This window comes from Astatotilapia calliptera, chromosome 12, assembly GCF_900246225.1.
Source record: "Astatotilapia calliptera chromosome 12, fAstCal1.2, whole genome shotgun sequence".
Classification (NCBI taxonomy): Eukaryota; Metazoa; Chordata; class Actinopteri; order Cichliformes; family Cichlidae; genus Astatotilapia; species Astatotilapia calliptera.
In genome coordinates this window covers 32,611,744-32,715,107 of record NC_039313.1, presented here as the reverse complement: position 1 = coordinate 32,715,107, position 103,364 = coordinate 32,611,744, and the positions used below count along the sequence as shown (strand labels likewise).

General features: G+C 39.6%; 4 protein-coding genes across 9 annotated transcripts; all 4 read left to right on the top strand.

Annotated features, from left to right (window-relative positions):
• Window positions 1-8,270: 8,270 nt before the first annotated feature.
• LOC113032921 (uncharacterized) lies at window positions 8,271-15,277 on the top strand. The gene is made up of 14 exons (XM_026186058.1): window positions 8,271-8,944; window positions 9,099-9,170; window positions 9,326-9,563; window positions 9,738-9,844; window positions 9,977-10,145; window positions 10,489-11,434; window positions 12,365-12,483; window positions 12,572-12,694; window positions 13,356-13,421; window positions 13,543-13,631; window positions 14,308-14,413; window positions 14,611-14,716; window positions 14,865-14,926; window positions 15,020-15,277. Exons 4-14 carry the CDS (start codon window positions 9,825-9,827, stop codon window positions 15,110-15,112), a joined length of 1,899 nt encoding a protein of 632 aa, XP_026041843.1. The 5' UTR covers window positions 8,271-8,944; window positions 9,099-9,170; window positions 9,326-9,563; window positions 9,738-9,824; the 3' UTR covers window positions 15,113-15,277.
• Window positions 15,278-16,618: 1,341 nt separating this feature from the next.
• LOC113034092 (glutathione S-transferase theta-3-like) lies at window positions 16,619-20,239 on the top strand. Its single transcript, XM_026188410.1, has 5 exons — window positions 16,619-16,957; window positions 17,509-17,596; window positions 18,104-18,260; window positions 18,986-19,162; window positions 19,862-20,239. Exons 1-5 carry the CDS (start codon window positions 16,849-16,851, stop codon window positions 20,060-20,062), a joined length of 732 nt encoding a protein of 243 aa, XP_026044195.1. The 5' UTR covers window positions 16,619-16,848; the 3' UTR covers window positions 20,063-20,239.
• Window positions 20,240-23,136: 2,897 nt separating this feature from the next.
• Window positions 23,137-32,908, top strand: p2rx7 (purinergic receptor P2X, ligand-gated ion channel, 7). Its single transcript, XM_026188598.1, has 13 exons — window positions 23,137-23,394; window positions 23,976-24,123; window positions 24,218-24,289; window positions 24,439-24,511; window positions 25,431-25,527; window positions 26,058-26,138; window positions 26,714-26,849; window positions 27,369-27,505; window positions 27,689-27,779; window positions 30,263-30,328; window positions 31,116-31,220; window positions 31,320-31,427; window positions 32,198-32,908. The coding sequence occupies exons 1-13, from the start codon at window positions 23,273-23,275 to the stop codon at window positions 32,702-32,704; spliced, it is 1,743 nt and encodes a 580-aa protein (XP_026044383.1). The 5' UTR covers window positions 23,137-23,272; the 3' UTR covers window positions 32,705-32,908.
• An 11,178-nt stretch (window positions 32,909-44,086) lies between these two features.
• On the top strand, window positions 44,087-102,844 carry LOC113033383 (probable G-protein coupled receptor 21). 6 transcript variants are annotated; one of them, XR_003274022.1, is made up of 4 exons: window positions 44,087-44,282; window positions 84,626-84,692; window positions 94,001-94,073; window positions 102,331-102,844. XR_003274022.1 is itself a non-coding variant. In XM_026187124.1 (2 exons), the coding sequence occupies exon 1, from the start codon at window positions 70,566-70,568 to the stop codon at window positions 71,634-71,636; it is 1,071 nt and encodes a 356-aa protein (XP_026042909.1). In that variant the 5' UTR covers window positions 69,657-70,565; the 3' UTR covers window positions 71,637-72,364; window positions 72,474-75,046. The 6 variants fall into 6 exon arrangements, 2 of the variants coding, with proteins under 2 accessions (XP_026042909.1, XP_026042910.1); XR_003274024.1 differs by lacking the exon at window positions 84,626-84,692; XR_003274023.1 differs by lacking the exon at window positions 94,001-94,073.
• Window positions 102,845-103,364: the final 520 nt, after the last annotated feature.

Sequence of the window (103,364 nt, the reverse complement as noted above, 5' to 3'; positions counted from 1 at the left end):
ATCAGCGCTTGCTATTGGTGACGTTTACGAAACGTTAAACGTGATTGGTCAATGATACTTTTTAACGTATGAAAGAAACCTCCCACTTAAAAGTGTCGCCCCTCTATCTGTAGTTTAGGTCCTGGCGCTGTATGAAATTTAAAGAGCGACACAAAAACTAAAGACCTGTTAAGACGTTTACTTAAAACACGAACCCGCTATCAAGTATATTTTTCTGTTATTGAAGCTAGTAAATAAATAATAAATATTGTGGTTTTGTTTTTATTTAAGAAGTCAATAATTTGTAATATTAATTTCAGGACTAGTTAAATATAAACTTTTGCTGAGCTGATAAGCCAAAAAATCTCTCATAGTCTGGATAATAATTTGGTGCTCTTCTTGCTCTTTGACTATGTGTTACACGTTGGGTTTCTCCAGTCACCTTACACACCTGTACACAGGTCTGGAACCACAAGCTTAAAGGAGCGACCTCAAAAACACATCTTTAGTATTGAACAAATTAAATATTATTGTTTTTTATAGCACTATGCATTAGATTTAAGAGTCATTTTCTTGTGTATGGCCTTGGCATTTTGGTCAATATGATCTTACAATCCGGTGGTGTCAACTCTACAGTTTCCTAGATTATCACCCCTGGGACGGTCACCAACCTGATCAAATGATTAGTTCCATTACCAGCCTTTGGGAGAATACTGCAAGACATATTGAGGAGGTAATTAAGCCATTTAATCAGCTGTTTGGACAAGGACAACATCTAAAAACCTGCAGGGACACTGGTCCTTGAGGCCCGCGGAGTTGACACCCTGATTTACATGATCAGGATTTACTTAAATAAAGTGATTAAACTCTTGCATCACGGGTTAATGTGATTCCAGATTATACTTTTATTCTGTCTCCTCTTACCTGACATGCCACAGAAAAAAAAAAAACTAAAATTAAAGCAGTAGGAAATCAAAAAAAGTAATTTAACTTAAATAATTCATGCCAAGGATCTCCCAACAGTGTTTGGTATAAAGAGACGGTGCAAGCAGTACACGAAGCTTTTCAAGTAAGATCTTGGCAGTCACATTTTATAGTTCCAAACAACCAGGATTTTGACACTTTTCAGTTCTCTCATAAGCAAAACACATAACATTAAATATTCTTACTAAAAAAGAGGACTGCTGCAATTTTAATGACAAAAAAACAAAAGCTATGTTTCCACTGGAGCAGGAAGTTACCTAAAGCTTGAATTTACACATCGCAAAGCCTGCTGATATTCATGGAGCCTACGCTAATCAGTTTTCATACAGAAATATATGCTGGAAATATCATCCGTTTTTTAGTATATTATCAGGCTTGTGAGTATTGTAACAGAAGACGTCTACACCCAATTTCCGATCATTTTCAGTCATTTCATTCATATCTCTGTGGTAATGGACAATTCGAGCCAATGACACCTGTGGAAAGGAAAACAACAGATTATGGATGTGACACTGTTACTGAGTTCATGAATATGTGGTTTTAATCTCTAATGATACTTTTAATGATACTATAGTTACAGTCATTTTAGACAGACCACATGACTGGGCCACAAACACCTTGAAAAGCAAAGGAGTCTGTGGACTTCACTTAAATATTTAACTTTCTGAATCTTTCACTAGAGACTCCGAGCAGAGAAATGCATGAAATAAAGAGAACACATGACAGTTGTAGTTTTCTTACCTCCAGGGTGCCTGAAACCTGCATAGCAAGTGTGAAAAAGACAAAACACAGAACATAGTTTACACTTCTCTTGGGTATAAAGGAGTCATTAAAATCATGTGACAGTTAAAGTTAGGGCAGAGATAAAGGTCAGCACATTCTGTTAAATGGACAATGTGCAACACTGGACTGCAGTCACCTCTTAAACATGCATCTTGTTGCTACATTAAGCAGTGAACTGTGAATAAAGGATGCACAACTTCATGTGCTGACATCTAAATGGAAAGAAAGAAAAATTCTCAATGCCCACCTTTATTTTGTAGATAACGATGCTGACCATAATTAGTACACCAAACATAATGAGCGCCAGGAGTGGGACCAGAAGATGAAGGTGAAGAATTCCTGGAACTAAGAAAATATGTTAAATTTGTAACCCGACAGTCAACAAAAAAAAATTCCGCTCCAAAACACGTATGTCCTGTATGTGGAGGTGAACTCTTGTAACTGCATGAAACAAAGTTGTTTTGTTTAAGTACATGCCCATTTTTCTGTTTTAGCGTCATATATAACTGTGCAAAAGTCTTGAGCTGCCCCTTATTTGTTTATATCTTGTATTTCAAGCCAGACTCTTGTCTTTTTTACAAGTGGTCATTAACAACAGTTCAAGTCCAGACTTTCAAAGTTTTTCTTTGGACATTGGCTGCTTGACCATTTTCAGACAAATCTGTTGTATTTTTTTATTGTTTGATAAGGCCATGTAACACTTGACTTATGAATCATTTAAGCATAAACTTTACCTCAAACAATAAACCGGTATTATGTTTGCTTATAGAGCACTTATAACGGAACTTAGCAAAGAACCAATTTTAAAATTGTGCTTTAGGCTCTTTGTTACAAGCAGCTGTTCCCATTTTTTTTAGCTGATTCTGAACAATGCAAAAGACAACACAGTATGACAGACATAAAATAGTACCCGTCTCAGTGAGTGTGTATTTGTAAAACATGCTTGAGGCTCTGTCATGGTTATCGGGTTGTATTCCACAAGTGGTGTTGGAGATCTTGTCAACAATGATGAAATTATAATGTAGAAATTTTGAGGCCACCAACCCTTAAAAAGCAGCTTAATGAGACCAGTTTCCATTTCCAGCCTAAAAATGATTCCAAAGGAGTAAAAACACACCAAAATAGAAAAACCCACAGTGGTGCACTAGAAGAAGCCCAGAGAACTATTCCTGAATACTACTTAAAGAAATGACCGGAAAGCTTGCTAAGAGAGTTCAGCGCATGTTGAAGAATAAAGGTTGTCATACCAAATATTGACTTTCAAGCTTCTTACATTTGGACAAACTGGTTTTGCCTTTTTTTTTCCGTGCACGCTTACACATGTTTGAATAAATCGTTGCACCTACTTCAAATAAATGAGGGGTGGCTCAAAACGTTTGCACAGTACTGTACTACATTCCTTTACTACTACTTTCAAAGAGGCTTTTAAAACTAAACAACTGAAATGATTATGAGATACATTATTACGCATTTTCTGCATTTTAAAAAGATTAGCATTAAATAAATAAATGTCCTGTTTCTGGATAAGGAATTTCAGCATATCCTCAAATCAAATATGACACAGTAAGGATAAATTTAAACTAACTTTATTGTTTTCTACAGTAGCAGGCTAATCAAAGTTGACAAAGTAACATCGTCTTCTTATTCTTAACAAAGTCTGCCCAACTGTGATGGAAATGTAAGTCCTTAAATGTTCATTTTTTAGGTCTGTAATCACTGCAAAGGAGTTAAGCTATCAGCTTAGTGTTTTGTTCCAGATAATGACTCACTGTGAACAAAGGAGTCAATTTTGAAGAATAGAGGTGGTCATACCAAATATTGACTTTCAAGCTTGTTAGAAGTGCACAGATTTGTAGAAATGTACATTTCATAAGTCACTGCACTTATTTCCCATTTTCCTAGAACAATATAACAATAAATGAGGGGCGGCTCGAGACTTTTGAAGAGCAGTGTATCATTCAAGTATATGTCATTGAAAATATTTTGTTTATTTTGTATTCAGACATGAATTACTGCATATTATACTTATGGGTTGCTTAAGAAAATGTTATTACAGTTATTGGCTGGAGAATCTGACAAGTTTAAAAAGGGCAGTCGGAGCAGGAGTAAAAAGTTTCTCTAAGTTCAACACTTTATTGAACTGATTTTGTTCCGCAGCGCTTAAAGCAGGCAGGAAACAGCCTGAAGTAAAATATACCTGACTGTTTCTCAGAAAGGTTCAAATGCTTCATCAGCTTGACGCATCCCTCCTGCAGATGGAGTCCTCGCTGCTCTTGTTTGCTGCACTTCCTGGTCCCAAACCGCTTTGATGGCCACCGCCTCCTGTACGTGGGCTGTCCACATGTCATTCTGGTTGAGAGTCAGGTACAACTGGCTGTCAGCAAATACACGATCTGCCCAGCGCAGCTTAGACCCTTCCCACGTGCATTCTCGAGAACGAAGAATGGTGTGGTTACCTGTTGAGAGTTAATGGGTTGTGGCCCTGGTGACAACAATCTCACTTACACAAATGTTCAGTTGTAAAACAAGACAATTTGATTTTCTTACGTATTGAAGAGGTCTGGTTGAAACTGATAAGAGATGTTAGGAGTGTGTCATCTAATACGGCTTTGATAACTGCATTGAATTCTGGGCTTTTGCCCATTAAAGGAATTCCATTGAGAAGGACTTGCTCTTCAACCTGCTGACTTCCTGCCCTCCTCCACTGCTGGATCTGCAGTACGACGGTATCTAATGTAATATGGGCAAAAACAAAAACCAGATATAAATTTTAAAAACATAAAGAAAAAAGGAAATGCAATTGTAGCTTTATGTCAAGAGATTTATTCTAAATGACACTTCTTCAGCTGAGAGTGTCAGAGAGTGGAGACACACACGCTGCAGTTTTTACTTGCAAGGGCGGTCACAGAGCGCTCACATCAGAGTGGGGGCCCTGTGAAGTGCGCTCTGTTACCGCTCTGGTCTTTATTTATATACAAAAGTAATACAATAGTGAATACATCTGTTCATAGACAGAGGAATGTTAGTGCGTATGTATGTGCGTATGCAGGTTTATGTGTGTGTTGTGGGATTCAGAAGGGAGTGAAGATAAGAGTGGTTCAGCTCTTATTATCGCTGTGGGAAGAAACAAAGAAAGAGAACAGAACAAGTTTTTGTAGTGAACAACAGTCTAACACATCAAAAGGTCATCATGCAGTATTCTATCATATGCTAACTTATATCATTAAAAGCTTATACTGACTACTAAGTACAATTTTCTATTGACACTTTATTTTATTTCTTGTTGTCTTTTATGGAGATGGCGTGAGAGATAGAACCACACACAATAATTTATCATATTATCATGTGAGCATTATTAACAGCAAGCTTTAGTTTCCTATGGACACGTTTCACATGGTGTCACAGGAGATGAAAATGTGTGAGCTGTGAGGAAAAAAGTTTTTTCATTGGTAATATGAAAATCTACTGTAGTATATTAATCTTTTTGTGTCATTGTAGAGTCATATAACCTTGTGTTGGGGGTGTGTGGAGGGGCGGGCTTTAGCACTCAAACAAAGATAGTGCTTTGTTTGGACTAATATATTGCTTTAAGGTTTGGAGATGATCCAATGGGCAAACTGTAAATGGGTGCTAAAAAGGAAGATGAAAGTCAAATGCTTAGTCAGCCTAGGTACTCGTGTCCCACAAGTATATTGTTGCAAAGTGTGAAGACAATCCATAAGAAATTGTGGGTAATGTGAAGTTTTTGCTGAACCTTGATCTTGACCCAATTTTCACCTAAATGATCTCGAGCTGTTTTTGGTATCTACCATCACACAAAGTCTGAAAATGATATCCCAAAAAACTTTGGAGCACTAGATTGCAAACACAACCAATTACATAATCCCTCCCTTAGAGGGGGAATAACCAAATCACACTGAACTGATGTATCTAACTTTCACTTCACAAAAGCAAAACTGAAAGCAAAAGCTAATAGCCTTTCTAGTAAATATTTTGCATTTACCATACTTCTGCTTTCTGGAGCAGGATAGACATTTTATGTTAATCGCATGGTGTGAAATAACAAGATGCGGTGATTTCTACCAGAGGTGTGGACTCGAGTCACATGACTTGGACTCGAGTCAGACTCGAGTCATTAATTTTATGACTTTAGACTTGACTTGAAAAAATGTTCTAAGACTTGTGACTTGACTTGGACTTTTACACCAATGACTTGGGACTTGAATTGGACTTGAACCGGTTTACTTGAAAAGACTTGATATTTTACCCCAAATATAAAATTTAACATGCATATTATATAGAGATTGAAAATGTGACGTCATTCACGGGTAGAACCGCAAAGGATTCTGGGAACTCGTGGCAAGCGGTCAAGCGGTACTAGCGCACGCAGGCTTTCAATTAAAATCAGTTATACAGCGATAAAAAGAAACACAAAAATGTCAAGAAGCCGTTGTATTATTAACTGCAATAGCCGGTGTTGTGCCAAAGTAGTTACCCCCGTCAAAAATTGTTTCCCCATTCACGGGAGCGCGCAAAGTAGGAGGAGCCACTTGCCCAGCTCCGTTCTGTACGCTACTTGTCACTGATCTGCAGTCGACGCGATAAAGAGTAAAAGCTGGAAAACAGCAGACTCGATGAATTTAATATTAGTTTCGTGATATTGTAATGTGCCGTGTGGAAGACAGTTTACCTTATAATGTACACTGAAATAACCTGCTGGGAATACTTTGTCTAGAAAACGACTTTGATACTATAATACTGTAAAAACCAGATGCGATCATGGAAACACGTCGCTCTCCAGTGAATTTACACTCGGTTTACACTTTGTAGCGAAGCTATCACGAATGAGTTTATTTGCAAAATCAATCTCAGTATAACCAATAAGTACAGTAACTTTGGAGAAGATGTCTCATTCACAGCAAAAGTTATGGAGGGATACAGATTTTATCAGGCTGTGTGGCATCGGCTGCCAAAATGTGTGCCCCCCCCCATCTGTAATCCATATTGCCTTTGCCATCACAGAGGGTATATTTGCCAAACAGGTCACAGTATAACCAATAAGTACAGTAACTTTGGAGAAGATGTCTCATTCACAGCAAAAGTTATGGAGGGATACAGATTTTATCAGGCTGTATGGCATCGGCTGCCAAAATGTGTGCCCCCCCCATTTGTAATCCATATTGCCTTTGCCATCACAAAGGGTTATTTGCCAAATAAGTCACAGTATAACCAATAAGTACAGTAACTTTGGAGGACCATGTCTCATTCACAGCAAAGTTATGGAGGGATACAGATTTTATCAGGCTGTGTGGCATCGGCTTGCCAAAATGTGTGCCCCCCCCCATCTGTAATCCATATTGCCTTTGCCATCACAAAGGGTATATTTGCCAAATAAGTCACAGTATAACCAATAAGTACAGTAACTTTGGAGAAGATGTCTCATTCACAGCAAAAGTTATGGAGGGATACAGATTTTATCAGGCTGTATGGCATCGGCTGCCAAAATGTGTGCCCCCCCCATCTGTAATCCATATTGCCTTTGCCATCACAGAGGGTATATTTGCCAATAGGTCACAGTATAACCAATAAGTACAGTAACTTTGGAGACCATGTCTCATTCACAGCAAAAGTTATGGAGGGATACAGATTTTATCAGGCTGTGTGGCATCGGCTGCCAAAATGTGTGCCCCCCCCCTCTGTAATCCATATTGCCTTTGCCATCACAAAGGGTATATTTGCAAATAAGTCACAGTATAACCAATAAGTACAGTAACTTTGGAGACCATGTCTCATTCACAGCAAAAGTTATGGAGGGATACAGATTTTATCAGGCTGTTTGGCATCGGCTGCCAAAATGTGTGCCCCCCCCCCCTTTCTATGATGATGCACATTGGCAGAGTTTTTCTTTGTAAATAAATAAAATTTAAAACAACATTTAAATATATATATTTATCGTCTTTGTAAGTAACAGGGCTTTTCAAAAGTTGGCAAGTTAGTTTTGGCCAACCTTTCGTAGGCCTACTCGACTCCGACATTGTCAAATTTTTCCCAAAATCTCCGGTCACGTGGGTTTTCCTAATCAATTATGCAAATTAGCTCACATTGTGCGCACGAACCGAAAACCAGAGTGCCTCTGAGCTAACTAAAAGATTACATTACAATTTGTTTTCGAAAATAACAAACACCACAAGAGGATGGAAACCAGACAGAGTACAGATTTTGGTTGCATATAAACTGAAAGGCGAGTATCCAGCGCTTTTCACGAAGAAAGAGAAATTTTCTTCTCCGAAGAAAAGCTGCTATTTACGACATTGAAGGTAATAACTGCAACTTTGTAGCGTTTATAAATGTCATCAAACATATATATTAATACATATACAATGGCGTAATGTGTAGTCTTAATTTGCACTAACCGATTTAATTAGCTTGACCTTTCTTTGACCTAGTTAACCCCGGTTAATTGGCACATGTGCGTTTATTAAAGTAAAAGTTTTAAGGTTTGCTATTAATTAGACAGCGTTAACTAAGAACTGTTTTTGTCTTTTTATAGCTTAACTACAATATATTACGTCGTAATTACTTTTGGATTGGTATGTGCCACACCCTTTTACGCAGGTGTACCCACTGTTATTTAAATTACATATGTGGAAAATTACTGACAGCAGGAAATTTGGAATTAAACTACTTCGAATTGATATTTGCATTAAAAATAAATCCATTATATCTGAAGGCCATTAGTCATAATGACTTTACACACCCATCACTTTTTTTAGTATCAGTAATACAGTCTTGTGTGTGGCATAATCTTTTTGGTTTCTGAAGTAGTCATACTGTCATAAATATAGATAACCAGTCCAATAGTCACCCCAAAATTATATCACATACATAATTGATTCATTACATTCAAGATGTATTGTCATGACTTTTACCACATATAGACCTGTCGTGGTTTAAACAGCTATAATAAACTTTTCTATTTTCTTGTTTATGTTTAGGGGAGCAGCTGTTTTACTGGCGCTACAAAGGCACAGACAAAACCATAAAGACAACGGTAGTCTGTGGGGCTGATGAGGCAAACACAATTTTTTCAGATTTTCATGCCAGTCCTACTGGGGCCCATTGCGGGCAAACAAAAACAAGAGAAGCCATTTCAAAGCGGTTCTACTGGCCAGGGATGTCAGTGGACATCAACAATTGGGTGGGTACTCCAAAACAAACTCTATGTAATTCGACTACCGCTAAATTATTTTAAGAGGAACACAGCAATGTTTCTGTATCTCTCAAAATAAGTTATGTAAACCTTGATCATCAACTATTGTGTTTGTTATTGAATTGCTTTTATTTTTGATTAGGTTTCACAGTGCGCACTTTGCCAGGCAAGTGCTGCAACAATTAAAAAACCAGCAGAATACATTCCGATAAAGGTTAGTCATCGACCATAGCAAATAATCACATTTAATCACACAATGTTTTCATTGCTTAGAAACCTACTGATTATATACTTGAAAAAATTATAACAGTAGACTAGCATTCTGTGTAATTTCAGTATTATTAACTTAACTATGATTTTCTTTTTAAGGTCTCTCAGCCATTTGAACTGGTTGGGATGGACCTCATTGGAAAACCTACTGAAACCAACAATGGACATCAATACATATGTGTTTTTATTTATTATTTTACAAAATGGCCACAAGCATACCCTTTAAAGTCAAAATCAGCCGGGGAAGTGACAAACTGTCTCATAAAATTCGTCCACCAGTTCGAAGCCCCAAAAAGGATTCTTACTGACTGACCAAGGCAAAGAATTTGTCAATTCTGTAAGTACTTTAGTCTTTGGCAAAAATATGTGAACTCATATTTGAATAATTTTTTGAAAATGGTTAATTTTCTGGTCTTTATAAATCTGTTGTTGAGATATTAGTATGACAGCTGTTTATTTAAATTCTTATTGTAATGTGCTTATAGCCAGTGTATATAACTTTCTTTTGCAGCTCAACAAAAGGGTTTGCGGACTGTTAAAAATTAAAAGAAGCCTCTGCTCCCCTTATCACCCTCAAACGAATGGGCTGGTGGAGAAAATGAATGGCACCATCCAGAGGTAAATTCTTGGAGTACATGTTATACATTTATGGGGGTTCCCTTCAAACAAAACATTAATGCATGACATTAAACTATTAAAAAATGTAAATGATCTTTCATATGAATGTCTTCTATGTGCTTTCATTGTCAGAGCCCTGTGTAAAGTCGTTGGCGACCAACCAGAAATGTGGGATGAGTACCTGGATGCTGTAATGTTTGGACTCAGAACTAAAAAACAAGTGACCACCAAATACTCGCCTTATTACCTAATGTTTGGCAGAGAGGCTCGCTATCCTTCCGAAATCCCAGAAGAGTTCATGGTATGTCTTTTTGTCTGTGACAAACTACACGGAAATCCCACACAACGAAACTTTTTTAGTTTTTGAGGCGCAGGCAGATCAGTTTCAATGGATGCTATGTCACCGCCATAAAAGGACAACAACACTGAATATTTCTATGGATTGTTCCACCCCTTAATAACAGTTTTCTTCATGTCCAATCAATTCCAGGATACACTGAAGCTTTGCCAGAAATACATTGTGTCTTAAAACCTTACCAAAGACACTTAATGTAAATTTTCACTGTATTTCTCAGTTCTTTTATGTATTATCTGTGTATCGTACACAAATTATAGTAATGATAGACATGTCTTTTGATTCAAAGGTTGATGAGACTGTGGAAGACATTGTGGGGCAGGAGGAGGTGTCGGAAGACATTCAAAAGCATCAAAAACTGTTGGAACTGGTGAAGGACAACGTGGTCAAAGCTCAGGAAAAAACAAAGGGCAAAATAAAAATGATGAAGAGAGATGTCGTCTTCAAAGTTGGTGACAAAGTTTTAAGAGCTAACATAAGAAGCCAGCAGAGGAAAGGGGGGAAACTTGAAGCAAACTTTTTAGGCCCTTACATTATTACAGCAATCCAAGGTAAAAGTGCAGATCTTCAGGATTCCAATGGGACAATCATTCCAAAAGTAAATATTGACCAACTAAAGTTAAGCAAAGACAGCATGCCAAGAGTGCCACACCAGGGTTTAAAGAAAACAGCAGCCACATTACTAACAGCACAACCAGATCCAGCAGCACCAGCATCTGCTCTAGCTTCACAGGCTACAGCAGCACCAGTGGCGGTAGCACCAGCACCTCCTCCTAAAGCTACACAGGCTACAGCACCAATGGCATCACTTACATCACTACCAGTTCAAACACAACATCCATCTCCAGTTCCACAAGGTATACCAATAACGGTATCAGAACCAGAGTCAGGAGCAACAGCACAGAAAGTGAACGAACCACCAGAACCAGCCACAAGTGCTACAGCACCAGAACACGCTACAGCTCTACAAACCGAATCCAAAACAGCAGCCGACCCAGCCTCAAAGACCATAACAGCAGACCAGGCCTCACAGACCACAACAGCAGCAGACCAGGCCTCACAGACCACAACGGCAGACCCGACCACAACAGCAGACCCAGCCTCACAAACCACAACAGCAGACCCAGCCTCACAGACCACAGCTCCAAATGCTACAACCACACAAGCCTCAGGTCCACAGATTACAGCCCAGCAATCTACAGCACAAACCATAGAACCAACAGTTGCAGAGAAATGTAAATAAATATACTATTTTTTTATTTTTAAAAAAAGGACTTTTGTTCCTATGACAGTGTTTGTTTCAGTACTCTGTAGATCATGGCATAGGAAATTTTACACCTTTAAAAAGATTTTGTTAGGTATATTTCCTAACAGAATATTTAAATTTAACAATATGTTAATGCTTTAAAAAAACATTCATGGGGCAAAACATTATAGAAAACTTGTAAAAGGATGTAAGCCACATGTGTAAAATTATACAAATGAAAAAGTGAGTCCTTCAAAACTGTGAATCTTTCTTTTGTTGTTGTGTAACCCAGAATGTTCATGATTGATATTGTACATCTGATGTACACTAAGAGTGAAAAGTTTGGACACACCTTCATTTTAATGTTGCTTCTTAATTTCCTTGTCTATTTTGTAGATTCATTGTTGATTAGAACTCGAGGCATCAAAACTATGAATGGACACATATGGAGCACTAACCCTAACACAAATGATGTAGTAAACCAAAAAGTATGAAAGAACCAAAAATATTTTTTATATCTTAGATTCTTCAAATTAGCCATGTAGCTTCAACTAAACATAATTTTAAAAAATTGTTGTAATAGGTGTTTCTGCTGGAAAAAAGATATGATAGGGGGCAAGAGCATTTCTATTGCTATGTATTTAAATTTCTTTTCTTTTCTTAATATGAATTTATTTAAATTTCTTTGTAGAACATTGCAAGTGTAACTTTACCCCCAAATAAAAGCAAATTTAAGTTCTCCTTTTTTTTTTTTTACAAAATACAATGTTAAACCATGTGCCCATTTTATCAGCGTCTTAAAAGTATTTACCCTGAAACACGTCTTTTGTCAGACAACTACATAAGAAATTATGCATTTGAAATTTTGATTTACATTTAGTCCTGCTGACTTATCTCTTTTTCTCATTACTTTTTGTAGATATAATGGATGCCTGGGCTGGAAAGAGTCCTCACATTCTACTCTCCAGAATTGGTGCTTACAAATTATTCTACTGGGATATCCAACAAATTGGTCCAGACATGGAGTTGGAAAGTGAGGTACAGTGATCTTTACTGACAACAATGCAACTATCAGTGTTTTATTCATTGACAACAGTTAACAAATGTTTACATTTTGTATTCGCAGTCTATTAATGCATATCTTGCGATCATGGTGAGACAATGCAATCGTCATAATTCAGCAAAAGCAGCATTCATTGATTCATTTTCAATGACTGCCATTTGGAAGAGAAAAGCTCCAAGACTCAAGGTAGGTATCTCTAGAAAGAATCTTGTGTGTATTGTTTAAGTATCTCAGATCATATCCACATCCAGATTTAGATTGGATAACAGCTTATGCAGAAAGAATGAATTGAGACTGGGGTTAGTAGATGTGGATAGTTTATTAGACTTGACAGTTCTCTTTTGTTCTCTGCTTGTCTGGTTTCCTCCTCTTTTTGTACACACTCCAATCAATGCTTGATTTGAGATTTTCAAACATTTGGGCTAATATCTCTTTTGAAATCATCAACACTGCTTCATCTCTTTAATAGGTACCTTTTTATTATCAAGTGATTCATACGTCACTGTTAAAGAGGCTTAAGAAAGCATTAAACATTATTCTGCAGATGGTAAAAGGATCGCATTGAAAATGATTGAAAATGAACTCCATGTCCAAAAAAAATCCTTAGAAAGACCTTTATTAGTCTTGGAGGAAGTAATGTGCAAAACCACTTATAAAAAATATAAGATAGTCCAGCTTCTTGCACAGGTTAAAGAAATGAGGGGTGAATCATGGCTGTCGCAGAGTACTTTATAAGTGGATGATATATAATATATCATAAATTGCTTTAATAAAAAAGGACTCTAAACAACATGTTATTGCATTTCTTTCTGAAGTGAATATTTTTATTGTTTTGTTTCAATTTAAGATCAAACCCATGGAGCATGAAGTCATTCTGGGAATTGTAAATGAACATCATCACTGGACATTAGTGGTAAAAAAATAATTGCATTTACAATATTCATCAAATCAGTTTTATAAGACAAATGCATGGCATGCAGATAATCTTAAGTCTTGAATTATTACATGTAATTCTCCACATAATTTTACTGTAGGTCATTTACCCACAAGAAAAGAAGTCACTGTATCTTGATCCACTCGGAGAAACTAAACAAGGTATCCAAAATTGTTTGGAATCAACAAGGTAAGGATAAATGTTGAAATTTATTTTGACCCTTTATTAAACGCTTTGTTGCTGTTGTTATTTTTGTGTTTATTATGACAATTATAAGTATGATGTCAATCAAAAAAAATTAAAAAAAAATTGGCACTCAAAATTAAAAAAATAGCAGCAACAGGTTTGAATTTTTGTGTTGGCCTTCTGATATTGTGGTGTTATGGGTTAATTTTGCCTTTACAGAGAAGTCTCCCCATGTTTCAATGTTTATTTGAGGACCTGATGTCTGTATGAGATGATGTTTTTACATTAGAAAATATAGCACGGGGAGAATAATGTTTAGTAGTCGCATAAAGTGTTGCGGAGGTTTAGCACTAAAACATCAGACAAATGTCTAAAATAATTTCACATAGGTTATACATGTGTGAATTTCATCTTTGCTCCTCCTCCACATCTCTTCAAAGTGTACTGTGTAAGTGATCGATTTCTATATCATGGGCGGAAACGGGAAAAAAAAAAAAGCACAAGTAATTGTCCACGGAAATGCGTTGTAGACTTTTAAAAAGTAATGATTTTAACAAAACAGTGTGGTCAATTCTTAACTTGATGTTCAACAGACATTTAAGCTCTCCATACTGTTCACCTTCTTGTGTCACCAAAATTTTAAAACATGTTATTTGTTTTTATTGTACTTGTCTTTCAGGGCATTCATGCGAAAAAAAGGATGCAACGTCTCAAGATGGACTTGTGACACAGTCAAACTCCCAAAACAAGTGGACGCTGCCTCATGTGGAGTCTTTGCATTGAAAGTATGAGTCTTAACCGTAATACATACATATATACGAGAATATTGGAAATGTTGTGTTGTAATAAATGTTAATGACAGGAAAAGGAATATAAGATAATTATACAATAAAAGAAAGAAATTGATTCACAGAAAACAAATTACTATAAAATAACATTTACGATATTAGCCTATTTAGTCATCTTAGAATCTCTTTTTCAGTTTGCTGAAAAGATCTTGCGAAAAGAGTCAATAAACTTTCCGTCTACAAAAAAGGCCATAAACACACACAGGCTGCAAATTGCCACCACTCTTCTCCTAGAGACAGGTAACTCATTTTCCACCATTCAATGTTCTCACATCATGAATATTTTCATCATGATGGCTGTAGAAACAAACCATATAGTTGTTTGAATGAAGTAATAAGTGCAGTAGGTAGTATACTCTATGTGCTATTTTTTCACTTTTTAAAACAGATGACTTGACAAACATCTGTCATTTCTGCGGGGAAGAAGAGCATGAAACTGAAAACAAATGGGTAATGACATCAAGAAAGACTGCTAAATGTTATGATCAATTCCCATAAATGAAATTTTAACATTGGGATTTGTAATTATTTATTTTTTTACAGATTCAGTTTGAGATGTGTTTGCAGTGGTTCCACCAGCTCTGCGTGAAAAGCCCACCACCAGAAGATGTGTTTATTTGTCTCGCTTGTACATAGTTGACACTAAAGGTCCACAGCTAGTGTTCTTATGGCACACATTGTCGAGAACACATATCTACATATATAGATGTTAAATTAAGAAGTCTAAAAAAACCAAATGGTCTCCAAAGTTACTGTAGTTATTAGTTATACTGTTATTTATTTTGCAAATAAACTCTTTCGTGATAGCAAAACCAAGGTGCATTATTGATGGGGGGGGGGCACACATTTTGGCAGCCGATGCCACACAGCCTGATAAAATCTGTATCCCTCCATAACTTTTGCTGTGAATAAGACTGAAGGAAACTGTTTCCAGGGCCTACTCCGTGGATCGGCTTCCTCCGAGGCGTGGACGTCTATCAGCAGAGAATGTACCTTCACCTATCAGCAGAGAATGTCCCTTAGTCTGTAACACAGTCAACTATATTCTCAAGTAATATTCAAGCATGCCATTCAGCGTGTTAGTACGAGCAGCTCGGGAGCAGCTTGGGAGAACAAGAAAACAGAGACTGCTTTAGATTGTCTTCCCAAAGTGACTCAACTTTATTCACAAGTACAACAGTTTATATAGAGGGTAAAATTCATGAGACAGCAGATTTATCAGTTTAAACCAGTACAGACCAAGATAAGGCAGCGTCTTCCTGCCCTTGGGTGAAGAAGCATCCTTTGTGTAGTTTATTAGTTCAGCTACAATTGTGATTATCTCAGCGACATATTTTCAAGGCACAAAACGAAGAGTTCTTTCATTAGTGAAATCTGAAACAAACCATTTGGCCTTCAACAGGCGTCTAAAAGATTAAGAAACTAATGTAGCTGAGGGAGTGATCTCTGTGGTATTTCAACCTTGTTGAATGACAGAGTTTTCCTGTATAATGTCACTATAAAACAATATCCAGTAAATGCTCCCATGGTACTAAAATACCTAACAAAGACATCTTCTCCAAAGTTACTGTACTTATTAGTTATACTGTGACTTATTTGGCAAATATACCCTTTGGGATGGCAAAGGCAACATGGATTACAGATGGGGGGGGGGTTGATTTTGATTTTGCAAATAAACTCATTCGTGATAGCTTCGCTACAAAATGTAAACCGAGTGTAAATTCACTGGAGAGCGACGTGTTTCCATGATCGCATCTGGTTTTACAGTATTATAGTATCAAAGTCTTTTTCTAGACAAAGTATTCCCAGCAGGTTATTTCAGTGTACAGTATAAGGTAAACTGTCTTCCACACGGCACATTACAATGTCACGAAACTAATATTAAATTCATCGAGTCTGCTGTTTTCCAGCTTTTACTCTTTATCGCGTCGACTGCAGATCAGTGACAAGTAGCGTACAGAACGGAGCTGGGCAAGTGGCTCCTCCTACTTTGCGCGCTCCCGTGAATGGGGAAACAATTTTTGACGGGGGTAACTACTTTGGCACTGTACTAGTTTTATTTTGTTGTATTTATCCGCGACCGGTCCGTGAAAATATTGTCGGGCCGTGGCGCAAAAAAGGTTGGGGACCGCTGAGCTAAGAGACCCATAAAGTAGATGAAAAAGTGACTAGAGTTCATGAAATGTTTGGTTAAGTTGAGACCAAAGCTCAGATTGCTCAACCATTGCTTACTTTGAACGATCACTATCACTTAAACGTTAGTAGGTCATGTAGCAAGTAGAGGCGGAGTTCTGGTCAGATAGACTATATCAGGCTAGGCAGGAGAGTAGCCACAACACAGAGGGAAGCATCTGCAGCCGTCACATTCCGACATGATGGAGCTCTATCTCGATTTGATATCCCCACCTTGCCGCTCTGTCTTTCTGTTTGCCAGAGCGCTCAGGATTCCCTTTGAGTTCAAGGTTGTCGACCTTGCCACAGGTAATCTTGCTGGGGACAGAGATGATAGTTTATATTTGACTCATGCATGCTTTTGTAAAAGTTTCAGCTCACATTCTAAAATAGTAGCATTTGTATATTTTGGAAAAAAATATAGAGCTAAATGATCTGTAGACTTTGAACTCCGCTTGTTCTCTTTGTCTGCGAATAATTTGGACTGGAAAAGGATTTCGCAAGAGTTCAGAGGAGATGAATGCCCCCACGGCTTTTAACTTGTGCTGTAATTGCTAACATTCACAAAATCTCCCTCTGGGATATCAGTTTACATTTTTCACATTTCACCCAGAAAGAGTTTTGTTAACTCTGAGATACCCGACTCTTTAAGACAGGGACGTTTTTCAAGCAAGTAAAACAGGGAGAGAGAAAAACCCAAGACAAAGGAACAGAGAAACATTGCAATGCTTTCTACTTCCAGACAGTTTAGTCTGTTTGATCTCTTTTCCCACATTCTGAAACAATTTATGGAGTTGTGCAGTCTAGACCTGTTTTTTTAACGTGTTGTAACGTGTGCATGGATTCTGTGTTTGTCTCAGGGCAGCAGTACAGCAAGGAGTTTGGGGACCTCAGCATCGTGAGAAAGGTTCCTGTCATGAAGGATGGAGGCTTCATTCTGACTGAGAGGTACATCGGGCGTCTGAGTTTTGGTCTGGCTTCTTTACACATTATTTAAATGATATAATTATATACATAATTTAATTGAAATACTTTACTTGTCCTGTATCTCTGACATACTTTACTTAGATTGCAGCATAGCTAATATCACATGTTCCACATTTGTGCCTTTTGGACCATTGTGCATGCAGTTCTGTGCCACGTTAAACAGCTTCCTGTGCATTTTCTGTAATTGTACTAAGAGTACATCTAAGAAGTCTATGCCTCAGTGTTGCTCAGTGAGTTTTGAGTTTTTCACTTGTTTGATACTTGGCAGTAATTGGCAGATATTTGTGAGAGTAATCTAAATATGGTCATTTACAGCTCAAAAAACAGGACTGTGACATCCTAAATGCTAAAACTGAACCTACAAAACAGAGTTTCTCAAACTAAAAGATAATTAAGAATCGTTAAATTCAGCACTTTAGCAAGTAGGGGTTAAAACATCATTTGTTTTTGTTCTCTCTTGTGTTGCAGTACTGCGATCTTGGAGTACCTTATGCAGAAATACTCGGGGTCAGTGGCAGATCACTGGTTTCCTGCTGATCTGCAGCAGCGAGCACGTGTGAACGAATACTTCTCCTGGCAGCACATGAACCTCAGAGCTCACTGTTCAAAGGTCTTCCTGCTCAGGGTTCGTGTCCCAGTTCAATCAACTGTCCTCACCTGACGCTTTTCAACACACACATTTCATCAGCCTCGTTTGTCTGATTGGTTCCTTTTGTAGATATGATATGATTTACGGTCCCCACTGACACGTCTGTTTGGACGTTTCAGTGGACCAGTTTCACTTTGGATTTAGACTTTTGCACCAATTTAGAGTTGACTCTTCTTTCAGAGAAAGGCACAATGTGGCACAAAGTCAGCAGCTTTGCATGAAGTTTAAATGACACAGGGTGGCTGAGCTGAAAACTGGCACTTCTAAAAAAACCACAGAATAAGCACCATTAGTACAATGTTTTGTTTGTAATATTTACAGTAATACTTTCCAGTAAACAGTGTGCCAGGATATTGAGATACTTCACAGGATCACCTGCTGGTGCCACAAAAGGAAAAGTCAAAAAGTGTATCCTCTGCGTGCTATGAATGTCCATCCAGTAAATGTTGAGTTTATGACCACCTGGCAGTCAGACACTAACAATTAAAGATTTTAAGCATAACGATATCCAAAAGAACATTTGGAAATCTATGCACATTCCACACGGAAAAACATTTAAAAGAGTCAACTAAGAAAAACAGAAACAAAACTAAACAGAAAAGTTTGAAGCTCTTTCTTTGGATCAGCAATAACTACCTCTCTTAGGCTCTTGACTGCATTGCCGGTGCCAACAGTTAATCTCTGTGTGTCTGTGATGGCAGGCTCTGTATCAGATTGTCATGGACTCTGAAATCCCGAAGGAGACGATGGACTTTGCTGTTGAGAATGTGAAGCAGTCGCTCAACTTGCTGGAGGAGAAATTCCTCCAGAGTAAACCGTTCATCCTCGGGGACAAAATCTCTGTGGCTGATGTGGTGGCCATAGTGGAGATCATGCAGGTACTAATATTTCCATCACTACTGCTGCTTCTGTCGCAGGATTTCTACTTTGCCTGTCGTAACTAATTTTAAAACTAAAATTATAAGTAAATACTGCGTATACATTAAACTCCCACAGCGTGTGTGAAGAGGGAGCTTTAAATCTCTTCTCCAAGAGTCTTGTCACATTTAAGCCAATTGAAATCATTCGTGTGTACAGGTTTTAATCTTTAGTCTTTAGTTTAGTCATATCCATGGTACTGTGCTCAGTTGGTTTGTGTTACCAGTCCATTGTGGTCGAGTTAAGTTGTCTTAAACTGCAGTTTACTCCGGGTCTAAATCCCTTGGACTTGGTCAAAAGTCGTATCTAACTGTTTTCATGGACAACATTTGGCCTTGACTGGCAGCATTGACTTGTGATGAGTTTGTGATGAGTACCTCAACTCATCTGCATGTCTAGCATATAAAACCATATTTAAATTAGGGCCACTCCTACATTAAGCCTGCTTCACATGGAGCACATTAGGGCCAGATGATAAGCGTGTAGCTGGCAGACAGTCATAACTGCAGTATAGTCCATCAGGTGAATTGTCTGAATGAAAATGATATGCTCGGATTGTTCTAACTTTATTTTGTCTTCTGAGTTTTTATTTGTTGTTAAATTCTAACAATTGCCAGCTGATTTCCACAAATATAACTGCACTATTGTCTGTTTTGCAGCCTTTTGGAACTGGTTTTGATGGGTTTGAAGGTCGCCCGAAGCTGATCGCCTGGAGGGACAGAGTGAAGAAAGAGCTCGGTGAGAAGTTATTTGAAGAAGCTCACGAGGCGCTCATGAAGTCCAGCAACATGCCACAGAAGCTGAAGAACAGCGGCAATTTTGCCCAGCTTAAACCTATACTGCAGAAGCTTTTCCACTGAGGAGGTTTCTGTATGCAAACCGACAAAATCAAACTTTATTGGTCGGACTGATCAGTCCAGTTTGTTTTTATTGGGATGTTTTCATACTTAAAGAAATCATGAGCATTTAACCATCTGCACTTTGTACAAAGAAAAAATAAATAAATTTACATCTGATTAAAACTAAGTTGTCAGCCAGTCACAGAATTTCTGGAAATCACTTCTTATGTAAGAACAGATTTAGACATTTTTCCATTTAGACAAATGTAACGGGTGAAATACTTTGAATAACAAAGCCTGTGGCTATCACAAAGTCAAGATAAGGTCACAAGAAGGCTATCCTCCCCAGAAAATATTTTAAAACCTGATCTTCAGCTTTTCCCCCACAGATCTGTGATACTGACAGACACCATCCTCCAGCAGTGAACGTCTGAAATCAAACATTTGTAGTGAGTTTTTAAGAAAACTGATGCTCACCATAGGAGATCCGCAGCCTTTTAAAAAATACAATAATAACCTAATTTCAGTATCACTTTTTTTTAACTTACAGTTAAAAAATGCTTCACAATTTAGATAAATTCTACACAGTAATAAAAATATCCCAAACTAAATACACTGACACGAGCTTAGGTTCTTGCATATGTTTGTACACCACGCACGTGCATTTTCAAACAAGATGAATGACCAAGAAAAAGCCAAATTATAAAAATTTCTCAACAAACTCAAACGTTGCCCCTGGATTTAAAATAAGAGTCCCTTATAGCATGATTGGAGAGGTTGACAGCTGAGTCTCCATCTCCGTTCATGCACCAAGGGTCTTGATGGAACTCTGTTTGGGACGTCTAAAGCAAAAAGGTTAGATCTAATTTTAAAAGGATGAAAAAATATTGTGTAAGATGTGTAGATTCTAAAAAAATTTCAAATTGAGGGAAAACAGGATTTGAGCTGTAATTCTGATATGAGAGGGGGCATCATGTTTTATTTTTATTTTTTGGAAAATTAGATGTAGGAACTTTGGGCAAAATGTACAAATAAAATGAATTATTGAATCCTGCAGTGAGGGGATGCCATGGCTCTGTGATACTTTTAATACCACTAAGAGAAGAGATGTCAGGATTGGAGCTCTTTGTGTGTCCTCTTCTCTGTATGATTACGAAAGTGCTGCCTTCAGGCTCGCTGTAACCCACACTGTATGATGGGCTTGCACAGGGCTGGGGACATGTAGGGTAGAGCTCAGATGTAGAGAATTTGACTGCAAATCAAGAGATTTTTGGTTCAATTCTGGATGCCACCTTGATCTTATTTATGCTAAAGGCACATTTAATAAATATGATACTGGCTCTATAGTTCCTGCTTTAAACTACTGCATGGAAAGGAAAAGGTCTGACATTTAATGCACTGATAGAAACCCTGACCTGAGTGAAATGTTCTCACTGACATTCCAGCTCTGCACACATGACTGTTTCATTGTTTCCTCATGGGAAAGTCTGTCCCGTCACAACAATCCATTTGTCCTGCTGGGGACAAGAAGCTCTTTATCTGGAAGATAAGCAAACATGGAACAACCAAATTCTTCATTTTGTTGCTGTTTAGTTTTCTCTCTTTGCTGCATGGAAAGAAGTTTCAGTTTGGTATTTTTTAATTTAATACATTTTTAAAAATAATTTTAATAAGCCTGCATGGAGACAGAGAGAGGTAATCCTTCCACAGTGATCTGATTAGAGTCCCCTAAACTCATTCGAGACAACACTGCCATCTAGAGTACAGGAAGGCGTTTATTTAAAAGACGAAGAAAAAAACAGAAGAAAGATTCAAGTCTTGGTACCTTTATTTTTCATGTTTGTGTTACACATTGAACATAAGAGCTTCACACCTTCTTCTTTATTCTTCGTCCTCTCAAAAATCATTTTGATGTCCTCATCTGGAACTTTTCTGACAGTCCTAAAGTGGTTTCTCCCGATCCCCTCTGCATCCTGAACCTCCTTTCATGATTTTGAACTATGAGTTCACAGAACAATCGAATGAGTCTAGAGGTAAATGTATTTTCCTCTACAACAACACAAACACAGTGTCAGCAGTGGCACAGCATTTCCTCTCGTCTGGCTCTGTGTACACAGGCAGGTGGACAAAGGCAAAACGCCAGAAGGAAAAATTCGATTTTTTTTTCTTCTTCTAAAAATCAAGTAAGTTTGTTCACAAGAGAGACGAGAAATAAACACACACACAAAAAGACCTGGTTAATTTTGTGTTTTGAAATTATATATTACTAAAAATATGAACGTATATTTTCCAAAACTGTTGAGAAAATATTCAACAACATGAGCTGCGCGGTGCAGCAGCAATTCACAACTGCAGTGGAATAACAAACATGGAAAAGCTAAAATACTTTTTAATGATTTTTTATTCTTGTGTCACTTTTCATTTTCCATATTTTAAAAACATCCTGTATATGTCCTGTGTGCTACTTCCAGTTATTGAAAACGGCTCAGACTCAACCATCTGTGCACATTGATCTCTAAGCTGCTCGGTGACGGTTGTGAGTTAATAAGTGCGTTGCAGTCTTAGTAAAAGGATAAATGATAAATTCTAACCTCCACACACTCTCGCTTATTATTATTTTATTAAATCAGCGTTCCGGTCCAACCGACCTTTATCATGTACAAAACAAAAACCAAAACAGCAGTTTCAGTAAGATGAATCAAAAATAAATCAACAAAAATCATAAATATGTCTGAACATGCAAACATTTTATAGAATAAACACACCTGAGCTCATAAATTCGCGCTAAAAAGAGTCAAAAGCAGCCTGATATCAGACTTAATGATCCCTCATTACAGGAAACATTTCAACTAAACATCACAAATAAAATCAGCAGAACAGATTAAACAAATTATCTAGGAGGGGAATGAGACTGGGAACCGTAGGAAGCTTTTCCCAGTAAATGAAATTAAGGGCTATCATTAATATTGGAACACTAAATAACGACAGAGAAAACTAATTTGGATGTCTAGGTTACCTTTTACATTTGTTAGACATACAAATCCTGATATCGTGACATGCGCTGCAGTTTAATTCCCTCCGTGAGAGCGCATGGTGCATCTGCAGAAGTGTGGCCATGTGACCATCCACACAGGAAGAGGAGTTGAGAAATGAGTCAGAGATTCCTCCTCCGCACAGAAATCAGACAAAAAGTCCTAAAAATCCAGCCCGGAGCGCCTTTCCATCATCACCATGCCGTGCTGCAGGCTGCGCGCTCTGTGTCAGTATGAAACCAACAAGCTGGTCCGGATCCAGAGCGTCCGGCTCGGCTCACTCAAGTGGAGTCTGAACGGAGCCATTCTGCTCTTCATCTGGTGAGTGGATGTGAAATATCTGAGCCCACGCACGCACGCACAGTGCGGCTCAGCTGACACTTCTCACTTCTGCACTTTCACAAGTCCCGTTAAAGCTCGAAGCGTCTGCAGGGAGAAACAGACACGAGTGATCGTTTATGAATATCTGACTGAGTCTGAACTCCAGTTTGAGATCCTTAAAATTATCTTCAATTAGTGGAGGAACAAATTTAATATCCAGCAAGTTTTTAACTCATTTTGATTGATTTCCATTTGGAAAAGGAGCATTTCTGTTGCTTCCCACCAAACATCCTAGTAGCATAGCTAGTAGCAGAGACAGCTGCAGGAAAACATGACCTTTCTGTTATTAGACAAGAAGATATCAAAATGGCCTTTGATTAATCACCATAAAAGCTAATTGCAGCTTTTTTTGTGCCCAAAACTGGTTAAGCTACAAAAAGCTGACCATCAGTGTCCGGTAAATATCTACAACTTGAACGTATTCCTTCAGTTTTGAGTCTTTATCCTCTAAACCAGACAATGTGACTCATAATCCCCAAGCTCTAATCATTTAAAAATTTCATTTATTTCCTATCTTGCAGTATCATGATGTTATGGAACAGGAAGTACCAGGAGTTTGACCTGGTGGTCAGCTCGGTTACCACAAAGGTAAAGGGTGTGGCTCAGGCGCCCCTGCCCGAGGTCGGGAACATGGTCTGGGATGAGGTGGACTACAGCGGGCCTTGGAAGGTGGGAACTTGATCCTCTGGGTGCTGAGCTGTGAAGGTTTTTTTTGTGGTTGTTAAAAATAAAAATTCCTTTATTTATTTAAAAATCTTTGTAGGGGAAGAACACCTTCTTTGTGGTGACCAACGCAATTGTGACAAAGAATCAGAAGCAGGGGAAATGTGCGCAGGTGCTTTTTCATCATTTATATTTTTTATTATTATCTGTGTTCATCTTGTTTTAATGACATCACATATTGTATTGCTAACAAAGACTACAGTAAATAGAAGATGTTGTTAATAAGAGTAACTCCAATTTTCTGCACTGTCTATTTCTCAGGTTCCTCTCAAAGGCAGATTCTGTCACACTGATAAGGACTGTGAGAAAGGAGCCTGGGACCAGCAGAAACACGGTACAGTGACTTCTTTCAATACACCTTGTTTCATGTCCAGGGCCAACAGACAGCAGGTTTTTTTAGCTGCTAGAAGGGCAGCAAACAAGAAGGGGTCCAGTTCACCTTAAACATGTTTGTTTCTACTTTAAAATTGGGCATTTTAACATGAGAGTCTATGGAGATTCACTCAGTCTTGGAGTCAGCCTCCACCAGTGATATGGGAACTGCAGTTTTTGATCCAACTTTAGTTTTTAATTAGTATTTAATTAGAAATTCAGTAGCAATAAATAAGCTTGAAGCTAAGAATAAAGACATCATTAAGTATTAAAAGATAAACTGACACGTTGTTGGTGTCAGTTTATCCCGCTTTTGTCAGTTTAAATAGATTTTCTGTAAAGATTAGAAATGTAAAACTAACTTCAGGTGGTTCATACACAACAGTAGAGCAGCTAAACCATTTTACTGAAACTGTGAGACAATCGAGAGTAACAAAACATAAAAACACAGCATTAAAAATATTGTATGTTTCATTTTATACTGACCACTCAAAGTGCTTTAGACTACAAAGCACCTTTAACCATGTGTTTATATTATATAATGGTTACTTCCCACATTACAACTCACATCCACGGCCAATTTACAATCACCGGTTAATCTAACATGCATATCTTTGTGTGGGAGGAAGCTGGGAGAAACCCACACAGGCCCAATGTGAAGGGAGAACTCCACACAGAAAGGCCCCACTGTGACGTGACTCTGCTAACCACTGGATCCCTGTGCTGTTCCCAAAATGAGAGTGACGTCCTGTGTCCACAGAAATCAGAGGAATTAATAATTTCTGGTTTGCAGCTCAGATGGTTGTAGTTCTGTGCAGCTCTGAGTCTGCTGTAGGAATCAAACATCCTTTAGGGTTTATACGACTGCTTCCCTCTTGCAGGGATTCAAACGGGATCGTGTGTGAAGTTTGATTTATCGAAGAAAACCTGTGAAGTTTCTGCGTGGTGTCCGATCGAAACCAGATCGACTCCTCCAAGGTAAGAGAAATGTTTTTTTTCTACACAATGTGACATTTCAGAAGTCTTTGAAGTTCACTGACAGCCACATCATGTGAGCTCGAGCTAAAAAACATGGGTACAACATCTAGTTAGATGCATGTAGACTGTGCAGTGGTTATACCAACTCAATCGGGAGCAAGAGACACAGCTGTTATTCTTCCATGATTTGTTCCCTTCTTTCCACACCCTCTTTGGCTCTGTTATGATAACAGCTGGAAGACACATCATACAAGTAGTCCTCTGCAAAAGCTTGGACTGTAAAGCAGGAGAAAAACATACTAATACATGCCATCACACCCCCTCCAATAAGTAGAAACCAAGTTTAAACCACCACACAATCTTCGAATACTAGAGTCATACATTTACCACTCATATAAATATTAACATCTATGGATTATACAGAGCAAGAAGCATTTTGAGAAGCTGACAGGACTTCCCAGCAGTTTTTAATTGGCCTAGTTTGCTCTCAAAAGCGTTTTGGCTAATAATCATCGCTTCATGTGACGCAGACCTGCTCTGCTGGCAGCAGCTGAGAACTTCACTGTCCTCATCAAAAACAACATCCGATTCCCAGCTTTCAACTACATCAGGTGAGACTGCTCTGTGCCTGCAGATACAGCAGATTCAGTTTCTCCCCTTCAGCTGCTTCAGTTAAGAAATGCAGAGATTTTGTATTTTTTCAATGAGTTTGTTTTTCTTTCAGGGTTTTTTTTTTTTGCATCAGCAGTTTTGGAGTTAGTTTTTAATTCTTGGAACTTGATCATTGTGACAATTTCTTTTTAATGCTAAGGAGATTTTTTTTATTTTATTTTATTTTTATAGTTCATCTTGCAGATCTTTATCTTCAATGAAAACAATGATGTTATATCACTTAAACTGGATCACAGTTGTTTCACTTCAGGTTTACTGTGCTGTTGTGCAGGAGCAAAACTGTTCAGCAGTCCATGCATTTACAAATCTGTTTGCACAAATACATACAGAAACCCCTATGCTGCTGTGTTACCTTTGCTCCTTGTTGCTGGGTTGCTGCAACTGCACATTGTGTTTAATGATGCTAATATTTTGCATTTGGCATAAAAAAACATTCAGAAAGACCCTCTTCATTACCAGGGAACTGAAACTTCAGATTTTTAAATTAAATATTGAAGTCCTCTTTCTTTTACAGAAGGAACATCCTCCCAGAGATGAACGACGCCTACCTGAGGAACTGCCACCGAGGAAACGACTCCCTGTGCCCCATCTTCAGACTGGGAGACATCGTCCGAGAGGCCGGGGAAAGGTTCTCTGAGATGTCAGTGGAGGTGAGTTAATGTGTTCACGGGTCTCTCAGGTGAAAGCAGAATTCATCCCCAAGTGGTTTGGTACCACAATATTTCTCCATCCTGAGATTTTAACTTTAAATTCAGTAAAATGGACATCCTTCCTCTTTGTGAGCCATTTCTGTCATCAAATAGAAATGAAAAACCGCTGATGGGCGAAAAAGAAAGAAAGAAAGAAAAGGAAGCGTTGCCACAACAAACTGTGTGTGGACATAAAAATAAAGAAATAGTTTAATTTTGTTTTATGTTCTGTTTTCAGGGTGCACTTTGTTTTAATTGCTGCTATTGTCCTGCTTTTTTTTTTCTTTCTTTCTCAGACATAAGTAGAAATACTCTTATTTGAAGGTTTGAAGTTTAATATGTTGGGAAAAATATACCTTATTACACAAGCACAGTAATCAATAAAACCTCTAAATTCTGAAACATGAACTGATGTAAAAAATCAGTTCTGGGTTTTCCTCTGTAAATGTTGAGCTTTTGTAGTCCCGCTTTTGACCACAGGGAGGCGTCATCGGCATCCTGATCAAATGGGACTGCAACCTCGACAGGCTCATGCAGCGCTGCCTTCCCAGATACTCTTTCAAGCGACTAGATGAAAAAGAGAGCAACAAGACGCTCTATCCAGGCCTCAACTTCAGGTGAGCGCAGGTCAAAGGTCACCTCCATCGTGCTCTGTGTGCAGTGGACAGTCAAGAGTCACTAAAGGAACAATGAAAACAATTAAAGCTATACACAAGCGGTGACAAACCTTCTCTTGCTTTAATATTTACGTCAGCCCTTCAAAGTTATTGTATCTGTCACATCCTGTGTTTTTTCACCAGGTTTGCAAAGTACAACACTGTGAATGGAGTGGAGGAGCGAACACTCTACAAAGCATTTGGGATCAGATTTGATGTCATGGTATTCGGACAGGTGAGGTTTTTATTTCCTTATTGTTTCGTCCCTCTGTTAAAGGGTTAAAGTAAAGCTGACTGCTAATGCAGAACAATTAATTCATCAATGAGTAAGACTGCTGTTCGTTAGAAAATCACAGTATTGAGCCATTGAATCGATCTAACAATGTACTACTGTGGCCCAGAGGAGTAAAAAAATACAATATTAATATAAGACACCACAACAAAACTGAAAATTTCTCTTTTGTTGTCATGTTTTCAGAATAGTTTAATTATTCCCCCCTTGAGATGATTGTTTTGGGAGAAATCAATCTGCTCCTGCTGCTGTTGTTTTTTTGTTTTTTTTTGTTTTGTTGTTGTTGTTTTTTTTTTTTTTACTGCATATTAGCATGACTCTCATTAAATGAGCAAGAAACCATAAAAAAAAAACCCCAAACCATGATATCGATCATGGTAATGTCAAAGAACTTCAGATTACAAATCATATTAGAACAAAACACTCACAGTATTCACCTAAAACACTACTACCTGACACCTACAGCCAATTTAGCACCACCAGTTAATCGAGCATGCATGCCTGTGGACTGTGGGAGGAAACCCACGCAGGCACAGGGAGCACACTGTACACACCTCCACACAGAAAGGCCCAAGCCAACCAGGATATTTGAACCAGCAACCTGCTTCCTGCAAGGCAGCGGTTTTAATCACTGCACTGCTATAGTCCTTGCATACTGTAGCCACACTGGCATGCTAATTTGGGAAATGTTTGGTTTAGATCAGCTGATGGGTTCCCAGTGGGAAAAATGTGAGTTTATGATATATTTTCAGTGGCCCTGAGAGGCCAAACGGACTGCAACTTAACAAAACACCAGCAAAAAGAAAAACGCTGTAAAAGTGCACAAAACACAATGGACATAGGGGGGAAAAAAGGAAAAACGACAATGGATATACAAAAAAAGAAAACAGAAATAGGAAAAAACACAACGGAAGTGTTTCTGGGGAGACTATTACCCGACGGACCAGTTGCAGGAACCCAAAACATGGTAGATGTATTTTATCATGATTCATATAATACTGATGACGGGTTTTTAGGCTAATAGTTAGGCTAACACACTTACCTCTGATCTTTTCTTTCCTCACAAAACCGATAGATCCTCCACTTCTTTTAAGTGTCTCCCAGGGCAATTCTTAGCATATTTTGGTTCCTGCAACTGGTCCGTCGGGTTATTGTCTCCACAGAATCACTTCCCCTGTGCTTTTGGAAATCTGTTTTTCCTTTTCCTATTTCCGTTGTGTTTTGTGTGCTTTTGCAGCGTTTTTCTTTTTGCTGGTGTTTCTTAAGTTGAAGTCCGTTTGGCCTCTCAGGGCCACCGTATATTTTCCTCCTATTTAATAATTTATCAAAAAGCCCTCATTAAGACAAAAGTTCCAGGACTGTGGCTGAAAAGTGAACTTTTCTCAGGAAGGCTCTGAAATGAGTGAAGTGACCCTGAAGTATCTGAGAGCTGATTGTTGGTCAGTGCTTCCTTTATTACCTCTTTTAGCAGTGAATCCACTTAGAAGGCGATAACGGCAATGCACAGCAATGAGGTGCTCCGTTAAACAGTCAACATCACTGACAAATGTAAATGTTAATAGTTAACCTTTCTATTTCATACCAGTCATTTCTGATATGTTCTGAATTCTGAACTTCACACAGCTGTAATAGAACCTGCTTCCTGCCATTTTGTTGTCTTGTGTGAAGAAATTGTGGTCATTTTAGATGTACTTCCAGGAGATCAGATTTTCTGCAAACCATTAGTTCACTGTATAATGTATTACAGTTGGGTCATTTGACCTTGCATGTCAAACAATTTTTGGATTCAAAGAAATCGGTTGCATAAGCCTCCAGTTTTTTAACATGACTTATTTTTTGAAAAACTCTTTCAAACTATTCTCGAAAAACTCATTCATAACCTCTTTTTTTTTTCTTTTACTTTCTTTGCCATCCCCCCCCCCCCCCCCTTGTTTTAATGTAATTATGTATTTACTTCTTCCCTACTCCTGTTATGCAACTTTGACTCCATTTAAAACTGTGCAAATGTCAAGTCAGCTGGAATCTGAATTAAAAAATGCTTAAAATTGGACTGATTGTGTGATGCTGTAGGAAATAATCTAAGTTTAACACTGGAAAATTCAAACTGATGTTGGACAGAGAATCAAAATGTAATCAAATCAGACAAATCAGATTTATATGATTGGTAATATTTTTAGACTCTGTATCTGTGAATTTTGGCTTTTATGTTTAGCGGGCTATGTGCATTTTTTTTTTTTTTCAGTTGAAAGAGAAAAAGTTTTGTATCTTGTTAGTGAAATAAAATTACTGACAAGTCATACAAGATGTACTTTATCAGTAACTCAATTTGTGCTTGCCTGTTTGCTCTTGGGGAATTTCTGGCGTCAGTATATCCAAATTTTTGGCGAGAGGAGAATGTAAAGGGGAAAATGTGATTTGTTTTTCAGGCGGGAAAGTTTAGCTTCATTCAACTCATCATCTACATCGGCTCAACGCTGTCCTACTATGCCCTGGTGAGAGACCACACACATGTCCATTCATGCTTTTATCCTCCTTCAGGAGTGAGCACAGTGGGACTCAGTGTTAAAGTCCAGAGTGGGAGTGCAGCGCATGGAAAATATATTCAACTCCTCTGCAGATGCAGGGGAGCAACCATAAATATCAAAGCAAGCTTATTAATGTCATTAAAAAATCGAGAAGTTATCCATGATTTCATAAAATTTACATGATTTTAATCTTCTTATATTGTATTAATTGCTCACAGTAAAAAGTCCAAATAAGTTTCATGTGTAGAGTGTCTTTTAACGTAAGACTTAACATTAGAAACATTTTTGTATGTATACTTTTACCTTAATTATAGTTTTATAACATTTTTACATGATGTTGTCCTTTGAATGTCATAGTTACCTTATTATTTAATACATTTTAAGAACTTATTTAAAAACTTTTGAAATTGTCTTTTGACAGATTTTTAATAAAATTTTACAAAATTTATAAAATTTTCAAAAAGTTAAAAGCTTACCTTTCAAATATCCACAGTAAAAAAAGAAAAAAGAAATTAAGTAATTTTAGTTTTGTTTACATATGGCAAGTGAACCTTTTAATTTGGCAAGAAAAGTTTGGTCATAAATGTGGGTTTTATGTCCAAATTGTAACTTTTTGACTTAATTTTGATTTAAACAACTTGATTGTATTTTGTACATGTCTAATGTAATTTATCGTATTTAGTGTAAAGTTCACGTTTACTGAAGGAAAGTGTCCCTCATCTCTATTTATGTGAAAGTCTGTCTTTCCGTCCAGACAACCATCCTGATCGACTGGTTGATTGTAACCAGCTGTTACTCTGCAGAGGTCGGTCAAAACTACTCTGAAAGGAAAGTGGAATCAATCCAAGATCAAGTGAAGGTGAAGGTGTTTTGATTTGATTTTGTGTTTACTGCAGCTCTGAACCAGTGACAAAGAATGTAATAGATTAATGTTATTTCATGTGACCGTGTGTTGCAGTGCATCCTTTGTGTTTCCTACATTGATGAGAACAACCTTCGACTGGTAAAACGCTCACAAAAGAAAAGTTTACAGGTCATCAAACCGATGTCTGTTCAGCCACGTAAGGTAAACCTACAGAGCACAGAGTGCAGAAATCAAAGTGTAAATGAGGAAAATGTACAAAAAAAGATGCTTGATAGTAGCCTGCACATACAACCCTACAGAAAGAAACGGGAGATGCTAATGGCTAATTCAACTGCTTTTAAATACACCATATGAGCAAACCCAGATTATAAATGGCAGCGAGATGAGAATAATATTTGTGCTCACCTGTAGCACATTCTTCACTCACAGCAGGTCTTTTCTACTCCCAAAACACAAAGAGGTCGTAATTCATACCCTACCGCTGAAAATTCTATTGTGAATTGAATTATATCTGATAGACACATGATGTAAATATAAGGAAAGTTTTGAGCATCTTCATCAAAAAGAAGTTCCATCCATCCGCAGAGATACCCTGACCTCCTCCTTCACCAGTTCTTCTGTTGGGAGACATGTTTGCATGCCAGCTGAGAGACACAATCCCTCTCACGTGTCCTGGGTCGGCCTCGAGTTCTCTCACTTGGACATTCCAAGAATTCCTCTTGTTTGAGGCATCCAGAGTTCTCCATGAATCACTACCTTATTGTGTTTTAGGGGTTTTAGGTGATCCCAGGAACTTGGTACTATCTCCTAAGGCAAATCGGTCCTTTTTGAGGGACCGGAATAAGCACAATTTAAAAAAAAAAAAAAAAATGATGACAAAACCTAATTGTGTGTTTTTTGTGTGTGATGTCATGCAACATTATTTCTTGCTTTAGAGACAGATTTTTAAAATGATGCTCTCATCTCTGCAGGAGGATCCAGGACACTTGAGAGCCATTCTCTGCCTCCTACAGCCAAGTGATGACACCAATGATGATGTTCAGCCTTCCCTTGGCAAGAAAACCGATCCAAATGCCAAACCCCATCGTCCAGCCTGGTGTATGTGTGACTCCTGTGCTCCTTCCTCCCTCCCAGAGGAGGAGTTGTGCTGCAGGCGGACCGAGGGCACCTGCATCACCTCGTCTCCTCTGTTTGGGCAGCTGGTGCTGCGGCGCTCCCTGCTGGAAGCAGTGCTCCTGTACCAGGATCCCCTGTCTCCTTCAGTGAAAAAGCTTCAGACTGCCGCCCTGCGTCACTGTGCCTACAGAGAGTACATCAGCTGGCGGTTTGGGGTCCCACCCAATGACACCCATCCTGCCATTCCTAGCTGCTGCGTGTGGAGAATCAGGAGGGAGTACCCGAGCCCAGATGGACAGTACAGTGGTTTCAGACCTGTAAAGATGACTTCCATGCAAGCCTGTGAAAACGGAGAACTATGAAAGGAGTGTTTTCAATTTACAGAGCAGGGAAGCCCTCACTAACTGACCTACTAACAGTGTTCATGTACTGTCTGCCTTACAAAGCAAAACAAAAATGCAACAACTTTACTCATTTGTCCGGAAAATGAAACTTAATCAGTTTGTCAGCTTGTGTTCGGTGAAGGAAAACTTCACTAAGTCAATAAATTACTGCATTTTCTCAAATCTGTCAAGTCGTTTGGCTGCTTGGCTGCCATTTTTCTTACATTCTCTCTCTTTATGCTGCTTTTTGCCTTTATAGGGCAGGAATAACTCTAATCGGGCTCAGACAAAGATTTTCTCCTGCCAGGAATGTGTTCACATTCATCAAATTATATGGAAAGATGGAGAGTTTTGTTCCAGGATGGGAGAGAAACAGCCCTGAGTAGATTTGACATATTTTTCCTATCTCCGCTAAGGTTCACTAACTGCAGTAAGGTGGGGAGCCTGAGTGTGTATTTTCATTTGTACACAGATGAGACTAAAAACAACAGCTGGTTTTTTGGGTTGAAGGAAAGTCATCGTGTTATTGGGGTTTATGTTTTTCAGTATTGCCATTTCACTCTGTACTCCTGATTTCATTCTGCATGTAAAGAAACTGTCTACTGCACAGAGGGTACATTTTTATATAACTGACCAGTTTAACTTTTATCAAGCTTACTGACAGGTGCGCCCATATAGGCAGTCTGCTGGGCTTCACTAAGCAAATTCATGTCACAAAAATGGAACACTTGACTATTTTTGTGTTGTTGGTGCCTTTTTATATGATTTGGACTGGACTGGTTCTTTTGGACTGGACTTTTCTTCCCTACTGGAGCATTTAAAGTGTTTTAAACAACATTCCTCATTCACACCCATTCACACAAGCATGCTTTTCTACATCTACAGGGAGTGCAGAATTATTAGGCAAGTTGTATTTTTGAGGAATAATTTTATTATTGAACAACAACCATGTTCTCAATGAACCCAAAAAACTCATTAATATCAAAGCTGAATGTTTGTGGAAGTAGTTTTTAGTTTGTTTTTAGTTTTAGCTATTTTAGGGGGATATCTGTGTGTGCAGGTGACTATTACTGTGCATAATTATTAGGCAACTTAACAAAAAACAAATATATACCCATTTCAATTATTTATTTTTACCAGTGAAACCAATATAACATCTCCACATTCACAAATATACATTTCTGACATTCAAAAACAAAACAAATCAGCGACCAATATAGCCACCTTTCTTTGCAAGGACACTCAAAAGCCTGCCATCCATGGATTCTGTCAGTGTTTTGATCTGTTCACCATCAACATTGCGCGCAGCAGCAACCACAGCCTCCCAGACACTGTTCAGAGAGGTGTACGGTTTTCCCTCCTTGTAAATCTCACATTTGATGATGGACCACAGGTTCTCAATGGGGTTCAGATCAGGTGAACAAGGAGGCCATGTCATTAGTTTTTCTTCTTTTATACCCTTTCTTGCCAGCCACGCTGTGGAGTACTTGGACGCGTGTGATGGAGCATTGTCCTGCATGAAAATCATGTTTTTCTTGAAGGATGCAGACTTCTTCCTGTACCACTGCTTGAAGAAGGTGTCTTCCAGAAACTGGCAGTAGGACTGGGAGTTGAGCTTGACTCCATCCTCAACCCGAAAAGGCCCCACAAGCTCATCTTTGATGATACCAGCCCAAACCAGTACTCCACCTCCACCTTGCTGGCGTCTGAGTGGGACTGGAGCTCTCTGCCCTTTACCAATCCAGCCACGGGCCCATCCATCTGGCCCATCAAGACTCACTCTCATTTCATCAGGCCATAAAACCTTAGAAAAACCAGTCTTGAGATATTTCTTGGCCCAGTCTTGACGTTTCAGCTTGTGTGTCTTGTTCAGTGGTGGTCGTCTTTCAGCCTTTCTTACCTTGGCCATGTCTCTGAGTATTGCACACCTTGTGCTTTTGGGCACTCCAGTGATGTTGCAGCTCTGAAATATGGCCAAACTGGTGGCAAGTGGCATCTTGGCAGCTGCACGCTTGACTTTTCTCAGTTCATGGGCAGTTATTTTGCGCCTTGGTTTTTCCACACGCTTCTTGTGACCCTGTTGACTATTTTGAATGAAACGCTTGATTGTTCGATGATCACGCTTCAGAAGCTTTGCAATTTTGAGACTGCTGCATCCCTCTGCAAGATATCTCACTATTTTTGACTTTTCTGAGCCTGTCAAGTCCTTCTTTTGACCCATTTTGCCAAAGGAAAGGACGTTGCCTAATAATTATGCACACCTGATATAGGGTGTTGATGTCATTAGACCACACCCCTTCTCATTACAGAGATGCACATCACCTAATATGCTTAATTGGTAGTAGGCTTTCGAGCCTATACAGCTTGGAGTAAGACAACATGCATGAAGAGGATGATGTGGACAAAATACTCATTTGCCTAATAATTCTGCACTCCCTGTAGGTACTTGATGCCATACTAGTCAGATAGTGATGGATTTGAACTGGTGATTCTTGTTGAATGTGTTGAATGGGTAATTATCGTGGCTTGTGGTTAACTGTACTAACAGCATGTCTAAGGGGTCTGTGCTCCAGTTTTGCTGACTGAAAGTGCTTTTTATTATCTTAAACGTGGCATTATTCTGCTACCAAATCTGCTAGTTTCAGGACTTTGGGGACTCCAGCTTTTTCACATCTTCTTCACCCTTTTTTAATGTGTATGTGTCTATGTGGGGTTTTTTTTGGGTTTTTTTTTAATACACCATCTTGATAATTAAGTTTTGACAGCAACACATCTTATCCTTATCTATCTAAGGTCAGTGAATGCTGTACACGAAAGTTTACACATCTGGCACTTCTTAACCAAAGCTGGACCCTTTAAAATGTTACAATGTAGTCCATTTGGATGCCACTGGTCTCTTAAAAGATTAAAAAGCATGGTAGCAGCTATTGAGCCTTCAGGGTGATGTCACAACGCTCACATCCATCTTTAATATGCGGTATGACCGTTACAAAGAGATTTTGTACTGCTGCTTTTATGTTGATTAAAATATCTGGCATTTTCTTTTTGATAGTGCAGTCACTGTTGCATGTTATGCTTGCTATGTCCTTCTAAGCCCTCACATTCATGGGCCCTGTACATAAAGAGTGAATTGTTGTTTATACTAATAGATTGTGACATATTGAACTTTGAGGTTCAATCTGCTGATTCTTTTCACATCTGAAGGGAGTCAAACTGTCTCTTTCCTGTATTCACGCCTTTAATGAGGTGCTAAGTGAATCAGCTGCTGGCTGTGTATTTGCTGTAAAGTGGTTTCAGTCCTGTCGCCTAATCTCAGCCAACAAATGAGCTTTTTATCCCCCAAACTGTTAAATTTCAGTACCAAGACATTAGTTTAGACTCACTCATCTGATTTTAGATTCTAGAAAAAAGAATAAAGCTATTTCTTTAAACCTTTGCTGTTTTATCTTTGATCGCTATCTTTTGCGTCTTCCCTTGTTCAACCTGTTTATTTGTTTTGAATAGATGATAAATGGGAAGAGCTGTTTGGTGTGAAAACTGTGTTGAAATCAGCAGTTTTGCAGAACACACACAAGAGTTGGAGCAGCTGCTCTGGCTTGGGAAAGAGAAAACACCTCTAACAGTCCAAAATAAGTACATACATCTTCACATAAAGATAAGACGCTTCATTTGTTATACAGTGACACGGTTTCGGGGTGATAGCAGAAGGTGGTCATACATCAGCCGTAATCCCGCTTTATGAGTAATGACACGCCATAATTTTACAGAGCCACATCTGAATGTGTTGATAGTGGTGAGGGCACTTTAATGTTTATATTATACATTTCTAATAAAACAGAAGATCTCACTGAACTGTTTTTTTTTTCATGTAAGTTTTTAGTCTATTCTTCTATTTAATTTTCATCCATCCATCCATCCATCCATCCATCCATCTTCATCCGCTTTATCTGGGGCCGGGTCGCGGGGGCAGCAGCCTAAGCAAAGAGGCCCAGACCTCCCTCTCCCCAGCCACCTCCTCCAGCTTATCCGGGGGAACACCAAGGCGTTCCCAGGCCAGCCGAGAGATATAATCTCTCCAGCGTGTCCTGGGTCTGCCCCGGGGCCTCCTCCCGGTGGGACATGCCTGGAACACCTCACCCAGGAGGCGCCCAGGGGGCATCCTTGTCAGATGCCCGAACCACCTCAGCTGGCTCCTTTCGATGTGGAGCAGCAGCTGCTCTACTCTGAGCCCCTCCCGGATGGCCGAACTTCTCACCCTATCTCTAAGGGAGAGGCCAGCCACCCTTCGGAGAAGGCTCATTTCTGCTGCTTGTATTCGTGATCTCGTTCTTTCAGTCACTACCCACAGCTCGTGGCCATAGGTGAGGGTAGGGACGTAGATCACTCAGCTCCCTCTTCACCACGACGGACCGGTGCAGCGTCTGCATTACTGCAGCTGCAGCCCCAATCCGTCTGTCGATCTCCGGCTCCCTTCTCCCATCACTCGCGAACAAGACCCCGAGATACTTGAACTCCTCCACTTGGGGCAGGAACTCATCCCCGACCCGGAGTGGGCACTCCACCCTTTTCCGGCTGAGAACCATGGCCTCAGATTTGGAGGTGCTGATCCTCATTCCCGCTGCTTCACACTCTGCTGCGAACCGTTCTAGTGCGAGCTGGAGGCCCTCACCCGATGGAGCCAACAGAACCACATCATCCGCAAAAATCAGAGATGAGATTCTGAGGCCACCAAAGCGAAAGCCCTCCGCCACTTGGCTGCGCCTAGAAATCCTGTCCATATAAATTATGAACAGAACCGGAGACAAAGGGCAGCCCTGGCGGAGCCCATCACCCACCGGGAACGAGTCCGACTTATTGCTGGCAATGCGAACCAAGCTCTTGCAACGGTTGTATAGGGATCAAATGGCCCGTAGCAATGGGCCAGACACCCCATACTCCCGCAACACCTCCCACAGGACACCCCGAGGGACACGGTCGAATGCCTTCTCCAAGTCCACAAAACACATGTAGACTGGTTGGGCAAACTCCCATGCACCCTCAAGTATCCTCGAGAGGATAAAGAGCTGGTCCAGTGTTCCGCGACCAGGACGAAAACCGCATTGTCCTCCTGTATCCGAGGTTCGACTAGCGGACGAACTCTCCTTTCCAGCACCCTGGCATAGACTTTCCCAGGGAGGCTGAGGAGTGTGATCCCCCTGTAGTTGGAACACACCCTCCGGTCCCCTTTCTTAAAGATGGGGACCACCACCCCGGTCTGCCAGTCCACAGGTACTGCCCCTGATCTCCACGCAACATTGCAGAGGCGTGTCAACCAGGACAGCCCTACAACGTCCAGAGCCTTCAGGAACTCGGGGCGGACCTCATCAACACCAGGGGCTCTGCCACCAAGGAGCTGTTTAACTGCCTCAGTGACCTCGCCCCCGGAAATTGGCGGGTCATTCCCCTCATCCCCAGACTCTGCTTCCTCCTCGGAAGACATGTCAGTGGGATTAAGGAGGTCCTCGAAGTATTCCTTCCACCGCCTGACAATTTTCCCAGTCGACGTCAGCAGCGCTCCGCCAGCACTATACACAGTGCAGGTAGAGCACCGCTTTCCCCTCCTGAGATGCCTGACGGTTTGCCAGAATCTCTTCAAGGCAGTCTGAAAGTCTTTTTCCATGGCCTCTCCGAACTCTTCCCACACCCGAGTTTTTGCTTCAGCCACTGCCCGAGCCGCATTCCGCTTGGCCTGTCGATACCTGTCGGCTGCCTATTTAATTTTCATAATCAGCCAATTAGAAATGGCACAGGCACGGCAACAAGTTTCAGTTCTTTCAGATGCATGGTATATTTTGGTTCTTCATTTAGGTGCTGCCTTTGACAACCAGTGCCTGCAGAACAATGTAAGGAAAGACTGTAAAGAGATGTCACTTATCTGCAGTTCAGGATCTATTAGAAAATCGTGGCACAAAAAGAGACCAGTTGTCTTTAGTTTCAGCCCTTTCTGTTGGAGTCCCCAAATCTGTGGCTCAAAGGAACTCAGCATATGACATGCTACAAAACTTTGCTGCACTTTAAAAATGTTTTAGGAGGGAAGGTTTATGAAAGGAGAAAAAGAAAGAAACTTGTTTAACTTCCTCCCATATTCACCATGGGTCACTGCAGCAGTGTGATTCACAAGATTTGATAGATTTGTCTTTTTTTGTTGTTTGTTTTTTACACCCAACAATGCCCTTCTGGACATAACCCTACCAGGGATAGATCTCTCCATCTGGGCTCAAACTGGGAAGCTTATTGGGTAAACCAATACACTATGAAGCCATGTTAGTGTGAGATTGTAGCTTCAGCAGAAAAAGCAAGGAGAGAGAGGGGGAGAAAATGGTTTAAACCAACCATAAAATGTGCTGTCTTATACAGGTTTTAGCAGGTATGTTAATAAACCAAACTAATAAAACTGAGTGTAAAACAGGACTGCAGTCAAAACTGCAAAAAGCAGTGTAAGCAAAAGGCTGCTGGCAATGCAGAAGAAACCCAGCTGCTCTGCCTGCACCTATTTATATGAATACAGTTGAGCCTCTTCAGCCCTGGGACTCCAAGGAGAGTGCAATTGTGATTTTAGAAACAGAAAAGAACAATTGGATGGTATTTGTTCCTGTGCATTGAAGACAAGCCTTCCTAACGTGGACAAATACAGCTGGTATGAACAAATGCTGCCTTGACAGTTTTTTTAGAAAGATGCAAACCAGCAGAAAAGTGAAAATTTCAAATGCAAGCCATTCTCTGGGGCTTGTCCTCTGAAACAAGTCCAACATATCCAGGAAATATGTTCCCTATCTGGCTTCACCCACCCCTAACATCATCAGTCATGATTACTGGTTGCAAGAAGCTGACGATGAATCAACTCTTTGTTTTTTCATTGACTATGAGCTGACATAGGTGCCCTACTTAAGGACTACATCTCCATGTATCTCATAGAAACGCTAAATATATCTATAAATAAAATGTATTGGAGGGAAAAACTGGAAGGAATAATTTTTCCCCCAAGAATCTAAACCAAAGGATTTAGATGGTCTCTTGAAATTAAATCTTCTCTTATTGTCTGTGCATTGACATCAGAGGGATCTTCTAGGAATGACGACACTTGAACCACTTTTATCCAGATAATTTATTGGTCAGTGGGTGGTGGTTTTGCACATGTCTCATATCTCTAAGATAACCTGCCTGCTGCTCAGGCTCACTGGCTGTTGTCTCTATAAACATTGTGCCCAGCATGGACACGGTAAAGTCTGAAACAACAACTACATATGAATCCTCCCTGACAAAATGGCCTTATATCACACCCTGAGATGTGCAACAGTGATGGAAAAATCATTGATTATCCAGCTTGTTTTTATCCAGAAAATGAGCAGTGAGGGTCCTTGACAATCTGATAATAAGTTAAGTTGGTATGTGCTAACATTTGGGATCTCAATGCCACGTCTTCATTTCTAATTTCATCAAATTTGTACTAATAGTATTTTTTCTTAACCGCCGTAGCATAAAACACCCAGTCTGACTGCAAGTAGCTCAAAAAGCAATGGTAAAAGTTATGAATAGGATCAGATCTGCAGCTGGCTGTTGGATGATGGCTTTTGTTGAAGCTCCAGCTTTGATTTTTCCTCCCATATTTTTTTGCAAAAATCCACTTTAGTTTTAAAATATAGCTCTGCCGTCATCTTTTACACAACCCTAACTTCCTCTGTCCGATCCAGGACAATAATAGCTGGAGTAATATTAGCTGTTTGTACCGCTGCCATTCTTCAGGTGGCTTATTTGACATATACAAGCACTTTCAGTCCTTCACTCTCCAGAGTCTGGCTCCAGACCTTGACCATTGTTTTTATAAATGGCCTTTTTGAACTGAATAAGGACTCTTTGTTAAACAGGCCCTGGCCTGAAATAGCCTCCATGACTGGTCTCAGTAGCAGATATCCCTTTTTCCTCCCATTACTCATCCATTGACCCCCTACTTTTGTTTGCTCTAGCCTCAGGAGGATGCAGGAGCCAAAGGTGGCTAATCTGTTAGCATGTGTCTTTTTAACTTTATTTTGAAACAGGCCTGGAAAGAGGAATCACTCTTTGGTTTCAAGATAATTAGATTAACCTATATTCCTCCTGAAGAAATATATTTTAAGAATGTGCGTTTCCATTACGTCCACATCAGGCAGTGTGTTTACTAACAGCCTGTAGAGCTAAATATAAATAATTATTTACTCTTTTCTAATTATGCTAATAGTGTTAATATGCAGATTGTGGGTGGAGGCATGTGGAGTGTATGTGGGTGGATTTAAGGCCATTTTGGAAGGATTCTCGGATTCACAGTGTGGGCAGCTGGACGGATGAATGGATGTATTTACAAATGGATGGACGATGGACAAAGCACAGTTAACCGTGTAAATGGATGAACATTAAAAGCGTGCATTGTCTCTGCTGGACTGGACACATTTATGGGGGCTTAAAAGACTTCAAATAGACCTATCCTGTTCATTTACAGCTTCTCATTTACATTCTTGGACTCTGCTAGACTAGCTTTGTATGATTAACTGCATAAACTAATTTCTTTCTTTTTCTTATTGAATCAAACTGTTTTAGCTCCGCCCACATCACTTTTAAGCCAGTTTTCTTCTGACTGGCTGTCAATCACAAAGACAGTGGGCCTGTATTCATGTACCAAACTAAGAGTAAAAAAAAGTAGAATTTTCAGTGTGATATTCTCATTATATCGATAATACATGGATGGTATCTGCAGTTCTCTTGTTTGTTGTCCATGCTCTTCTTTCATACAGCACGTGATGATCGGTATAATTCAGACATCTAGAAAGAAATTTGTCGATTGAATAAAGTCTCTGCTAAGTTAGCGAATGCTTTCTTTGCAATTGCAATCTAAATCTTCATTTTGTGCAATGATCTTCTATCTCTACTCACAGTAGTTCCGATATATTTAAACTCACTGACTTGTTATAAGGTGGAATTCTTCAGTCAAATGTTACATACTGGATTATCTGTCTCTATAGAAATTGGAAAGGCTGTATTATCCTTGGGAAAATACAGTAATGATTTCCAGCTGCCCTGTGCTGTGATTTTTTTTTTTTAAAGAGTGTACCCACATCTGGATGTAGTTAATATTATGTCCATCGTAGGTTATACTGAGCCCCTGACAGTCTGTGAGCCATGTTTGGCCCCTAAGAGGTCAGGATATAGAGATGATTGACATGAAAATTAAAAATGAACAAACACGTGTTACACTTATGTCAAAAGATTAATCTTTATTTGTTGTTTTGATACAAAAACATATATAAAAACATGCATATTAAAAAGCTATCTCCAGCCTTTCTGTGTGGAGTTTGAATGGATTCCCATGCCTGCCTTGGTTCACCTCAGGTCCTCCAGCTCACAGGAACAGGTCTGAGGCAGATTCAAAGCCTGCAGCGCCTCATCACAGCAACCTAAATTTCAAAGGTTTGATGTTGCTTCAGGTTCGGGTCATTATTGTAAAGCACTAATGCTGCATTTTATGATTCTTCAGTTATTTGTTTGTTTCTGGCTCATCATCCTTTCTATCCCAGTCTGGCATGTCCTCACGATCCCCTCAGGCTCATATCAAATTAAATTAAACCATTAAATGTAACTCTGCTAATAAAATTAATGGCCAAATAACAAGCTGATTTACTTTCATCAGCAATTTGTCCGCCAATAAAATCACACGTGGTCAGCTATATAGTACTGGACTCATATTCCAAAGCCAACACACATTTAAACCTTAAAGCATTATATCAGTGTCCTGGGGAGAATCATTTGTTAAAAATGTTGTTTTTACTCCATTTATTATGAATGTAAAAAAGTAAATTTTGGGTGAAACTGGAGATGCCCCTGTGGAGTTTCTGCAAAAAAACGTTATGACTCAGACTAATTTATCAGTACTCTAAAATAACATATATCAGCTGGATTTAATACATTTGAATGAATAACTAGGACATAAAACATGATGATGAACTATAACGTAAAGGTCCAGTAAGTGTGAACTATTGCTCCTTTGTAGCTTTGCTTACTCAGAGTAAAAACCTCAGAGTTTACCTGAGATTTAACTCTGGGGTTTTTGTTTTTTTTTTATAAAGGTGGCCTAACATGATCCAGAGAAGGTTAGGTCGAGATAAGAGTTCAAGAGGTGAAAAACCAGCACCTGACCAGTCAGTTCTCTGGATAATAGCCTCATCATTCTTGGAAGATCCTGATTTTGTTCATGGAGTAAGATGGTCTTTAGGTTTTTAGAAACAATAAGAATAAGAAAAACAGATTCTCAGTAGTTATATAACAGCATATTCATAAGAACAAAAATGTCTTGTTGACTTTATATAAAAAGAAGTCAAAGGTAAATATTTAATGCAACATTTTATTAGTGACCTGTGGGACCCAAATATTAAAATGTAACCTGTGAGAAAATGATCACATTCAGTCTAAACATCATTTCTTTTTTCCTCCTGCACTCAAACATCCACATGCTTTTTTTTTGTACAATGTGATTTTACATTAAAACCTCCTTTTTTAGGTTTGTGTTTAATGTTTTATATAAACTATCATTGTATTTTCAGCCTGACTTAAACAGTCAGCCAAGTGAAGGGCTCAAGGTTGCAGGAAATACAATTTTTCTATTATTCTCCTTCTACTTTCTGTGATATACAAACTACTGTAATGGTGGATGCTCATATGAAACATGCCAACATTTAAAATAACAAAGTCAGTGTTTGTACAGGTAATCTAATGTGAACCAAAAGCTCTAAACACTCAGAAAATTGGTTTAAAGAAAGAAGGAAAGGCTAAAACTAAGTGGACGAAGGTTCATTGAAGGATTACTCTGATCTGTGGATGTAATGTAAAGATGCTAAATGTATTTATGCAATTTAAAAAATTCCTTTAATATACGTAGACTTTTAAAATTATGTACGCCTTCATTCTTCGACTAATAACACTTTTCAAAAAAAATACTACCTAATTTTCCATCACACCTTTAAAAACACAAAAATAAACAAAAAATTGATGAAATTATAAAATATTAATCTCTATTGTGTTGCTTAACTACCCTAGTAGTCAAACTGAAATGATTAGGTGATTAACCACTTTGATAACTCACAGCTATTTGATTTTTAATGCAAAAAAAGTAAGAAAAGAAAAGAAAAGAAAAGGGAAAAAAATCCACTTTTTCGTATGTAACTTTAGATAAACGGCTTTTATGTTATTTTTCTACTTCAAGTATTTTTGGCTTGTTTCAACTTTTGTGGGAGTATTTCCTGCCAAAGGTTAAAGTTCATATAGGGGCCAGCGTCTATGACGCAGGTGTCACGCGGGATTTCATTAAATACGGATGGACCTTTAACTGAATCCATTACAGTGAATAAGCAAAACAAATAACAGGAAATGAATATCAGAAAAACACGAAGAGGAATGTTTGCTAACAAGCTAAAGAGGCTACAAGCTCTTGAATGACCTCACAAAGTGGCTTTTATGTCCGGATTTAAGTCGCAGTAATGTCGCAGTATTAAAGGTAAGTTTACCAGATTTTCATGTTTTAAATTTTTATTATTGCTGTATTGCTGCATGGGCCACAGAATCCTGCTAATTAGACCCTGTCGCCTCTGTGCTCATGCTTTTTGTTGTTGTCTTTGTTTCCTTTCTGAGTGAGAGTGGTAAGTTGTTTCCAAATATTATTGTGTCTCCATTACTATTATTTGACAATCCCTCTCTTTTCTAATTGGCTAATGCTTGGGGGGCAGCGATATAGCCTCATAATTATGACATGATATTTCAAGAACATTTGCAATTTCTGTTCCAGCAAACTTGAAGAATGAAGTTTAAAATAACTCATTTACACTTTAGTTTAACAACAGCGAAAGTAGCTAAAACTTGTAACTCATCAGATGCCTGCGTTATATATTTGCGCTATATATTCACACAATAACACTGAGAAATATTTTATATCTAGGATATTATAACTAGCTGCTAAAGCACTGCTTTTCCATGATGTAACCACATCAGTCATTTCCATGATGAATCAGCATGGCTGTGTCTTACCACTATCACTTCCTTCATAACCAGGTTGTACTTGACACTATGTTCTTGCCTCAAGTGGTGAAACAACCTTGTTGTTTCCACTTTTAGCAGGAACAGTTTTTTGAAGTAGTTCATTTTCAGATGCTAAGTCTGTATCAGAAAAGACGCGTGACTCTGGCTTTCAGACATGCCTGGGTTTGTCTCATGCACGCACTAGAGAATACAAATTCATGGTGTTTGTATGATGTGAATGAATGTAGACTGTTTATGAGAGGGAAAGTGAGCTTTTTAAAAAAAAAAAAGATCTTTACTTACTCCAAGAAAGTACCGGTCTTCTCAAACAACAAACTATGACTCATGAGCTAGAAGCCCCTACTGAGTGAGAAGAAAAGGGTTTTGATTATGTTACATACAATCTATTTCTAGTAAAACAGAAATTAACTTTGATTAAATCAGTGAAAATCATGTGTCTACGTTACATAAATTAATATTTAACAGTTACGGTTGCACTTAGTAACCTTCCTGTTAAACAGGAATGTAAGTAGAATAAAACCAATTGAGTCGAGTCCCCACGAGTTGTGCTTAGACTCATTCAGGCAATGATTTGTTAGAGAATTCCTTGCTCAAAAAACATAAAAACACAATTGAAAGGTAAGGCTCAGTGACAATAAACTGAAGTTAGTGAAGGTGAGTCCTAGCATACAGCTAGCAGCTACAGCTGTGTAAGCAGCCATGTCACTAACTTTAAGATTCACCGAAGTTCACATTTCATGTTTGAAGAAAAGCTCACTGTTTAGCTGTTATAAAGGAGCAAGCTAGACCAAATGAAGATTTATTACAGTAATATAGATTTTTATGTTGTAAGCATTGTTAAATAGCTTCCAGTTTAGTTCAGATCAGCACATCTGGAGTGTGATGGGCGGTGTTGATGCAGGGGTTCTTGAGTTCAGCTGCCAGGACTGTGGAAGTAGGTCAGACCGGAGCGCCTGGGAACCTCTGCTCAAGTATACATTACAAACAAGACCCAGCCCAGGGGGGAGCTGTAATCTTTTTAGGCCCCAACTTATCTCCAGGTCTGTTCAGCTTTAGCACACACCTGGTTTTTATTTAACAGAACACTAAATGTGGCACAAAGTACTGTAACATTTGACCTCTGGAGTTAATGAGATATTTCACTCTGGGACCTCAGTCTCTCATCTGTGTGTGTGTTTTTTTTTTTTTTTTTCCTCCTAACATCATAGTCACTGAAATGAATCCTTCTTTCCGTCATTACTGTCCTTTTCCATTTCTTTCTCTTGTAGTCCCTGTTCTACAGTCACATGACAGAACATTGATGTTTTAACTTATTCTGGTTTCAAACTGAGTATATTTATGTCCCAGAGCCTCGGTGCACTTGTTGATTAGTGTTGTAAAAAATGGTAAATTGTTTTAAATATTTGAAACCAGCACATGGATTAAAGCTTGACCAGTATTTGATGATTTGTGATATCGGGTGATATGTTTCTTTCTGTCAGCTGCAGAAAAAACAAACATTTGTTACGTTGCTGTGTTTGTGGCAGTGTGTGTTCCCATCTAATCCAAAATTTAAATTGGCAAGACCAAGAGTCTAAAATGTCACATTTTCTCAACAACAAGATGTCATATTTATATATTCACTTGTTCAGTATTGTTGTTGCTTTTGATTTTGTTTATTAGAAAGACATGTTTTGTAAAGCTTAATGTCCAGGAATTTTATTCGGCTGAGTTAGAAGCTAACAGTAGCTATATGATATACCATGTTCTTACTAAATTATTTGACTCGGACACAAACTAAAAACCAGCAATATTTGGAGGGTTAGTGCAACCTTATTTTCTAGCTACAGAGCTGTAGTCACCCTAATATAAAGGATGACGGTTACATTGTCCTTAATAACAGGTCATATTCAGGGTCGTTGATTGGCAAACAACAACATATAGCAGGAAGAATTCACCAAAAACAAAACAAACCACAACATTGTGGTCATTAAGATCTTTTTACCAGTTTGGACTATTTGCACTTAAAAAAGTTCTAATCCAAAACTTAGGCTACGTTCACACTGCAGGTCTTGATGCTCAATTCCGATTTTTTGATCAAATCCGATTTTTTTGTCTCCTCGTCCACACTACAAATAAAATGCGACAGCAAACGCGCTCTAGTGTGAACGCTCAAAGCGGCCCGCATGCGCAAAAGAAGATGTCACACACAACGCGCTCTGTTTAGACCAAGAACAAACAGTATTGTTTGTTAAGTGCGCATGCGCCAACCAGCGTGCAGCCTGTTACAGTCGCTCCTGCTTTTCTCTTAGTTTAGCTCTTTTTTCTTACGTATTCTTTTTTTTTTCTGACTTGTATTTTCCTCCGTTTTCTATCTCTTACTCAATCATGTGGATTGAGAGAGTTTTTGTTCTTCTGGTGGCCGTGGAACTGTTACTTTTATCATGGAACGGGACCGCGGCACATCTCCTACACGCACGGACTGTTTACTCCAGAGATCAGCTGATCGCCCTGATGCCGGCCGGTGTTGTGCCAAAAAGTGATTGCCTGCCAAAAAGTGATTTCCAATGTTTCCGTGTATTTTTTATGTGTAATATCTTTACGTATGTTGGTAAATAGACTTCGGTGAACAGCGTTTACAAAGGGGTTATATATAGAATTAAAAGATTATCTGTTTTTTCAAGTATCTTTATAACTCTGTGTTATTGTACTCACATTATAACCAATCCGGTCCTTTTTCCCCACTTACAATATTTTTACAGAACTATTGTAATATTTGCTGCCATTTCTGCTGTCTTACTCTTACAAAAGACATTTTTAATGTTAATGAGTTTTTTTTAACTGTTTAAATAAAGGTTCTATAAAAGTCGCTGCCAAAAACTGATTGCGGCTTCTACCTTGTTACACGAATGTTGTTTGTGGCTCAATATGACTTTGTGTCATCCATGAGGGATGCATTTGACATATGTTTCACATATTATAGGCCAACAAGTTACTTATAGCAGTTTAAATACGAGCAATCAGTTTTTGGCAAATACCGGAAATCAGTTTTTGGCAGACAATCACTTTTTGGCACAACACCGGCTCGCTGGCCAGGCCCGCAGAAGTACCAGCTGAAATTTGGAGGAAAACACATCGGGGATGCAGAGGTCAAGGACAGAAGAGAAGAAAAAAGGTGACGGTGAGACAGCGGAGGCTCGAAGCGAGGAGGAGGTTTAAACCGTGTCTGCCGTCTATCGTGATGGGAAATGTGCGATCGTTGGCAAGTAAAATCGACGAGCTCTCAGCACTGGTACGGAGTCAGAGGGAATACCGAGAGTGTAGCCTGATGTGTTTCACCGAATCATGGCTGCACCAGGTCATTCCCGATGAGAATGCTTCCGTGGAAGGCTTCCACACTGTTCGGGCGGACAGGGACAGCATCGCTAGCGGTAAGCGTAAAGGAGGTGGGCTTGCTGTTTTAGTTAACAACCGGTGGTGTAACCCTGCCAACATAACAATCAAAGAAAGGATTTGTTGCCCGGACACTGAACTGTGTGCTGTTGGACTCAGGCCGTATTATTTACCCAGGGAATTCTCTCACGTCATCTTGGTGGCTGTTTATGTTCCCCCCTCTGCTAACCCCACAGCTGCATGTGACACTATCCACTCTGCCATAGCTCGGCTACAGACTCAGCACCCGAGTGCCTTTATTGTGATCTCGGGTGACTTCAACCATGTATCACTGGACAATACACTACCAACATTCAAACAATATGTGGACTGTCCCACCAGGGGAGAGAAAACTTTAGACTTACTGTATGCTAACGTCAAGGATGCATACAGCTCCTCCTCCCTCCCCCCACTTGGTAGGTCAGATCATAACCTGATTCACCTCACCCCCCGCTATGTGCCAATTGTGAGGAGGGAACCTGTGACCACCAGGACTGTTAGGAGGTGGTCAGAGGAGGCAATAGCGGAACTACAGGGCTGTTTCGAGGTGACCGACTGGGAAACACTCTGTGAGCCTCACGCCGAGGACATCAATGGGCTTACTGAGTGTATCACAGACTACATAACTTTCTGCACCGACTCCATTGTTCCAGCTCAGACTGTTCATTGTTACCCAAATAACAAGCCGTGGGTGACTAAGGACATCAAAGCCCTCCTCAACAACAAGAAGAGGGCTTTCAGAGGGGGCAACAAAGAGGAGGTGAGGAAGGTCCAGGTGTTACTAAAGGACAAGATCAGAGAGGCTAAGGACAATTACAGGAGGAAGCTGGAGTGGAAACTCCAGCAGAACAGCATGAGAGAGGTGTGGAGGGGCATGAAGACCATCACTGGATTCAGGCCAACCAACAGCAGGGGAGCTGAGGGAGGTGAGAATAGAGCCGACGAGTTGAATCTGTTTTTCAATAGATTCGACACCACAGTGTCTGCTCCCACCCCCACAACCTCACCTGTAGTCAGCCTGGAATCCAGAGCCACACCACTGTGCCAGCCTCTCTCTTCACATGTTGCCTCCTGTGAGATTCCTGACACCCCTCCCCCACCCATCACCTTCACTCAATACCAGGTTGAGATGCAAATGAGGAGACTTCACTCAGGCAAGTCTGCTGGACCAGACGGAGTGAGTCCCCTTGTCCTCAAGACCTGTGCCCCCCAGCTGTGTGGAGTCTTTCATAAACTGTTTATGCTGAGTCTGAGTCTGCAGAGGGTCCCGGTGATGTGGAAGACATCATGCCTCGTCCCTGTACCAAAGACGCCTCGTCCCAGTGGCCCCCAGGATTACAGGCCCGTGGCACTGACCTCCCACATCATGAAGACCCTGGAAAGGCTCATCCTGGACCAGCTGCGACCCATAGTAAGACCACATCTGGATCCCCTTCAGTTCGCTTATCAGCCTCGTCTCGGAACAGAGGACGCCATCATCTACCTGCTCAATCGTGTCTACACCCATCTGGACCAGCCGGCGAGCACTGTGAGGGTCATGTTTTTTGACTTTTCCAGTGCTTTCAACACCATCAGGCCGACCCTCCTGGGTGATAAGTTAGCAGCGATGCAGGTGGATGCTTCTCTGGTGTCCTGGATTGTTGATTACCTGACAGGAAGACCACAATATGTACGTCTCCCACAGTGTGTGTCTGACAAGGTGATTAGCAACACAGGGGCACCACAGGGGACTGTCCTCTCCCCCTTCCTCTTCACCCTCTACACCACAGACTTCAGCCACTGCACAGAGACCTGCCATCTTCAGAAGTTTTCTGATGACTCTGCGGTGGTTGGATGCATCAGCAGGGATGATGAGACAGAGTACCGGGCTGTGGTCGACTCCTTTGTCACGTGGTGTGAGCAGAATCATCTGCAGCTCAACGTGGCAAAGACCAAGGAACTGATCGTGGACTTCAGGAAGAACAGGAAACACTTGACCCCTGTTTCAATCCAGGGGGTCAGTGTTGACATTGTGGAGGACTATAAATACCTTGGAGTACACATTGACAATAAACTGGACTGGGCTAAAAACACCACAGCACTTTACAGGAAGGGCCAGAGTCGTCTCTATTTTTTGAGGCGACTGAGGTCCTTCAACATCTGCCAGAAAATGCTGAGGATTTTCTATGAGTCTGTTGTGGCCAGTGCGATCTTCTATGCTGTTGCATGCTGGGGGAGCAGGCTGAGGGTCGCAGATGCCAACAGACTTAATAAACTGATCCGTAAGGCCAGCAATGTTGTGGGGATGGAGCTGGACTCCCTCAAGGTGGTGTCGGAGAGGCGGATGCTGTCCAAGATAAAGACAATGTTGGATAACACCTCCCACCCACTCCATGACATGTTGGTCAGTCACAGGAGCTCGTTCAGTGAGAGACTGAGATTACCGAAAAGCACCACTGAACGACACAGGAAATCATTCCTGCCTGTGGCCATCTCCCTGTACAACGCATCCACTTAACACACTGTTTGCTGCTACAACTACACATGTTTCTTTTCCAAATATTTATTTATAAGTGACTTATGTATGTATGTATGTATGTATGTATATATATGTATATATTGTACTATTCTTAGTTAGCGTATTGTCTGTCTTGTCTTAATGTTGGTTTAAAATGGAGCACTGTAACAAAAAATAATTTCCCCCAGGGATCAATAAAGTATTCTGATTCTGATTCTGATTGCCGTTAATATAAAGACTTCGGACTTTACGTTTCCCAATTTTTGCTTTAAGTTATTTTGTTATTTACATAATAATGTAAATAACCTAATAATGATCCTTATTGCTGTTTAAGAGAGGAGCGGTGCTTCAAAGGATAGCTGCAGATTTCTGTCAGAATCTGCAGATTATACAGTACAAATAAAATGTTTACGTTGTCTTCCCAACAGTTTCACTGACATCTACACTGGATGGCTAGGAAGCGTTCGCGATGTCTTCTCGGGCGCTGATAATTGGCTTCAGTCTTGTGTCGGTGACGTAAAAGGCGGATTTAATGCGACTTGACCGTTCAAACAGCAGTCGCTTTCTAAAACATCGGATATGTATCGGATTCAGTACCACATACGAAAGTGACCCAGATCGGATTTGAAAATATCGGATTTGCGCCGTTCACACTGTCATAGCATGATCGGATATGGGTCGCATAGGGTCAAAAAAATCGGATTTGATGCGCTTTCGCCTGCAGTGTGAACGTAGCCTTAGTGTATTCATTTACACTTTACTCAGCGTGAGTACGATTGCTTTCTGAATATTTGGCGTTGAATTTTTGGTGTCGGGAATATTGCATGCACACTGTGAGTTAGTTTAAAGATGTGCTAGGCATGAATAATAAGCTAGAGAGGCTCCAAATGGTTTTTGGGTGCTTGTGTTTATTAAAAAAAACAAAAGACAAAGAACTGCGTCACAATTTAAAAAAAAAAACGAGAGGCTCCATCCAAGCGCAGGAAACTGGGTCAATATGTCATCATTTCACAAGTGCATTTCCTTAATTGAAGTCTTAAAAAGGTCTTAAAAAAGCATTGATTTGGGGATTTTAATAGTGCAGGAACCCGGGCCAATTTTGACAATAACTGTGGCTGCTGAAAGCACAATGCATGAGATGGACGGGTATCCACACTCAAGCATGCAAACACACGGTGTCTTCATGAACACATGCCCACACATGTGCTTCTTGCTAAGAAAAAAGTCTTAAAAACACAGGCCTGTTATACACACTGGTCTCCTCCCCTCACTGCACACTTCAGCTGAAAATCAGTCATGGGGAACAGCAGAGGTGTTTCTGAGCTGTGAAGGAGAAATCAGCCGTGATTGTTTCACAGCGCAGCTTTTGTTCTTAATCACAACCCTGAGATGAATTCAAGAGGTGGTGAATTCAATTAAAACTAAAATTAGTGCTTGTCTGCCAGCTGTGTGTGTGTACACGTGTGTGTTTGGGTGTGTTGAGTACCATAAATGGAGGTGCTCATTTATCAGCCTTTAGCACAGTGCTCTTTCCAGGGAACCATTAACTGAAACGCCCGTTTGGAAAAGTGTGCTTAGCCCACGGGGAGCTGTCTAATCTACAGGCCTCCACTTAAACAATGCAATGCAATTATGATTATTAAGTTATTATGTTGGTTCGGTGAGCAGCTGCAGTGGTGGAGAATTTCCAAGTCATGATTAAATTAAGTTAAAGGCATTCAGTGGATGCTTTCATATCAAACAAACCAAACTTGGAAGTATCAGCTCTTTTCTTTGTCCAATTCGTGGAATGTTTTGTCCAAGAATGCTTAGAAACTATTTAGAAATTTGCTTCAGAATGTAATTGTCATGGTTATCCCATTAAACACAAGATTTTCAGAAATGTGTAGAGGGTGGCTTCCACTCTTTTATATTTCTTACTGCTCCGTAGGTATAACACACACACGATTGTAAGATCAACAGAGATACTGGTGTTATTTTAGACGGCTATAATAAGGAATAATTAATTTTGGCTTCAGATATTGATTTAGTTTTTGTCTTTTTTCATTTGATTTTTGTTGGTATCAGTGAGCAGAAAGTAAAAAGACACTTACACACTCCATAATGTGAATCTTCCATTTCACTACATCCCAAAGGTTCTCTGTTCGATTCCGATCAGGTGACTGTGGAGGCCGCAGGAGTACAGTGAACTCATTGCCATGTTCAAGAAGACAGTTTGAGATGATTTGAGCTTTGTTTATAATGTGTTATCATACTGGAAACAGGCATCAAAAGATGGGTAAACTGTGGCCAGGGTGGATCCATGCTTTCATGTTGTTCACACCAAATTCTGACAATACCGTCTGAATATAACAGCAGAGATTAGGACTCATCAGACCAGGCAGCATTTATTTTTCCAGTCTTCTATTGCGTTTTCTGTTCTCAGCTCATAGGAGTGGCACCGGGTGAGGTCTTCTGCTGCTGTAGCTCATCTGCTTCAAGGTTTAACGTGAATAGATGCTCTTCTGCATAGCTTGGTTGTACTAAGTGGTTATTTGAGCTTCTGTTTCCATCATATAGGCTTGAAGTGGTCCATTCTCCTCTGATCTGAACATCAACCGGGCATTTTCACTCAGAGAACTGACACTGAATGGATATTTTCTTTTTTTCTGACGTTTGTGAACCGTAGAGATGGTAGTGTGGGAAAATCACAGTAGATCAGCAGTTTCTGAAATACGAATCGCCTCAATTGGATCCTTTTGACGTGAAGGAGTAGTGGGTCTGCTCTGAGGTCCTGAATGACCAAACTCCTCAGCTCCACTCAGTGCACTGCAGCTTATGATAATGAGGAGGTGAATGATGGTGATGAACCCACTCACTTATTTAAACTCTTTTTTTTTTTCATGTTCAAGAAATCAGTTTGAAATGAGCAGCAGAATGAGCCGTCAGACGATGGGTACTGGTCATAAAGGTGTGGACAATATTGCTCCGGCAGGCTCTGGCATTTAACTAATGCTCAGTTGCTACTAAGAGACCTAATGTATTCCAAGATAGAGTATCCATGAAACCCTCCAAACGTGCGTGAGCTGAAATAAACGTCTCAGTTTTAGCGTATAATCAGTTTTAGAATAGAATAGAATTCAACTTTATTGTCATTGCACATGCACAGGTACAGGGCAACGAAATGCAGTTTGCATCCATCCAGAAGTGCTTTAGTGATATAGATATATTACAATATATATTAGCAATAATATAGATATGTGAGTATATTACAGAAATGGGTCTATTATGGTATGTTATAATGTACACGGTATGAAGTATGTTGTGAATATTCTATAACTATAAGTATGTACAGGCTGTAGTGAGTACAAGCTATGTACAGGATATGGACAGGATATAAATATGAAAAACTATACAGAATATGAAATAAATAACTTTACAGAATCTGGGATATACAGCTATACAGAAATGGGAACTATGCAAGTTGTAAACAGTTGTAGGATTAAAAATTATCGAATGTACAGAATGATTATTTACACAGAGCTATACAGTAGTGCAGTTAAGATAAGTGAGGGTGTAGATAGTTTCTACAGAGGCTATATAAAGTGCTAGTGGTTGTGAGTGGTGGTTCAGTCCATGTTATTATTGTGTTTGAGGGTACAGTTGTCCATTGTGGGTGTGTGTATGTTCAGTCCATGAGTTTAACGTGGGTCAGATGTCAGATGTCAGGAGGCAGAGTTCAGGAGTCTGACAGGAGTTTTGTAGGATTAGTCAAATCTGTTAACAATCAATACAGCATTTATAATTGGAAAAAGTAGGTAAGTTTTTGTATAGTGAAGAAGTAGTACAGGCACTTAAAAAGATGCTCTGGTAAAATTTTAAGGTCAATGTCAATTGTATTTCTATGGCACATTTAAAAGCAAGTTGACCACAGTGCATCGCAAGTTAGTTGATGAACAAGAGGAAACCATATAAAAATAAATACAGAAGAATAAGACATGAGGTGAAGCAAATGCATTATATTTAATATAAACAAAAGAAACTGATGGTACTCAAAATGAACTCTGATTAAAAGCCAACATAACAAAGTGAGCTTTACGATGGGATTTGAAAGACTGTATAGACTCTGAAGTACGAATATCAGGTGGCAAGTTTTTCCAGCGTCACCATGGCGATTGCTTTGAAGTCTCTTTGTGCCGGTTCCCATATTTGCTCTGTGCTTTGTGTTCATACCTAAATGCTAAGAGAAAGATTATATGTGTCCTCATTATGATAGGAAAATGTATTGATCTGTGAAACTCTAGCCTATATGTTTATATTATTAAATGGTAATTATGAGACTGTGTTTGTCAATTCATTTTACGGAGAAATGCAAAAGTAATGTAACGAGTGGTATAACAAATTACTTTCTCCTGGGAGTAATTAGTGCATGTATAGTAAGTTACCTAACATTTAACCGCAAGGCATGCAATTAATTCGCTTGATGCCTTAACGATAGTGGTGGCTCTCAAAGTGAAGCTAATGAGAATCCAATGAGAATCAATAAGAGAATCGATAAGAAAACAAACTGATAAGTGATATCGATAATGGAATCAGAATTGCTAAATTTGCATTGATTCCCGTCCCTACTGTGTTTGTACCTCGTTACTTCCCACTTCTGACTTGAGTCAGCTGCCTTCACAAAGTTCCAAAACATTTTGTTTTTAATAAAAACCAAGCTAAACATTCTCATAGAATGAACAAACCCTGTATTACTGAAATGAGCAAACCCTTCATTACTACTTTATTAAATTAAGCTTTTTTTGTGCAAAGAATACAAAAAAACCCAAACAAACTTATAGAAAACTCTAATCTAACCTTAACTCAGTTTAAGACTTAAGGTTTCATTAAGCAGTCACAGTGACTTTTTCTGTCTTCTGGTCCACATCACTCAGGTAGGTTTACATGAACACCGCTGACCTCTGACCTTTATCTGCTGACACCTTTCAGAAAATGTAAACCACTGCCATGAACATAACAAACCCTGCATGATGTGACTGCACTGCTCAGCAGCTGGTGGGGAGTTCAACACAGTCAGCTTCTGTGACTTCTGTGGCAACGTTTAGTCACTATTTTAAAGGATGTTTATGTTCAGATTTTTTTCCCCTTTTAACTACAAACAGTCTGACAAAATCTGGCTTCAAAACAGCCTCATTTTGTGTTCAGCTGTTTAACCTTAACAATTTAATAGAGTAAATAGAAAATGATAGAAAACGTCTGTCTATTTATCTAAAGATGAAGAAGTTTTCTTGAAGACAAGGAAGGCATCAAAATTTGACCACCGTTGCTTAGAGAAATATTATTTGGTCATGAAAATAGTTGGCAAGTTTAGTGTCAACCTGATTGCTGATTAAATACTAGGCTTCAAAATCATAAATAAAAACTTAAATGCACCCAACACTGGTGAATGATGGATTTTTTTTAAGGTGCAGGAACTATTTAATAGCAGGTCTAGTGTAATTCTTTTTTATTTTACTCCAACTCCATCATTGCTGTACTGTCTGCTTACCTGTTTTCTTTTAGTGTCCTTCATTCCCTCATCATTTGTCACATCAGGTCTGTATATTTTACAACTCAAGCAGAGTCTTTGGACGGTTACTTCACTGTCATGATGTTGAGGGTCGTGAGGATTCATGTTGCTTTAGTTTTAGCTATTCACTGTGAGCTTGTTAGTTTTACATTTTTAGCTTGAGGTCCATATTTGCAAACCTTTAGATTCACATTTCTGAAGCCTGTCTATGTTGATATTGAGATTTCCTGAAACAGTGAAGGAAGGGTAGGGGGGAGAGAGAGCAGCCCAAGTAGTGTCCAAGTTGGATTTCCCATAGTGAGTATTAAAGATGGATGTGATTGGTTTTGAACATTTATGTTTTAGCTGCTGCCATGTTGGGAGCCTGATGTGACCATGGGGCAGCTGTCAGAGTCACTATGTGCCTATCTCTAGTACTCAGGTGAATGAGTTAGAAAAAATTCATCTTCTTCAGAGTTGTTATGACGTTGGAAACTATCTGCAGAGATCAAAATTATTTTTTTTGTGAGGCAGTAACATTATTAACTGTGCTGTAAATTTAGGACTATACCATGGGAGTCTGTGGGGATTAACTCTCTTTTAAAGACATCCTCAAGTGGACATTGGAGAAGCTGCAGTTATGAACATTATGTGATTGGCCTGAATAATTTCCATTATGTGTCAATAAGTAATGGTGCAAAAAGTCTGCTGCAGTCAGTTCCTGATTCTTTCTGCACTCACTGCAGCAGGAACTCCCCACGTATGCTCTGCAGTCTGGTGAGCTATGCTGACCTGAGCTCACAGCAGCAGTTCTCCATCATGTACAGGTTCTGGTTAGAGCGGCCTTCTAGCTCGCAGTGAGCAGAACAAGACTCTTATTAAAGGTGGGCCAGCACCTGGACAACATCTGATTCGCTGTGTGTGTCTCTATCTTTCTTCCTCTGCTGTTTCCAGAAGAGGAACTGCTTCAAAGATATAAATCTACAGGCAAGGCTACTCTGATCAGGAGTAAGGCTTCAATTCAGAAGAACAGAAAGATTTGAAAACCAAGAGGATGTGACATGTTAGATTTTGTTTTCTCTATTTTTTTTTTTGATGCTAATAGGCTGCATCCTGCATTTGTGTGTTTCTGTGTGTGTCTGTGTGACATCCAGAACACAGAACTGACTGTGCAGACTTGGACTGTAAAAGCTAATTGCCTATGGCACCAGGCAGGCCTTCCACTAATGAACCATGTGCCTGAGGTTAATTCAATTTTAACTGGAGTTCTCGCAGGTCACAATGTTTCTCCGAGGGGGTAAAAAACAGAGAGGGTGGTTTAAAACAGGGGGGAAAAATATCAGCGCGAATTTATGACATCATGAATCATGTATGAGCCGGTGGGAAAAAAAAGTGAGCTTGTTGGCTTGTTAACAGTGTACATTTGACTAATATGTGATCATTCAAACAGCCATCCCTCATGATTTCAGATGAGAACACTTATTTCATTACTTATTTAAAGAATAAAGAAAAGATTCTTCTACCTGCTGCCGTCAGTCTGAAACTGACTGAAGGTTCAATAAGAACTCGAACGAACAATTCAGCAGTTATTGATGGTTTGTAGTTGTTGTAGTTGTATAGGTAATTTAATCACTTAAGTTAATTAGTCTGATTTAGGAGTTCCCTTTATGAAACGGTGACCTTTTGGGATGTTAGATAAGAAGAAGGGTTGGGTGATCCTCTCTTTAGTCCCATTTGCCTGTCCTTCTCCCGTAAGTTTGCTAATAACAGATTTCTGGCCGGGGGAGCTTAACACGCACTCTTTAAGGTAGCAGATTACTTTCTCTCTTAAGGTCATGCTGATGGATGATAATCTCGGGTCAGAGTAATTATCAGTAGCTTGCCAATGAAGGCGATTTAATGCATTAAATCAAATTATTACTATTAGATTCAGTCCCTCATCGCAACTGTGCAGTTTGTAAAATTATTATGTGTGTCTGATCCATTATCATCTCACAACTCTGTTCTCTGTATGCTCTTGTCTCTGTAAGGCCACACTTTCCCTTTACATGGTTTTTGTATATAAGATAAGATAACCTTTATTAGTCCCACGCGTGGGAAATTATAAATCTCTGCATGACTGTTATCTGAGGATATACTGGTTATGGTAAAAACAATAGTCACACAACCTTTGGTCTCAAAGAGCCCTGTTTTGACCCCCAGAATCAGAGCAGAATCAGGAAAAAATGCTTTTAAATATGTGTTTTCTGTTTCCTGGAATAATCTGCCGTATGATCTGAAGCCATCACAAGTGATTACTGTGGAGGCGTTTTAGGACATTATAAAGAACTAAGGAAGCGGTCCTCTTTGTCATTGCTCTGGAAATTGCTCTCGTTCATGATATCTTATTCAGAATCAGAATCAGAATACTTTATTGATCCCTGGGGGAAATTATTTCATATGATCTGGATGTTGTGTTCACTCTGTGTCATGTGTTATTTTTTTTAATTTACGTTTATATTTGTTACAGTCTCTGCTGCTCTTCTGGTCAAATTAACCTTGAAAAATGGATTTTTAAGCCCAATGAGACTGGATAAAGGATTAGACTAGAGGAAATAGGACTGTTTATGTCTGTATCTTTGATTTTTAAGTTCAAGCTTGATATAACTGTTACCGTGTTCTGGTGAGATGCTCGTTTTTCTCCTATCGCCAACTGTTTTGCTACTTGTCTTGTTACTAATTATGTTTATTAATAATTCAGGTCCTCAAACTTAATCTACTATATACTACTTTGTACATTTGCTGTGGTTTCACACATAACCATGTCTGTGGACATCACAATGAAATACTTTGGTAAATGGACTTCTTACATAGCACCCAAGGCACTTTATACAATGCCACCCATTCACCTATTCACTCTATGCATTCAGTGCTTTTATGTGCTTTCAAACTAACATTCACACTCCAATGGATGCATCAGAGAGCAACTTAGAGTTAGTATCTTGCCCAAAGATATGGAGACATCAAATCACCAACCTTCCGATCAGCAGATGACCTCCTCTACCTCCTGAGCTACAGCCATCCTTACTTTGATTGATTCTCAGTCAATGTCAATCTGTGAACTAAGATGATGCTACACTTGAACTTTTGGTAAAACTGGCTCATAAGATTAATATTGTCAGATGGGGCGACCATAGCTTAAGAAGTAGAGTGAGTTTTCTACCAATGGGATGGTTAAATCTAGCATACATGTCAAGATATCCTTGGGGAAGATAATGAAGCCTGAGTCAGGGTGCAAGTGCGACTATGTGTGACTAGGTGAACAAGACTTGCAGTAGAAAAGTGCTATAGCAGTAACAGTCTATTTACCATTTACTAAATTGAGGTCTTTGAAGTTGATGCAGAGAAATGCAATCGATTCCAGACAATGCTTGAGATTCCTCAAGGATATTGTGAAAAGCAAAGGTTTGTTCATCATATCGTTTGCACCATCTGAACCCTTCCTGCTGGAGTGCAATGCTGACTCTGGTCAGCTAATGTGGATGGAGAGGTCTAGGATGCCCTTCTTTGGTAGTTTTAATAACATGCCTTTCATGATTTTTACAGTTATGTAAAACTAAACTGAAAGTAGGTGTGATGAAACACTTTGGTTAGCTGAAATAAAAACAAACAAACAAAAAACTAGAATGCTGGGAAAAAAGTACTAGATTAAACAATAATGTGTATTAATAAGATTCAATTTAAAAACAGTACTGCAAATACCTTTAGTTTCAGTCTTTGGTCAGTTTGGTCAAAGGCTGGTGAGGCTTTGGTGTTTGTTTACTTCAGGATGAATACATGACCGCGAATCAGCTGGGTTTACACAGCATTGTTTTTGTTGTGAACCTCTAAAATCTGCCCCTGACAAGTAGGCTTCATATTCTAATAACTGAAAAAAGCTAAGGTAAACTAATAAAAGCTAAACTAAAATTAATAATGCATCGATATCCTGCTGTCTTAGTTAATTATAGGCCAATCTCCAACCTTCTTTTGATCTCAAGAATCCTTGAAAGAGTAGTTGTCAAACAGTTAACAGATCATTTTCAGAAGAATGGGTTATTTGAAGAGTTTCAGTCAGGATTCAGAGCTCATCACAGCACAACAAAAGCTTTAGGGAAGGTTGCAAATGATCTTCTTATGGCCTTGGACAGTGGACTCGTGTCTGTGCTTGTCCTGCTAGACCTTAGTGCAGCATTCGTTGAACATAATATTCTATTAAAGCGATTAGAGTATGCTGTAGATATTACAGGTACTGTGCTGCAGTGGTTTGTATCATTGTATCTATCTAATAGACTCCAATTTGTTCAATTAAATGGAGAGTCCTCTTTATACATTGAGGTTAATTATGGAGTTCCACAGGGTTCAGTGCTGGGACCAATTCTGTTTACATTATACACGCTTCCCTTAGGTAGTATCATCAGAAGACATAGCATACATTTTCACTGCTATGCAGATGACACCCAGCTCTATCTGTCCATGAAGCCAGATAACACACACAAATTAGTTAAACTGCAGGAATGTCTTAAGGACATAAATGCCTGGATGACCAAATTTTCTGCTTCCAAATTAAGATAAAGCTTAGGTTATTGTACTTGGCCCTAAAATCTTAGAAATATAGTATCTAACCAGATTCTTACTCTGGATGGCATTACCTTGGCCTCCAGTAAGACAATGAGGAACCTTGGAGTCATTTTTGACCAGGACATGTCCTTCAATGCACATATTAAACAAATATGTAAGACTGCTTTCTTCCATTTGCGCAACATCTCTAAAATTAGAAAAATCCTGTCTCAGAATGACGCTGAAAAACGAGTTCACGCATTTATTACTTCCAGGCTGGACTACTGTAATTCATTATTATCAGGATGTCCTAAAAACTCCCTGAAAAGCCTTCAGCTAATCCAAAATGCTGCAGCAAGAGTACTGACAGGGACTAGAAAGAGAGAGCATATGGCTTCCTGTTAAATCCGGAATTGAATTCAAAATCCTGCTCCTCACATACAAGGTCTTAAATAATCAGGCCACATCTTATCGTAATGACCTTGTAGTACCATATCAACCCATTAGAGTGCTTGGCTATCGCACTTGTAGGCTTACTTGTTGTTTCTAGAGTATTTAAAAGTACAGGGTGGGCCATTTATATGGATACACTGTAATAACATGGGAATGGTTGGTGATATTAAAGTCCTGTTTGTGGCACATTAGTATATGTGAGGGGGCAAACTCCTCAAGATGGGTGGTGACCATGGTGGCCATTTAGAAGTCGGCCATCTTGGATACAACTTTTGTTTTTTCAATAGGAAAAGGGCCATGTGACACATCAAACTTATTGATAATGTCACAAGAAAAACAATGGTGTGCTTGGTTTCAACATAACTTTATTCTTTCATGAGTTATTTACAAGTTTCTCTTGTTCACAACCATTGACATGTCGAAGAGGTTAACACGTGAGAAGCGGACCGAAATTGTGTTGATATCTAGTGAATGCAGTAACCGGGTCATTGCAGCAGATTTCAATGCAAGACACCCTACGAGACCACCCATCTCCCATGCTACAGTTAGCAAACTGCTTGCTAAGTTTCGTGAAACTGGTTCAGTGTTGGATTTGCCAAAATGTGGACGCAAGAAAACTTTCACTAATGAAGAAACATCAGTGGCTGTCCTAGCTTCATTCAGCAAGAGCTGCATGTCACTGGAGAGTGGCATTAGTCGAACATCCCTTCGGTGGATATTAGCTACTCACAAATGGTACCCTTACAAATTCCAGCTACTGCAGCATGACCCTCGGTTCACTCAGAAGATTTTGTTCAGTGATGAGGCAAACTTTTATGTGAATGGTGAAGTTAACAAACAAAACCACCGCTATTGGTCTGACACTAACCCACATTGGATGGATCCCTCCAAGACTGTCGGAACAACAAAAGTGATGGTTTGGTGTGGTATATGGGGTACAACGATAGTGGGTCCATTCTTCATCAATGGAAACTTCAAGGCCACTGGATATTTGAAATTGCTACATGATGATGTGTTTCCCTCTTTATGCACTGAAGCTGGCACGTTCCCGGAGTTTTTCCAGCAAGATGGTGCACCACCACATTATGGGTGCCAGGTCCGAGCAGTTCCTAGATGAACAGTTTCCTGGAAAGTGGATTGGTCGTTGTGGGCCAGTTGAATGGCCCCCAAGGTCTCCCGATCTGACCCCCTTAGGCTTTTATCTTTGGAGTCATCTGAAGGCAATTGTCTATGGTGTGAAGATACGAGATGTGCAGCACCTGAAACTACGGATACTGGATGCCTGTGCTGGCATTTCTCCTGCGGTGTTGCTATCAGTGTGTGAAGAGTGGGAGAAGAGGGTTGCATTGACAATCCAACACAATGGGCAACACATTGTACACATTTTATAAGTGGTCAGAAACTTTTAAAAAACTCATGAAAGAATAAAGTTACATTGAAACCAAGCACACCATTGTTTTTCTTGTGACATTACCAATAAGTTTGATGTGTCACATGGCCCTCTTCCTATTGAAAAAAACAAAAGTTGTATCCAAGATGGCCGACTTCTAAATGGCCAGCATGGTCACCACCCATCTTGAGGAGTTTGCCCCCTCACATATACTAATGTGCCACAAACAGGACTTTAATATCACCAACCATTCCCATGTTATTACGGTGTATCCATATAAATGGCCCACCCTGTACAACAGGCATCATTTCCTGTCGCAATGCTGGATGCACACATAAACAAGGCCAATAATCATCTCAGTGTATGCACAAGTAAACTTTCTTAGCCAAAGGCTCAGACTTGTCTAAACACTTTGTGACAAGTTTGTGTCATACAAATGGGACAACCATAATGTTGACATTTAAAGCACAGAAGCCCAACCCACCTGTGTCTGATTACGAAGGGCAGCCAATCAGAAGACAGTTGCTTTAAATGAGATGTTAGGAAACTTAAAACATCTTGTTTCTGACAGAGGGTGAACTGAGTAAAAGATAAATAATAATTAAATAATAATAATTTTCAGCTTTGAATCATGCATTGGTACTCTAGCAGACTCCAAGAATAAAAACATTAGCATGATAGGTCCTCATTAATCTGTATAATAAATCATTTGGGAATTGAAAAGAAGAATAGTCTTTTGCCGTATGTCTGTGACACTTTGAACTGCAAACAATGCTTCAGCCCTCTGCACTGGCCTTCTTGAGTATCATTAGAAAACAGCCTAACCACAGTGAAAGTCAGCACATACCCAGACTGTAAACTGATGAATATGCACAGCAATTAGGTCAACAAACAAGCTGACCCAGATTTAGATACACTTAGCAATAATTTACTCCCATTTGGTTTGTTTCTGTGATTATTTGAAATAACTGACTTGAAATGATTCATGTAAAAACTGTGATTATCTGGAAAGTTGGCTTGCACAATTTTCCAGAATCTCTAACAAAGAAGCCAATGAGTCCCAAGTTATCACAACCCATAGGCCACATGGGCCAGATTTCTAAGAAGTCTCTTGGGTTGAGGGCATTAACTGTCCGAATTATTAAAGAACATATCACATGAGGGCAACTTTGCACTTGTTGCTTACTGTGCCTTTCTGTCTCTGTACATGGTTCATGTCAAATTAAACAATTATCTGCAAAAAAGTTAACTTAAAAATATTAAAACACTGGAGTCTTTCTTTCTATCTTTCAGTTCTACCTTCACCTATCAGAGGGAGCAACTGAAGACCATGATTAACCTAAACATTCTGTCAAAATAAATATATTCCTTATGGTCAGTGCCTGCCAAAAAGGAAATATATACACTGAGAAGATTAATCATAATAAGCAGCGTATGCCTTCCCTTCATCAGCTTAAAAAAAGGTTGTAAGGAGATGTTAAACAAGGGTGGATGAGAGGTAATGTACAAAGGTTGACCTAATTTTCCTGCCTCTGTTACAGCTCAAGTGCAGACTAAAAGGTCAGCTGCAGCAGGGGGTTACTCAGGAGTGATGTTTACCGCCACACTGCAGGGTCGTTAGGTTTTAAAAACAAGGTCAAAACTGGTATTGTGACTATCAAATAATACCACCACTGCCAATATAAGAAGATATATCTCCAGCCCCAGGATATGACAATGCACAAAGGATAAATCTAACAACAGAAGATGAGTAATGCCATCAAAAGTCTGCAGAAAAACAAGGCACCAGGCTCTGTTTGATACATGCAGAGAAGCATCCACGGACACAGCAACTGTACTGACAGGCCTGTTCAATACAGAAAGAAGAACATCTATGAAGCCTGGTGCATATTTATGTTTTTTTGTAGTTTCTAATCAGTTTTTATTTACAGTGCTTAACAAATCCCCCACCAAATAGAACACCTCCCAATGTAGGGTGTCAAGCTACCCTAAATTAACAGTATTGGTAATTACTAAAACAATTTCTTATGTTTCTAGAATATGTATGTTTTTAATGCTAAAATATAATTACTCTTATCATCCAGTAATTTTCAAATTTACTATCTTACAAAAAAGCAGAGGGAAAAAGTAAAGCACATTACTGTTTTTTCAATTAAGATCTCAAATTACAGTTATTTGCTTGCATTTCTAAACATAAAAATTTGTTTTAGTGGTTGAAATTAAATTTCTGACTTCCTAGGAGAGGTCCAGTGTGCTGGCTCAAAATTGAGTATAAAAACATGACTTCAGCTTATTATCAGCCTTACAAATAAAAATATACTCAAAGTTTTGAACAAAGATGTTGACAGAATTCTTAATTATTTGAGTGGGTTTGTTTTTGGTTGTTTAGTTCTAAGACACTTTTAGGACAAATTTGTTACACAATGTTTTTGTATATTTTATTTTCAATTCAGTTGTGTTTCCATGAAACAATTTTCAATTCAACTCAGTTTTATTTATACAACACCAAAATAAATAAACTTCACCGAAATCACAACAACAGTCGCCTCAAGGCACTTTATATTGTAATGTAGACCCTATAACATTACATACATAGAAAACACCAACAATCATATGACCCCTATGAGCAAGCACTTTGGCAACAGTGGGAAGGAAAAACTCCCTTTTAACAGGAAGAAACCTCCGGCAGAACCAGGCTCAGGGATGGGCGGGGCCATCTGCTGCGACCAGTTGGGGTGAGAGAAGGAAGACAAGACAAAAGACATGCTGTGGAAGAGAGCCAGAGATTAATAACAAATCTGATTCAGCAGAGAGGTCTATTAACACAGTGAGTGAGAAAGGTGACTGAAGCAGAAATACTCAATGCATCATGGGAAGCTCTCAGTCAGAACATGCTATATCATGTTTAGGTGGAAACTAGCGAGCTAACTTCCTGCTAACTTCTAACTCCATTGAATTTAATAAATTCTATTTTCATGGATGCCTGGATGTTAAACTTAATTATTACACCTGGTAAAGCAGCAATGCTGCTCATCTTATTAAAAATGAAAGAATTTACAGTTTTTAACTGTCAGTGATGCCGCAGTGTTTGTTTGACTTTGGGACCTGAAACAGACAGAGTTTAGGACCCAGATTACTCCGCAAGGCTCCTGACTAAGGCAGCCGTAATGGATGTAATCCTTCACTAGATCCATGAACCTCCAGTGCCATATTCCTCTTTTCCTCCTGGCTGGCATTGCCATAGTCAACATCCTTTGCCCAATATATACGCCTCTGCACATGTCCAAAACATCCCAGCCTTGCACTCTAATATTGTCTTCAAACTGCTAAACCTGAGCTATTCAATGATGTTCAATGTTCATCATCTCCAAACCATCATAGCAGGTCTCATCAGTCTTGTAAACATTACGTAATATTACTGTTAATTGTTGAACTCCTATGCCTAATTCTTTCTCCTCTTGTTTATGCCAAGTGAGTAACTTGGATGCCGTTTCGGATCACATTATTCTCTCATATATCATAAATGCAATCAAAGTCTGTGCTGTTATGCAAGAAGTCCAGTTTTTTTTTTCCCTCTGTATTGGTTGGGTAACCTGACAAAGAAGTGTAGTGTGTACTCTCCAACTATGAATCATGTTCATTTACCACTGTAGTTTTTTAAGTCTTTGATGGTGCTGTCCAACAGCAACTTTGCATTCATAATTAAAGAAAAATGTGCTGATGTTCAAATTGGCCTCCAGCGGGCTCAGGATAACAAGCTCTTTTTTTCCAAACAATCAGTCACAAGGTGGCTTTCCCCCGTCGGCCTGCCTGATGTTTACTGCTGTTGTGTTGACTTGGCAACACCCACGAGGCGCTGATGTCTGTGTTCACATTGATGTTTTACAACAACTTTACAACTGAGATAACGCGGGTGCTTATTCAGGTACCACGATATTCAGCCTCACAAGTCTGGCAGATGTGGCACCTCTGACCCTTGACCTGGAAATGAAAGCAAAAATAGACACTAACATGGTGGCTAGTGCTCACCATATGGTACCAGGAAAACAAACAGTGTCTGAATGATGTCTCTGTTCCCCACCATTAGGCTGGAAGGAGCCGACATTCTTGCGGTGACCCCTCCAGTTCTTCCTGCACCAAATATCACAAGAGATGCTTTGGTTTGATGTGGTGAATCAGCAGACTATACCGTTTGGTAATGACGCATATAGGACATGGGCTTCTTATTTTATAGTACCGTAGCCTAAAAACAACTGAGCAAGTGTTGGTGTGACAGTTACAAGCAGCAAGGAGAATCTTAAAAAAGTGGAAAAGATTTTGTGGGTAAAACATTTCAAATATGCAGAGCAGTTACATTGTGTCCAAAATTTTATTTCCGTTTTTGTGACTTGGTGTGAGCAACAAAGAACTAAAAGGTGAGGGCAGCCTAGGAGTTTAACATGAAACCAGGATTGGACTTTCCAGATTCCATAATGCACAGTGTGTGGCTCAAACAGTAAAACCTCAGTAGTGCTCAGGTGAGAATGAAACAGTCATTTCCAGGATGAAGGCACATTTATGTCTCATTAACAGAAACAACTTTAGGAAAGAAAACATTACAGATGAGATGAAGAAATATCTTTCCAAATGTGCACTTATATTCTACTCTAATTCTATTCTTCTCTAATGTCAGGTGTGGTATTTCGTCTGGTTTGCTATCCTCGTGGGGGCGTCCCATTGACATAATGCTTTCCCTAGCCGCTTACCCTAACCCTAGCCATCATAAAAGGAATGCCTATCACTTACAATTGGGTTATGGTTAGGTGTAGGGTAACCCGGACATTAAAAACACATTTTAAGTGGGAAAAATGTCTTCAACCTCGTGGAGACCTGGAGTTTGGTCCCCACCAGTATAGTAAATTTCAGATTTTGGTCCCCACCAAGATAGTAAGAAAACGCACGCGCACACACACGCACACTCTTCTGCGTTGCAAATGTTGCTTATATGTGAACTCTAAGAGTAATGATAATTTACAAAAGGCTGCCAAACAATTAATTCAGATTATCTTTCATACATACTGACTGTTTTTAACTTTGTGGGTTAACTAGTTGATTAGTTTGTTTTCTGAATGCTTAAGCAGATAGTAGAGCTGCGCCAGAATATTTGGATATTGTTTCACTTGTCTTTGTATTCTCTTTTGGTGCTTTATACCATATCAGTTTGTGTTCTTGATATTCCGCTCACACAGCAGACATCATCAGAGTAAGTTCACTTAAATTTTGCCAAATTAGTAATTTTATAGGACTTTTTAAAAATATACCTTTTGATTAAATATAAACAATAATTTAAGTGTAAAATAAAATGTAAAGAGTTTTATGACTAAAATGAATTCTGATTTAGAGCTGGATTCAGATTTTCTGAAATGCTATTGTAATTTCTGTGTTTTGGGTCCAAAAAATCAGGTCTATTGTGCTTCACCTTTTTCCATGCCGGTCTTCATTCCTTTCTCTTGCATCCCTATTTTCCTTTCATCTTTTCCTGTGTTTGTTCTACATTTAGCATGTGCATCTGTAGAAATTTTAATCATCCATTAGAAACTGTCTTGTGTGTTGTTTACACACATTTATGCTTGCAGTGCCTCTGAGCACATATGTAGTTCATATGTGATCGGTGTAGCTGCTGGGGAGAGTGCGGAGTGCATGTGGTTGGGTTGAGTATGGTCTCTGTACAGAGGGGATCCTGCTTGATGTTTATTGGGTAGCAGATGTGGAAGGGGGAGGAGCTTCCTGTTAGGAGCAAAATGGAGGTCCATGAAAATGAAGCTTACAGAGAACTGCAGGGGGGTTAGAGTAATGCTGAAAGGGACCCAAAGGAAGAAAGAGAGCAGAGAAAAATGTTTAGAGAAAATGAAGACTGTAATGAATAATTTATGCTTCAAAAGAACTTCATTATATGTCACAAAGCAGTTCTTACAGCAATAGGAGGGTCCAACCCAGTACTAGCCAGGTGCGATTAATGAAGTGGTCAGTGAGTGTATATTGTAGCATTAAGTTGTTTAAACAGTGCAGCAGTGAGTACCTTGACTTATTCGGCAGTGCCAGTGTTAAAATGATGAGCTTTAGTGTCTGTAGCAAAAACGTGGACTGCATAACAAAGGTGGATGTTACCCAGTTGTTGTGTCTGGAGTTATTATTTTAAATGTTGGCAGCTTCACCTGCTGCTAAGCTGCTTTTTATTTATAAAGCAAAAACCTTTGGGTGGTCTTTACTGAAAGCCTAAATATGTGCCTATTACTTCCTTCAATAAAATTAAAAAGAAGCAACACTACAAGCCAAACTCTTAGTTGAAGCAGGTCACCACTTGGCAGTCATCTTATGATGGGTTTTGTTCTCTTAATTTGGAGTTTATTTCAAAACTTCAAATTAAGAGCAAAATAAGCTTTTAACAAACCCGCTACCCTCTGGAAGTTAATCGTCCGTTTCCCGTTACTGTGTTTTCTCTTATGACACGTCTGCCACAAACACTGTTAAAAGATCTCCCTCGGTGACTCGCATTAGCGGATGTGAAGTCTATCAAGCAGCCATGCAATCAAAGTCTCACAACCTTAGTTTCAAGCATCAACAAAATCCAATAGATGCCTTACAAAACAAATGATCCTCACACCGATGTAATTTGCACCAGGCCATAATCATGATTTCTGCTTAACATTTGTGAGTTTCTTATGGATTTTAGATATTTTCTTGTGTATATATAATAAATTTCAATTGCTCTGAAGCTTATTTAAAAACTTTTCCTTCTCAGTTCTGTAATTGTGGTACAGTAAGAGTGGGGACACTGGGAGGCAGAAAGAAGTAAAAAATTTAAACGGACAGAGGAGGAGGAGGGGAAGCGATGTGTGTGTGAGAGAGAGAGAGAGAGTGAAATGAGTGGAAAGGGAAGGAAAGTGTGTGTGTGTGTTAGAGCGAGAGAGAGAGAGCGAGTGAGTGAAGGGGGAGGAGAGGAAAGCAGCAGCAGTGGCAGCGCTGCATCATCACTGTATCGCCACTACAGCAGAAAGGAGAAGCAGTTCACCGTCTACCTCCTTCATCTCTCTCTGTCTCTCACACTCATGACTACACATCTCTCCATCTTCACACACACACTGGAAGTCGACCAGCCGCCACTGAGCCTGACAAGAAGAGCTCCCAGTGACATTATCCATCACCTTTGGATGTTTGCCCTGCCTGCCTCCAGGATTCCAGGACACTGTCTGCTCATGAAAATCTGTGTTTTAATGACCCGCGGATGAGGCGTCTACCTTCAGATGTGCCGTTTGATTGGACCGCCTTGACTTTCTTTGCTGAGGAAGCATTCAGTGCCGGCACACAGAAGCTGCTGGGAATTTTGGGATCGTTTTCCTCTCCCTGTTTTTACCCTTTTGCCGGCATTTGAAGAGTGCCAGTGGATGGCTCTTTTTATTTATTTTTTCAATGTTTGAATTGTTTGGTTCCTGCCCGCTGGAGAACAGTGCTTACCTCGGGATTTGTAGTCAAGGGAGGGGGGTATGATAAACAGCTGTGTGGGGGGGAGGACGGGTTGCACTGCACCACTAGACGGGCATCTCTTGTCCTACATTGGGACATTTTTTTTCTGCCTCTCGAGGTTGCACACATGCACATATTTCACCCCCAGCAGCAGCAGCAGTGGCTGGCTGCGTTTTGCATGCACCGATGGATTACTGCTACTTTAAGGACAGGCTCGCTGCCCGCTGAGGGAGAAAAGATGCTGATATAGAAGAACAGGGGCATGCTTTGTTTTTGGAGCTGCAACTTCAGGGTTAAAAAAATAAAGAGACTTGGATGACAGGATGATGGCTGCGTTGAGCTGAAACTGCCCCCTTCTCCTCCCTCCCTCTTCTCCAGTCCAAACATGAACTCTTCCTCTGATGCGAACCAAAGCGGCTCTCCCTCGTTCTGCCTGCTGGGCTCCATGGGTTACTCCCACAGCATGGATACCTGCGTGCTGGAGGTGGTTGTCATCCTCTTCCTCACTGTGCTCATCATCGCTGGCAACCTGGTGGTGATCTTTGTCTTCCATTGTGCCCCGCTGCTGCACCACCACACCACCAGCCACTTTATCCAAACCATGGCGTACGCTGATCTGCTGGTGGGCGTCAGCTGCCTCGTGCCCTCGATGTCCCTCCTCCACTACCTTCGAGGCCTGAATGAGGAGCTCACCTGCAAGGGATTCGGCTACATGGTTTCTGTGCTGAAGAGTGTTTCCATGGCCTCGCTAGCTTGCATCAGCGTGGACCGCTACATCGCCATCACACGACCGCTGTCGTACACCACGCTGGTCACCCCATGCCGCCTGAGGGTGTGCATTGTGCTCATTTGGGTTTACTCTGCTTTGATTTTCCTGCCATCGTTTTTCCGCTGGGGGAAACCAGGTTATCATGGGGACATATTTAAGTGGTGCGCACTCTCTTGGAAAACCAACCCGGCATTTAGCACCTTCATTGTGGCGCTGCTCTACGCACCAGCTGCACTTACTGTCTGCTTCACCTATGGGAGTATATTCCGGATCTGCCGGCAGCATACAAGGGAGATCTCCCAACGCCAAGCCCGCTTCAGCCCGCAGACCGAGGGTGATAAAGGTGAGCGGGGAGAGCGTTGCGAAGGCTGCCCGGACAAACGCTATGCCATGGTGCTCTTCCGCATCACCAGTGTCTTCTATGTGCTGTGGATGCCGTACATCCTCTACTTCCTCCTAGAGAGCGCCGGCCTATATCACCACGAGGTGGCGTCCTTCCTCACAACATGGCTGGCAATCAGCAACAGCTTCTGTAATTGTCTCATCTACAGCCTCTCCAACAGCGTCTTCCGTAAAGGTCTCGGCCGCCTCTTTAGCCCACTGTTTCCTTCCTGCCATGGCTGCACGGAGGCCAAAAAGGCTCCAGCCCCCGTCAGCCTGAGACCAGATCCCCGATGCCAAGTGTGAGCTCTGATGAGCTTTGACTAGGATGGATTCGCTCCGGTCGCTTTGGAGGCATCGGCCCCCTGTGTGTGCTTTGCTGTCTACTGTGTAGCATGACACAGGTCTTTTTGGTCCTGCGGTGAGCACAGGGAGGCGCTTGTGCAGAAGCTTTCTGGCCGTTTTAAGAGGATGATTTTTGTGGAAAAAGGAGGCTGTGTCATTCCTGCTGGGACTTTCTCAAATTCTCTCTGTGTGATTCTGCTCTTTCATGGCTGCAGGCTGATGACACAGAGATAATAAGTTTGATACTGATGAAGAAAGTTCAGAGGATTTGATAAACAATGACTCCCAAATGCAAAAAAGTATAGCACAGTGTGAGCTGGGCTGCCCAATCCACTGAGATGCAAAAAATAATTTATTAATCTTTTCAAGTCTGACTGTAAATCTGTAATTTGTCTTGGTTCTTTCAGGGTGGAAGTATGTGTTGCAAAAAATGTTAAAACACTTGAAGCAGACTTCTGATCTGTTTCCTTTGGGGAACTCCAGATGCCAACGAGTGTAGGAAAAATCATTCACCTTAAAATCGTCACTTCATCGGCTCGTGTGTGGGTTCAAAATGCACAACAGATGGACTTATTTCCCAGAGATTAAGAAGATTTAGGAGCTTGTGTGTGTTTTATCAAGAGGATTTTTCTCTCGGGTGTTAGTGAGAAGCTCAAAATCTGAAAACGCATCGGATTTCACATGAAAAAGTTAGCATTACTTTTTAAACATGGCCTGGAAAGTTTTTCTGCCAGCAGACAAGAATCCTTGTTAAAGAAACAATAGATGATATGATTTATTCTTGTGTTTCATCCTCAGGTTTATCAGCGGTTCTTTTTGTAAGCCTCTGTGCTGTCTGCCTTTGATCTCAGCTGACAGAGCACAGGTCTTTTAAATCAAAAGGCACATTGTAAGGTAATCAGCTCATGACTTGTAGTGCAGTCGGTGTCGATAATGAATCAGCTGTCTGTCAGGATCCTAACATCTGGTTTCAGCTAACTTTATTTCTCGTGTTTCTGCCCTCTTCCAGCAAGAGGGATATCACCCAGCTTTACGAGCCCGACCTCGCCGTGTCAGGGGTCAAAGCCTGTTTCTGAGAGCCAATGAGTGTGTTTCTATTTTTTCTGTTTTTTGTTCTTTGGTTTCATGTAAATACACGTAGAGTATCAATATTTAAACAATGGCTAACTTCGGGGGTTTTATTGATTTATTGTAGACCTGCGGGATACCAGATGATCTTGTGGATCAGTAGAAGCTTTTTAAGATTATTTATTTGCCACAGAGGTCTGACATGCTGCACCTCCGGATTGGAGCCATTTAAATAAAAAATAATTTAGTGTTGAGTAGAAGGCAAAGCATTTCTTTGTATGCTGCGTTTAAAAACTCGCAGGACTTGTTTTTAAAGTCACAATGAAATTTCTGAAAGCATCTTGACAATTTGACTTTATTGTAGTTGGACAAAGAAGAGGGAATGGGATAGGTTTAATAATGATAGGAAGGTGCCGGTAATTTACCCATTTTCCCACGTGTTTGCTATTTGCCAGTGACCATTAAACAACAGAAGTAGAAGGATGGGTTGGGTGTCACAGTGACTTGCACAAGTAGGATGGATATGCAAAGTGGAAGGTGACTGCAGTCTTCAAAAAATTTTAAAGAATAAACAAAAACTCATCGATGGTCTTGATGAACATTTGCACAGAATTCTGGGAACCTGTTCCTTTACTTGTCAGTCATTTCAGAGCAGGTGAGTGGGTGGGTGATCTTTGGAGAACAGCTGAATGTGGAAGTGTTGTTGTAAAGTCATTTTGCTTCATATGCCACCCCTAGATGGCAAAAAACAAACAAAAAAAACATTACAAGTATTTCATGCATAAGAGTATTAGACCAGAAGCCACACATGTTTACTTACTGTCTTTCTGGGATTTAGCTGGTTTGTTCTCAAAGGTAGAATCAAACTTTTTCAAGTTTTTTATCATATGCATTTAAAAGAAATGTATGTTTTCATGAAAATTGCTTGCAAAACTGAATGAAAATCCAAACTGCACTGGCTGTACTTGGCTATAGTTCGTAGTGTTTTTTTTTTTTTGTTGTTTTAATTAATTTATTGGCTCATTTAGAAGAGCTCACATTAATAAACAGAGCTTTAAATGAGCCAAAATGAGGCTGTGCCATGTACTGCATTCTTTGTGAATGAGAAACTACACGAGTGTTCAAACAAGCTAGCCACAGTTTGTATTAGCAAGTGCTTTTACTGTGTTTATTTGAATAGTGTCCGGTGCTGTTAATAACCTCAGATGCCGAACGAAACAGGCCTTTTATTTAAAGCAAGCACAAAGAAAGGCAAGCTTTTATTTCTCTTTTTCTCCAGCATAAGTGATGGTTTTCAGGTAACAACTGTTTCAACTGAAATACAACGTTGCCTTAAGCTAATAGGAAGTAATAACTCTCTTATTGGGCAGAAGTGTGAAATCATATTGAGCTTTTCCTCTTTTTATAATGCACACATTTGTGTAAATGTGAATGGTTGTCAAACCCAGTATCCACCCCACCAACAGTATATGAACCAAAACCTTAAATATGATAGAGAATAAATCATAACATACATATAACACCTGGGGATACTTTAATTTGAAATAGTTACAATAAAAGTCTGTCCATTTCTTAACAAGCCTTTTACTTTGAAATATTTGCAGTTATACTCGAGCAGTAACCCCACAAAGCTAAAACATGAAGTCACATTCCTGTAATGGCTCATTGTAAATTTGAAACAGTAACGAGAATAACACCATCGACAGAATGCAAAATGGTTTCCTGGACACATTTGTTTCATGTAATTTGTACCACAAGATCCTTTCTTGAGCGAATCGGACCACAATTAGAAGCTAAAGCATTTGAAAGCTTCTGAAAGATTCTTGTCACGAACATCAACAGCTGTCAGATAGAAACTGTCCTCATGCAAAGAAAAGAAATCAAAATAGCACCAAAAAAATAAAATGTAAAAGTAGCTTTCACTGCTGGAGACGGTTCTTAAAGTAAAGGAGAAATGATGATGCTGAATTGGAAAACTGTCTGAGATACTGGAATGGTCCAAGCTGTTAATGCTAATGTTTGCCAGTTGCTAATTTTGTAATATGGTTGCAAAAAAGGTTGTTAAACATGGCTCCGGGCACGAAATTTCACTTGATCCAGAGATGCTACATAGCTGCTCTCCACCTCTGTGCACAGGGGAGCAAGGAGTTTATTTCTCACTTTCAGCTCGAAGATAAAGACCTTAATAGTTAGAGCACACCGAGTCACGATTATCAATGTTCACATAAAGCACTGGATTATTTAGCCTGCTGTGATTACTTACTGGTCACAGGTGGTTTTAAGTAACTGCATTTTCCATTTGTCTCGATTCTTTTTTTTTTTTTTTTTTTTTTTTTTTTTAAACTTTAGGACTGTTGTCATGTGTAATCAAAGATAACAGTAGGCCTAATAAGATACTTGCTTGACAGTAGCTTTATAGGTTGTATCTCTTGTCTGTTAAAAACCTCAGCCACCTCCCAGTAATAATACAGTTGCTGCATATGCATGCAATTACTTGGTGATCAGTTTTCTTAAGTGCTTCTCAGCCTCCATAGAGTGAGGTGCAGGGAGCAGTCTAACACAGAGAGGCATGTCTGTGGCAAGTTTAAAATCACTAGTTAACACATAAAGCCCACCTTTGGACTGTGAGGGAGCATGCAGACTACACAGGTAGGCCTCTAGCTGACCAGGAAATTTGAACCCAGAACTGCCAGTAAGACAATACTGCAGCGCCTCAATTTCAGAATCAATTTGCAAACTTTAATAACTTTATGATCTTACAAATTCTGATTAGAATTAGCTCCTGTAACGTTAATTTGTACAGCTGCTTGATTCATTGAACTCACCCTAAGCTGTGTATGCAGAGTTGGTGCCTTTAAGAATGTTTGTAATGGAATAATCTGACAAATGATATAGTTTGCAGACTGTCCAAGAAGTTTGTGCTTCAGTTGTGGTGAGATTCTAGCATTTTATTTGTCTGTTAATTAACACTAATTAGCAGGTGTCTGTGTTTACCGCTCTACCCCGACTCCCAAATAGAATCACTCCAGGCTCAAGAGTTAGTCTTAACATGCAGACCCAAAAAAACTGAGTCCCTATGGTTGTATCCATCGTATATTTATAGTCTAAACTTCAGCTTGCCTGCTGTTTTTGAGTAAATGTGCTGTGTGTAATTGACAAATAACATTTTTCTGAAGAAACATGCTCTTAATAATACTTTAGTTCACATATACTCTGAGTATACATGCGGTTTTATTGTCTTTGATGTCTTAAATATTTTTATGTCCATTTGGTCGTTTTACTGTTAATTATGTTCTCACAGTGTGCATGGAAATAAATGAGAACTATAAAATGTTTCAACGAGAGAAACGTGACACTGTTAAAATCATTATCATTACTACTCTTTTTATTTCATTGTGACTTTAACCAGTGTTTAGTTTTCCCAATAGAAACACAAACATGCCTTTTCACCACGGGGGCTGAGGCGCCAGAGGTCAGACTGATGTCAGGGTTCAGGGTTCAGCTGCAGGACTTTCTGGAGACTTCCCTGAAATGTTCTGTTTAGATTTTTAGCACATTTTTCTGTGTCGTGCTATTTCGTGGCGTTCTGTCTACAGAATCTGCTTTGAAATGTAAAATGTTGACATGTCGGACGCTCCGGTTTATTTATTGCAAAGGATGCTTCATCGTCAGACTTTACCTGCATGATTCTGGTTCAGTCTGGATCAGTGCGTCTGTCTCATGATGCTACTGAGAGAAATTTACTGACTGTGCTTCTTGTCTTCTAAATACTGTTGCATAACACAGATGGCTCACTCTGTTTTTTGATGATGGCAACGAGTTCAGGAAACAGGAATGACCTTCTCCTTTTCCTGCTGTCAGGAAAAGATCACATTCATCTGCCAAAAGTTACATTTTTGTTATTAGAAGTCGTATGATTACGTTGACGAGTTCCATGTGCAAAAAACAGATATGTTTATAACATGCAGATCTTTTGAAGTCCTGATATTTTCCTTGAAAGCCTCGCAGTGCTGCTCATCTGTGGGAGTGGGTGTGATGCAACTTCCAGCTTCCCCTCGAACAACAAATCACTAGTGGTAGCAGAAAAAAATCTGAATGAAGGGCTTTTAATGTTGTTACTCTGGTTGAACTGTTTGCTTCTCAGCTTGTGACCCGAACTTTGAAAACCTGCTGAACATTATTGTAAATAGAGGTGTAATTGTCTGATTATTAAAAAGAGATTTTCTGTTTATGTGGTTTGGGATTGATTTGATATGCAAAATCCTTTAAATGCTCCATATTGTAGTAATGTTGGAAAAATCTAAGCTAGCTGAGGTTAGTTATTAGTTCCTTAACAACTGTGAACGAAGCATTGGAGTGCAACTGGAGTGCAACCAGTTTATTCAAGGTTTTCATTTTCGGGTTGAACTTCCTGCCACCATCCAAAAGTCCACTAGACTGTATCTTCAGCACAAATGATTCTATCTGTCTATATATAGTATATGCACTGCATATTATGACATTCTTTGAACTGCACTACTAGTGCAGTAGGAAAGCCTTTACTGGATGCAATATGCTGCAATTTTATGGTTTTACAACAGATTTGGTATAAAGAGTAAGAAATTCAAACGTTGCACAGCGAGCCATCTATCTTCTCACCGGATGACTTTGCAAAGTTTGAAAACTGCACAGAAATGACCAGTAATTTACTTTTTTAGAAATAAATTGCACTACCATTATATAAAGAAATAATACATAAGCAAATTTTTAGTTTACTTTTTATTCTACATGTGGAGTATTTGGACCTTTTTTTTTTTTTAAGAGACACTTGAACTTGCACTGTTCATATAAACAACAGACTGAAGAAATGTGGAAAATGTGGAAAAACTGCGCTTATTAACCTGTTTTGAGAATAATATTTGCTTTACATTAAAAGTTGTAGCTCTTGTCTGTTTAAAAAGAAATAATCTCTGGTGCTTGTGCTCTGCCAACTTAACTGAATGTGACACACACTTAATACTTGTCTCCCAAACTGATAACTTTGGAATCTCAGACCATCTAATCATTAGTTTTCTTAACTGCTTCTGGCTGGAATCTCTCCCAGCTCCCGGAGTGAGGTGCAGGGAGCAGTCCATCACACGACTAACACGGAGAGGCTCATAAAAAGCAGACTTTTGGACTGCGGGGGAGCATGCAAGCTGCATACATATATGCTATGTTTGGTATACATCTTTTTTTTTTCTTGCTAAAATTAATAATTTAGTATCATAGAGTGATAATGTTAGTAAAGCAGAAAGCTACTCGTAGTCAGCCAGCTATCACTTTCATTTCATTTCAGTTCAATTCAGTTCAATTTTATTTATATAGCACCAAATCATAACAACAGTCGCCTCAAGGGTCTTTATAATATAAAGTGAAGACTCTACAGCAATACAAAGTAAACAGAGAAAACCCCAACAATCATATGACCCCCTATGAGCAAGCGCTTTGATGACAGTGGGAAGGAAAAACTCCCTTTTAACAGGAAGAAATCTCCAGCAGAACCAGACTCAGGGAGGGGCGGGGCCATCTGCTGCGACTGGTTAGGAAGGAAAACAGGACAAAGACATGCTGTGGAAGAGTATCAGAGATTAATAATAACTAATGAGTGAGTGAAACAGAAACACTCAGCAGCCTAGACGTATTGCGGCATAACCAAGTGAGCATTAAGGGGCCACCTGATTCAGCCCTAACTATATGTTTTATCAAAATGAAAAGTTTTAATTCTAATCTTAAAAGTAGAGAGTGTGACTCTCTCCCGAATCCAAACTGGGTGCTGATTCCACAGTAGAGGGACCTGGAAGCAAGTAAGCCTGCAGTCTTAGAGCAAAGTGCTTTCAGCACTCGTTCTTATATAGCTCTTAGAAAAGTGCTATATAAGAACCAGTCCATTTGCTGTGTTATGCAAATTTGATAATGGTTACTTTATTAGCTAAGGTTATAAAGTAATTTAAGCCCCTTTCCATCCACAGGAGGATGGAGGAGTGAGACCTCAGTGAGTCAGACGCTGGTGCAGTTTACCATGCTAATTGCAACAAATTTCACCTAACGACATCCAGTAACCTCCACTCGCAAACAGTCAGGGAATACACATTTTTCCCTAGCAACTGCAGGTTGCCAGGGCGTAGCTGACCAGTCTCTAGGCCTATGTGACTGGTGCCCTAGCTGACGTTATCCACTTAAGACAGTAGTTTACTGTTTAGCATGCAATTCTTCTGTGTCAGCGGCTATGATTGTTTTAAAGAAAAAGATGGATGACTTCGCTCCAGTTCCTCCCACTGTACAAAAATGAAGCTTATGGAAACTGCCACGTTGCATTTTTGGAGTCGGAGTCTGCTCAGTAGTTATTTGGGATGGATCAGTGGTGATTTTTCGCTGGATTAGATTCCTGCATGCACACCTGCTCAGTGTGACCATGAACACGCCCCCAGCACGTGTACTTCACTCATAGTCGTGATATTTCAATAGTTACTGTTTAGTTTTTCTTCATTATAGACAAAGAAATGGTATCAATTAGACACAGGCCACAGAGGTACTGTAAATATAAGATTTATTTGAAAATTCAATCTTTTTTTTGCCTTTTGATATTTTAAACATTTAAACTTAAAAAAAAAGCTGCATCCTCTGCTTGTTTAAGCTTTTCCCCTCAACTATAAAACAAAGCATGTAAAAAAAATTTTTTTCTAAAGGACAAACATAATCAGTGATTTCTTACTGTGTGACTGGACAATTTGGTTACTGAGTCAACCCAGATATGATGAATGTAATTCCCCCACATGCTGAGCTTTCTCCGACTCCGTCTACAGTTTGTTTCTCAGAGGAGAGTCATGCTTTATTTGGCTCATGTCACTGTTGTTCTTCTGTGCCAAGCTAATTGGCTGACTGCGCTCACATGAAGGGACTGTTTGTGTTTGCGATTGATTAGGCTCACAAAAAAGATATTGATAGGAGGAGAGTACTGTCAACATCTTATACAATGTGGGATTGTTTAAGTGACGTTTCTTTGATTTGTGTGATCTGTTTACTTCAGCACAAATACATGGACGTTTTAGTACAGAAGTTGGTTTATGATGATAAAAACAAAGCGCAGAGAACATTCTGTGATTATGTAAATGGATTTTGATCAATAAGAAGCATTAAAATTGACCAGAAAAGGACTGAATCATATCAAAACAGTCTCCCTGCTTATATCACATATTTTTTGTTTTATGCCCAAACTTTTTGAAAGTTGCCAATATCACCGATCCAGCTGCTGTCACCCTCTTTGTGTTGTGAAATTAGATGAGTGAGTGGTGGAGCCAATTGAGAAAATGAGGATACCTAAACAGGACTATAGTGACGATTTTTCAGTTACATTGTAGCCACACCTTAAATCATGCCTCCGTTTATCATCTCCTTTAGTCTTAACGGGACCATGATTAACAAAACGAACACTGTTGTTTTAAAGAAGGTGTTAAACCAGTGAAGGAACCCGTAGCCCCATCAGGAAAGTGTTTGCCAAGATCAGAAATCAAGTGAGAAGTAGGGTTGTATACCACAAACTACACAGTCTGACTTCTTTCTGCAGAGGAGTTACGCCCTTCAGACCATGAGAAAGGATGCAAGTTTAAGGCTCTTTTGCATTGGCTATATCTTTATTTCACATCTGCTCTCTTTCCATCTTCCTTCTCATCCTGTGTGCCTCAGACTCTCAGCACAGCTTCCGTTCATGCCGCTGCAGAAATACTCTGACGATTCTACCATGGTTGGATGTATTAGTGATGGGCAGGAGGAGGATTGCAGAGGTATATAGAAAAAAAGGGTTAGCCGCCTTTAAATCTTAAGGAAGCTGAGATCCATTAGTGTAAGCAACAAAATGATCGTTGGCTCTGTAGCTGTAGATGCATCATGAATAACCCTGCACACCCTCTGCACCACTTACCAGTGTGTGAATGTGTGTGTGAATGGGTGGATGACTGGATATGTAAAGCGCTTTGGGGTCCTTAGGGACTAGTAAAGCGCTATATAAATACAGGCCATTTACCATTTTACTGAACAGGCAGCGGAGCAGCTTCTCCAACAGTCTCCTTCAGCTCCACTGATACAGGAAAACGTTCATACCACATGCTCTCACCCTCTATAGTACAATACATCTGCCTGGTAAAATTATTCATATTTGAAGCTGAAAGAAGTTTTTATTTTTTTAATTATCGATTCATCATCATTTCAACTGATGTAACAAAAGAATTTGCCAAATACGGTGTAAATATTTGCTCATCATCTCATCTTAATCATCAAGTATTGCCGTAAAGAAGTTTTCACCACTGCATTTGTAACATTGCTTTTGTAGACAGATGTATTTTGTTATCCCATCCAGCTGAACCGTGGGAGTTCTTCGCACTCGATTTCATGCTTAAACTCAGAGTTGCTTAAACAGTGTTGCTCCGCGACTTTTCTACATTTTGCAGCAATTTCCAAAAGCTTCCATCAAAGTGCCGAGTTGTGGTCTTTGTGTTTACTACTTATTGCACTGGAGATTCAGCCCAGTGCATAAAGTCTTCTTGAGCAGGTCTCAAAGATTCTCTGTGGGGATGAATCCATGTCTAAAAAGATCTCATGCTCTTTCAGTCACTCTTTCACAGTCTGAGCCTGATGAATCCTGCATCAATGCAGCATCAGGGAAGAAATAAATCCACTGATAGAAAAACCCCCCTGGTCATTCAGTATATTCATGTAGTTGGGGAGCCTCATTTTTTGGGCACATGCTGATCCTAAACCCGACCGAGTGACGCAGCTTCAGATAACTCTGCCGCCGCAGGCACGATAGGTGCGTCACTTCATTTGCATCACTTATTTCTGAGTATGTGACCGTATTTCTGAATGCCCTCCTAAAACCTAACGGTGGCTAGCCCCCCCCTTCTCACATAGAGTATTTTTGGGTGGCATGCTTGGCTCCCACGAAGCCTCTGCTCTCACAGCTTTGATCCCTTAATTCAAAAACATGTTATGTCAGGGCTTGTTTTTCTTTTCGTGTGGGAAAACCGTGATGTTGTCAGACTCAAACGGCAGTCAAGAGTTACACAGAGCCACGATCCCCAGGAGGAAATGCCTTTTCGCAGAGACCAGCATTGCCAAATTTGGACCAGGACTGGGAGCAGAAGGAGAGGTGAGGGAGGGAGTTTTAAGGTTAGACGTGCATACACTTTTTTATGTATTTAGTTTGGAAACGTCCATCCTGGGTCTCTTCCACCCACACTCTTTTTAGAACTGGCACCATAATGAAGGTCTAATTGTAGCGTTTTACAGTCTGGGCTGTGGATGTTTGGACTGTGACAAAATTTTATAACTTTGCCTGTATATTAAATTCATTTAATTTTAAAATATGGTCATGATACAAGAATTGTGGCAATGCAAATGACAATGCATGGTTGCCATGACTTCAGGAGTTTCCCCTTGTCCTGGGTTAAATGTGTACAGATGAACTGCAGGGTTTTATTAGCATCTGACTGCTCTTAAAGAGCTGATCACATACTAGGAACAGAGCTGAACTAGGGATGCCATTCCACTTTCTATTAATTCCACACGCTGGCTACAGTTAAGCCGGGGTGTGTTCACTGGAAAGCTTTGATTGAATAGGAATGAATTGACTTAAACAGCTAAAATTTTTCTCTACACCTGTACCTACACAAAGAACCTCACATATTTGTTGTGACAATGCAGTTAGTTTTTTTTGCACGATGATTGGTTGATTAAAAATTTGCAGCATTGACTCCTTTCTTGGCGCCCATTAAAAATGACAAAAAGACATTAAAAGCGGTAGGGAATAAGATAAGATAAGATAACCTTTATTAGTCCCACACGTGGGAAATTTGTTTTGTCACAGCAGGAAGTGGACAGTGCAAAAGTTATGAGGCAAAAATTAGAATACAATAAGAATAAATACAGTACACAACTGTACAGAATAGAATAAAATACTATATACAGTAGAATAAAATAAAATAAATATACAATAAGATAAAAATAGAATACAAATACAAATACTATATACAACTGAGTAAAAATACAACGATGACAGAAAAGATTATTGCACTTAGTATTATTGCATATGTATGGATGTGTGTGTTTGATCAGTTAAAGTCTTTATTATGGAGTCTGACAGCAGTGGGGAGGAAAGACCTGCGAAATCTCTCCGTCCCACACCGTGGGTGCCGCAGTCTCCCACTGAAGGAGCTGCTCAGTGCTGTCACAGTCTGCTGCATGGGGTGGGAGATGTTGTCCATCAGGGATGACAGCTTAGCTGAATCGATGGATGAATAGAAGGATGCTGAAAACTTCCATGAGAAAAGTATTTACCTTATTTTGTTTTGATAATAAAAACATTGTTATAGTATTTTGCAAAATGTTCTGCAACCTCTGAGTTCATGTTCTGGTTAGCATGATCTTCTCAGAGGTCGCCTGGGCTCTCCAGAGCAGGAGGAGGACTACCTGCTGCTGTCCAACAGGGTAGAGTCAGAATCTGTCCAATCGTGGGGACATTTATGACAACCATAACAGAAGGCAATGAATGAAAATGAAAAATTGTCCTCACAAATAATTAACTAAATATGTCTCAAAATAAATAAACAATTTTGTATATTAAAAATGTGCATCTAACAGCAAACAAGCAGAGCAGATATCACTGTTGAGGTCATCTCAGGCACAGGTATAGCTGTGAACACAGAGGTCATTTTTTTGTGAGGGGTGGCCAATCAGAAGAGCGTGGAGTTAAAGAGAGGAGAATGGAGTAAAAAATGAGTAATTTAGCATACATGCTGAGCTTTTGCAGAAAGGTCCAGTGTAACATACGGATGAATTTGCTGTTAATCTAATGTAGTAGAGTCAACTGAAGTTGTGGCTGGAAATCATCATTAGAAGTACCCATGATAGAAGTATGTCAAAAACACAAACAAGAGCTGCTTTTTGCAGTGTGGTCTTGAAAGTGGCTGCAGTGTTTGAATGTGTGTGTGCTGAAGCTGAGCATGTGTGGGAACCAAAGCGATAAGAAGTTGCTGGGCCTATCTACAATCACAGTGAAAACAGCCCGTTCATGCTGGTGGTTATTCTTAGAACCGAGGAAAAGAGCCTGGAGTCACGAGGACTCACCTGACTGCTATCACACACGTTCAAATTCAAGGAAAACCTAAACATCCGACCCCTGCAGGGAGGGAATTTGCTTTTCTGCCGGCTTGGTTTGGGTCCGTTCGTCCTCTTGGCGTGAAGAGTCACAACAGAGCAATGCACAGTTTAGAAATTATGGAAGTGGATTGCTGGAATGGGCATTTCAACCAAAAATGCTATTTGACATCCACTGTGACTACTCAACTTAAAACATCAAGAAAGAGAAGAAACGGCTAAATATACATTTTTATAAGCTCCTTTCTATGGTGACAGTGCCTCATAAATAGGGACTGAAGATGTTCTAGTACGAGGAAGTGGCCCAGTGCTGTGCTACATCAACTTTAATTAGTCTCTTATATACAGCTACATACTGTATATCTGTTACCACAGACAGATGTATGTATAAACAGACAGGAACAAACCACAGACATAAAGACTACAGCTGTGTAAACAGTTCTGAAAGGCAGAAATGAGTTGAGATCAAGTTTAGTACACCAGCCAAATACGGTTTTTCAGGGTAAAGCGACTCTCCGCCCCAAAGTCTGTCACTTAAGCAGGAAGCTCACTGATCCCCTGCAGACTTCCAGTCCTATAGAGGTTTGTGGGAAAACGTCCCTCAGAGTTGACCTCTGCAGACACTTTCCTGAGTTTACGTGCTCAGTCACTTATTTCACATCGGATTGAATAAAAGAGTTCATTTTGTAAAGTTTGGTTATTCTGAGTTTCAGAAAAGAGGATGGTCAGTGGCTAGAAGCTGCGATTGACTGCTCGGATCCATCTCTGGCTTTTCTCGTGGTGGGTACGTGCATCTTTTACACTATCTTCAAGGTTCAAGGTTCTTTATTTGTCACATGCATAGTTATACAAGTATAACACACAGTGAAATGTAGCCTGACACGCTCCTCGCCATGTGCAAAAAATAAATAAAAATATATATACACACACACACACACACACACACACACACACACACACACACACACACACACTGGGTGACTGTGCAGTGGATCTGTATCTGTGGAAAGTTTCCACAGTTTGTCTGTGAACCAGTAAATATTCAACTAAAGCAAAGTGAAAGATAAAAAGGGTAAAAGGCAGAAAATCATATCGATCAGTTCCCAGCAAGTCTGAGGCCAAGAGTATATCTGTGTGAGTATTAATGTTAAGAGGTAATAATAAACTGACAGAAACGATGCAGATCAGAGGTTGGGTACGATCATATGCAGAACAACCTCCCCGCATTTTATTTTACTATAATTTTCCCAAATACAATATTGATAAGCAGCTAACTTATGACGTCCCCTTGTTACTGTTTCTTTTCAGCGGCTGTTAAATTCAGTTTATTCCATTTATAGGGTGGCATCAGTTTTTAGGATCATAGGATGGCCGCACGTTTCTTGGGAGACTCGTGTGTTTTGGAAACGAGACAAAATTAAACCAGGAGATTAAAATGTGGTGTAAAAATGCTGCGTAGTCCAATATGAAGTGGGACGCCTGTTTACACGGATCTTAATTTGATTTATGGATGTTCAGGACCTTCATTAAATTAGTTTTATTATTATTATTATTATTATTACAGCACAGTGTTGTCTGGTCTTGATAATCAGCAGTGTTTACTCTTGTTATCTGGGTCTCACACACATACACAGACACACACACACAGACAGATTACATCATGCTGCTGTTAATGAATTCTATTATTGTCTGCCACAGAAGACGAGAGAAAAAGGTGTGTGGGGAAACAAGTTTATGTATGTGCTTGCAGTTTTTCTCCTGAGCAGCGAAGGTGAGGTCAGTTTTCTAATCCTCACTTAAGTTTTATTAGTGTCCAGACTCTTAAACTTCAAAATAAGGGTTAGACACTTCAAAATAAGAAGTAAGCATAGATTTCTGTAGAAGTAACTAATGCAGAGAGGCTCAGCTAATTGTTGTTTGTAAGTTGTAGGAAAGAAGAAAAATGATTTGTGCGTAGATCTAAACAAACAAGATCACTTTATTTCAGATTGCAGGACTTTAAATTTCCTTGTCCAGATTAAATATTTACAGACTTGACTTTTTTTAAAAGAGTGCGGTCTGAACTCTGCAACACCATGAGGCCAACGTCTCACACAGAAAGCTGAAATTCCCCAGTTTCCCTCCAGCTTTATTATCCATACTTCCTGTCATTCTTCAGCTCTCTCGCTTACATGGGCTGTCTTTGTTCTCACTGGTCAAGCACACTTTTAACCTGACTTTTTCATTCAAGTAAGATGACTAGCACTTCCATAAAATGGAGCATTGTGTTTGCATTTCTAAGTGCAAAAAGAAATGTGACTGAACTACTCGGTTTACTTAAAGGAGCTCTGCATAATCTCAGAAAAATCATTGTTTTTAATGGAAGTCAGGGCTGCGGAGGGAACTGCAGTCAGGATTCTGTTGCTTGCACTTGCACGCAACTCACACTTTCATTGGCCAGAACAGTGATACGTTGCACTATTGAATGTACCTCTTTTCCGCTAGCATCGACTTGACTCAGTATCTGTTGTTTTCCATTATCGCCCCAATGTGGTTTCGGGTTGCTAAGTCGTGTAGATCATGTATTTGCTGCCCAGTCTGCGACTTTTGTCAGACTTTGGGTAAAATGTGATTGCATGTAACTATTTCGCTCACTGCTGAGTGTCAAAATTTTGCAGAGTTGATTCTTGTGAAGGAGTCGGTCTCATGACTCATCCATGGACGTCACTCCCAGGCTAATCAGTGGCATGCAGTCTGCTGACATCACATTCGAGTAGATGCTAGCCGAAAAGAGGTCAGCAACTGAAAGGCCAGCATGCATGTTGGGTAACTCTCTCTCGTGTTTTGCACCAAATTAACTCACTCAGGGCTAATCAGGGGGAGCTGCTCCATCCCTGCAAAACAAAAGGATGCTTCAAAGAATCAGCTCATAATAAAATAACTACGCACAGCTTCTTCTAGACAGAAAAGGCAAACAAGTGTTTGCATCACATCGTGGTGGTTGAAGGAGTCTGCTACTGCTCGCTTGATGGAACAAAAATGGTGGATGCCATAAAGTGTCTCATACTAAAGTTGAACTACAACACGTGTCCACGTCCCTACAGTCAAAAATGTGACAAACGCGTTTACATTTTTGGGCTACAAAAATGTAAACGCGTTCATTCATGTGCAGCTATCTCTGCCCCATGAAACCAGAACTCCAGAGAGTAGTTTTAGGAATTCTTTGCGTAAGTTTGAAGCACGTCTGTTGGTTTAATTATATGATTTAAATATGGATTTATTTAACAAGCTTTGAGTATGTGCTAAATATGCTGGATCGTGTCATAACAAAATACCAAACTAAAGACGAAGAAGCGAAGATCAAATGAATAAAACAAAGTGATATTTTAAAGCAGTTTCTCCCTCTCTGTAGCTTTTTTTTTTTTACATTCAGTCTTTCCGCGAGCAGCAGATGGTTCTGGCTCTTCTTTTTAAATGAGGCGTGTTAACAATTTAAACAAACCATTTTAGGAAAACTAAAGAGTTGAACGTAGAGACATTTAATGTTTGTGTGTCATACAAATATGCCAAACATCTGCGTGTTCTTTGATTTGCACTGTGTATTGACTTTGTTAACTACATCAAAGCATTTCTCCTTGAGCGCTCGTGGTGGCAGCTTTAAAGAGAGAGACAAAGTGTTTCTCCTTCACTTTTCCCTGTCAGCTCTCCAGTCACACGCCTGCTTCTTATCACGCTAATATTACTGGCTTCCCAGGAACAAACAGTTATTTCTTGGACGTGGTTAGATGGCAGTGCATTCTTCATCTTATCTGCTTGTTATGTAAGCCCGAGTTCGTAGAATTTATGAGCTCATGGTGGATTTTTTAGCAAAAACACGGAATTAAGGAAAATACAAACGCAATGTGAAACGTCACATTGAAGCAGATACATGTGCTGTCATTTTTTTTGACAACACACTTAGTGTCTTTGGTTCTGTATGCATTGAACAAACTGTACATTAACAAAGACACTCTTGGCTTCTCCTGTATATTGAGTTGCCACAGTGAATAAATTCTCATATTTGATTTGTCACAGACTCTAATGTCAGCTGTCCTTCCTGATGTAACCCACCCATTTCATTCTGTTAACTGAGTTAGTTTAAGTGCTTTCTGAGGGATATTAGGCTTCAGTCACTGGTTCAAGCTGCAGGGAGAAGGGTCATACTAAAAGATTGCACTGTAAATGGATGCAACATTTTTCAAGCTTGTTTTTATTACTGATAGATGAAGGATGTGATGCTTTGGGGGCATCCACACAGGAAGTGACTAGCAGCGGCTTAACAATAGAAGAGACCATCAAAAAGTGGCGTTTGCAGCATCTGACCGGTCTAAAAGGGGGGTTTCATTCAATTCGTTCCACAGAAAATGATCCCTCCGAGTGCCACCTACTCTAATCAGTGACACAATCGGATCATGAGAAAATGGTGATCAAAAATCTATAAAGAACATAAAAAAATATAACAGCAAAAGGCAACACTGCTGGAAAAAGGACACGCGATGAATGCTGGAGTGCACAGGGAGTAGTAAAATAAACCTAATTCAAGTTAATTATTTTATCACTGAGTGCGCTGATGGTGGTGCTGATGTTCATCTCTAAGGTGATGGCTTCACATTAGAGCTCTGAAGCTTTAAACTGGTGCCATTTAAACATTAAAGCTTACAGCCTAAAGGAGACGCCGGGTCGGTGACGTTACTTTGATTTAACAGATAAAACAACATTTATACATTTTGTAAGTTTTCAGATTGATATGTGCACGTTCCTGTGAGAATGTGATGCACAGTGGAATCCTGACCAACGGCCATAATGATATCCTCCGCCTGTCACGTGGACGATTCATCTGTAAGGTAGTGAGTTGAACACATCATAGGGTGCCGCTGTTGAGCTGCATAGACACTGTAGATTTGCGCAATTTTGACCATTTGTCCTCTACAGGACACCGTAGTTCAAGTTTCTTGTTTGCACGAGCGCCATCTTGGCTCAATGTTTTCTGTGATTGCTTTGCAAGGGCCAGCAGCAGAGCTGGTTTATGGTTTATGCCCCAGCATCTAAATAAACGGTGCCATCCAAGCCACAAATTGAACGCCTGTATCCGACTGGTCTCTCTACTGTGCACCCCAATCCAAGACAAAATTACACAAGGTAGAGTCCGGTTGGGTTACACACAATCATGAGTACTAACGCTGGTTGTAATTGTGTATCCACCAGGAGGAGCAGTGTGGAGGAGCATTCATTCATTTACAGCAGGGGTAGGCAACTCCAGGCCTCGAGTGCCGATGTCCTGCAGGTTTTAGATGTGTCCTTGATCAAACACAGCTGATTCAAATTGCTAAATGACCTCTTCAACATGTCTTAAAGTTCTCCAGAGGCCTGGTAATGAACTAATCATTTGATTCAGGTGTGTTGACCCCAGGGTGAGATCCAAAAGCTGCAGGACACCGGCACTCGAGGCCTGGAGTTGCCTACCCCTGATTTACAGGGTTCATACACACTTGCACTCCGATTGCACAGCAATATGTATGTGTGTTTATTTCTGCCAGAAATATGCGGCGCTTTGTTCTAAACATTTCAAGTGATTAATAATTTCAGTGAAACGCTGCTGTAGGACAGAACCACGAAGCTCTGGCGCTGTGCTCATAGCTGCTGGTAATCCTCACCATCTACAAGTTCCAAATAAATTCACAGTCATAGCGGAAAATATCAAAGCTCTGCCTGCTTACTAAAGTTGCCCACTATGAATCACCTGTAGTTTCTAAACTCCCCGTCTGTGCTCTGCACATCTCTGATAAACTGCTGCAGTAATTTTAAGGCCAAGACCAACTTTTACAAACCGGTAAGAGCGCAGACTATCATTAGCATCACAGTGAGTTCCTTTGTCACACATTAGGTAATCGTTGAAACAACTCTCCAACCTCACAGAAGGCCAACAACTTCCAAACCCCTGCACAAATATTCTCTCTCATCTCATCACTGTGATTTTAACACATGTAAACAGTATTTCAGGAATCACTGACAGAAAGTATTTACAGGACAGAATCAGAAAGACTTTATTTATCCCCAAGGGGCAATTAACATGCAACAGAGCAGCATGACGTTGAAGATATCAGTTTTCAATCGTTTTCATCCACACTGAAAATGCTGCCTTCCTGTATTGCGCATGTGTGAAACGTAAGACAATTCGACCTGCCTCATTTCTGTCTGTCGTTAATTTAATTTCTGGCTCTTTGAAACGTCACGGCAAAATGTCGAGTAAAAGCACCGAGTTTTTTAAATGGACTAACAATGAGGTGGAGTTGTTGCTGCGAGTAATACAAAAGTTGCAAAAGTGAGTTAGAATTAAAGAATTTGAAGAAAAGCTATCTGGAGCATGTACAGACTGACTTTAATCTTTAATGGGGCTGTCAACATTGAGAGCAAACAAAACAACTGCTGCATAATGCCCTCCATAATCTTCGTTTAATTGGTCACATGACTGCAACACATGACTAAAATACGTCATCGTTTTCGCCTCCATTTTCGTTGTCCACACTGCGACACAAAAACGGCATTTTCAAATGAAGTACTGACCTTACTTTGAGTTTGATTCCATAAAAAGTGACATTAGCGTCCGTTGTGCGTGGGAAGAAAACTTCTTTTTACAGTGGAAAAAAACCCCCTAAACTTCCAAGCAAGCACCAAGTGCGCTACCACGTAATGGGAAATTCACAGAGAAACTCGCGGATTCTTCAACTGACCGCGGCACACCTGCACCAGGGCAAACCTCCGCCTACCGCAGTCCTGCTTTACAGGTGAAAATAGAACAACAGGAGCGCTAGTCTTTGATTTTATTTATTTTCTGCTGTGTTTTACTTGCATCTAATTGAAAGACTGAGTGTAAACACAAAAAATATTTTATTTTATGTGCTGGAATGTGCAGAAAATAGGTTTAAATGTCTTCCAGTCAGTGAATGTTGCATATAATTAAATTTTTGCTTAATGCATAAAGTTAAAAGATTAAAACTAATAAAACAAGTTTTAATAAGAGACTTTTCTATTTGATTACATTTTGTATGATGGATTATGCAGAATTGGGCTGAAAGATCTATTGCTTTATGACCTATTCAGGTTGTAAATCGTGTTTTTAAAAACTAAGTAATTAATTACTTTACTGATTACTTATTTTCTAAAGTAACGGGATTACTTTTTTGGGGAAGTGATATAGATATAGATATAGATAGATATAGATAGATAGATAGAGATATATATCTCAGACTTCACTATTTAGTCTGAGATTTTGATTCAGAGTTGTTACATGAATATATCCTGATCTCATTATTTAGCCCCCTAAAGGTCCTCTTTAAGCAGAGAGGCTAGCAAAACAGTCCTTTTTTAGCCCGTGTTAGGCTACTCTTTAAATAGTGGAATGATCATAAAACATGCAGACACAAGTGGAGTATAATAAAGTAGCAGAAAATGGAAATAGTTGAATAAAATTCAAGTAGCCTGGGAAAAATGTAAACCACACTTCTTTAAACTGCAGCACTTTGGCAAAAACAAAGCTACATGTGGAAGCCCTGATGAGCCTTTAGTGAGCTGATGGGATATCCCACTGACAAATTAACAACAGCAGCCAAAAATCCAGAGTACACACTCCCTTTAAGGGTTTCTTCACAGATCATAATGAGTCTTTTCATCACCGTTAAACTCACATTCCTCCTGCCAAGCTCGACAAATGAGATTGTTGTGCAGCTTTGGCAGAAACACACCATTGCTGTCATGTTAACAAAGCTGTTTTCACTTTGAATTGATTTGAATAAATGTTGTAATAACACTCAGCACTGTCCAATTCCACTCAGCGTTGCTCTTTTCTGCGGTGAAATCATATTAACCGCCCTGCTGTTTGTTTTCTTTTTCTGACTCGAGCACAGAGTTTTATGTGAGGATGTCATCTTACTGAAAGACGTAGCGATGTTTGCTAACAGCCTTTGTGAGCGTATGACCACAGACCATGTTCGACAGCAGGCATCACTTCCAGTAACACTTCGTTGTTTTACCCGCCTGATATCTGAGAGTCATTAAACTGTCATCTGTTCATCTGCTGCAGCTACAGATTGTGTAAAAATAAACTGAAATCCAATGCAGATAGTTTTATTTGATTATTGCATAAAGTGGATTGGGTGATTTGATCCTAACAAACCAAATATGGAGCAAAGAGGATCTTTGTGTGAGACGATGTTGGACACTTTCTGAACAGTAGTCACAACTTCTGAATCCTCAGAGAAAAAAAATAAATAAAATAAACATAAATTATTTGGGTAATAGTTCTTGCATCAGTTATATAAAAGACAGATTTTATATTGCAACTTTTCCAACTCTAAAAAAGGGCTCATCCTGTAGTATCAGTGTACAAATGTTCTTGTGACTTACAAACACTAGAGAAAAGATGGGACAGAAACTGTCTTTTAACCAGGAAATATTGGTTGCTGATGATTGGATGACTTTTTTTTTTCCATCTTTTTGGCAAACAATTACAGTACTTGCAAAGGTCCACTGATTATCCAGAGGTTGAGCACACAACATCCTCAACCTCTGGGTGACTTTTGATTGCAAGGCGGTTGCACAGCTCACCTTGTTGGAGGCACTGGTTGGAAATTTGTGGAGGTGGCAGCAGATTTGCAGAAAACAGACATATTATTCTGCTGCTGGTGGAAAATGCAGCACTAAAAGGGACTCCATGTCTGCTCTGCTGGCCTCTCATTTCAGTGGTTACCAGTTAAGAACAAAATTGCCTTTAAGATTCTTTAATTTGCTTTTTAAATTGCATTTATACTGGTATCAGATTACGTTGCTAGGACTTTATTTATAAAACTGACCTTTTGTCTTTTTTGCTCTTGAGTGTGATTTAATTAAGTAGTTATTTATGAAACGTTACTCTGACGTTGAAAAGATCTTATCTGTCAGCAAAGTGTAGGTTTGACGTCAGTTATTTTCCAGCTGGTTTTCCAGTGGGACTGCTTTTCAGGACCATTAAATATATTTAAACATGGCTACTCTGACATCACATATTGGTCGGTAAAGTCTCGAAGCGCCCGGCTGAGTGGAGAGGGGTAAACTTGACTGGAAAACTGGACACAACTGGTCCTTTAATGTTAGCTGGTTACTTCAGGGGCAGTTTATCAGATAAGCTAGCAACGTTACACAAGCAGAAACAGTCTACAATGGTGCAGCACATTATTTGTTTAACTTTCCAGGAAATCATTCACAAGTGGACACAAGCACCAAAACAGCCGCACATACTTTTTCTGACTCATCATCTGATAAAGGTCATTTGCAGATATTTGAAAATTCAAGATATCAGCTGACTCTGGAAAGAAAATATCACGAGATAACCACACTTATGCGTCTGTTTTCAAGTCCAACATGTTTGTAAAGAAGTTGTTTTTAGAAAAGTGACATTACTTAGAAGTTTCTTTCTAATAATAAGTATCATGTAAAAGCTTTACATTTTAAAAACGGTACAAAATGATTATTCTTACATTTGGTTTCTGCAGAGTAAATAAAGATGGCCACGACCATTCTCGTTTTTTTTCCTTCTGTTCTTGCTCCCCACCTTTCTGTCCCAAAAGCGGCAGCAGTCGGGTTCAATCTATTATTCAGTGAGGTTTCTCTGCGGCATGCAAACAGAGCATCAATAATGGAACCAGCAGCTAATGAGTCACCGAATACTGCAGGAGCATAATCTATGGGCCACAATGGAGGATATGGACCATGTGTGGACAAAAATCAGTCGCACTGTGAGAAGTGTGCAAGGAGCTGAAACTAACAAGGCTCTCTGCTCTGCTCATTGGGAGGACTCCTTTGTAGCTGCACCGCACAGGCGACTGGTTTCTGTGGTGTTCAGCTGTACAGGGCCTCTAGAAAGTAATCCTGCTAATCAATCACTAAAATAATGTGACAACACGGCAAATGGATTTTTTCTCTGCATTGAGTAAATGGTCGTAACAGCTCTTTGTCATGTGGGTCTGCTGTTCTGTACTGTAAACAAAAATAAGAAGAAAACAGAAAAACTAATCCTGGAGTGACTGTTTACACAGGTTCAAACAGGGATGCTAATCTGAGGTTCCCCAAACCGATGCCATCCTCGTCCTGTCTGTGAAAATCACAAATGTGAGTAGAGACATGATTTTTTTTAATAAATAAAGAGAAACTTGGGTGTAAAACTTAAACAAAATCAAAGAAAGTTAATGTTATAATCCCACATGTGATTGAAACCTAATGAATGTTGTAGTACATGATGTTTAACCCAATATGCATTCAGCTGCTCACTATAAAATAATTGTTTCCCCCTTAAATTACACCTATTAATGAATTAATATTAATTAATATTAAATTAGTTGTGATACAATTGTAAGTAAAGTGGTAGGTATATATTTGCATATACCTACCACTTAAGCAATGGTGCACGAACACCCACTAACAGTGCAACAGGTGCAAACACACATCAGTCGAGTAAATTCATCCTGCTGTGCTGATCTGTATTTACTAAAATGGAGCCAACACACCTTCAACTGTTACCATATAAGAGTGAAAATTTCTGTTCCTTCGGGCGGTTGCTGGCTTTTCCTGAATGATAGATATTTTTATTCAGTGTATCTGAGATACAGGTTGGTTACAGTGCTGCTGTCTTTAGATGAAATAAAGCAGTTAAAGCTCCTGCACAGTGTTACCGGCTCTGGTTCTGTGGTTTCATTAATATTTCAGGTTCAGGTCTTCCTGCTGCTGCAGAGGAAGTCGAGACATCAGTTCTTGGTCGAATAGTGTGAAATCTATTTTTAATAATTTCAGTTTTGTCTCTTTGCACATAGACTTTAGTTGTGTGATCTTTCCATTGACTGACTGCTTTTTTTCACTGGGGTGTATGAACATGAACTTTAACCATTTTATTCTGTTTATACTTGGACAATTTATCAGAATTGGGACAGATGTTTTTTGTGCATTTGTCCATATTCAAACAAAAGCTGTTGGGCGTCATGTTAGCCATCTTCAGCAGTATTGGCTGCCTCCACGTTTGCAGTTGTGTCCTCAGTGAATGAAGCAGAGAAGTGCTGCTGAATTAAAGAACAAAGTCCAAAGAGACAGCAAAAATTGTACTCAACAATGCTAATTTGTAGGAATTATGAAAATACATTGTTAATTATACATTAGTAACAAATTTCTAAATAAGACACCTGGTTAAGCTTCTTGCAGAAATACACTTGGCATCAGTACTGTGACTCACAGTGTTACTGAAATGGTACCAGCTTGATAGATCTGGGTGCTTTGACAGGGCCTCCGGGTAGAGTTTCTGACTGTGTATTACCAACCTGGCACTCTTTCTTGTGTGAGTTGGCACATAGACCATCAAACACCAATTCTACTCTTGCATGTGTCCGTTGGGCCGTGTTTAGAGTGTAAATCAACAAAAGATTAGATGTAGACGTGTCAGGAAATCAAATCTAGAAGTTCATACATAGATTCTGTTTGTAGCTCGAACAAAGATGCACTGATGAATCACTTTGGCACATTTGATTCAAAAATGATGTTAAATATCTGGAGTCAGTCGTCTCCTGGTTTATGGATAACCCTGTCATAGATAGATATGGGGACAACTGATCAACTGGGATCTGCAAGAGCAAACGAGACCCCAGCTGCAGAACGTGAATTCATGATCATCACAAATGCACAGAGTGGGTAAAAAAACAATATTATCTTGAGGTATTTGTTTTTCTGCTCTGTTCGCTCTCAGTGATTCTGTTGGTTTGCACATCAGAGCTCTGAAAGTTGATATTCTGAGTAACACTGAATGTTACTCAGTGTGCACAGTGGTCTGACACTTTCCCATAGTCTAAAAATAGGAGATGTGAAAATCCCTTTACTCTGTCGCCAGATCAAAGATCACTAAATTAACTTTATTTATTCAAACTAAGTGTTGTTTGTGACTCCTTTGATGAACAGGTGTTACCAAACTGGGCTGTTTGTGGTGTTAGAGCCTTTTTGCCTTATTCTGACAAATAATATACAGACAAGCCATCAAAGAAGAATATGTTATAGTGTTGGTGAGATCATCCATCCATCCATCCATCCATCCATTCATCCTTCCTTCCTCCCTTCCTCCCTCCGCTTATCCAGGGCTGTGTCGCGGGAGCAGCAGCCTAAGCACAGAAGCCCAGACCTCCCTCTCCCTGTCCACCTCCTTTATCTTGTCCGGGGAACACCCAGGCGTTCCCTGACCAGCCGAGAGATATAATCTCTCCAGCGTGTCCTGGGAGGCGCCCAGGAAGCATCTTTATCAGATGCCCGAACCACCTCAACCGGCTCCTTTCGATGTGGAGGAGCAGCAGCTCTACTGAGCCCCTCCCGGATGGCCGAACTTCTCACCCTATCTCTAAGGGAGATGCCAGCCACCCTTCGGAGGAAGTTCATTTCCACCGCTTGTATCTGCTTTCTCGTTCTTTCGGTCACTACCCACAGCTCGTGACCGTAGGGACGTAGATTGACCGGTAAATTGAGTGCTTCGCTTTTACCCTCAGCTCTCTCTTCATCATGACGGACCAATTCTGGCCCATTGCTACGATCCTTATACAACTGTTGCAGGAGCTTGGTTCGCATAGCTGGCAGTATGTCGGACTTCCGGTGGGTGATGGACTCTGCCAGGGCTGCCGTTTGTCACTGATTCTGTTCATAATTTTTATGGACAGAGTTTCTAGGTGAGGCCATGTGGTGGAAGCCTTTCACTTTGGTGGTCTCAGAATCTCATCTCTGCTTTTCGCGGATGATGTGGTTCTGTTGGCTTCATCGGGTGATGGCCTCCAGCTCGCACTGGAACAGTTCCAAGCTGTGTGTGAAGTGGTGGGAATGAGAATCAGCACCTTCAAATCTGAGGCCATGGTCCTCAGCTGAAAAAGGGCGGAATGCCCACTCTGGGTCAGGGATGAGCTCCTGCACCAAGTGGAGGAGTTAAAGTATCTCAGGGTTTGTTCATGAGTGAGGGGAGATTGACAGACAGATTGGTGCTGCGGTTGCAGGGATGCAGATGATGTTGGCTAGATTAATTTGAGTAATTATTCAGCTTGCTGGTTAAGCTTGTTGGCATTAGTTGATTAGCTTTACCGTTTCATCCAAATGTGGTCATGTTTGGCTTCAAAAACACAGCTTTTTAAGGCGAATTCTTAAGTTGATGATTGAAAATGCACAGAAAATACAGCAGTTATGGTTCTTTGTACACTTTTGTAGATTTATCTGTAAAATTTGTGAATGAATTGCTTTGTTTGTTAAATAAAAATATTATTGAGACATTATTTCAAAACACAGACGTTTCTACACGGTCCAAAATTTTTGAGCAGTGGTTTACAGGCATAAAAACTCTTCTCTGAGCTTCCTCCTGACTCTCCTTGTTTCTCATGTGTTATCGTTCAGCTGCCTGAGGACGATGGTGGTTACGCAGAGGTCAAAATCAATAACAATTCTACACTTTAAATGGATGTTTTCTGTTTATTACACACCTCTTTTTTTACGCTTCGCTATCCTTTAAGTCTTCTGTGTTTTACCAAAGACAGCTGCCTTCACTTCAGACCTGATTTTCTGTAACTTCACATAATAGAAAAAGTAAATGAGCTTATTTTTTTTATTTTTTTTAACCAGGTTGCATAATTTTAGATCATCCTTGTGATAAACATGCAGAACCATTTACTGCTGGCGGTTAAAACACAAGGTACCTTTTTGGAGAAGTGCCAGTGTGTTTGGCCGGAGGAGCTCACTGATTCACTGAAGCTGTAACTAAAATAAGCTGAAAACACCCTGTGATAACGGCGTGTATGCAGCCGAATCTTTGGCTCAGACAATAACATGTTTTGTTCACTTCATAATTAAACATTCACCGAATTCAAGGAGACAAAGCCGGCAGTGTTTCTGCAGCTGCAGCGCAGCTCAGTCAGACTGCCGGAGGTTTGCTGCCATCTTCTGTTTAATGAAGCCATGCGCCATGTAATTTATGGGTTTGGTCAAATTTTATCACTTAATTTTTTCCAACATTTATAACACCTCGTGTCTTACAGGAAATATTCCAGATTTTAAGGGTTAAACACACATTTAGTTTCTGTTAAAAACGAAATCAGTTTTACTTCCACTCAAAGAATGACAACCTGAAACTAGAACAAGCTTTTTTTTTGTTCACCATGTTTTACTCTATAACCAGAGTATATATAGTCTATATAACTATATATGGTTTCAATAGCAAAATGAAACCAGTTTAATGTCTGCTATTGTGGGGAATACAAACAGGCACTGATAGCCAGATATTGGTTTTATCTGTTTTATCTTGGAGGGCCTGGATCACAGAGGGTCTTGGGATTGATGCTTTCTTGTTGCTTCATTTCCTGTTCAGCTTGTCAGTGTTGCTGTTGGCAAACAACAGCATCCCTCCTTTAGCTGTAGTGCGTGACATCCAGTTGCTGTGACACTTAATTTCAGTGTTGCAAACTCAGATCATCCATGTGTCTTCATGTGGATTAAGATGGATAGATACCTCACTGATACCACAGCAGAGTAATACAAAGTAAAAATAGTAAAGTCTACAATAAACAATAAACAAACAACAGCTGCATAATACAAAATCTTTTACCTGACAGGTGTGTTTACCTGTCACAGAGTGAAGAGTTATTATACAGCTTTATAAAGCAGTGTTTCCCAACCACTGTGCTGCAGCACATGGGTGTGCCATAGAATATTATCTGGTTCCACCTGATTAGTACTCTAAGCGATCGGCGTGAGTAATGGACAACGGTTACATTCTCTTCCACTAGAGGGCAGTACAACTACCTGCTCTAATTAAATGAGTTGCCAACTGCTAGTAAAACAGAAGAAGACCAAGAAGAAGGGATAGACAGGAGGCACTTGTCTTAAAAACCACGATCCTCCTCAGCTATTCTCTCCTTTCTGAATTTCTTCTCTGTCCTCCTGTTAACTGTTTTTTTTTTTGTTTGTTTCTGTTGCATTTCTACTGAACTTTTTTCTTTTTTTACCATCTTCACTTTGTTAGGCTTTCTTCTTGCTGCTTCACATCTTTAGAAGAAAGAAAAAACCTTAGAAAACCTTAAGTCAGATAGACACAAATGAAGAAATACTGACCTCAACCTTCAAAAAGCCTCTCAGGTAAATGTTGTCGGCTCAGTAAGACGACCAGCAGAGGAGGCTGTGGTCTCACAGTAAAACTCGCAGCAGCCTGCACCTTCAAAAAGTCCTGTGAGAAGATTTTTGAAGCTCAGTGTCTGATTTCATTCTGATCTTAAGGAAAAAAGCCAAATAAAATATTATTGTATGACTGTTTTTTTTTTAACTAAGATATATAACTATAGTTATCAATTAATTATGGGACAAAAAATATTTATTAATATGTTTCGTAATAAAAAATCAGGGGTGTTGACAAAGGGACTCTGACTGCTGATGAACCGAATAATAAAAAACAGCACAAACACACACAGACACACTGATGCCATTAACTTGGTGCGTATATATAATGTACAGTTTCTGTCTGCGAAATTATGGTTGAAGTGTGAAAGTTTAACCAACAACAGCAAGAATGTTTCTATTATTATTAATATTAGAGCAAAATGTTTTACATTGTTCTTCATGCTCTGGGCCGATGTTTGAGGTGTTTGATTGGGTAAGAACATAAATAAGCAGTATACTTCCTTGCATCGTGGTCCTCGGTGCTCATATAAGATGACAAACTGCCATCAGTGAGGGTGGCATGTGCCCACGTTGCGTAATCCAACACCTTCTGGCTCCTCTCTCAAAGCTAAAAATACCAGCAGGATCTGGATCTCCATCTGATACCATCCTCACCGTCTGCATCTGCATGCTTCCACCTCACACTGAAAAAGAAAAAGAAAACCCCACCCATCCCTTACGACTGCTTTAATCTCACGCAGAGGTGTCGTACTGTAGCTCTGATTGCAGGTCGGCTGTAGGGGATCTCAGGGTGGCTGACGTCGAGGCTTTTCTCCGGCTCATGGTGGTTTTAAGAAGCAGCACTCAGACTGCTGACTGCAAATACTGGATGTAAACAGCACATGTCACACTGTGCCAAAAATCTCACGTTCAGGACTGCAAGTCTGTGCCATTCTTTAACACTCTATCCTCTGCTGCAAACAACAGAACCAGATGGTCGTGAAATACTTTAAAAATTGCACATATATGCCACCATCATTGCTCCAAATGCAGACAATTTTCCCCCTTCAAACTGGAGAATCTTCACCCTCCTGTGCACGGACACAAACTGGTACACGGGGAAGAAGCATGAGCTGCAAAAATGGAGGCAATAACGATTCATTGCATCACACCGTAAGTCATTGTGAAGTTATTCGTTTTGGTCTTCATGGCCTCCCTCTGACTTGTATTTTATTTTAATCTTTTTGCCAAAAAAGTTTGCCACAATAAACAAAGACTGATATTATCAACCCTAGTATTTTTTTATTTTTATTATTTTTTTAAACGTCGTTTTAGTTTTTTTTAGTTAACTTTTATAAGTGTACACAGATAGTTGATGATTTCTCTCTGCATACGTTTGCTGTCTGCGGTGAAATCGCAGTCACAAAGGTCAAGTTTTTTATTTTAATAGTCAAGAATTCAGATTTTCTGGACTTCTGGTTTCAGAAGTGCAAACCTGAAGAGAAACTCTTGACTGTAAACACAGCAGGACTGGTAACACCTGCACACTTACTCCACTTTTCATTCCAGCCTAGATCTTTTTCAGGGTTTTTATCCAGTGAAAATCCAGATTGTTGCTGTGACTTTTTTTCTTTTTCTTTCCCTCAGTATCTTTACAACCATTTCTTAAACTGAGTTTTTCATCAGTTCAAGCTTTCATAACTTTCCACATGATCCCCTGATGAAAAACAGAGAAAAGCCTCAGAAGTATTACAGTTTTTATCAATATGTGTTATGTGCAGTGTTGGTCAAGTTACTTGAAAAAAGTAATCAGTAACTAATTACTGATTACTTCCCCAAAAAAGTAATCCCGTTACTTTACTGATTACTTATTTTCAAAAGTAATTAATTACTTAGTTACTTTTTAAAAACACGATTTACAACCTGAATAGGTGATAAAGTGATAGATCTTTCAGCCCAATTCTACTTTTTCTACATAATCCATCATACAAAATGTAATCAAATGGAAAAGTCTCTTTTTTTTAACTTGTTTTATTAGTTTTAATCTTTTAACTTTATGCATCAAGCAAAGATTTAATTATATGCAACATTCTCTGACTTGAATAAATTAGTTTAACATTTAAACCTATTTTCTACACATTCCCGCACATAAAATAAAATATTTTTTGTGTTTACACTCAGTCTTTCAAATAGATGCAAGTAAAACACAGCAGAAAATAAATAAAATCAAAGACTCAGCGGTCCTGTTGCTCTATTTTCACCTGTAAAGCAGGACTACGGTAGGCGGAGGTTTACCCTGGTGCAGGTGTGCCGCGGTCAGTGGAAGATTCCGCGAGTTTCTCTGTGAGTTTCCCATTACGTCCTTGCGCACTCGGCGCTTGCTCAGAAGTTTAGGGGTTTTTTTCGCTGTAAAAAGAAGTTTTCTTCGCACGCACAATGGACGCTAATGTTTTTGTCACTTTTTATGGAATCAAACTCAAAGTAAGGTCAGTACTTCCACACTTTAAACGCTGCACGCTCATACTCTCTCCCACAATGATATGTGATCCATTGTTGATCTGCACACAGCTGTTGTCACTAACGGCGCACTCGCTTACGTCACTATCGTGAGACATTCTCGCAAAAAATCACGGTTTTAGTAACGCAGTAACGCAGCGTTCCTACGGGAAAGTAACGGTAATCTAATTACCGTTTTTGCAATAGTAATCCCTTACTTTACTCGTTACTTGAAAAAAGTAATCAGATACACAGTAACTCGCCCATCTCTGGTTATGTGACGTTTGCAATTTCACTAAAGCAGAACAAAGTGCTGCCTTAGGGGAAATGAAAGTTTATTTAAAAGAGACATAAACATTTCAGACATGAATCAGCAGGTGAAAACATCAACACTTTGACTTTGATCAGTGATTGTAATAAAACTGAACGTTACCTCGACAGCAGTAACACTGGTTTTAATTCAGTGGAAAATTAAAATGTGTTAAGTCTGTTTTTAGTCTCCTGGCTGTCATGTAGCATCGAGGTGAGATGGAGGAAACATCGGTGGGATACTGGAGACCGAATAAGCATCCTGCAGAGTTACACTCTTTCTACACATTTCTTCTCATTAAGTGCTGCAGCTTTTTATACAAACAGCTGCTTTAAATGTCTTGTTTTGTGCTGCTATCTGATTCTCTCAGTGTGTAATCAGACATTTCTTTCACTCTTTTTCTTCTCTCAGATGTAATTAGCTCCGCAGCAGCTGAGCGTGACTTGGGGAGCGCTCGCCCTGATGAAAAAGAGGTTAGAAGCAAACAACTGGTACACATTTCTACAACTCCTCCTTTTATCCCTTTCTTCTATTCATGTTGCACTTTTAATCAATTTCTCTGTTTTGCTTTGGTGTCACAAATCAGAAAAACACTTTTCATTTTGCACATTAAAGACAAGAAATCCAGATTACAGAGATGTATGGAAGTTCAAGAATGACAAAATAAAGAGGAATTTCAATCCAAGATTTCAGTTTAGTTTAAGAGATTGCAGAACTCCACTCTAAGAGAGATTGCAGACTCAGTTATTAAGGTGTGTTTGCAGATGTGATCAGGTTAGGGTTGGTATAGGGAATTATGAAATGCTGTACATATGACTGAATACTCTGAGTTTGGACTTGTTCTCAAATGGATTACATAGGTGCCTCAGCTCTAAGTGCATAAAAAAGTAAATAATGAAATTTTAAAAAAAAAGAAGAAATGAATGAAAACAATGTTTTAAAATTAATTTGAAAATAATTTCCAATTTAAAAAAAACATTTGAAAACAAAAAGTGCCTCCTTTGCTTAATGAAGGAGAAATGTGACAATATATAAATAAATAGGTAAATGAATGAATTAATCCAAAATGTGAAGAAAAGATACATTTGAATGGAAAAATAAACATAATAATAATTTTAAAAAGTGTAAATAAATGTAAGTTAATTAAAAAATAATTTAGCATTGAAAAATTAAAAATAATGAACTTATTTGCACAATTAATAGTATTTAATTGAATTATTAATATAACATGTTAATATATTACATTTTTTATCTTATATTTATATTTGACACTCTTTTGTGGGGAAACTATATTAATAACTTATTAATACACTTGTTGAATGTGTGTCTGTGTTTGACTGAGAGCAGCAGATAAGTTGATAACACTAATAATCAGCAGCAAAGAGAAACAGGACAAAAGTTCACAATCTTATGTTATTTTGATCGGACAGATCGTCATCTGGTTA

What these genes read in the sequence shown, in the direction of transcription:
- LOC113032921 (XM_026186058.1), top strand. Translation starts at nt 9,825, where the DNA reads ATGAATGGCACCATCCAGAG. An exon ending in GAAAAGCTCCAAGACTCAAG is followed by an intron (nt 12,695 to 13,355) that starts GTAGGTATCTCT and finishes TTTCAATTTAAG; the next exon opens with ATCAAACCCATGGAGCATGA. An exon ending in ATGAAACTGAAAACAAATGG is followed by an intron (nt 14,927 to 15,019) that starts GTAATGACATCA and finishes ATTTTTTTACAG; the next exon opens with ATTCAGTTTGAGATGTGTTT.
- LOC113033383 (XM_026187124.1), top strand. Translation starts at nt 70,566, where the DNA reads ATGAACTCTTCCTCTGATGCGAACCAAAGCGGCTCTCCCTCGTTCTGC.
- LOC113034092 (XM_026188410.1), top strand. Translation starts at nt 16,849, where the DNA reads ATGATGGAGCTCTATCTCGATTTGATATCCCCACCTTGCCGCTCTGTC. An exon ending in GGTTGTCGACCTTGCCACAG is followed by an intron (nt 16,958 to 17,508) that starts GTAATCTTGCTG and finishes TGTTTGTCTCAG; the next exon opens with GGCAGCAGTACAGCAAGGAG. An exon ending in GGCTTCATTCTGACTGAGAG is followed by an intron (nt 17,597 to 18,103) that starts GTACATCGGGCG and finishes CTTGTGTTGCAG; the next exon opens with TACTGCGATCTTGGAGTACC.
- p2rx7 (XM_026188598.1), top strand. Translation starts at nt 23,273, where the DNA reads ATGCCGTGCTGCAGGCTGCGCGCTCTGTGTCAGTATGAAACCAACAAG. An exon ending in TATCCAGGCCTCAACTTCAG is followed by an intron (nt 27,506 to 27,688) that starts GTGAGCGCAGGT and finishes TTTTTTCACCAG; the next exon opens with GTTTGCAAAGTACAACACTG. An exon ending in CGCTGTCCTACTATGCCCTG is followed by an intron (nt 30,329 to 31,115) that starts GTGAGAGACCAC and finishes CTTTCCGTCCAG; the next exon opens with ACAACCATCCTGATCGACTG.